The sequence below is a fragment of the Sebastes fasciatus genome, chromosome 13, assembly GCF_043250625.1.
Source record: "Sebastes fasciatus isolate fSebFas1 chromosome 13, fSebFas1.pri, whole genome shotgun sequence".
Taxonomy (NCBI): domain Eukaryota; kingdom Metazoa; phylum Chordata; class Actinopteri; order Perciformes; family Sebastidae; genus Sebastes; species Sebastes fasciatus.
The window spans coordinates 5,285,066-5,425,000 of NC_133807.1; the positions used below are offsets into that span (position 1 = coordinate 5,285,066).

The 139,935-nt window shown below is 41.5% G+C and overlaps 8 protein-coding genes and 1 long non-coding RNA gene across 17 annotated transcripts in view; 4 read left to right on the forward strand and 5 right to left on the reverse strand.

The window, feature by feature from the left end:
- The window catches only part of rgs9a (regulator of G protein signaling 9a), a 21,233-nt gene extending 16,166 nt beyond the window's left edge, over positions 1-5,067 (reverse strand). For both annotated transcript variants that reach the window (XR_012596510.1, XM_074655053.1), the window contains exons 1-2: positions 4,721-5,067; positions 1,606-1,702 (exon numbers count right to left, since the gene is read on the reverse strand). Coding sequence is in view for 1 of the 2 variants with exons in the window: in XM_074655053.1 (XP_074511154.1) it covers positions 1,606-1,702; positions 4,721-4,789 (166 nt within the window). In the remaining variant the exon portion in view is untranslated. The remainder of the gene's footprint in view (positions 1-1,605; positions 1,703-4,720) is intronic.
- A 1,841-nt stretch (positions 5,068-6,908) lies between these two features.
- On the forward strand, positions 6,909-33,220 carry gna13b (guanine nucleotide binding protein (G protein), alpha 13b). Its single transcript, XM_074655071.1, has 5 exons — positions 6,909-7,244; positions 17,713-17,942; positions 21,252-21,302; positions 23,454-23,654; positions 25,468-33,220. Exons 1-5 carry the CDS (start codon positions 6,962-6,964, stop codon positions 25,837-25,839), a joined length of 1,137 nt encoding a protein of 378 aa, XP_074511172.1. The 5' UTR covers positions 6,909-6,961; the 3' UTR covers positions 25,840-33,220.
- On the reverse strand, positions 14,711-19,613 carry LOC141780022 (uncharacterized). Its single transcript, XR_012596514.1, has 2 exons — positions 17,248-19,613; positions 14,711-16,760 (listed from the first exon to the last, which is right to left on the reverse strand). It is a non-coding gene; the product is annotated as an uncharacterized LOC141780022 (long non-coding RNA).
- A 7,673-nt stretch (positions 33,221-40,893) lies between the features above and the next one.
- Positions 40,894-54,342, reverse strand: slc16a6b (solute carrier family 16 member 6b). 4 transcript variants are annotated; one of them, XM_074655062.1, is made up of 6 exons: positions 53,466-54,342; positions 50,636-50,885; positions 48,500-48,643; positions 47,509-47,637; positions 44,557-45,435; positions 40,894-44,477 (listed from the first exon to the last, which is right to left on the reverse strand). In XM_074655062.1, the coding sequence occupies exons 2-6, from the start codon at positions 50,865-50,867 to the stop codon at positions 44,197-44,199; spliced, it is 1,665 nt and encodes a 554-aa protein (XP_074511163.1). In that variant the 5' UTR covers positions 50,868-50,885; positions 53,466-54,342; the 3' UTR covers positions 40,894-44,196. The 4 variants fall into 4 exon arrangements, with proteins under 4 accessions (XP_074511163.1, XP_074511162.1, XP_074511165.1 ...); XM_074655061.1 differs by having other exon boundaries at positions 53,460-54,342; XM_074655064.1 differs by lacking the exons at positions 50,636-50,885; positions 53,466-54,342 and having other exon boundaries at positions 47,509-47,765; positions 48,500-48,640.
- Positions 54,343-59,465: 5,123 nt separating this feature from the next.
- wipi1 (WD repeat domain, phosphoinositide interacting 1) lies at positions 59,466-80,824 on the reverse strand. 3 transcript variants are annotated; one of them, XM_074655066.1, is made up of 13 exons: positions 80,440-80,824; positions 76,724-76,806; positions 72,629-72,795; positions 72,382-72,478; positions 71,568-71,665; positions 67,714-67,806; positions 66,851-66,921; positions 65,945-66,052; positions 65,578-65,742; positions 65,146-65,253; positions 63,878-64,011; positions 61,717-61,817; positions 59,466-60,281 (listed from the first exon to the last, which is right to left on the reverse strand). In XM_074655066.1, exons 1-13 carry the CDS (start codon positions 80,535-80,537, stop codon positions 60,231-60,233), a joined length of 1,374 nt encoding a protein of 457 aa, XP_074511167.1. In that variant the 5' UTR covers positions 80,538-80,824; the 3' UTR covers positions 59,466-60,230. The 3 variants fall into 3 exon arrangements, with proteins under 3 accessions (XP_074511167.1, XP_074511166.1, XP_074511168.1); XM_074655065.1 differs by having other exon boundaries at positions 72,629-72,798; XM_074655067.1 differs by having other exon boundaries at positions 61,665-61,817; positions 72,629-72,798.
- Positions 80,825-84,263: 3,439 nt separating this feature from the next.
- On the reverse strand, positions 84,264-93,507 carry LOC141780019 (actin-related protein 2/3 complex subunit 1A-A). The gene is made up of 10 exons (XM_074655072.1): positions 93,358-93,507; positions 92,498-92,617; positions 90,776-90,880; positions 90,025-90,247; positions 89,410-89,517; positions 87,149-87,355; positions 86,747-86,822; positions 85,247-85,437; positions 84,779-84,869; positions 84,264-84,469 (listed from the first exon to the last, which is right to left on the reverse strand). Exons 2-10 carry the CDS (start codon positions 92,559-92,561, stop codon positions 84,464-84,466), a joined length of 1,071 nt encoding a protein of 356 aa, XP_074511173.1. The 5' UTR covers positions 92,562-92,617; positions 93,358-93,507; the 3' UTR covers positions 84,264-84,463.
- Positions 93,508-93,961: 454 nt separating this feature from the next.
- Positions 93,962-106,504, forward strand: prkar1aa (protein kinase, cAMP-dependent, regulatory, type I, alpha (tissue specific extinguisher 1) a). 2 transcript variants are annotated; one of them, XM_074655069.1, is made up of 11 exons: positions 93,962-94,046; positions 96,845-97,032; positions 98,101-98,268; positions 100,516-100,607; positions 100,690-100,751; positions 100,842-100,888; positions 101,877-102,035; positions 102,152-102,212; positions 102,330-102,451; positions 103,326-103,407; positions 103,623-106,504. In XM_074655069.1, exons 2-11 carry the CDS (start codon positions 96,859-96,861, stop codon positions 103,793-103,795), a joined length of 1,140 nt encoding a protein of 379 aa, XP_074511170.1. In that variant the 5' UTR covers positions 93,962-94,046; positions 96,845-96,858; the 3' UTR covers positions 103,796-106,504. The 2 variants fall into 2 exon arrangements, with proteins under 2 accessions (XP_074511170.1, XP_074511171.1); XM_074655070.1 differs by having other exon boundaries at positions 94,008-94,148.
- Positions 106,505-108,562: 2,058 nt separating this feature from the next.
- mettl22 (methyltransferase 22, Kin17 lysine) lies at positions 108,563-121,199 on the forward strand. Its single transcript, XM_074655068.1, has 12 exons — positions 108,563-108,706; positions 111,169-111,326; positions 112,168-112,372; positions 112,591-112,733; positions 114,317-114,357; positions 115,215-115,359; positions 115,783-115,854; positions 116,916-116,969; positions 117,703-117,783; positions 119,096-119,198; positions 119,711-119,879; positions 120,751-121,199. The coding sequence occupies exons 2-12, from the start codon at positions 111,221-111,223 to the stop codon at positions 120,823-120,825; spliced, it is 1,194 nt and encodes a 397-aa protein (XP_074511169.1). The 5' UTR covers positions 108,563-108,706; positions 111,169-111,220; the 3' UTR covers positions 120,826-121,199.
- Positions 121,200-130,855: 9,656 nt separating this feature from the next.
- Positions 130,856-139,935, forward strand: part of abat (4-aminobutyrate aminotransferase) — a 33,905-nt gene continuing 24,825 nt past the window's right edge. Inside the window, exons 1-2 of one of the 2 annotated variants that reach the window (XM_074655059.1) lie at positions 130,856-131,011; positions 133,677-133,745. The gene's annotated coding sequence lies outside the window, so the exon portion shown is untranslated. The remainder of the gene's footprint in view (positions 131,012-133,676; positions 133,746-139,935) is intronic. The other variant, XM_074655060.1, reaches the window with a different exon arrangement.

Genomic DNA, 139,935 nt, shown 5'->3' on the forward strand with positions numbered 1-139,935 from the left:
GCCCATGTACTGTATCCATGCTGACCTTTCCCTCGCTGCTCTTAGATTGGATTAAAAAGCCACTTTGGCTCCTAAAGCACTGTCCAGATCTCATCCAATTGTGGGCTGACGTATTTAGCCTGCGTTAGCAGCTTATACAGTAAGGCAGCTTGTCAGCGTCTTCACACAGTCTGTGCTTTAAATGATGTGACGACGAAGTGTCGAGTTTTATCCTCGACCCAATAAATGCACTCATCGTTATATTTTGTCTTCATTCTAGGAACTGACAGTAACATTAGACGGGACCTAAAATGAAGGGTCAGTGAAGGTCAGAAATAACAGTTCAAGGCTTTATAAGTAATCAATCCAATCCAACGGGACCAGCACAAGTTACACAAGATCGGGAGATTTATTCTCTTTTTTTTCTATTTACACTTGTTCTTTTTCATTCTTTGAATCAGGTGGAGTCACCTGAGTCATAGTAAACTTTGCAGCAAAAAAAAAGCTTGATGAACAAATTACCATAGTCAATATGTATGTGGAAATAATAAAAAAAATGTATATGTTAAAAAAGAAAAGAACATAGATATATTGGTAAAAACAGGAACTATCTTTTGCGCCTAACCTTCTTAACATGAAGCTTTTTTGTGTGCCAGTCTGCTGTTTGAGCTTACAAGCTGGGACACTAAAACAATAAGCTGAAGGAGGCTAAAAAGCTCTGTACAGTAGGGTAGTAATTCTCTGCGTGTTCATCATTACATCATCAGTCATTTGATACACTATTAATATAACATTATTTTATAAGAGCAGCTTTTAAGATACACACCCTGGTTCCTCACCTTATAAAGCTGTAAGCATGCAGATTGCACTATAATATTCTTTAATTACAAATACGTAATAAATTAAAGCTGAAGTAAGCGAGATTGGAGCAAATATGATTATTGAAACGGTCGCTATATCCTGACAGTAGTACATGAAACAGGTACCCCTGAAAAAAATAATGTGCCTGTGTCCTCCGGTGCTCCTAACAGCATCTGCCAGATTTCACAGACCGGAGGAAAACAAGCAGTAAGAGTTGATCTGAGGTCTGCTGTCCAGCTGCCGTCTATGAGAGCCGGCTGTCAATACCTCGCGAACTCCGACCAAATGGTCAAACTAGGCAGCGCTGATCAAATATGAATCAATATTATGTTACGTTAATGCCTATTTCTCTCCTCAAATGTTTTCAGAATCATCTTGTAGTGCACGGTTTAGCTGTAAAATGAGAAAGTTTGTGACACCGTTTGTGAAATCTGGTGAAGGAACGCCAAGTTCCGGTCACACCGGAGCACAGCCAATAGGAACGCTCTCTCAATAAAATGACCTGTGATTGGTCAAAGTCTCCCGTCACGGGCTAGATTTTCTAAAGCCTGAAAACAGAGCCATGAGGAGGTGCAGAAGTCTAGTTATCTCTCAGAACACTTGAATTACAATATGCTGAAAGGTTATTGTGGAATTTTTGCCCAATGATGCCAAAAATATACTGCCTACTGCCACCTTAGCTTAAAACATTTCATTACTTTTAGAGTCTTAGGAACTTTCTCAGGCTTTGTGAATGCATGTGTTTGTGTGTCTCATCAGTCTCACCGGTGATGACATGCGGGATTGTAGTGACGTTGAGTTTCTGGTCCGAGCCCGTGACCCCACTTTTTGGGTCCTGCATTTCCACCACAATGGCCTCCACCTGAAAGCAGAAGGACAGCAGAGATGTCCACCATGTACCAGTCAGGAAAAGAGAATCATCAGCCACTAGATCAACACGTAAATTCATGTTTTCTATCAGCGTCTTCGGTGAACAAATAAATCAGTTCACAACATCAACAGGAAGGAAATGTGGGGATTTAAGAGTGAACCTTTTTAAAAATAGTAATTTAGGTTATATGTTATACTAAGGGCCATTTGGATAGGTCAAATGAGTTAGTGCAATCTAAGTTAATCTTGCGCGTTATATATATGAGAAAGATTGTAAAGTATCACAGTGTTTGATTAGCTTTACTTTAATACCTTGTGTGTGTGATCAAAATGCCATGATGTCATAGGCATCGAGTAATGCATCTGTTGTGTGTGGGACCCCAGAATATTCAATATTAAATAAAAAAAAGGCTTTATGAAATAAATAATCCTATGAATAAATTGTGTATATGTAAATTACCATGGAATTAATTTGTGAAATCATAAAAACATTAAAACTCAACACATTATTATGAAATATTTAGGGCTGTCAATCGATTAAAATAGTTAATCGCAAATTAATCGCACATTTTTTATTTGTTCAAAATGTACCTTAAAGGTGAGAGGGCAAATATGCTGCTTTATGCAAATGTATGTATATATTTATTACTGGAAATCAATTAACAACACAAAACAATAACACATATTGTCCAGAATCCCTCACAGATACTGCATTTAGCATAAAAAATATGCTCAAACCATAACATGGCAAACTGCAGCCCAACAGGCAACAACAGCTGTCAGTGTGTCAGTGAGCTGACTTGACTATGACTTGCCCCAAACTGCATGTGATTGTCATAAAGTGGGCATGTCTGTAAAGGGGAGACTTGTGGGTACCCATAGAATCCATTTTCATTCATATATCTTGAGGTCAGAGGTCAAGGGACCCCTTTGAAAATGGCCATGCCCGTCTTTCCTCGCCAAAATATAGTTTAAGTTTGGAGCGTTATTTAACCTGCTCTCCCACAAGCTAGTATGACATGGTTGGTACCAATGGATTCATTAGGTTTTGTAGTTTCATATGATGCCAGTATCCTCACTCTAGCTTTAAACGTGTGCCCGGTACAACCTCAGGAAGATTGATTGTGTTAATGCATTAAAGAAATTAGTGGTGTTAAAACGAATAACGCTTTATTATCGAAATCTTGGAGTAGTTATGAACAGAATTACAAAATAAGCCTCCTACCACCTTAAAAACATACTAAGCCTTAAAGCACTTATGTCTTACAACAGGCCGGTTTACACTGCGTTGAATCTACAGCGTATAAGTACGGCGTAGATGCGTACCCTACGCCGTAGCCTATGCAGAGAAACTTGTTCATGCCTTTATTTTTTTATTTATTTACTAGACTTGACTATTGTAACAGTGTCCTTACAGGTCTCTGTAAAAAAAAAGACAACTGCGGCTTCTCCATAACACTGCTGCCTGAGTCCTCACTAAAACTAAGAAAGTGGTTCTCAGAGCTTTGCAATAGCTTCCTGTGCATCAAAGAATTGACTGGGTTGCACCTCATCAGGAGAGCAGATTTGCCATAAAGCACTACATTGAGAAATGACTGCTTTCATATTGTAAAGCATTATCGTCCCCTCTGTTAAAGTAGGCAACATGTAACTCTAACATCTGATTAGAGTTACCGGTACAACTCTAAGGTATTTGTACTTATGAGTATTTCCCTTCTGAGGTACTTCATACTTCTATCTCACTATAACTCAGAGGTAGATGTTGTAATCTTCACTCCACTAAGGTACATTTATAGCTATTTAACAGTAATGATTACAAGCTACTACTAAAATATTTTTAAATTGTGCTATTGCTACTTTTACTGAAGTCAGTTTATTTCAGTAAACCATGTAGTCATCCCACCACTGTGAGGCAGTAAATCAATGTTATACCCCATCAGTGACATGTGATATAGCTGTAGCTCACTTTCACTTCCCCAAACACTGTACATCTTACAAATACTTCCTCACAGAGTAAAGCTTCTCACTCAGGTCATAAATAGTCACACTGACACCCATAATGTGTAAACAGTTAATCAGAATAAATGATTATTATGTAATCTAAATTATTGCAAGTTGGTTGGTGGTTTGATTAATGGTGTTTGCATTATTTTTATATGAATGAATTAAGTCAGCCTAGTGTTACACTCCACAAAAATATAAGATTCAAAAAAGAAAAAGTCATACATAAAGGTATATAGAGTATACACATACAGAAGCATTGTCTGCTGCACACAAAGTTGCATATACATTCAAAAATATAGGGAGGAAACAAGATAATAGCAACACCTTACAATGTAATGCAATGACAAGTGTTTCAGTATGGAGGCCCGGAAGTTCAGCACAGTGAGAGGATGTATTTCATTCATTTAGTTGTTTTTTTATTCCATGTGTTATTTGCAGTGTTTTCCATTTGTCTTTCACATTGTAATCAGTTATAGATTTGGTCCTGTCCTTCTGTCCTTTGCATCAACAACGTCAGTGAGTTTGGAGTTAACATTAACAGCTAAGGAGCGTAACAGGTGAGGTCAGGTTATGCAGCTAAACTGTCGACCTCAGTGACGTCTGGCAGCGGAGCAGCAGAGCTAATTGGCTTTAAAGTGGAATTAGAGATGATCTTTACCAAGCCCCTGCTCTTCTGGTGGCAAACAAATCATGTGTCAATCTCATACAAATGTAAATGTACTTAATGTAACTGGAAGGAAGGAAATTAAAATCTATTTTTGACAATATTGAGTAATTTACTGCTAAAAAAAACTCCAATTGCTGTTTTTTTTTAGCAAATGTCAGTGTAATCCAGAAATGAGACTTAACAATCAAAATATCTCTAATGTTAAAAAACTTGTCAAAATTTCCCATTAAATTAAAGAGAAAACATTAGGAATAAAATACCATCAGCAAGCACTAAATAAAACCAATAATACTAATGATGATGATGATGATGACGATGATGATGATGATATCCACCCACCTTTTTGAGGCAGTGCATGCGGGGCTGGAAATGTGTTGCCCGGTTTGGACGGGCTGATCTAATCGTCATGGCTGCAGACAGATGATGACAAAATCAGATGTTTAAAAAAAAAAAATCCTGATGTGGAATATTCCAGTTATAATATCTATAGTTGCTGACAGAGAAGTGTGTGCATGTAGTGGACTTGAACACACTCCGCCTGTGTGGGGATTGTAAAACAGACAGGATGAGAAGGATGGATTTATCCACCAATCAGCTGCCCCAGCAGTTACAGAGAAAAGCCTGTCTGGGTGGTTCTTAAATGAACTTCTGTGAAAAGAGACACATGATAGATCTTGTTTCAGAGCTGGAACATTTAGTTTCAGCTGGAGTTTGTCTCAATCACCAAAGATTTTATTGATGGTTTGATTAAAGCTGAAGTAGGCGAGATTGGAGCAAATATTATTAAAAAAAGTTATTTTTATAAAACGGTCGCTATATCGGGACAGTAATACATAAGACAGGTATCCTGAAAAAAAAAGTATGTGCCTCTGTGTCCTCTAGTGTCCTCTAGTGCTCCTAACGGCATCTGCAATAATTCACAGACCGGAGGAAAACAAGTAGTAAGAGCTGATCTGAGGTCTGCTGTCCAGCTGCCGTCTATGAGAGCCGGCTGTCAATCACTGGCGAACTCCAACCAAACGGTCAAACTAGGCCGCGCTGATCAAAAATGAATCAATATTATGTTTCATTAATGCCTATTTCTCTCCTCAAATGTTTTCAGAATCATCTTGTAGTGTACTGTTTAGCTGTAAAATGAGAAGGTTTGCGACGCTGCCGCCATTGTGAAATCTGGTGAAGGAACACCAAGTTCCGGTCACATGACCGGAGCACAGCCAATAGGAACGCTCTCTCTCTCTCTGAAATGACCTGTGATTGGTCAAAGTCTCCCGTCACGGGCTAGATTTTTTAAAGCCTGAAAACAGAGCCATGAGGAGGTGCAGAAGTCTAGTTTTCTCTCAGAACACTTGAATTACAATATGCTGAAAGGTTATTATGGAATTTTTGCCCAGTGATGCCAAAAATATACTGCCTACTGCCACTTTAAATTATGAAAACATTTGTACTGTTGTAGGCCACATTTGCTAAATTTAAGAGGGAAAGTTACTGTGTCACGAAACTAATTATAAGATTCTATGTTGCAGAATCTGGTTTACTAAATAATAATTACAACTGCAAGTTCTGTCTTTCTAACTCACAATGATGACATAGTAAGTCATAATAGGTTAATTGTGGCTTTCTAAATCATGATCAGAATTCTAATTTGCCATAAACAAGGATGGATTAACTGCCCAGGGACCCGAGAACTGCAGGAGGCCCTAAAGTTACTGTATCTTAAGTGGTTTGTGTGGGTTTTTTAATTGATTTTCATCCAATACCGAAACCACAAAGCAAACGTAGGACCAGCTTATTCTAGCATTGAGCCTTACAGGTTGATCTGGTCATTAATTCAAGAGATAGCCTATTAGGCTATATCAGAATTGTGTTATTGTTTTTTAATATATTATCACTGCTAACCTTTCATTCATCTATTTATTTGCCTCCACGCAGTAGAGTCTAGTAGCACAAGGTGTTTTGAAATATCTGTCCAAGTTCAACTATGTCAGGAAATAAACCTGCTGAGAGAGAGATGGAGCTCCAGCAGCAATCTGTGCGACTCGCCCAAACATTGAAGCATGGGCGCGCTCACGTCATGTATCGTGAGCGTGCCACTGTACCTCTCACTTTTGCTGCATTCATTCATATTGGGAAAAAATAGAATTTTTTTTGACGCACATAAACTACGCCTTGTAACCAAACACAAAGGGAGGCTTATTTGATTAAATATTCTGTAGACTTTTTGGTATGCTAAAAACCCATTTGTTTATGTTTTCTGCATAAACGTCATATCAAAATTCCAACCTGTATTTTATTAATCCCTTTGGTTAAATGTGGAGTAAAGCCACTTTTGCTATTTTACACCAGAATTCACTTTTATTGGAAAATTAACGTCTTTTGTTTAGTCCCCACATTTTTACACTTAAATTTAGTTTAGCTTCAATTCGGTATTTGCGGATTGGTCTACCGACGACCTGATTTCGATGGTTAAACTCCACTGGTGAAAGTTGAGACTCGTATATTCCCACGACCCGTGAACGCAGCAGCGGACTAGGGTGAGCTCGAGCCCTCCTCGCTGTCTGTATCGATGAAGTTGTTCCAAAGATGGCGGACTTCCTGCCGTCCCGCTCCGTGTTGTCAGTCTGTTTCCCCAACTGTCTGCTCACCAGCGGCGAGGCGGAGCAGCTGCGGATATCTAAAGAGATAGACAAATGTATTCACCGAGATAAGACCTATGTAAAGAGGTTAGTAAAGATCTTATTGCTCGGGGCGGGCGAGAGCGGCAAGTCCACTTTCCTCAAGCAGATGCGCATCATCCACGGCCAGGACTTCGATCACAAGGCCAAGGAGGACTTCAGAGCCACCATATACAGCAATGTTATCAAAGGTGAGTCTGTACTGAGGCTATACTGTGTGTCATGTGCTGACGTGGGGCTTGTGTTAACCTCTGTATTGGTCTCCTACTGTAGAGAAGTAAAGGGTAGCAACAGAGGGAAGTTGGTAGCCATGCTAACTGCTAGTGATGGGGATTCCGGCTCTTTTTAGTGAGCCAGATCATTTGAGCTCAGCTCACCAAAAGAAGAGCCGGCTCTTTCGGCTCCCAAACGGCTCTTCGTTTTACCACTTCTGCCTTTTATATTTCAGCCAAATTTAGCGCTGTTTTGACCTATGATTAGTAATTGTGCACATATATCACTTAAATCATTAAATATAATTATACTAAACCTTAGAATTTCCAGAATACCATAATTTTACAGGCTGCTTCATTTCTGACTGTCACTCATCTTGTCTGCTATTCGTGCACCGCACCGCAACGCATCGCACTGCAACGCAACGCAACGCAACGCACCGCACTCCTCTCGCTTTCTCTCCTCCTATTCCTCCTGCTTTGTACCTGTAGACCGTCAGCGCGCCCCTCCCTACTTGATGGATTGATCCTTGTCTTAAATCACTTGATTGGTCGCACGGACGTCATTAAAACAACATTCAGTCGCAGTCAGTGCATGGAGTGCCCATGGTGCGGAGAAGATCATTCTATCATTCTGCCTTGAATTAAGTAAAGAAAAGAAAAAACGTCTCTCGGACTGGAGCCGGCTCTTATCGGTCACTTAAAAGAGCCGGCTCTTTGAACCGGCTCGTTCATAACCGACACATCACTACTAGCTGCAGCTGAGCCGACTGGAGGGGCTCTTCTCTGTGCTCGGCAGAGCTAAGTGTGGTTAGCTGGTTTAAGCGACCAAGAAACGCCCATGTTATGTGTGTTGGTCCACACGGTGGGACTGAGGGAGACGGTGTGTTGGGGTCATTGTTTGTGTTTATTCAGAGCTTCCCACATATTAATTTTCTCAATGTTAAATCACACACACAATGGTTTGACATTGTCCTAGTGTTCCCCCCCATGGCTGCTTTCATCATCACCGAAACACACCACTGCGTCCTCTATGGCGAGATCATAGCAGTGATATCATCTGCAAAATGTGGCTGTTTACTGTAAACTTGCCTATCATCAGATAGGAGCATGGGCAGCCCTCTCTAATTGGACTACAACAGGACTGAAGCTTTTCTGAAAGCTGACACATTGATACATGAAACAGTCAGCCTGGTATCCTCCATATAAATCATCTTACAAGAGATCTCTCTCAATATGTAACTGTGTTTGCAGGTTGTTGGCTGTACAGTGCTGCTGCTGAAATGTTAAATGTTACAGTTTTTGAATGGAGTCTGGTTTCTCTAAACAGTTAAAATCCACCTGAGTTTATGAAAAGTGGGACATTTTGTGATTGTTATGTTTCAGTACAGATGGACAGGTTGGTCAGTAGCTTCAGCTTGTCTTCTAAAAGTTACAGAATCACTTCACTAAACTGTGTAGCCTTGCTACAACTTTCCAGTCTGCATCAACACTTGGCGGTCTGCTGTGTCGTCTGCTAACAGACTTCATTATAATGAGGTTTTGCATTGCTTTGAGGTGTACCCATACAACGCACGTGTTGCATTATGGGACAGTTGACTTTTGGTGTTAAACCAGGTCATTGTGGAGGGGAAACCACAAACAGGCACTTGAGCCGCTGCCTTCAAGTGAGTCAGAGGCCCTCTTCAGACCTGGTATTAAGATGCTTTAAGTACGTCTGTTCACACCTGGCATTAGAATGCGTCTTGAGTGGCCACTTGTGATCCGATTTCACTTACATGCAAATAAACATGCCGTCAACACGTGGCTAATAGAGAAGACGTTGTGACGTGATATTACAGGAATGTCAGTAGTACTATCGTGAATTTGGGTACAACAGCAGAGTACAGAGCTTCAGAGAGCGGGGAGGAGAGAGAGTGAGCAGGCGGTCGGGCAGGGCGGGTGTCAGCTCCGCGCAAAGCAGCGGAACAAAAACACAGACACATCTCCGACAATTCCCAGTCCGATAGTCTGTAGATTATGTAGCCTATAGATAAGGTGTATTTGAATAAAATACAGATGTACCGACAGAATACAGTAGAGCATAGAGGCCGTTTCCATGCTGCGAGGCAGACGAGCGCTCGCCTGTCTATTCACATGAGGAGCGCAGTGAGACCCCCTCAGATCCCAGCGGGACATCAGATGAGTAGGCGGTCCTTAATGTGGCCCAGGACACATTTGTGTACACACTGCTAAAAGAATGTGGTCATATGTGGCCCAGACCACCTCTGAAGGTGGTCTGAAAGATCCGATCTCAATGCGTCTTGAGTGCGTTCACACCTGTACTTAGAACTGTCCACTTGTGATCCGATCACTGATGACGCATGTTAATACCAGGTCTGAACAGGGCCAGAGTAACCAAAGAATATATAAAGTAAACCTACGTGGTGAATCAGACCACTTAAAGTAGGTTGTCCCAGATCACCTGTGGTGTTTTTGCATATGAATTTGCTCTGCTGGGCAAATCTGGTGATTTCTAATCTGATTGTGTAGCCTGTGCAACATTGTTTTGGCTCGTTAGTTTTTCCGTTAGGCGCTGCCACTCAGTGCGCTCCAGCCATAAATTTACAAGCACGACAGACTTTAACCATCTGAGACCCACAATAGACCAGTTTTTATCTTTTTTAGGTGGGTACAGGGGGTCTTTAGAGGGAGATAGCAGGTCAACAATAGATGTCACATAGAAGTGGTGTACATCATCTGAAAGCTGGGAACATGAAGATTAATTTGATGCAGTGCAACACTGTGTGTCAAGTTGTTCTAGTCATAAATCAGAAATATACAATAATTAATTAATCAATTAATTAATCGTGAAAGTGTATAAGGGTTTAGACCATTATGATAGAAGTATATGATGGTCATTCCCATGCTCTATTATGTCTCATCAGTTGTTGCAGCAATTTTGGGATTTATACCATTTGTTACACAGATTTGGTGCTAAATTTAACCATTTTTACCATGCGAGAATTGATCAAAATACCACATTAAGTCACCAAGACCTTGAGGAGCACCACAGAAAAAGCCATGCTGTGATTTGATATCAAAAACTTTTGACATTTTGAGATGTCTGCGATTGGATGGCGAGCACTTCGGTTCTTATTGTCAATCTAGCTAGGAAAGCCATCCATCCTCTGAATGCTTTAGGTCTCTAGTTTGTGGTTGTAAAGTTTCATGAGGCTGTGATTATCCTAGAGGTCACGACAGGTCATTTTATACTGTGAGGTCAAATTTCGAAAAATGGTCTCACTACAATGAAATGGCTACTATGGGGACTAACATTATCCCACATGAATACAGTTGGGCTCATTGGATCCACAGCAGCTGATTTTACAGCAAGCTGACAAGTGGTATTCATCTCATATCTGACTTATTTTCAATTTATTCCTCCCCACAAAAGTTGTCTTTCGAATATATAACGCAACACTATCAGCTCTTTGTCCGATGACTTTTAGTCATGAAATTACTCGAGGAATCGTTTCAGCCCTGCTGTATAGACACATTTGCTAGCTTTGTGTCGCCAGCCATTTACACCAAATATACACAGGATCTGGCTGCATGCTGCATCGCATTTGTGCTCCAGCTCAGTCTAAGCTCTGTTGCAGTTTCAGTGTCCACTGGAAACGTTACAGAAGCAGAGCATCTTTTCTTCAGCAGAGCATCTTTTCTTCAGCAGCCACATTGAGAGTATAGTTTAGAGTTGTTTCACTAACATGTATGCAGCTGATTTAGATGCGCTAACAGATGATTTGTGGCTATAATACTTGATCACTCATTTTAAATCTCAATGTAGCCGATCTCACAGCACAGCTGCTGTCATCAACGTATATTTTAGTTTATTTTGCCTGACAATGTCTATCTACAGCTCAACAGCTTGGTAGTGACTGCTGGTCAACATCAGCCACAATCAAATATTGTACTCGTTCTATTGCCTGACAACAGAAATCTATGTACATGAGAACAACTATATGGTGAATTCAGCTGCGTTAAAACACAGTATTGGGGATCACAGGGAGCAGACTGAACATAGTTTTAACCGCTTTTATTCTGTCTCTCTCACTAACTTTAAACACCAAAAACATTTGCTATGTATGTGTGAAGATAGTTGCTGCTACGCATTAGTACCTGACCATTGCTATCAAAGTCGTCACCCATCTATCACTTCGGTTATTGAAAACTTGCATACACATGTGCTCTGGGTGGCACATGGGTTGGCATCATTCAGCCTTATGGTTTTTTTTTCCTGACGGGAACTTGTTGGTGGCAGATTACTTATCATACGGTTGCTCATCTCGTTGATGTTGTAGTAGATGAATGTCTATATTTACATGGCATATTCATATTTAACATGATTCATTTCTAGACGTGCATTGAGTCAGCTGCAAGTCTGCTGGTGGGAACATATTGAATCATCACCAAGAGTTTGATGCTCACGTGGAAACGGCGTCATCAATCACATGATCACAAAATCACGATCACAAAACTTGAAAATAAGTCAAATATGGTAGTCACTGATCACACAGGGCGATGGCACAGCGAGCCTTGAGCAGTCATGTCCCTTCCAGTCGCACTCTGGAGCCCCGGATTGTATGATGACTGGCAAAACTCTGGTAACTTGTGACCAGGCAAAAATATGAACATTACCAGGCCATTTAAATTATCTTGATTCGTTAAGATCAACAGATCATTGGTTTTATGCCCTGACAACTGTCATTTACATTTTCAAATTTAGAGGCATGGTATCAAGTGTGACATTCCACACTAAGGCCATATGGCCATTTAAATATTTATTTAACATGCAATGTATAGTAATTTATTTCACCAGTCAATTGGGAACAAACTGTCAAACAACAAAAAAAAGATCCACTGGATGAGTGGTTCTCAACCAGGGTTGGAAGTTAGAACCAGCCACCAGCCAAATGCTGGTAAAATATGCAAGTGGCTGCTAGATTTGTTTCACTTACCAGCCAAAAAAACATGATAATCTATGGAGTGGCATGTCCTTGACACTTAAAAAGGTTGAAAACCACTGCACTAGATGGCAGGAGGGAACTTTACAACAACAGCTAGAGTTTCTCAGAGTTTACGAGCAACACCTGAATGCACCATGATGTCGGTTGTTGGTGCCCACATGCTTTACTGCCAAACGGTACACTGAGCGCTGTTTTCTGTGGTTGCTGCAGCCTCTAAATCTTCAGCAGCCTACAAACTGTAGTTTTTCTCGCAACGACACGTTTCTTGTTTGCATAACTCAAGGGGAAGGCAAAATGACGCCACACCGGTGACTTCAGGGAAGCAGGGGGGTATTCCAGTTCTGTTGTTTTTCTCTGTCATCTTCAGCAGTGGCTATGGTGTCTCAAAGTGCAGATGCAGGCTACCGCTAAGATACACTGTGTTATCTTTAGTGTTGCAAGGTATACCAATATTAGAAAGGTATCGCAATACCCTGCCGGTAAAAATGGTACCCCATTTTATTAGTACCGGTACTTTAAGAGCGTACTGTTAAACACTTTAACAGTGTTTTAAAAAGAGCCTTGTGCGTGTGCGTGTGCGTGTGTGTGTGGCGCTCTGCTTTAGAGGACGTTATTGAGATTGGGACCAGAATGATGGAGTCAACAAATGAAGTTGAAAAGAAGATTAGAGCCGGTCATGAACCGTTCACCAGCTGCACAGTCCCGCTCTGAGCTGGTTTCTGTATCAGCAGAACTCCGTTTAAAAAAACAGGGAAAATAACAACGCAGCTCTAATTACCGATCCAATATACCGATAACATTAGATTCACCATCTTTTCTGAATCGGTCCAAGCATCTCCGGTAATTCGGCAAACAGATAATCCACCAAAGAGCTATGTATTAATGTATGATTTTACCACGTGTCTCTGGAACGTGAACTGGACGGAGGGGAAAAGCAGTCCGACGGCGAGTGTCTCTTCACAGACACCCCGGTAGCGAGAGAGACACAAACACCACTTGTACACAACACAGCACTCTCTACAGTTACTGCGGTGTCTTTCTGATTTTAACAGCTTTTCGCTCATCAACTTCTCTCAGAATTTATTATCTTTTTGTGTTTTTGTTTTTTTTTGGAAGCTTCTCACTGTCTCTTTACCACTCTCCGCCTGAGCTGTTTTACAAAAAAGGCTTATTAAACGCTGTTTAATAAAACGCTGTTTAATAAGTGATATCGGTTTAAAGTTAACCGTCAAAGAAATCACATAAACTCATGTATAGGGGACATCAGATTACTGCATACTATGTCATTTTTTTAATGAATACATTTTTACATTTTTACAACTCTAGTTGTCTTTGAGCTGCAGGCTACTGGTAAGATACGCTGTCTTTGAAGTGTTGTTGCTTTCTTTTCCTTCGGACGCATGTAAGTAAGAGAAGGCGATGGGCTGTCCCCTAAATTTTCATGATTCAGGTCATCAGTCGAGAGGCATTCATGTAGAACCTCATCTTGCCAGTAAAATCGTTGCACTTTTATTAGTTGTGTCATTGCCAAATGAAAAGAAAGGCATCCTGATCCCGTGATTGGGTCAATCAGAGCTTATCAGAGGTAATTGGCTCTGCACAGTGTGAAGTGAAAAACAGTACGCCAATGACTGTACCAGAGAGAGGAGCTTCTAATTGTACTTCCATGATGTCACAGGGGTTGTGGGGGGGCAGTTACACGTAAACTCCGTTTGAATGAGTGCAAACAGGGAAGTGGAAGGCTGGAAAGGCTTGCTCAGCTTCAGTCAGGGGGAAGTGACTGAGGCTTGACGTGGTTAAACTGAAAAGGAAACTGTCAGTGTCGGTGTCATTTCAGGATAATAGTTAGCCAAATCAGTTGGGGTTCGGGGGACTTTTGTCAACAGGCTGTGACGCATTATTGTTATACTGGTCACACTTGGGTTTTGTGTTGCAGAGTTAAAAAAGGTACAGGCTGTCATTAAATGAAACCCCTTTTTCTGTGGTGAGGTCATCCACCATGATAAGTGGAGAAACGGAACTTTGTGTCAGTGACTACTAGGGATGTTAATAATTAACCGTTAACCGACATCAAGCATTTTAACCGATTAACGCTGTCGGTTAAAACGGTTAAAAGAAATGTAACTAGTCAATTAAAAAGCTCAGGAAAAAGTCGTCACTTTAAGGAGAAAAGCTGGTCCACCTTAAGAGCCCACCTTAAGAGAGTCTGAGCCGGTGTTACAGATACAGGAAGTTGTCTCCGGTCTTGAGCGGAGTTGTAGCATTTATTCGTCGACATAACTGTACACACACAGCACTGCTACGTTCACAGCTATAACGTTACTGCTGACTTCATACTCACCGTCAGTCACACACGCTCTTAAAAATACATAATTATTAGATGCGTAGGCCCAGCAGGGAGTCATTTTAGGGCCGGTGGGCCGCCAGGCTTGCAATACACTGGCGGAAATCCTGATGAACCCTGATTTGATGGTGTGTTCTGATCAGGTGAGAAGGGGGGGCTCCATGCGCTGCAGCATGGAGGGAGGCCGTGTGCCATCTGCATGTAGGCTACTAGAGTGCTGCAGTGACACAAAGCCAGCTGAAAATCTGCAAAAGTTTCCCTTCTAACACTTCAACAATTCAGTGAAATTTCTAAGGTAGCAGGCAGACAACTTTGAGTTTATGACTGACAATTATAAAAATTGCATTGATTTCAAATGTTGATGTCAGTGCATTTTCAGCGTTGACGTCATTCATTACGCCGACTAATCACGGCAGGCCTAAATCACAGTTTGTCATCTCAATGGTGCGATAAAATTTGGAGTTGGAGCCATCCTTTGATTCTGGCACCCAACAACACAGCAAGATGACATTTTTGATGTGTAACTTTAGCCTGCTACTCTGAGGTAATTCGTGTTTGCCTTCAGTCTTTCCTTTGTTTTGCCTCCAGCTATCACCGTGACGTAATCATGACTTTGGATGTAAAAGGGTCTATAGGATGATCCAAAAACATAGACGGTGGCCTAATGTATCACGACTCCAGCTGCATAAAAATGCATAATAATCAATCGCAGGGAGAGTTTAAGCAGGTGGATAATCGGCCAGAGGTCACCAGTCAATCACCGATCAAACTTCTTCAAGCAATTTAGAGTTTGAGGTTCACCTGACCTGCAGTTTTCAGTGTCTGTGTGTGTGAAGTAAGTGTTTAAGGTCTTTAATGAGGCAGAGATGGAGCAGAGTTTTTGGGTCAAGAAGACCGGAGTATTCACTTAAACAGTTCAGCACTCACTGATGTCAAATCAGCACTGTATGAAGAGGATGTGAATTGAGGTGCATAATAGAGCCAACTTCCTATTGTGCCTCCCCTATTGTAACCCACAGTTGTTTCATGTTGTTGGTGTGCAAGTGAAAATGACTGGGTGATGCGCATGTGAAATTTCTGCTGAAGCGAGGAAGTTTGACGTCATTGTTAAAAGGACACGGAGACACGATGTCTGCACAGTCATATCAACTTCAGCGATTTTACACACAAAAACCACATGAAAACTAAAAACGTACATGGTGATATATACACAGTATTAGAAGATGTGATTGAACTACTGACGCTCTGTTCTACAATTCTTTTATGCTATTTGATGTTATCTTTGATTTCTACAACTGATAATGATAATGTCAACAGCTGCACAGACCAGAGTCCCAGACTGAGTTCTGTGTCTGTCAGACAGTCTGAAGGGTATCAGCTGATCGATAACGTCATGCACACCAGACTATAGCCTACGGCAGGTTGATTTTTTTCTCAAAAGATTATGACTTTGTTCTCATTAAATTGGGACATTACTCTGGTAATATTACAACATTTCCCTCAAAATATTACAACTTTATTCTCGACTTCTCAGAGAACACGTGCACATCTGGGATTTGTTTTGAATGTGCAGAAGGTTTTGAACATGAGCAGAAATCTTGCTGAAACATATGAACTATTAAAGTTCAGCGGTTAATAAATGATTAATGTATGCTACTGACTGTGAATATGGTGACACGTGCACAATTAAAGAGGCTACTTCCCCGAACAAAAGAGGACAGGAGCAAATCGTGTGTTGACAGAGATAACATTAAATGAGAAAAGTTGATCTACAGGAGAATACATTTTGGAAAGTAATACAGAATGCTTGAGCGCCTTGCAGAATTATATTCCATTATATTTTGAATTGTCACCTGCTCTCTTTTGTTTTCCTTTACATAAACAAGGACATTTCCACCATAAATTGGTGCATAATAAATCAGGAAAGGAAGTGGTTGAGGCTCAAAATCCCCCACACATACTGCGTCATCCCCACCTTTTTAAAAAGCAATTCTTCAGTTAAGAATAGGCAGGCATTAATTATATGATATATTCCATATTTCTAATGTCAGGTACTCAGTATTTATAATTCTAAAGCGCTCTACATAGATTTCAGAAATGGATGACAAAAAAATTGAGTGGCCAGTAGAGATGTTGAGTGACCTGCCACAGTGGCAGGTGAGGAAAAAACTTAAGGCGTTTTCACATTAGGTACGATTGATCCGTACTGTGCCCGAGTACGATTGCCCCCCCTCTTTGGTCAGCTTTCACATTAGTAAAGTTGTTCCGTACCCGAGTACACATCATCATCCATGTGTATTTGTTTAAGTTGAGATCAGCTGTAGGAAGCGGAGCATCGGAAAATACTTCATTCAAACTGGAACAAAATAAAACTCACCAATATTGTCGTTGTTAGTCTTTCCAACAATCACCAACTCTGGTTTGGCCGAAATAAACTCTTATTTCACCGAGTTTAATGTGAAAATAGGCCGATTCTACACGTTGTCTCCCCCCCCACCCCGTCTCTCTGTCTCTGCTCGCTGAGCACCTGAGCGGCTCTCGTTCTTCGCAGACAGACCATTAAATCAGCTAAATAAAATAACAAACATCACTCAACCCCATCGCCTGGCCTTCCTGCTGTATCATCCACGGCTGTGCAGCTCAGAGGATGAGATTGATGCATGCTGTGCGCAGATACAGAAATAGATATGAAACAGTTTTGTATGTATACAGAATTCGAAGGAGACCGGCAGCGTTGAAAAAAAGCCTCCCCTTTCAGAACTAGTCGCTAACTGCTAACGTTACTCGCGTTAAATAGCGGTCCACTTCCGTGTTTCGGTACGGTTGGCTTTCACACCTGATGCGAACCGTACCCGAGTACACATGAACCGTACTCCAGACCACCTTTTCAAGTGGACTCGGGTACGGATCGACGAACCGTGCCTGAGTACGGTACGGAGCGTTCACACTAATCAATTGAACTGGACTTTGGGGACAAGTGGACTCTGATCCCAGCCCGGGTCCCTAATGTGAAAGCGCCCTTAATTTCAGACCCTAGGTAGGCTGTGATGGAATCTGTAAAGAAATCATCTGACATGTTTCCCTCCTGCTTCAGGTATTCGAGTGTTGGTGGATGCTCGAGAGAAGCTACACATCCCATGGGGCAACATGTCCAACCAGCGCCACGGAGACACCATGATGGCGTTTGACACCCGGTCGGTGATGACCCATGGTCACGGCATGGTGGAGCCCAAAGTTTTCCAGCACTACCTGCCGTCCATCCGGGCTCTGTGGGCCGACCAGGGCATCCAGCACGCCTACGACCGCCGCCGAGAGTTTCAACTGGTGAGTCAGAGTGTTCACATGGCAAGCAACTTGGTTGGTGTATCACTCCGGACCAAATGTCTTTATTGCATTTCTGGTGCAGTGCTTTGATGCTATATACACGTTCAAAGGGTTGAGGGCGGTGGTGGGTCACATCAAATTTGGTTCTGGAGTTGTGTTTTGATTTAGCCGTATCTCTGACCCATGTCTAAAGTTGCCCTTCAACCCCAGCCTCAGTATTTGCCCTGTGTTGCAAAGTTTTACTCTCACCTCTATTTGCTAGGGCTGGGAGAATCACAGTATAAATTGTCAAAAAGATATAAAAATGTCTTATTGTTTTAATTTTTCTGTATCGTTTCTATCGTGATGTTGAAAAACCAGCGTCTGAACTGTGTTACGGCAATATTTACATCACTTGTCTACCGATACTAGAAAGGTATCACGATACCCTACCATTAAAAACTGTATGACACCTCATTTTATTAGTGCTGGTACTTAAGAATGACAGTGTTTTAATACGAGCCGTGAGTTGCGTCGATGTGCGACAGCGGTGCCGTGTGTGTGTGCAGCGCTTTGCTTTGGATTGGATCCTGCGAGAGCAGGCAGTTATAACTTTGCTGCTGGTGGGAGCAAGCGGTCAAAAAATAAACTGTGGTGATAACCAGAAGGATGGAGTCAACAAGTGAAGTTGAAAAGATGATTAGATCAGGTCATGATCCGCTCACCGGCTGACAGTCTCACTCTGAGCTGGTGTCTCTATCAGCAGAACTACGTGTAAAAAAACAAGGAAATAACAGCGCGGCTCTAATTACCGATCAAGTGTACCAATACTATTAGATATACCATTTTCTCTGAATCTGTCCAAGCATCTCCTGTAATTCAGCAAAAACACATAATCCACCAAAGAGCATGTGTTTAGGTAGGGCTGCACGATTATGGCCAAAATAATAATCACAATTATTTTGATCAATATTGAGATCACGGTTATTTATCAAACTATTTTTATCGCAATTTCAATTCAATTTTAAATAAACAGAGTGCTGCTTTCACTTCCATGCTGTGCTTTCCTACAACTGTCAAAAACTAAATGTTATCATTTTACTTTTTCATTGTCATCTATAGTGGTTATTTGCATAAAAACACACAATTCAAATGATTAGAAAATAAATGATTGTATTTTAGTATTTGCTTTTATTAAAAAACATCTTGGCGTTAGTAGTTCTAATTATATATTATAAGCTGCTAGTGTTAGGAAGTTAAACAGGTCATAATTCCCTCTCTATTATCTATTTTATATTGCAGTGAAAACATCTCCTTCAAACAACTGTAGTTATTCAAGTTTCTTGCCAAAAACTACATTTTACAAAATTACATTTGGACGCATCATGATAGCGTTATTAATTATTAATTACAATATAATAAGTGTCTGATTAAGTTAGTTGTTCCAAATGTTTTAAGGTCGTTCCTCAACGGCTTATTTTGGACTTGCAGTTGTGACAAATTGCAGATTCAATGTCACCTTATCTCACACTGAAGCACTTAAATAATACATGTGTATAGTAACATATGCTGTTTAATGAGTGACGTCAAAATCAGAATTACTTTATTGATCCCCGGGGGAATTACGGTTGTTCCATTTTAGAATAAAAATATACATAAACATAGAGAATTTATAAAAAATAGAAATAAGAATACATGTGTGCATTATCAAAAATAAATGTAACTATAAAATTAACTATCAAATAAATCACATAAAGGAGACATCAGATTACTGCATGCCATTTCATGTTTTTAATGCATACATTTTTACATTTTAACGTACAAGCCTACTAGAAAACATGCCATATTGTGATATATATTGTTTACCAAGATATGAAATTACCTATACCGGGATAGAAGATTTTGGTCATATCGCCCACCCTCCACTATTTGCATGTCCAGTGATTACTTGTGAGTAAATTGAGGAGGCTTGAGTGTACAGACAAGCATTGACAGCAACAGATAAAGGCTCATCCTCACTGTTGATGGAGCAGAGCTGCAGCTGCTGAGCGCACACAGACAAGCTCATGAAGGGCTGCTTCTTTCTCTGCTCTCTGTCCCTCCGCCTCCCCCCCACGCCCTTCCTTCCTCCATCTCTCCCTCACTGCTCTCCACAAGTTTAGACTGGAGTCTTAACAGCGTCTTGCTCACAGGAGAATGATCTTTAACTGTCCCGCGGGGAAATTAGCTTGCCAAGCATCTGTTTAGAGCTCGGCTCCTCTAAACATTCATCAAGAGCAGTTAGCTCACTGTGTGTTGGTCTTTTCTAATGTTATCCTGTTAATACAGGTATTATTATTCTGTGATGCCTCTTCTTGCCACTTCACCTACTGATTTCCTCTAATGTTTTCCTTTCACACAACCAAAATGTTGTTTTTTTTTTTTGGAAGAACTCCTCCAAAGTGGAGCCAGCAGCAGCGTTACTTTCGCTTTCAGCCATGTGTGTTACTGCTGAACAGCGTTGGGTACCCGGTGACTAACCGGTTAATAAACGGGAAATAACAGAGGTGCTTTTCTTTTACTCCGGCGCTTCATTGACTCAATGAGCTTTGTCACCACATTTCAAAGCGCTATATCCATCCAATTCTTTTTATGTTTTGTGTTGTAAATGTCTTTCCTTTAATTTTATTTCCTGTTGACTTTACCGAAGTTTATTGCCGCATTTTAATCAAGCCATAAGGGTGCGCCGATCGAGCGGCCTACGAATGTTATCAGCTGATATCAGTTCCAAATAATTTGAACGTAGGTCTCTATAGAGGCCGATCAGAAGAGCCGATCGGATGATGCATCAGATGACTCCGAATTGAAACGTTTTTAATACTCATTTGCCTGCTCTGAGGGTGACACAGCTGGACACACGCATATATACGCTCCGGGCACAGCGCCATGGAGCTCGCCGCTGTGCGTCCTGTCTGAACAGCTCAATTAGTTAACACGGTAACACGGGTAATTTTCACTATTTGGCAAACGATTTTTAAAGATTAATCAAGAAAATAATTAGAAACTTGGTAGTTGTGGCCCCTGTCTACAGAGGTCTAATGAGGCAGCTATTGTTTATTGTAACATTCCTCACACACTCCCACCTGATTGTGACAGACTGGTATACAGCTCCATGTACAGTATATACCATATCACAGCTCTACACATAGCAGTCATGGTGAGTTTGTTTTCCCACTCAGTGGTGATGATGAGGGGTGCTTTCACATGAAATAGTGACGTTGAAGTAACTCACTTCCATGTAAAATGTGACATTAAGTCAGAATTCTCTCTCTCTCTCTCTCTCTCTCTCAGGGCGAGTCAGTCAAGTATTTCCTGGACAATTTGGAAAAGCTCGGACAGTCGGTAAGTCCCACCCACACCACAGAGGCTTCACTAATCACAGATCCCCCAGCAGGCCGGGTAGCTGATGGAGCAGACGGGCGTGAGAGCCCTCGGCTAGTTCGTTGAAAAGAGAAGTGAAAGCGCTGTCTTCCTGTCCTCGTTCATGTCTCCGCACTGGCTTGTTCCAGTGTATACTCACTATTCCTCCATGTAAGCTGCCTGCTAGCACGGCTCACTGCCACTGACAGGCTGCCTTAAATACTGTAGGTAATGCTAGGAAAGAGTTGTCAGTAGAACACAGTTATTTTTTGCTAAAATAATTGATCCAAAGGTCTGCTGAATAAGAGACAGGAAATGATACATAACCAACTACTATTAGTTTCACTGAGCCATTTAGAAACTGATGAAGATGTGCTCATGTCACAGTCCAACAGTTTTACACTAGTCATCTACATGGGGATATATACAGTTAGAACTGTAGGCAGTACTTTGACTTGGCGGGGGGCTGTGCCTAAAAATTGGTAAAAAACTAAAAGTTGATTTGACATTATGAGGAGCTCATTAAATCACTCACAACTACAAAATGTCAAAGATGCTAAAAGTCTACTTATTTCCATTGCAGTCCTTGATGGAAAGTCAATGTGACATCATACATACCAATAAATAGATCAATAAAATCTCCATGTAAAAGAGCAAAAACAAAATGAGCTGTTTTACATGTAGAGCTTTTATTGTTGATAATTTAGAAGTTATAACTAGAATGATGGGCTTGAAAAAAAGAGAGGAGAGAAACAAGTGCTACAGTAAATGACAACAACACTTGTAATGCACTGCAGGAGGATTTATATTTAGTTTTTGTAATGATGTTGATGTACTGAGGTGGGTCACACAGATACAGGTATTGAAAAGATACAGCTTTTTATATTGCATACTGTTGTAGTCTAACTTTTAAAAAACTTTCTAAATAAAAAGGCAGTTCAGTTCTCTTTTTAAAGAAGAATTTGAAAGCGTAAATAACAGTTGTCAGGCCATAAAACCAATGATCTGTTGCCCTCTACGAATCAAGACTCCATAGTCCAACAATGGTGTGTTTAAATTGAAAATCAAATCTAATAATGACCTTAAAATCAAATAGTGTATTTGGAGGATCGTGACACCCCTAATACTGTTATTATACCCCAAAAAGTCAAATAGTTTTTTTTCATTATAATGTACTAACCCAATAGTCAGTCCTGTAAGTTCCTTGATTGAGTTACCTGACCAAACTACAATTTCCACTGTCAACAATGAACCTTTAAACTCAATAATGTTTTATTTCCATCTTTTTGAAACAAAGAGACCTGTGTTTCACTGCCTCATCTTTAAATGATGATCAGTTTGAGCGTCTTTTTAGGAGAATTATCTGTAAATAAAAACGGCTGAATGATTCTTGTTTTACCCCCAAAAAATGTTGAGCAGTCTTCCTCACAAAGCTGCAACACAGCCACAACAACCTCTACCAGCTTTCGGTCAAAAAAAAAGAAGTAAAAGCTTAAATGCTGTGAGGAAATGAACTACAGGTCTGAAAGCCCCGTGTGCTAACATGCACAGTAGGTCTTCTCTTGGATTGAAACCAAACACTATTCTGATGAACTCGCCATGAGAGATCTGTAATTTGTTTGTAGGTTTTTTCCCCAGACCTTTAAACCATATCCGTTATTTGTTGGTGTGTTTGTGTGTGGGCACGCACGCACGCACACCAGCATGCTCAGCGATGAGTCATCACCTCAGGAATGTTAGGAATTAGGATCTGGTGTAGCCAGCACACACACACACACACACACATACAGTCAAAACAGGATTGGGAATAATGTTACATCATTTGATCCCAAATAGTTAAAGATGCACTTGTTTCATTAGCCTGGGTTTGATTGGCTAAACTGTGTGATCACCAAGCAGAATTACCAAGTCCTGCCTCCCCACCATTTGTTTATGCGCTCTGGTATTTCAGGAATGCAGTGTTGAACAGGGATGTCCCCAAAGCAGCAGCATGAGAAGTGTGTGCACTGTTTTTATGTGGAACACAAAGAGCTCCATTTCTTTCCCTAACTCTTATTTTTGCTGATTGAGCTTCTGTGTGTGTGTGGGTCAAAAATGATCTGTCAAAAATAATAATACTCAATGTGCTTGCAGGACTACCTCCCCAGCCAACAGGACATCCTCCTGGCCAGAAAGCCCACTAAGGGCATCCACGAGTACAACTTTGAGATTAAGAACGTGCCCTTCAAGATGGTGGACGTGGGCGGTCAACGTTCCGAAAGGCGGCGCTGGTTCGAATGCTTCGACTCGGTCACTTCAATCCTCTTTCTCGTCTCCTCCTCTGAATACGACCAGGTGAGTCAGCTAGAAGCCACACGAACACTGGGTGTAAGACTCCTGAATGTCGCAGAATTGGCGTAGCGACGTATTCCACTCATAGGGCTCCATAAAATCTGTTTTATTTTATTTTTTTCAAGGTTACGTTTATTTTTTCCCCAAATTCCGTGTTTTCCGTTTTAATTCTTCTCAATTCTGTGTTTTAGGATTGAAGCACATTTTGTCATCAGGAAAAGTGTTTTATCATGCGCTGGATGAATAAAGTATCAACAATTTATAAGAAAATATTCAAAATTTAACAAATATCAATGAATTCGATTTTTTTTTTTATCAATGAAATTGCTTTAATAAAAAAAAGAATTCCACCCTTTTGGAAAATAAAGTGCTGTAAAGTTAGCCGTTTGTGTCGAATTCCTCAGGTTTTTGCATGACAAACAGTTGACCCCTTCCCCAGGTCTCCCCTAAACCCGTGTCTTGCGCTCTCATTGGCTGTAGCTCCTCGACAGGTCACACAATAAGCCTGCCAGGTGATGCATCGGCGAGCCTCTCGGCTCACGTCTTACCGCAACACCAAGCCAACGCCAATTAGCCCCTGATCTAGGGATTCGGTCCGTGGTTTCCACATCGCAGAAATCATAGGACCCTACACTCAAACAGACCAAAATGTAATTCAAGGGCATGCCATCCCAGATGTAGAGATATTCAACATCAGTTCAACTCTTTTGGACGAGATATGTCACATTACAGTGAGAAGAGGTGCAGGTACCAGATCTTCTTTTCCCTGCTATAAATGATCATTTTCTTAACCATGACCTCAGTGTTCCTCAACATACCAGCATGGGGGTTTCCCAGGTCATTTAACTAGAGTTAATAGGTCATATGGGCCGCGGGGCAAAGCAGAGAAAAGTGTGGTTTTAGTTTTACCGAGTAGCTTAGAAATGAATATAATTCTGCATTAATGCATTACATAAAACATCCTTGGTTTCTGCTGAAGATAGAAGTTAGCATTTCCTTTAAAGAAGATGGTAACTGTGGTCACCGTGAACGAATTTGCAGAATTTGAAAGTCCAGCAGCTGCAGGATATTGTTATAAACCAAACCGCTGGTGAAAATAATGGCAGATTTAAGGTGGAGTGGGAAAGAGACTTTTTTGCTTCCCGTGTGTGTTACTGGGAGGGGACGGCGACAGGCTTTCAGGATGTCCAGCATCCTTCAGAGATGATTACCAAACATGAAAGCAGCAGGACAACGCAGTAAAACTGGGCTTGCTCGGCAGAGCAAACATAGCTACCCAAATTGACAATTGAGCAGAACAACAGCATGTTGAGGAGAACAACAATGTGCTCAGTGGGATAATCACCTGTGTTACACTTTGTGGAAAATGTGAAATTGTGCATTATGTCACATTTTTTTGCATCTGTCCAAAGTAGTTGTTTCCCACCATTTATTTCCACCTAAAATCATCCCTGAATTTAACAATACTATGTTATGGCCATGAGTTATACATGTTTCAACTTAATTTCTGAGAAATCACTTTTTTTCTGACAGAAAACTCATAACTCATCATGACTAAATCTTGAAAAAATGTGTGTTATATAAATGTGAAGAAAGACAGTTTTTGACTAAATTGTCCCAGGAACTGAGGAGCCATCTGAACAAAGGGCCTAAGTTTCCTCGTCACTGCAGGAACTTAAAGGATTGGTTCACTATTTCCAAGTCAGTCTTAAAACCATAGTCAGTTGGCCATTAAATAACCCTGCTGAAACCAGACACACACACTGTCACAACGACCTTTAACCCAGCACACGTATCTGCATTCTAACACCTCCAGGTGCTGATGGAGGACCGGCAGACCAACCGGCTGAGCGAGTCCCTCAACATCTTCGAGACCATCGTCAACAACCGGGTGTTCAGCAACGTCTCCATCATCCTGTTCCTGAACAAGACGGACCTGCTGGAGGAGAAGGTGAAGCAGGTGTCCATCAAAGACTACTTCCCCGAGTTCTCGGGCGACCCCACGAGCCTGGCGGACGTCCAGCGCTTCCTGGTAGAATGCTTTCGCAAAAAGCGCCGCGAACAGCAGCAGAAGCCGCTGTACCACCACTTCACCACGGCCATCAACACTGAGAACATCCGGCTGGTGTTCCGCGACGTCAAGGACACCATCCTGCACGACAACCTCAAACAGCTGATGCTGCAGTGAGGGGGACTGACCAGGAGGAGAAGGAGGAGGAGGAGGAGGAGGAAGAGGAGGGATGGGTGGAGGCAGATGGAAAGTGGGTGTCAAGGTGCCTTTTTCCTTCCCCGTAATGGGAGCGGGCTGTGTCCCTCTACCCATTCATCCTCCCTCCTTGACTTTTGACCGTCTCCTCACTTTTGAACTTTGACTGTGTATTAAAGCCACCACTACTACCGCCATTCCCCCCCCCCCACGCTTGCTCTCTGCCTTACTGAGCTTGTTCACTATGACTCATAACAGCCACCTTTGGCTCAGAGCCCCAACCACCTTCTGACCCTTTAAACCACTGTAAATGACCTCTAACCCCCCCCACCCCCGTCCACACTCTGCAGTCCATCTCCCCGACATCTTTCATGGTATTTCCTCACTATGTGTTGCTCTAATTCACATCCACACACTCGTTTCTATGCTGCTCTGAAACTGTTGCTATGGAAGGAGAGAGGGGGAGGAGCTCGTTTTAAATTGGAGTTACTGAGCAGCCGTCACCAGCGACTGTTGCCAGGTGTTGCCTTTTCTTTTGTCTCTAGTGTTACATCTGCTCTCCACTGGCGCTTGTGTGGGGATTTCCTCCAAGGGCAGTGAAACTAACACACACAGATAGGAATTTCTGTTCCAAAGTCCACTTAATTCTAGTTTTCTAATCATTTTGTTTCTTTTCCTAATATATGAATTTACTGTATGTGTACCGATGCATTTTTCATTAACTTATATTTTATAGGGGGTTTACACTTTGTGGATTTGCTGATGGACTCTGTTACAGTTAACTGGATATATACAGACCACTTGTAAACATTGATAACACCATGCTGTAAGGGTAGCCAGTGCAGGGGTTAATCTTGACACGTTGTATTTTGTTGTTTGTTTTGTTTATTTCTCAGGGCACATTGTGAACCCCACTTCTCCGTGATTTGAAGCCAACCAGAACTCTCACGCCTTATGTCAAATGACAGATTTCATGGTGTCCTTTTCTCTGTCTGTGTCACCAGAGAGGACACCTTATGCCTTTAAAAGCAGAACTTTGGCCATCTTCAACCAGGACCACATTTTCAGGGTCTGGACAACCCAACCAAATCACGAACCCCATTTTCGCCTTTTATTAACACGTGATCTGTATCTAGATGCGTTATCTGGATTATGACATCTGCATTTTACGTTTGGTATTAATAAGCCTCGTTGCTGCTATCTCAATTGCCCACATCATGATTGGATCTCAATATGCAAACTAGACCTATTCAAGGATCAAAGCACCTGGTGCAACTCTGAACCAAATGCAGAGCATCTTGGCGGCCCGGAGCCCCCCTCCCCCTCGCGGCCAGCACTGTTGGTGCTTGGTTGCTCTATGGAGTCTACAGCTTTTAGTTTGTGGGAACAAAAGTCAACACCAGAATGCCTGTAATGGGACAGAAAGAAGGACACGAAGAGTACCCATTACATTTTGGCGGCCGACTGCAGCTGCTCGTCAGCACGCCCGCTGTGTCAGTTGTGCAAACAAACAGTAAAAGCGGTGTCCGCGCTGCGGGGAAATAGCAGACATGTCCAGTGTCCGTTTGCATCACGGCTGCATTGCAAAGCTGCATACATACTGATCCATACATTTTTTAAAACATCAGATGTGCCAGGCCGAATTTGAAGGTAATCAAAAAACTGCACAAGAAAAACTTTGTGTCTTTTGGTTTGAAAAATGTGCTTCAGTGTTAACCGTCATGCAGCTGTGTAACCATCATGCAGCTGCTCAGCTTTCACATTAGTAATGTTGTTCCGTACCCGAGTACACTTGCGTCATCATCCACGTGTATTTGTTTATGTTGAGATCAGCTGTTCTAGTGGCGGAGCATCATAAAACACTTCATTCAAACTGGACAGAAACAAAACAAAGTTCACCAAAACCATCGTCATTAGTCTTCCCAACAATCACCAACTCTGGTTTGGTCGGAAAAAACACTCGTTTCACAGAGTTTGATGTGAAAAGTCCCTGATGTAAAAGCACCCTAATGAAAAAAAAAATTGAAGTAGCCCTAGTAAAAGACTATGTATGTCGTGGTCCAGGTTGAAAATGGCCCAATTTCTCCTGAAGCCCTGTGGGATCTCACATCCAAACCTGTAGATGACTTCTTCCTCCCAGTAGGATTATACTACAAGTGGTGAGGTGGCTCAGTCTTTTCTCCTGTTGTCTCGGATAATTTTTTTATTTTCTAAAAGGTACCTGTTACAGCTGTCTGTCTCTCTCTCTCCATGCCACGCGTCCTAAGTTAAAACTAAAGGGATAAAGCCAGCCTGTATGTCACTAATGAACCTGCTGGCTGGTCTCACTGGTGTGTGCTGGTTATGTACAGTTCACATTTTCCTCTTAACTCCTTTCCTCGTGTCTAAAGGAGCAGTATACAGCCGATGTAGCCTCCCACACAGACCTGTATGTGTGACCATGAGTGTTATTTTATTTTATTTGACCTTTTTTTGGGATGGTGTTTATTTAAAACAGCAGCAGGTGTCTGGTGGCCTGGCTTACGGTGTTTTTAAAGTGAAAGTCCCATCACTCAGCTTCCTCCAGATGTGTTGAGACCATGACCACTAAAGTCCTCCATGTGCCCCCCCCCTCCCCCCACCCCCAGCAGATAACTGGCTCCACTGGTTCATGCTAACACTTTGAGTAATCATCGAGAGGATAAAAAATGTATAACTCAAGTTTCTAAAGTAATGGAAGTCGGCCTTTTTATTGAGCTGTTCCCCGACTTTAAACCAGATTTACAGAAAAGGTTTTATTGTTTTCAGTCTTAACAAAGAGGGCGTCGTGTTTCGGTTGGACTCACAGACATCCTACATACATCAGCATTATTCTGTACCCTGTCTTTGTCTTTATAGATGTGTTGTAATTGCCACTGGCAGCTAATCACTGAGAAGACTGAATAACACCCTGTTTTAGCTTGTTCAAGCCTCAGTTACCACACAACCACTGACACTCCGACCCCCACTCAGATCCTGGCTCCAGCGTCCCTCCGTCTTACCCCCTAGTCTACACTGGAAGCATTTCAGCCTCGCTTTTTGGTCTTCTGTCTCAGTTGTTTTGAGTACAGCTGTCTAACAGTTTGAGTTTCAGCCTCTAAGAGAACATCAGTGAAAACTAGAAACTATCTGGTGAAACATCAGAAACTTGTGAAAATGTTTTTTTTTGCTCAAGTCCCCCTTCAGTATTGACCCAACAACTGCCGGTCCCATGCTCTCGATCACTTTTCAAATTACAACTCTGAACGAGAGTTAGAAACAGTTCTGTAAAGAGACGGTATGTAATACCTGGAGCTCCAATTAAGTGACGTATGATTTACTTACTCAGAAACGGTTGATTTAGTGTCCGTTACTCTCGAAGTATTTTAAAGAACATTCCTAGTGTGGTTGCAAGTTTGAGCTCCTTGACTACAAATCATTTCTACTTTATGTGTTCGTCTTCCTTCATGTTTCTGACATCCGTTGGTTTCCATCCATTTCTGTATGCTATGAAAATGAATTGGCTTGAGTGGTGTAATCCATCACACTTGTCATTGTTACATTACATGCAAAACTGACTTGAAAAGTCTGCATGGCCTCATAACTATAGTGTTACTTCGACAAAAAATCTATAATGCAGACTCACCTTGGTCACCTTAATGGATTACACAATTCATGCTATTTCCAAGTATCCGTTGAAAGGATTTTCATATTGTGTGAAAATGAATGGAAGCCAATGGATGAAAAAAACCTTTTCCAAAACACAAACAGCATGTTTTGCAAAATGGTTATATTTGTAGTATATGGGCTAAAACATGCTAATCACGCATGCAGCTACTGAGTCAGCTGTTCTAGTGCTGCAACTAAAGACCCAAAACCAGATCACTGGTTCACTGTGCAACTGCTTCCTTCAGCTGGGCGTACACTGTACGATTTTAGCCAGTTTCTGAACCGAATTTTGAGCCGTACGACTCATTTTAGAGTCGGACTAAATTTCAGCTTCGTCGGGCGTCATTTGCTGTGCGGTGTACAGGGAGGACCGAGGACCAATTAACTCTCGCACAGCCGAAGCAGAGCCACGAGCCGATTCTCCAACGTCAGCGCCTTTTATTCTCCTCTTTTCACAGTAATCGGTGCGTAGCTATCAAGATAACAACGTAGGTAACAATAGATATAGCTAGTAAAACGAAGCTAGTTTACCTCCAGTTCTCTCTGCTAAATGGACAAGCCATACTGTCCATGTCTTCCTATCCACCTGAGAGTCCATAACGTTACGCTGCTGCCTCTTTTTTTTTTTTCAGCAGAGAGGATGGCACAGATGATCAAGGCAGCGTGTTTCTGCCTTGTTAGCATTGTGACCATGAATGTATTAAGAGAACTGGATACAGCGTTGGAGGCGGGGCCCCGTTCATTCCTATGAAAGTTGCTCAGTGGCTGCATGAAGCCAAAATGGCTTGACTTCTGCCTGGAAAAGTACCTGGATCTTGGGCACATGAAACATGCGCGGTAGCGTCCGCTCGGTCTCATGACTCGGTAACGGGGTCCCAACGTCACGCCGTCGTCACGGCTTGCACTCCAGCCTCGGTCTGGTTCTCATTCACATAAATGGAGGAGGGGAAATAACTCTGGATTCAGCTATTAGTGCGTTTTACAACTTTTAGTACCTAATGATTTAAATAAGGGTTATTAGAGTGTTTATACTGGGAAGTTGATTCACCTAAAAAAAAAATTTTTTCGCTGAGTTACAGACGTCTCTTTCCCATTGTAAGTCTATGGGAAAAAGTATTTTTGGGCCCAATGGCATCATGTGACGGACACGGAAGTTGCAGTATCGACGTTTGGCCACTACGAAAGTTGGGATCGACGACCGGCGGCGCTCTTCCTGGGGGCTTTGTACAGACCTCTGCCAGCAAACAAACTCTACCGGCCTCGGAGCTTACAAACAAATCTTTATTGACAACTGTCAACAGCCAGAATGGCTCGCAGGGACCGACCAGCTGTTTTTTTTTCTATTTTATACGTACAGTGTGAACACAAGCTTTGGCTTTACATCGCAAACGATCTACTCGTACAGTAGGAGTAGGAAGTACACAACAACAACATTTCTAAAGTCGTACGGTGTATGCCCAGCTTTAGACTATCTGATATTTGTTCAACATTTAGATTTAGTTTTGAATAAATGATTGCCTTAATGGGTGTGACGAAGGGGGTAGCGGACATCATGAGACCAATGAGATCATTTGTGTCCCCCGGGCTGTATCAGTGTAGTCCTTCCCGTCCCCCAGACTCACAAGGAGCCTACTGTCTCTCAACAAGTGTGTTAGCATGAAGCAGCAATGTCACATGGCTAAATTTGGTGTGTGTGTGGGTTCCCAACTCTAAAAGGAAGTTGAGCAACACAACCGTCAAGAGCTCAGTGAATTCCTCAAACTGCCGTGCCAGTCAGCATCTGTCAGTCTGTCTGCGTCCGGATGAAGCTGTGTGAGTGAGCGAGACACAGACGTGTCCCTGTCTACTGCTGCTGCTGCTGCTCAGACCACAGACAGCCTAAAGCTGTGCGGCCAGCAGAGGCCTGGTCTGGATCCAGACCGCTGTGTCATGTAATGACTTCAGGCCAGCAGAAAGCCTGTTGTTGCACTAACAAACAAGACACCATGAAGTCATAGCAGAACAGGGCCGTACCCTGACATGGCCTGGCAACTCTCAACAAACGTGGTTTTGAATTATTTTAGCACAGACAGCATTATTGTCGCACAGGAAGCGGGGAGCATGAGCAGATGTCCCCGCGCCGTCCGTCTCGGCTCTTTAATGGAGCCCTCTGTGATGTCACGTTTCACCGTCGTTCAAGAACAGGGCTCCACAGTGTCGCAGGCTTTCACGGTCAAGTTGTAGCCTGCAGCGAAGAGACAGAAAATGATAAAGAAGACATCAGTTCTGAGATTTATCCAAAATCTGAAGAGAACGTCTTTGAATTTGGAGATTAAAGTCAGAATTAAAACATTTTATCAGTACTCCGGGGGGAAAACAAAACATTGGATTAAAACAGAAGTACATTTTAAACTTCTGGAACAGTATGTGTAACCAAATCTAAGCTCATTCTTCAGTGAATGGAGCTAACTCAGGTCTGACGCTAAAGTCCATCCTTTGACAGAGACCACCTGCTGTCATGGGGCCAAAGGGACACCTGAGCCAGCTCCGATCGCTGATGAAGAACCGGGAGATTTGCGTCCTACATGGCAATAAACCGGATTCTGATTCTGAAAGCTAGTTAAGTGTTCAATTGAGTGTAGATTTTCCGAACCTCAGACCCCTAGAGACTTCTTTTTTTATTTTCATGTAGCCCTAATTCTCTGTGATTGACTGTCCACTGCCACTTTTTCATCCCTTAAAGGGATCCGTCAGTATGCTTTAAACAAACAAGCTTGTACAACGTGTCGTTTGGCCACAAGCAGAAGTGTTGTGAAGTTCCCCACCGAGCGGCCGGGTGAAAATCCCGTCTCCGTGGCCCTCCTATAGGCTGCACCATGCTTCCTTCTCTCGCGTGTCTTTGCCGTCTCAACGCCATGAATTATAGAAATGGGGGGGGGTGAGAATGAAATAAGAGGCCATGATTACTGTTACACCTCCACACACCTGACTAATTACTATGTAAAGGGGGTTCCAGATGCTGTTGGATGATCTGACCGGCACCTGTATGTGTTCTCTGTCCCACTGGACTGTTGTCCAGGCTTGATGGGTGACACTTAGTGTTTTGTATCAGAGTCAGTGCAGTCACATGCTCACCATCTGCCTTCCAACACCCACATGGATTTGTCACCAAGTGCCATCACGCCCCGGGACCTGATGGTGGCGGTCATGTTTTTTCTGATCTGGGAACCAGTTTTAATCCGAGAGGCCTTGTTTGATTATTGCTCCCAAAGCAGCCATGATGAACTAGACTTTGCCTTCTAACGTTTTCTGTGTTACTGGTTTTTGTACACCTTCTGTATGTTCTGTGACTCTGACGTTACCGTCACAAATGTCTTTTTTCTGGTCGAAAATTGAAGAGAAAAGACTTTTCTTTTGTTGTAAATACCTGTGAGAGGACACCGGTGTCACCTTACATAGTCCAAGCTATGCAACAGCACTGCTCCACAGCCGTGACTCAGTGTTATTGTTAAAAACAATAATCATAACCTGACTGACTGACTGACTGACTGATTTCCCCCCTTAATGCCAGTGTCTTATAGAATATGTAATGTGTAATCACGTCAGGAAGAAAAAAAAATTCTGCAACTGATCTGCCAAATATGCTGATGTTTAGTGCCTCCTTTCTCCGAGCTCTGCCTCTATACTGTCCAATCATGTTAACAAAGGTTTTATACTGTGTTCTAGGTTGTTTTTTAAATAATAATAATGCCACATAAACAGTTTGATGTGCTCAACATCAGATAATTCAGATAAAACATTTCTCCCAGCGTTGCAATTTTCAGATAGACAAGCTTTCAATGTACAGTCTAACTTATGCTGTCTTACCTTCTACTCCTAAATAAATCAAACATAAATAAACTGTTTTTTAAAAAAATGTCAGTCAGTGTCTGCTTTATTGAATTTCTGCTATTTCTTACAAACTTGTTGAACTACTGTTTTGGTATATGATGCTGTTACTCAGCTTTACAGCTGCATTGATCAGTCAATTGTCAGACTATTTCACAACTATTTTGAAAAGTAATACTTTGTCATTTTTCATTCTTTGGCAAATTTTTGTTTTGGATAAAACAAGATTTTCCATCACGTCACCGATGACTCCTGGGGGGAGTTTCCAATATTTTCTGATATTTTACAGATGTAAGAAATGATACAGTAGGTGCTGCTGCTGCACAGCTGTGGGTCGGGGCCTGGCACTATGAGGAGGAAGATGAAAAAAAGGGAAGAGGAAGATAAATGAGAAGTACAGGACAGTCCACCATTATTAAGCCTTTAACGTATTAGCACTATCTTAGTGTGCCTACTGCTCGAGGGGGAAACTACCTCTTCACACTATCGCTGACGCAATCATGCCAGGGCTGCATCATGTAAAGGCACACTTCAAACTAGTGTCAAAAGTTCAGTCGTCAAGACAAAAGTCTGTGAATTAGCGTACTTCATCTAGGCAACACAGAGATGTCAGTAAGTTATTTTAATAAAGATTGATTGCTCCATAAGTGACAAACTGATGTTTAAAATGCTTGATTTCCATTGACTGCAATGGTTCACATGAGGATACAAAATATTGTAAAAAATACAGTTTTTGAGATAAAATTCTGAAATTTACCACGTTACTACCTACAATCTACCGAGACCTCAAAATTTTGCCATTTATTTATTGTTTTTATTTATCACGAGCGTTGGAGCTTTATTTAGCTGTGTACAGTACTGTTTACACTCAAACCTTTTAATGCACTGTGGGCTCAATTTTTCGATAATTCAAAAATCTGGCTGGATGGTTTGTGGAGGACAGTCTGAAGATGCAGCGCAGCAAAAAATGTGAGAGGAGATAGGTTTAATAAGTTTTACAGTTTTGAGACAAACAGTGATGGACTTCATAATTCCTGCCAGGTTGAAGCATCTGAACATTTTGGTGGAAGTTGCAAAGTTGTAGCGCGTACAACTGATTTGTTATGAATTTTCAAAGTTTTAAACTTTACACTTTTGCTGCAGCGCCACCATCAGGACTATTGGCCCATGAAGCCAGTTGAGGAAGTTTAGCATATGACTGGACCTATGTTATATTAGAAGAAGAGGAAGATGATGATGATGAAAAAAAAGGAAATAATAGCAGATTAGGTTAACTGGTAATGATGTAGTTGCAGCCCTGATTAGCTTAGTGTGTATAGAGCAGAGATAAAGATAAGGGCAGATATACTAGAATGCTGATCCAGCATCAGCCTGCTCGACTGCAAATGTAGAATGTGCTTAGTGTCCGTTCCTATGATGATGCAGTTTTGGGTGCAGGTGGAGCGTACAGTACTACACCGTCATGTCTACTGTATACTCAGTGATGCTGCTCTCAGGGCAGGAAGTGTGCACTGGAGGCGGGGCTCATCTTGTATCCAGAGAAAAGCTGCTCTTTGGGGCAGCACTGGTGGTTGACATTAGGTTTTCGTGGTATCCAGATGATGTGTTGTTGCACATGTAAACAAACCTGGATATGCTAACTGGAGCTCTCCCATGATGGGAACCAGCATACTGTGGCCTGTAAACACCTTATCTCAGTCTCTGATCATTCTCTGCCTCTCCCAGGTGACTCAGCTTATGTTGTAGTTTGTCAGTTAAACAAAAACAAATGATGGTAAATGATGCAATGATGACTAACATGCTGAAATAAAGGGAAAGTCCTAAATTGTAATGTGCCAAAGCGATTGAGAAAAGCTGTGATTCATGTTGTCATAATTTATTATTGAGCACAAAGAATTACAGTAATAAGAGCTCCACTGGGAGGAGAGATCATCTTGTGTGCGGGTGTATTTACAGTTTTTCTCAATCACTTTACCTCATTTTTCGAAACAGTCTTCACATTCTCTAAACTTTAAGTGCAACTGTCACAACTGTTTGACGGGACATCACAGCTCTACTGCATGTCTGCAAAAGCTAGTAAACTCACCCACAACACTTCATTCATGCTTCTAAACCCAGTTATTGTGTCAGTAAATTGGCCAAAGACACCAAAATGAAAACTTGTTTTGTCATGGTGTGAGTCGTACTGGTCAAAACGTTCACATGTTTTCTCACCACGGCAGTCAGCCCTGGAAATGGTTCTTACATACAAATCTCTGCTTTGTTCTACTTTTTGTTGACCACTTTTAGCCAATATATCTCCTTTGATCATTGTTTTAGATGCTTAACATTATTCAGACAATATACACATGTTGGTCACAGAGAGAAGGCCCTGTGTGTCAGAGACACAACTGCTGTTCAGCCAGTAGAGAGCGCTGTTTCACTACTTTTAATAGCATTGAATGAATGGCTGTGGGAGCTTCTATTTAGTCAGCAGGTGCAGTTCAGTGCACTTAAAGGGTTATTCCAGTCATTTAGTACTGCACATCTTTAAAAGTATGGGAACTTGAGATCCTGTTGGGTCTCTAAACTATGGTGTACGGTCATAGACCTGCTCTATATATAAAGCGTCTTGAGATAACTTCTGTTGTGATTTGACGCTATACAAAAATAAATTGATTTGATTTGATTTGATTTGAGCAAGACATATTTAAAAAAAAAAAAATGCTGAGATATTCTGATTATGAATCCCTTGACATAAACTTCAAAACCACTGAATCCTACATTTCCCATAATGCAATGTAATAGTCTCTTTCATCACACCTTCTCTACCTGTTAAAGGTCCCATATCATGCTCATTTTCAGGTTCTTACTTGTATTTTGTGTTTCTTCTAGAACATGTTTACATGCTGTAATGTTCAAAAAAACTGTTTCAAACGCACAATTTCTGAATACGGGCTGTGTGTATTTCTCTGTATATTGAGCATTTTAATAGTTTAACAGTATTTATATATCACTTAAACCTGCTTTAAAATATAAAAGACATGAAAATCTCCCTTATTACAATATGGGACCTTTAAATGTCCTCATCTTTCAAACGGTTTCTGTGAAATATTTGAAGTCTCGAGGCTAACTCTGGATAACCACGATGACATCATCCTGATTAGTGGAGTGTCCCTTTAAAGAACCAGACCTCATTTAGTTTGAGCTCCAGCTTATCCAACCACTGGACCCTGAATATCAGGGATTTAATCACAACATTTTTTATTTGTCATTTAGAATGAAACATGTATGAAATGTTGAGTGTGAAACTTCATCCTGACCTTGGTAATAGATAGAGCAGTGGTTCTCAAACTATGGTACATGTACCACTGGTGGTACGCGTGCTCCCTCTAGTGGTAGGCGGAGGAATCTCAGAAATATTTTTCAAAAATGAAATAGAATTAATTAAAAAACATATAATACTATCAAAATACTACTACAAATGAAAATACCCTTAGCCATGAGATCATTGAAATGGGATTTAAAAGAGGTTTTGGCTTTGCTGTAATATTTTTATTTTGAAACCAAAAAACCCCGCCACGTAGCAGCTACACAGTTGGGTAGTAGTGCGTGCAAAACATCCACGATTTGTTACAAGCTAAACTGTGAGGACAAGATAGCAAGCGGTAGGAGGTAACTAAAATGATGAAGGGTTCAAAAACACTGTAATCGTGGCTCCAAATGGGAACTATTATTATGGTTTTAAGGAAAAGTTTCAGTGCCAGTTCTAGTGCTATCCCTTCTTTGTACAGCGTGGCTGACAAAACTCAACAATAAATAATATTATTATTAGGAACAAATTTGTCTCCTGCGTGAACTGTGCATTGCTGACTAGGGTAGGCTTACGCAGCTGTATTTCAACATCGGTTATAATGGTGGTACTTGGAGAGCCAAATATTTTCTGAGGTGGTCCATCCATCCATCTTCAACCGCTTATCCGGGATCGGGTCGCGAGGGCAACAGCTCCAGCAGGGGACCCCAAACTTCCCTTTCCCGGGCCACATTAACCAGCTCTGACTGGGGGATCCCGAGGCGTTCCCAGGCCAGAGTAGAGATATAATCTCTCCACCTAGTCCTGGGTCTTCCCCGTGGTCTCCTCCCAGCTGGTCGTGCCTGGAACACCTCCCAAGGGAGGCGCCCAGGAGGCATCCGTGCTAGATGCCCGAACCACCTCAACTGGCTCCTTTCGACGCAAAGGAGCAAGGACTCTACTCCGAGTTCCTCACGGATGACTGAGCTTCTTACCCTATCTCTAAGGGAGACGCCAGCCACCCTCCTGAGGAAACCCATTTCGGCCGCTTGCACCCGCGACCTCGTTTTTTCGGTCATGACCCAACACTCATGACCATAGGTGAGAGTAGGAACGAAGATTGAACGGTAGATCGAGAGCTTTGCCTTCCGGCTCAGCTCTCTTTTCGTCACAACGGTGCGGTAAAGCGAATGCAATACCGCCCCTGCTGCTCCGATTCTCCGACCAATCTCACGTTCCATCGTCCCCTCACTCGCGAACAAGACCCCGAGATACTTAAACTCCTTCACTTGGGGTAAGGACTCATTCCCTACCCGGAGTAGGCAATCCACCGGTTTCCTGCTGAGAACCATGGCCTCAGATTTAGAGGTGCTGATTCTCATCCCGACTGCGTCACACTCGGCTGCGAACCGATCCAGTGAGTGCTGGAGGTCGCAGACCGATGATGCCAACAGGACCACATCATCTGCAAAAAGCAGTGATGAGATCCTCAGCACACCGATCTGCAAACCCTCCTCCACCCGACTACGCCTCGATATCCTGTCCATGAATATCACGAACAGGATTGGTGACAAAGCGCAGCCCTGGCGGAGGCCAACCCCCACCGGAAACGAGTCCGACTTATTGCCGAGGATCCGAACACAGCTCTCGCTTTGGGCGTACAGGGATTGGATGGCCCTGAGAAGTGCCCCCCTCACCCATACTCCCGCAGCACCCCCCACAGTATCTCCCGGGGGACCCGGTCATATGCCTTCTCCAAGTCCACAAAGCACATGTAGACTGGATGGGCATACTCCCAGGCCCCCTCCAGGATCCTTGCGAGAGTGAAGAGCTGGTCCGTTGTTCCACGGCCAGGACGGAATCCGCATTGTTCCTCTTCGATCCGAGGTTCGACTATCGGCCGAACCCTCCTTTCCAGCACCTTGGAGTAGACTTTACCAGGGAGGCTGAGCAGTGTGATACCCCTGTAATTGGCACACACTCTCTGGTCCCCCTTTTTGAAAAGGGGAACCACCACCCCGGTCTGCCACTCCTTAGGCACTGTCACCGACTTCCACGCGGTGTTGAAGAGACGTGTCATCCAAGACAGCCCCTCCCCACCCAGAGCCTTCAGCATTTCAGGGCGGATCTCATCAACCCCCGGGGCTTTGCCACTGTGGAGTTGTTTGACTACCTCAGTGACTTCCACCAGGGTAATTGATGATGGTCCCCCATCAGCTTCCAGCTCTGCCTCTACCATAGAGGGCGTATTGGTCGGATTCAGAAGTTCCTCAAAGTGCTCCTTCCACCGCCCGATTACCTCCTCAGTTGAGGTCAACAGTGTCCCATCCTTACTGTACACAGCTTGGATGGTTCCCCGTTTCCCCCTCCTAAGGTGCCGGATGGTTTTCCAGAAGCACTTTGGTGCCGACCGAAAGTCCTTCTCCATGGCTGCTCCGAACTCCTCCCACACCCGCTGCTTTGCCTCCGTCACGGCAGTGGCTGCTGCTCTTCGGGCCCGTCGGTACCCTGCAACTGCCTCCGGAGACCTCCGAGATAACATATCCCGGAAGGCCTCCTTCTTCAGTCGGACGGCTTCCCTGACCACCGGTGTCCACCACGGTGTTCGAGGGTTGCCGCCCCTTGAGGCACCTAAGACCTTAAAACCACAGCTCACCGCCGCAGCTTCAGCAATGGAAGCTTTGAACATCGTCCACTCGGGTTCAATGCCCCCAACCTCCACAGGGATGCCAGAAAAGCTCCGCCGGAGGTGTGAGTTGAAGATCTCTCGGACAGGGGCCTCCTCCAGACGTTCCCAGTTCACCCTCACTACGCGTTTGTGCTTACCAGGTCTGTCCAGACTCTTCCCCCACCCTCTGACCCAACTCACCACCAGATGGTGATCAGTTGACAGCTCCGCCCCTCTCTTCACCCGAGTGTCCAAAACATGCAGCCTCAGATCAGATGATACGATTACAAAATCGATCATCGACCTTCGGCCTAGGGTGCTCTGGTACCACGTACACTTATGAGCATCCTTATGTTCGAACATGGTGTTCGTTATGGACAATCCATGACTAGCACAGAAGTCCAACAACAAACGACCACTCGGGTTTAGATCAGGGAGGCCGTTCCTCCCAATCACGCCACTCCAGGTGTCTCCATCGTTGCCCACGTGCGCGTTGAAGTCTCCCAGGAGAACTATGGAGTCCCCTACTGGAGCCCCATACAGGACTCCATTCAGGGTCTCCAAGAAGGCCGAATACTCCGAACTGCTGTTTGGTGCATACGCACAAACAACAGTCAGAGTTTTCCCCCCCATAACCCGAAGGCGTAGGGAGGCGACCCTCTCGTCCACCGGGGTAAACTCCAACGTAGCGGCACTCAGCCGGGGATTTGTGAGTATCCCCACACCCGCCCGGCGCCTCACACCATGGGCAACTCCAGAGAAGAATAGGGTCCAACCCCTATCCAAGAGTACGGTTCCAGAACCGAGGCTGTGCGTAGAGGTAAGCCCTACCAGATCCAACTGATAGCGCTCCACCTCCCGCACAAGCTCCGGCTCCTTCCCCCACAGAGAGGTGACGTTCCACGTCCCCAGAGCCAGCCTCTGCCGCCCGGGTCCGGTCCGTCGAGGTCCCTGGCCTTCACTGCCACCCGTGTGGCAGCGCACCCGACCCAAGCGGTTTTTCCCGCAGGTGGTGAGCCCACAGGATGGAGAGGAGGGGGGTGCCACGTTCCTTTCTCGGGGTATCCCCGGCCGGGCTCCGTGGCAAGCCCGGCCACCAGACGCTCGTTGACGGGCCCTCCGTCTGGGCCTGGCTCCAGACGTGGGCCCCGGGCTTCCTCCGGGCCGGGTAACTCCTCCTCTGCCTCGTGTCGTCATTGGGTTTTTCTGAGGTGGTACGTGATGTAAAAAGTTTGAGAACCACTGTTATAGTGGATTTCAGATAACGTTATCCAAAACAATACCTCACCTGAATTTAAAGAAATATGTCAGCTGCATGAGAATTAATTTTATCTGTCTAATATCATATCACATATTAGTCTCAAGTGGCAGATGAAGAAACTGTTTGAGGCTCCAAACATCACGTCAGCACCACACACCAGTTTAGCTCCAATGCATTATATTTCTTTTTCTTTTATACAATGGGTGACACACTGCTAAAAGGATTTGTTCCCAATTTATTTACAAGCATTGCTGACAAAACTCAAACTTAAACACTAAACCAGATACACAAAAAAAAAACCAATCTGAGTTTGGATTTTATTCAAAGAAAAAAACATAATGAAAGCAGTACAGTACTTAGCAGGCAGGGAGGCACTCTATTCAATATAAAACTGGGAAAAAGTTATAATAAAAAAAATGAGCATCATATCATCATTAGTTGAAATGAAGGTTAAACAGTGAGTAAGGACAGGTTTGTGAAGTAAACTTCAAGTCGTTGTGTTGGCCGTTGAGACGATCTGAGGCTGTTGGCAGCAGGAAAAAAAAGATGTGGTTTTAGTGGTACCACAGTTTAGTGGAGTAATTTAGAAATTATTATAACTCCGGATTCATCCATCCATCTGTTATCTGTAAACGCTTATCCTATTCGAGGTTGCGGGCGGGGGGGCGGGCTGGAGCCGATCCCATCTGACATTGGGCGATGGCGGAGTAAACCCTGGACAGGTCTCCAGACTATCACAGAGACAAACAACCATTCACGCTCACATTCACACCTACGGGACATTTAAAGTCAGTGATTAACCTAACCTGCATGTCTTTGGACTGTGGGAGGAAACCTGAGCGCCCGGAGAAAACCCACGCTAACACGACCCTCTTGCTGTGAGGCGACAGTGCTAACCACTGCACCACAGTGCCGCCCCAACTCTGGGCCCAATTCTACACTTAAAGGTCAGCGGCTGATAGAATAGTTTTAAAATGATGTTTTAATATCGCTTGGATCACACGGCTGCTATGTAGCCCCACAATCACAATGTCAGGTGACATGAGTGTGGGAAAAACAACAATACGCCCGAAGCCTTTTGGCAACGAAAGTGGATGTTAGGCCACAAATCTGATGCCAAGCGGAGCTGATCTGCCTGTTCCTCGCTGCATTTTGGTTGGCTATTTGCTATTTGAATGGTACCTGGTTAAGAACAGGCTAATCTCTATAAACAAGATTCTGCATTCACACGTAGAATCTGTAATCAACGGCACAAGATCTGGGCATCGGGAGCGTTCTGATTTCCGTTTTTGTAGTCCGAGTAGTATTGACCAATCACGTTCTAGCAGGCTTTGGTTGAAGGTAGGTAAACAGTCCGTGTGGAGGGCAGAAGAGGCAGGACCCGTCGGCTATCGTCTGACGGTGATTGAGCTTTTTATAGCTTTAACATTAGCTTGTGAACTTGCAACTTGTGAAATCTGGTCGTACACTCAAACTCCAGTCTCGCATCTCAAGTTGCTAATTGGACTGCAAACAATTGCGTCAGATCGACAGCTGACGGGTTCCGAGATTGAGAACAGGTTTTCAGGATGTCAAGCATCCTTTCTGAGAGGATTACGGAACATGAAAGCAGCAGGATAACGAGGTAAAACTGGGCTTGCTCGGCAGATCAAACAAAGCTACCCAAAATTGATATTTGATTTGATCTTGTTTAGATCTTAAAGGTCCCATATCATGCTCATTTTCAGGTTCATACTTGCATTTTGTATTTCTACTAGAACATGTTTACATTCTTTAATGTTCCAAAAAATCTCTATTTTTCTCATACTGTCTGCCTGAATATACCTGTATTTACCCTCTGTCTGAAACACTCAGTTTTAGTGCATTTCAACGGAATGGCAACGGAATTGCGTTTCCTGCCAACAGCTTGGGTCCATGTTTACTTCCTGTCAGCAGATACCATTAACATACACTGCAACCAGTAATAGACTGGGACACATTTAGAATGTTTACGTTTAAAACTGTATAATGGTCTAAATATTGTATATTTGTGACATCACAAACGGACAGAAATCCCAACGGCTTGTTTCAAACGCACAATTTCTGAATACAGGCTGTGTGTATTTCTCTGTATATTGAGCGTTTTGATAGTTTAACAGTATTTATACAGCACTTAAACCTGCTTTATCATGTAAAAGACATAAAAATCTCACTTTTAACAATATGGGACCTTTAAGTTCTGGATGTTTAATTACTTTTATCGTGCTTTTATTGTAAAGCACTTTGTAACTTTGTTTTCGAACGGTGCTAAATAAAGTTATTATTATATTCACACCACATACTGTATAAAGGATATTCAGCAGTTTACCCGCATGTTGAGGGAAACAAGTATGTGCTCAGTGGGATTATCACCGGTGTTAAACTGTGTGGAAAATGTCAAAAAGTGCACATTATGTCACAGTTTTGCATCTTTCCAAAGTAGTTGCTGCCCCACCATTTCTCCTATACACACTGTATATGACCATCTCTAGTTGTACACTTTAACACTGTATTTAGTTAGCCATGGCATCGGAAAATAAATTGACGTGAACCTCAGGTTCTTCTCTTGTACCGTGACTACTTTTCAGTTTTGTCTGCCGTTACTTGTAACAAGGTCATCGTACAGTATATCACCAGGATCATGAGAACTTAGATAATAGATATTACAGTCAATGCTTTTACCCAAAGCAATGCAAAATTAAGGATGTAAAGGTTCCCTAGACTCGTGCAAAATGAATCCAACACAACCTCCAATATCATAGAATCATAGAATACAGGCTACAGAGACTAAGCTGAAGCTCAAGGATCAGTGAACACTGCTGCAATAATTAGGTTAGTTACCATAGTGGTAGAAATTCAAATATCGATTACATGAATGTGCATACGGCTGATGGATAGGACACAAAACTGTATGCACAAATTGCTTTTCTTGTCCACCTTTAGCAGTACTGAAATCATTCTTCCATGCATCAAATGTGTACAGGTAGCTTATCCACGGTTCATTTTGCAAGGAGAATTACATTTTAAAGCCGCGGCGTGTTCCGCTGTGTGTGAAGATGTGACTGTGTTCATGTGGTTGTCGAGCTTGCATCCATCATGTGTTGAACGACACGTCGTGCAGGTGTTGAAGCAGGGCTGTGACGAGGACGCGCGCCTCGACATCAGCAGGAATCGACGAGCACAACTTCATGCAGGCTTCTGACAAATATCAGCTCCTGCTCATGACGCGCTTCAGTATCCATGACGACAACACGTCTTTCCTGAGATAAAGGTACTCAAACTGATGATACACGGAGGATTGTGAAAGTGAGGTTTTCCCTAAACAGCTGGAACAGGAATGTGTGTAAAGTAGGGAAATAGCTCAGGTGTGACACCATGTGCTCAGCATGGATGTGTCTTTGGTATTAGTGGACAAACTTCTTCCTTTCTGGAAATGAGTGAACTTCAATCTTTTCAGAATGTGAGAGAGATTGACACCTGAGATTTGGAACCAGCAGCATCTGGGATTAGTGTTAGTGACACTGCATCTGGACTGTATTGTTGGTCCTGGTGGTGAGTCATTGGTTATGAGGTGATGTCATGCTGTAGTCAGGTTCTTATTACAGAGGCGTTGTCCTGATCCACAGCCTGTCTGACCGGACTGTCCTCCAGGGCCAAGCCCACATCCGAAACGTCCGCCTGGCCGCTATCCTGAGACATGTTCTCCTCTTCCTCTGTGCTCCTGCCTTCCTCTTTGTTTCCGCTCCGTCTTTTGCACATGCCAGACTTGGCCGGGCCGACCAGAGCCAGGCAAACGGCGCTGAGGCCCATGCCCGCCGCACAGGAGTAGAATGCAGCTCCGTAGTTCTGCGTGACATCCACCAACGCACCTGGAAGACAAGACAGCTGTTAGGAAAAAGTCCTACACTGATGAGTGCAATCAGAGAGAAGGTGAACAGTCTCTTGTACCTCCTAGTGGCGGCCCTGCCAGCCCAGCGAAGCTCTGGATGAAGACGTACACTCCCACAGACGACGCCATCTTCTGGATGCCCACCACGTCCTCCTCAGCCAGCAGCGGGATGTGAGTGGACCCGACGGTGCCCATGAAGTAGCCGTAGAGGGCGCAGCAGACCACTAGGCCCCAGAACTCCCACACGATAGTGAAGGCCACCAGCACCAGGCACAGCAGGACCACGCAGACCAGCAGCACCAGGGTCTTCCTGCAGCGGACCTTGTTCAACACCATCCCGATGGACAGGCGGCCGAAGGTCTCGGCCACGGCCATCACGGAGAGCATGTAGGAGGCCATGCCGGGCTCCACGCCGCGGCTCTTGCTCAGCTCGATGATGTAGAGCTGCGGGGCGAAGAAGCCCAGCGTGGCGAACAAGCCAAAGAGGGAGTACCAGATGAAGGCGCTGTCTTTAAGCACAGAGAAGTCCAGAAGTTTGGGGCTGGGAGGATTGACTGGGGTGGGAGGGGTGGACAGCGACGGCTCCTTGGGCTCTTTGTCCTGCACCTCCTCCCACTCCATCAGAGCCTTGCTGTCAGCTCCTGCGGTCCTCAGGTCTTCGTTCGATGTGGAGAGGGAGGTGACACCAGAGTCCTCTGAACCCCGGGACCCTCCTGACCTGATGGAAGTCCCAGTTTGTTCGTTCTCCAACTCGTAAACAGTCTGCAGCTGCTTCAAAGAGAGAGGCTGTTTGTCTGATTCAGTGTCCTCCTTTCCAGGCTCCGGCTCAATGATGATTGGACGAAGGAGAAGCCCACAGCCAATCACAGACACCTGAAAGGTGCCGAGGACAACCAGACAGTAGCGCCAGCCAATGTGTTCCTTCAGTGTGGTGAAAGCTGTGGAGAGAGAAGAGCATAGGTCATTATTACTATTACATTTAGAGAGAGAGATGTAGTATATGTGTATGTATGTTATAGTGTATTTCAGATAAGACCAGAAAATGAGAGCTGGCAACTTTTTAAAGGAGTAATAAATACATCCATTTGAACTAGTTATGATATCAAACCATATTTTGCATGCTATTTATGGTCTACATTTTTCAGTAATAGCCATTTAGTGTATTTACATGATATAATTACCTCTCTCTTCCCATGCTGGATTCAACTTGCCTTCACATGTATCCAGTGTTACTGTTTGTAATTTGATCCCATTGATAGCATTGATAGCATCAGCCTGACTGTTACCTGTTCACTGTCCTACAGACCATGGATGTATAAAGAGAACTGGATACAGCGTTGGAGGCGGGGCCCCGTTCACTCCTATGAAAGTTGCTCATCGGCGCATGAAGCCTAAATGGCTCGACTTCCGTCTGGAAAAGTACCCGGATCTTGGGCTACATGGAACATGCGCAGTAGCTTCCGCTCGGTCACGGGGTCCAACCGTCACGACGTCGTCACGGCTTGCGCTCCAGCCTCGGTCTGGGTCTCAGTCACATGAACGGAGGAAGGGAAATAACTCTGGATTCGGCTATTAGTGCGTTATACAACTTTAAAAACTAAAAAGGACTATTAGAGTGTTTGTACTGGGAAGTTGATTCACCTAAAAAAAAAAATGATCTGCTGAGTTACAGACGTCTCTTTCCCAATGTAAGTCTATGGGGAAAAGTATTTTTGGGCCCAATGGCATCACGTGACTGACACGGAAGTTGCAGTACCGACGTTTGGCCACTACGAAAGTTGGGATCAACGAGCGGCGCACTTCCTGGGGGCTTGTCTACAGCCCTATCAGAGCTGGATTTAACTGAAGTTACTGCTAATGCTAATGCTAAACCAACATTTCCTACCGCTGATGCTTCACATTTTCAACTGGCAAAACACGGGATGGCTTTTATTGTGAAGCACTCACAGGAAACCAATGTATTTGTAACATAGGTTAGTGCGATCACCACGGTAGGTTAACCACGACCGTTCACCGAAAATGTGTCTACAAAATAGTGTATAAGTTGTAAATACTGCAGGTAGTAAAGCTCCTCAGCAAGGTAAACAACTTACACACTCAATATTTAGTGCCCGAGCACCGGCAACGTTGGGCCAGCGAAAGCCCTATTGACACTGTAGGGATTATTCTTTTTTTACTTTTTATTTTTCATGCAAATGAATTGCTCTTTTCGAGGCCTTTGCCACGCTCAAAACGGTAAAAATATTTGGTAGACAGATGTAACATGTGGAGATGCACAAAAAATCCTCTTGGAGGTATGCCCAAAACTCAACAGGAAGTCAGCCATTTTGAATTTAATGTGCGATTTTTGTTTCATAGGTCATGTACTTTCGTGTAACTCCTCCTACAGATTTAATCAGAACAACTTGAAATTTGGTCAGGACCATCTTAAGACCTTAAGGATGAAAAGTTATTCAATGGTGAGTTTTCACTGACCGTGGCGTGGCGGCCATTTTGGGCCATTCGCCATGAAACAGGAAGTTTCTCCACTGTACATAGTCTGATCCGCCCCGAATTTCTCAGGCATGATAAGGGTCCAGTCATGATGTCATTTACATGCAAAAATAGACTCATAGTCCCGCCCCAAGACGTTAGCCCCACGCCCTTCCATAACTCATGAACCGTTTGTCGTAGAGTCTTTTGGGAGGTGTCATATCATTCAGCAGAGGGTTCCTGTTTCATTGGTATGGTTTTCCCCGCCCCTTACACATTAGCCACACTCCCTTTCATAACTCATTAACCATTTGTCATAGAGTCTTGTGGCAGGCGTCATTGCACTCAGAGTTCCTGTTTCATCGTGCCTGGCCGCGTAGATCGGCGTCCCGCCAGTACCCCTCGACGCACAAGGAGGTGCGAGGGCCCGTTCATCGCTGCTTGCAGCTTTAATATTATTATTATTATTCTCAAAAATAGCTTCACTTCATATAGGTTGCATTTCAGCTAACTGCCCCCTCTGAGACTCGAACACTCACCCGGAGCAAATGCAAATAAGGCGAAGGATTCTCCGGAGGAAGCGACGGAGGTGACGAGGGCCCGCCGTCTGGAGAAGTACTGGGCTAGGATGGTGACAGTGGGGAGGAAGGCGAAGGAGTAGCCGAGGCCTGTAAACAATGAACAGAGAAGAGGAAAAAGGGGAACGTGACAGCCACTGGCCCACATGGGAAGTGTCAGGTCACTCCTTTGTCAAAGGTGGCAGGCTGCGAGAGATGATTGAGCTTTGCTACAGCTGCTGCTGAAAGACAAAAAGCATGTAAAGACAAAGTAAGAGAAGAAGGGGAGAGAGAGAGGGGGGGGGGATGTCAGGTTAGCTGTGGTCCATTTCAGATGCACAAACGTGGTAATCTAAAGCATCATCATCCAGTCAATTTATTCCTTCCTCCTCAGCCATTTCCTGCTCCCTAAATCCTGATCTGAAAGAGAATTTAGAGTTTTTTGGGGGGAATATTTGGCTGCTCCAGTTTTCCCTGCTCTGCTCTGTCACTCCTTCCTAGAAACTAAAGCTGTATGGTGTTTAGAAGAGGCTGATCACCTCTCAGTCATTGGACAGCTCTGGAAGAAACAGATTGGTTCAGATTTTGTTGTTGTTGTTGTTGATGACGCTGCTTTAGTTCATTCATTACAGTCTGTTACTGTGAACAAGACAAACACATCTGCAAGATCAATACAGTCATTAATAATAATAATACAATTTATTTGTATGGGACCTTTCCAAACATAGTTACAAAGTGCTTTACATAAGTTAAAATAGTGCAAACATCAAGATGAAAACCATACAGAATAAAAACATAAAAACATAGGCCAAAATAAAATAAGACTTTTGTACAACAAGTCAACAACAATGAAATTTAAAACAAGGGATTGCTATAAAAAGGCCTTCCTGTAAAGGTAGGTTTTGAGGCGTGATTTAAAAGAAGAAACATTACAATGAAAGACACACAAAGACAGATGGAGTTTGATAAGTACCTGAGACAACACCGATGGTGATGTACATCTCATTGATGGAGTTGGTGAAGGCCGAGGTGACGGTTCCCAGGATGATGAGGAAGCCTCCCATCATCACTACTGGACGGCAGCCGAAGCGGTTGCTCAGCATCGTGGACAGGGGGGCTGGGGTGGGGGGGGATGGAAGACATGACAAGCATTTCATTTAATCAGTTCAACTCAGTTAACCTATATATATTAGTTGTTGCACAATGACTTAGTATGGCCTGTTGAACAGATCATTAGTGTTATTGCTGCGCAGACATGACTGTACATGCATATGGGTGGTGCACAGTTAGTATAATCATACTTAGGTTGAGGATTATTAGTCCAGCAGTAAATGGATATCACTATGTATATGAGCAACAAAACAAACGCAGTTACTCTGAGAACTCAGGTTACACAGGTAACTGGGCGACATGTTTACGTGCACTGTAGTAACCTGGATACCGTAAATCCACATACGCATGCAGCAGATCAGTAATCAGTAGTAATTTCTCTCCACCTTTGCAGACCTTGATTTGGAAGCACGGCTGTCCTGTTAGAACTGAATTATTGATCGAGGATGTGTCTTCATGATTTTATGCAATACAAGTAGGGGTGTTCACAAAATTCATGGTTCGGTTCATATCACGGTTTTGAGGTCACGGTTTTCGGTTCGGTTCGGTTCATTTATGTTACTGCATGGAGGTCATGTTCTGATTTCAACATGCTTTTTGTTTATTTGGCAAAAATAAATGTTTGCCTTAACAAAAGTATGGCTTACATAAAGAACATAAACACTTCTTTATTGTCAAATCTTAATTGAAAGAATAGGTCTTCTACAGTCATTAGTGCAAACAAAAAATGCAGCTTTGTTATTTTCATACAAATATGATGTGATTATAGACTAAGGCCTTTAACATAAATTGAAGCATAAGCTCAACCAGAACTATACTAAAAAAAAAAAAAAGAACAGTTTAACATATGTCTCAATTCCCTGATTATCAGCTCTTAATTGAAAGATTAGTTTTTCCACTCAAAAAGTGCAGTATTTGGAAAGGCATATGGTTGGATTTCTGTGCCACTGTGTTATTTTAAAAATAATAACTAACTATAAAACACATTACAGGGATTGTGCTGCTGGAATTACTGTGTTGCTTTAGCGTACAGCGCGGCTCAAGTAACATGAGCCTAACTACATGAAAAAAAACAGACAATCGGCCTCCTGACTTATTTCAAATGAACCAAACAATTCATACACGTCCCGAACCGTGACAAGCGGACCAAATTTTTTACCTGAACCGTTCCATCCCTAAATACCAGTAATCAATACAAGGACGTAGAGTCGAAACAAAGATTTATTTCTTATTGATCGGCAGATAATTCATCTGCAACTTTGGTAAAAGTTATTTAAATCATTTTTCAAGCAGAAATACTTCTCAAATGATGAATGTTTGCTGTTTCTTAGTTTAATGTTATAGTAAACCAGTCTTGCCTAGGCAGACCTATCTCCACAGCGCTGTGTCAGCGCTAAAGAAAGGTCTGGCTCCACACATTGTCATTCTGCCATAAAGGGGAACAAAAAACGCTCTGGCGTATCGCTAAGCACAGGATGCAGACACAGTGGCCTTGCGGAAGAGGAAGAGGATGCTGTGGGAGATAGAACTTTAACCCACAGTCTGCATCCAGTGACTCAAGCGTCTCCAACCTATGATTCTTCTGAGAGCTAATTTGACAACATGAAAGTGGCTGAGAGCTACTCATAGCAGATCGGTAATAGCAGACTTTCTCTCTTACTTTCATGATCCTTTAATAACGTTTCAGTCACTGCAATCATTGAGTCTATTACAATTCTGCCATAGGTGAAGGGCTTTTTGTTTTTAGTTAGAATGTGCGCCACTAAACGAAGCCTCTGTTGCTGTGTTGGCCTTCTTCGTCAGCTTGGTAAACAGAGACTGTCGTCTTCGGCTCTTTACCTTCTCTGTTCGTAGAATGATGTTACATCTTTTACCGACTGACACGCTCGCACCGCAAATGAGACACACACAATTGTCATTCACGTTCGTGAAAAATACTCTGAAAAAGTATATATATTTTTTCCTTTTATTGGCCTAGCTACACACATGAGTGACTGACCAGAGAAGGTAAAGATGAAGACAGGGATGGAGATGACCCATGACACTCGGCTGTTGCTCTCTCCAAACTCTTCCATCAGATCCTGGAGGAAGACACCCAGGCTCTTGATGCTCCCGTAAGTGCAGACCTCCACCAAGAAGAAGGCCACGGCCACGGCCCAGCCCCAGCCGCCGTCGGGCACCTCCGGGTAAACATTTGGACCCAAGCAACGCTCGGAATGGGGCACCCTCATGGCTATACAGCAGGCTGCCTGGAGGAAGAAACAGAGATGACATCAGTGAGCTCATTTTGAAGTCCTAACTTCCACCACAAACTGACAGACACAGACTTTTCTCTTGGTGGAAACAACTGGCTGCTGCTCCTGGAGTCATGACTGAAACTCTGACTGTCACGATTATGACATTTTAGTTGACGATTAATTGTCTTGTTTTCAGTTCATTTTCAGTGACTTATACCACCATGTTTCCATCCAAACATTTTTATTAGGGCTGTCAAATATAACGCGATAATCACGCCATTTTCAAAGGGGTCCCTTGACTTTTGACCTCCAGATATGTGAATGTAAATGGGTTCTATGGGTACCCACGAGTCTCCCCTTTACAGACATGCCCACTTTATGATAATCACATGCAGTTTGGGGCAAGTCATAGTCAAGTCAGCACACTGACACACTGACAGCTGTTGTTGCCTGTTGGGCTGCAGTTTGCCATGTTATGATTTGAGCATATTTTTTTTATGCTAAATGCAGTACCTGTGAGGGTTTCTGGACAATATCTGTCATTGTTTTGTGTTGGTAATTGATTTCCAATAATAAATATATACATACATTTGCATAAAGCAGCATATTTGTCCACTCCCATGTTGATAAGAGGATTAAATACTTGACAAATCTCTCTTTAAGGTACATTTTGAACACATACAAAATGTGTGATTAATTTGCAATTAATCGCGATTAACTATGGACAATCATGCGATGAATTGCAATTAAATATTTTAATCGACTTGACAGCCCTAGTTTTTACGTGAGAAAATCTGGATGGAAGCAACTACAACTACAGCATAACTTTCACCAGAACTGTCGAACATACTGCTGCAGCCACGCTAACACAGGCAGAATATGCAAACTCCACACTGAACATTTGTAACATTGACTTTAAATTCCCTTGATTGTGGAATCCAATAATTATGCTAAATCATCACGGTTACTATTTTCAGATTTTTTATAGACTAAGCAATTTATTTAATTGGCTGAGAAAACAATTGATAGATTCACCTATAATGATAATAAAAAAAATTGATTTATTATATTTATCATATATACTATATTGCTTCTGGAGATTGATGTATTGGATTGCATCCTATTTGTTGATATGTAATGTAATTGATATCTAGGATTTTCATTGGTTTGTTCCGGGACCCACACCTGTGTGAAATCAGGTGAGGGTGCTTGGTCACATGCTGATAATGTACAGGCACCTTTATCTTGATAAAATGTGGACATCGAAATGTGATCAATATGTTGCAAGTTGGTCTAAAACAGGGGTGCACACACTTTTTCAGCATGCGAGCTACTTATAAAATGACCAAGTCAAAATGATCTACCTACTATAAAAATGCAAAACATATATTTATTTATAAATATATTGAGTATTCTTTATATGTACAATATATGTTGGTGTACCTTGCATAACTGCATGAACCCATATTGTACAATATAACTCTGTACATTTTTTGTCATTACCTTACTCTGATGACTTGCACTGAATGGAATCAGCCAGGGATGCATAGTCCGGACAGAAAAAAAAAAAAAATGTTTTTTTTTAAAAAATGTTTTTTTTTTTTAATGCCATGCGATCTACCCACACTACCTTTGCGATCGACCGGTAGATCGCGATCGACGTATTGGGCACCCCTGGTCTAAAATCTCAGCGTCAGGCTTAGAAAAATATTTTTTTAAGGCTGAGAAACGTTTGCAAAAATAGAAGAATCTGGCGATACGAAGATACGTATCATGATACAGGGGTTACGATTCAATATATTGTGATATATTGCGATACTGTAAGCAAGGTGATATATTTTCAATCTAATTTTCAGAAAACTGTCATTGCATAAAGAACACACCACCATATACATAAAATCTGAGTAAAAAAAGTTGACTTTTTCTGCAGTCAGAACAGTGGGATCTGCATTTATCACAGTCCCTGTATCATCCAACATCATAGCACTACTTTGAGAATGAAATAAAGTAATGACTTAGTTCATCTTTTCATGTAAGCTATTAATTTAAAATACAGTGTTTTTGAGAATTGATACAGTAACACAAAACATAATATTGCGATATTAAATTTTTTCAATCTGTGAATGCATCTGAATTATGCACTTGTCTGTGATTGAATAAATGTTTTGAGGTTGTTTTTTTAACCTGCCTTGAACTGACTTGATTGACATGTTTTTAGACGCAGTATAGGAGGAAGAGGAGGAGGAGGAAGAGGATGAAGAGGAGGGGGAGGGGGAGGAGGAGGAGGAGGAGGGATGATGTCAATGTGCTGCATATCCCAGCTGTTCCTCCAGCTCACTGATGGGTTAACACAGATATCAAGAGTATATTTACATACAGGCCTATAGCCATTTTGTGTGTGCCAATAACATAATAACATCAATAAAGACTGTTGTGTCTCGTTATTGTCAGAGAGCAGACCACTATACCTCCTGTAGTGTCGGTTAGTCAACAGTAACACAGCGGATCAGCTGACTGCTGCCCGTTAACGTTAGACAGCATCATCTCAAAGCTGCAGCTGCCAGCTGACATGTGAACGCTACTCACCGCTACCGACGCTCAGAGAGGCTGGAGTCTTCTGCTGGTCTCTCTCCTCCTCATTTCACTGCATCTTTAATGTATTAGACTATTTACCTTTCAATCATTTACGTATTTCTTTTTCTTTTAAAATACAAATAAAAAATAAATAAAGACATAAGTAGTAGAGCCGATATTTTGGTCTAGTTTGGCACTACCACAGAGAGCCGCATCTGTTGTCTCTCCTCGATGGTTTCCTGCTCTCTTCTCTCTTTATAGCAGCTCTTTACCGGCTCGAGCCGGTATTCAGACGCGGGCGCGCAAATCCCTCTCGGCCTCATGGACGCGCAGCGCGGGGCGGCCCTCGTGAGAGACGACACGAGACGAGGGAATCCGCTCTCTCTCTCTAAACACTCACACATAAACACACACACACACATGCTGAAACACAGTTTATTTCTTAGACGTTACATAGAACTCACAGATAATTCACCTGCCGTGTGAACGTGAATGATAGTTACCGTGAATGATGTGAACGCAAACCTAACATGGACAATATTTGTTCACATGGCAAGCTCACTTTTACGCATTTTATGGTCGGACGTGAATGCAGCTCCAGCACGGTCGCCGGCGGGCGCGCGGAGATGAAGAGTTTAAAGAGGCAGCATCCGGTCCCACCCTGCTGTGTTAGTGTGGAGGTCTATGCGTGAGTGTGTGTGGGTGGGTGGGTGTGCGTGTGCGTGTGTGTGTGTGCGTGTATGTATGTGTCAGTGTGTGTTGATTTCATTTTATAGGCTACTGGAACACAGATGAATAATGATGTGAAAATGTGGAGGGACTGAATTAAAGGTCCCATATTGTAAAAAGTGAGATTTTCATGTCTTATATATTATAAAGCAGGTTCAAGTTCTATATAAATACTGTGAAAGTATCGAAACGCTCAATATACGGAGAAATACACAGCCCATATTCAGAAACTGTGCTTTTGAAACCAGCCGTTAGGATTTCTGTCCATTTGTGATGTCACAAATATACAATATTTAGACCATTACAAGGTTTTAAACATAAACATTCTAAATGTGTCCCAGTTTGTTTCCTGTTGCAGTGTATGTGAATGACATCAGCTGACAGGACGTAAACGTGGACCCAAGCTAATGCCTAGCTCAGCAATTCTGTTGCCATTCCATTGAAATTTACTAAAGCGGAGCGTTTCAGACAGAGCATGAATACAGGTATATTCAAGCAGACAGAATGAGGAAAATAATGTGTTTTTTAAACATTAAAGTATGTAAACATGTTCTAGTAAAAAATTCCATAATAACCTTTCAGCATATTGTAATTCAAGTGTTTTGAGAGAGACTTCTGCTCCTCCTCATGGCTCTGTTTTCAGGCTTCAAAAAATCTAGCCTCTGATGGGAGAATTTGACAGCAGACCTCAGATCAGCTCTTACTGCTTGTTTTTCCCCGGTCTTTGAAATCTTGCAGATGCCATAGGAGCACCGAAGGACACAGAGGAGCATGATTTTTTTCATGAGCTACAGGAGAGGACAATGAAAAACGGGTGTCTTCAGGGAAAATGAGGAGGGTTGGAAAGTATGCCCCACATCTGCCACAGTACCACATCTGTTTGAAGGGTTGGGTTAAGAGTCACTAGACTCGTTGGGCTATACCTTTTGCCAGACTGACTCAGATGTTTTTGTACTACATGGCTGCCCTGTTAGTCACCACCATTAATTAAGCCAACAACATACTTTCATGGACACAGAAAAGCTCAGCTTAGCAGAAATGGCCTTTCCCTGAACAGCCCCTAGAGTACAGATGGGATAAAAGTTCTTAACATCTGAAACCTATCCTAAATCGTATGTAATAGTCTTGTTCTTACATAAATAGAATTTGACCAAACAGATGCAACAATGTCATTATATAAAAATGCCCGACCCTTTAAGAATAAAATACTGGATTTTTATTGAAATAAATTAAACGCAATATTTTTACTTTGCACATTTTTAAGAATATTGATGAATATCATGATGGATTTAGTCAATATTTACTTATATATACTTGTATAATTTATAAATGACTCACCTGTCTCTGCAACTGTGACTGATCCTTTAAGTGTTCAGAAGTGCTCTGAACTGGAATACTCTCAGTTTGAGACAGTGGTGTGTCTAAGAGGTGGCCAGACAAGTGCCAGCCCAGAAACCTGATTGGACCCCCCAGGTGCCACTTCAAAATCAAGTGTTTTTATTGGTTAAGAACCATATTAAAGGTTGGCCTTCATCTCCATCAGTCCTGGAGACAGAGTTTCTAGCAAAATACTATAATTTCCAAATGGGTAGCTATCTACAACGGAGTATTAGGGCCAGATTGAGGAAAAAAAATAAATCTGAGATTCCGAGAATAAAATCATAAATTTACGAGAAAAAAAAGTTGTATTATGAGAAAAAAGTCATACGTTTAGGAGGAAAAAGTCATTATATTATGAGAATAAAGTCATAATAATATAAAGTAGTAATTTTACGTGTTATTTTAGAGGGGAAATAGTGTGAAAATGAGGAACGTGGAGCATCTTGTGAAGTTATACTTTAGTTTAGGTTTCACAAATAACCAAATATGTCATATTTTGGCACATCAGCATCACATTATCATCAGTATCAGGACCTTGAAAAGATTGTGCAAGAAGTTGCGTTTATTCCGAAGAAAGAACCACACGGACCTGATGGGGAAACTGACTCTTTTGCAGAGGAGGAAACAACTTTTTTTTTTCTTGTAATATTACGACTTTTTTCTCGTAAAGTTATGACTTTATTCTCATAATATTATGACTTTATTCTCTAAATCTCAGATTTTTTTCCCCTCAATGTGGCCCTAATACTCTGTTGTAGCTACCTAATGTATTTGGTGGTAAAATCTCAGAACTTTGCCATTAAAATTCAAAATGTAACAATGTTTAATTAATTACCACTCAACACGGACACGCCGATGTTAAAACAAAATAATCATTTGTCATATCTAGGCAGCCGTTTTATGTGTGATGGTCATTGTAGAGAGAATTGTTGTGCATTGTGCATCTTTTTGCTATTCTTGATGAGGGAAGGATGCCAACTTTCATTGGTTGTTGCTGAAAGACTAAAATGTTTAAAAGAATTATTCCTGGTCTGCAGAAGTGGATTCACCTTTTGTCCTTTGCTATTTTTTTGTCCCTGTTCCTACACTTTTGTTTCAGAAGCTGAACTATGAAGACAGTGCATTTTCTATGAAAAACCTGCTGTTTTCCTCTAAGTGAAGGATGTTCTTTCTTGTACTGGCTCATTGCCACACCCCATCTTTGCCATCCTATTTAAGATGCCGCAGATATGCCACTGGTTTGCTGTGCACTCAGTGATGCAACACTGCTATGATGCAACACAAGTCCAACATAACCATGGTGTCTGATTAAAGAACAGATGTAATTTCAATGAAAGTTAGTTAATCAGTCAGACAGCAACATTCTAAAGATGATTGAATGTTTGTCCAGACAGTTTCTCCTACATGTTACTATCAACTTCAAAATGAGATTTTGAGTATTTTCTCTAAACTTAGATCCTCTTGGCTCAGCCTTTGCTTTTGAGATTCCAATAAAATGAAAAAATAAAGAACAATATTGTCCTATGAATGTGATTTCACATTCACAAATGTTAGATATTTGTCTCAGTGATCAAATTGAATTGAAATCTGGTTTCTTAAACTTCCCCATCACCCCAGAGACCTGGGCTCTGTTCTTCTACCCTTTACTTTTGACTTAGATTGTTTTCTTGTCTTCTCCTCTTTACCCTGAAATCATTTGTCTTTGTCTTCCCTCAGCGGTACGTTGTGTCTCTGGGTGTGAGGTTACAGCTGGTTATAACGGTTTCCCCAACTCACGAGTTGCGTAATGTTAGGCAACCACAAGGCTGCACTGATAGAGGAAATACACAGTGAGGAGACTACAGAGCAACAACCTGCAATATTTGCTGAACACGTGTTTTTTTTTCGGGGTTAATTACACGAGTTCATCAGGATATTTGATGACGCAATAGTTCGCAGTTGAAGGCAGAAATTAAAAACATAAAAGTAAGCCATAAAAGTGTTGGGCTGGTGGACTTTAGAGTGGTTGAAATACTGGTGAAAGGATAAGAAGCCTTTAATCTTCACACTACGAACAGACTGGTTAGAGTCTCATTCAATTGGTTACGGGAAGAATGTTGAAAATACAAACTCGTGGTATCCTGGTGGCTTAAGGGTTTTAAAGTTAAAGCGAGTTCAACATACCCAGGGTATCTTCTCGTTTTCTGGCTTAACTAACCTTAGCAAACAAGATCACGCTAAACGGTCCTACGACGGTGGTTATCAACTCGGTATATCAGCTCAGGGTTTCTCAATCTGGCTGTGAGCGCGTTCACATGAACGGGGCGGTGTTTGCCGTATATGACCAATCACAGACATGGACAAGTCTACAGACTTGCAGACAGACAGGCAGAGCGGCACATTTTACAAAGGAAGAAACTATATTAGACAAATACGAAGAAGTTCAACACATAATCCAGACTATCCAGACTGCTGTTATCGACCCAGTGGGTCGCTATATTCTCTCTCTCTCTCATGATAAAAAGAAATGTTTAGGCTACTTCATAATATAAATCAACACCTGGAACACTACACTCTGCCACTGCTCCTCGCTGAGAGTCACTCGGCGTTGAGCGTCAGCCCCGTTGGAATAGGGGCAATAGTCTGGAAACAGAAATGTTTTACAGACTCTCTTTTCTTTATTCCATACTGCATAGGAACCCTGATAAGAGAGCTGTTCTTTTTTTTCTTGGTCTCTGTATGCCCAGTCCTTGATGGAGGTGACAGGGAACATATATCATGCACAAAGGGTGGGAGGTGGGGGTCCGTTTGTGTGGAGGGTCAGTGGAGGGTCAGTAGTGGCCCAACAAGCACATTTTGCTCGGCAGCCCCCTTAAAAGTTAAAGGTCCCATATTGTAAAAAGTGAGATTTACATGTCTGTTATATTATTATTAAGCAGGTTAATAAAAATAAAAGTGATATATAAATACTGTGAAAGTATCAAAACACTCAATTCATGGAGAAATACACACAGCCCGTATTCAGAAACTGTGCGTTTAAAACAAGCTGTCAGGATTTTTGTGATGTCACAAATCTACAATATTTAGACCATTTCACAGTTTTAAACGTAAACATACTTAATGTGTCCCAGTTTATTTCCTTTTGCAGTGGATGTGAATGACATCAGCTGACAGGAAGTAAACATGGACCCAAGCTGTTTCCGTTGAAATGCGCTAAAACGGAGCATTCAGTATATTCAGACAGACAGTATGAGAAAAATAATGTGTTTTTTGAAAATTAAAGTATGTAAACATGTTCTAGTAGAAACCCAAAATACAAGCATGAACTTGAAAATGAGCATGATATATCTCCCCTTTAAAGTCTGCTTTGGTGTTTGAGTGATGAATGGTGGAATACAGGCATTAAACTGTGACAGCATTCTGGTGTGAATGGGTCAAAATATAGGCAGAACACAAGGTTTGCAATAGAAACGGTACCTATGCAAATATTCTGATTACCGTAACTGGGTGGCTTTACCTACTCTTACATACTGGTAAATCAATTCTGCTTTGCTTGAGTAGCTTTTTTAAAATATTGTAAACTTATGTAAACCCGTTCTGAATGTTTGTGTTCAAATGTTATAAAAGCAACAGCAGAAGGCCAGTGGGCTGTGCTGTCATATAATCATAGCCTATAGAATGACCAGAATACTGAATAGATCACTGTGTACTGCAGCTAAACACACTTACGCAACACCGCCTGTGAACAGTGGCTGTAAAATGTTGTGAAATGTTTGACCTGTGACCGACCTCTCTCCTATAACCATTAACAACCGTAGCCACGTGTACCTCAGCCATCACAATCTGATCTATACACTCTTTTAACAAGCATGCATGAAATAAAATAAAATAAAATAAAATAAAATAAAATAAAACAAGCCAAATTCTTTGCTTTGCATAGGTTCATTCTTACTCCACTCTGTGTTTATTTCTTTGTTTCTTTCACTTGTTTTGGTCTTGTGCAATTAGCAAAATACTTTTGCTCTTTTACAAATGATAATAGGCACAAACAAACGTACAGTACATAAACACCTTCTGTATCCAGGAGGCGTACACAGAGAAACATCTAATACATGTCAGTACAATACAGAATAAAAATGACAATTATTTATCATGAACGTGAACTAAAATATTATTAATGAGAAAAATAAAAATGTTGCTACAATAACGCAACTTCCTAAAATATTTGTCAAGTAAAAAAAGCTATGAAAATTGTGGTTATATTTCTTGCTCCAGCATGCACCTCATACTTTCATAAAACACTCCTTAAAGACAAAGTCCCTGATTTTTTTTTTAATTTTTTTTTTTTAAGTAGCGAACAGCATCTTACAAGTTCAGGAATTTCCTCTCAGCTCACCGTTGTTTTGAAAGTCAACGGTGAGCTGAAAGGAGGTTTAGAGGTGCTATTGGTGCTGTGACCAAATCAGAAGTGCATCTTTAACACAATCATTATGTAGTATGAGGACCAGGTACCATATGACATCTACTTCTTGGTCAGTGTTTTATTTCCCATGTCAACTTGAATGTTAATCAATATTATTTTCTCTCTAATGGAAAAAATAACTTGGCACCCTGAAAGACTTTTTTTTTTTTTTTGCTGATCATCCCACTTGCCAGCACCTGTCTGTCTGTTTGTCCATCTGTCCTTCTACCCATTCACGAGCGCCTGGCCTGGCCACCTCCAGTCCCGTCTCGGCACCAATTAATCTACCAAAACACATGAACACACCCGTTAGTTTGGTCTACAGGATTTGTCAAATGCAGCTCAAGGGAAATTCTGGTACAACACATACAAATCAATCCAAACTTTTCAGGGCTTTTTTTTTTTTTGTAATATGTGTTTACATCTGCTGACATAGAATCATCCCATGTATGTGAAACAATGAGTAATACATGTTCTGTTATTACTGCAGAGAAATGGGAGGCTGGTTTGGTTCACTGGCAAGTTTCTTTGGAAGCAAATCCAAACACAGTTAGCTACAATTAACAGTAAATTAGCTAATTTCTGTGTTTACCTCAGTTGGACTCAGAGACAAGTTGTTAAAAATATTAATGTACACTTTAAATCAATTTGGAAAGCTTTAGGAGGCATGCGCTACTCTTCCCGATACACTTTCTTTTTTTTTTTGCTAGATTCAAGGAGATGGCGTTGAAGGCTGGAAAATACCAGAATTTTCCTTTAATGCAGGGTACGCATGTAATATAATCTGGTCCTATAGCTTGGAGCCATAGGACCTGAATGGGGTACTTAAAACATCCATGCTGACAATAAACGGTCCAAGGCCACATCACTGTACTCGCTGCACAGCATTCTCCAAATATGATTCACTGTTTCATCATTTATGGCATCATTTTTGTACTTAATCCCCATTTGCTTACATGCTGTATATAAAGTTTTTGCTGTATATTGATGTATTCATCCATGAAGTTGGCCTGAAAGACATTTTTGTAACCTCTTTTTCTCTGCTGTATATGTGGGGAGAAACATTTCTATAGACAAGAATCTTCTTTGCACATAAGAGATGATAATTAAAGGTTCAGTGTGTAGGATTTATTGCCGGTCACAGTGGCACGGCTTTATGGGAGAAATGTTATGTAACGCAACATTAAACTATATTGATGTAAACGGTATTGTCTCATCCTACACCTCGTTTGAAAATATATCAATATACCATAAAAAGACGATATGCCGCTCAGCCCTCAGACCAACATGTTGATCTGCCATCAGATTAACATAAAGAGGTGAGCATGTCTGAAAGGGGCTTTAGGGACTGATTATGAGGAAACCGGACAAGAGGAAGTCAGTGATCACTTTGAGGATGACGTAGTTTTTGCATTTTTCGACTATTTCTACCTATGGTATTTGGAATGGTGCCAACTGGACTGAGTTAACAATTTATTGCTAATGTGGATTATGTTAAGACAACTTTGTCCTCGAGTTGAGTTAAGTCCAAAGTTCCTGACTCCTGATATTGTTGGTATTAGATATTGGATAAAGTCATCTTTTCTGAACTGTGCCAGAGAGTCAGTTAGCTTGTGATCTCTGTCTCTCTATGTGCATGAATGCTTTGGCATGTCTATAAAGTACACCTGTTGTAGGAGAGCTAGCTATAGCGGACAGTTAGCACTTCTGGATGCTCACAGGAGGAAACTCGTTCTCGTCATCCAGACACACAGGACCGGCAGCGAATTCGTGCTCTGGAATGACTTCGCCTTTAATGGCCCCGCCGTCTTCAGAGTAGCCTGGGTAGAAACAGGTGAGGGAGGCAGACAAATCATTAGAGCGGACCGGCCTTTATACTTGACACAGGCAGACCATGTTCTCCATATAAACTGAGTGAACATTTAATGTGTTCCCATCAGATCTGCTAAGTTTCACCAGCATTAAAGGTCCCATATTGCAAAAGGTGAGATTTTCATGTCTTTTATATTCTAAAGCAGGTTTAAGCGCTATAAAAATACTGTGAAAGTATCAAAATGCTCATTATACGGAGGAATACACACAACTCGTTTTCAGAAATTGTGCGTTTGAAACCAGCCGTCAGGATTTCTGTCCATTTGTGATGTCACAAATACACAATATTTAGACCATTACACAGTTTTAAATGTAAACATTCTAAATGTGTCCCAGTTTATTTCCTGTTGCAGTGTATGTGAATAACATCAGCTGACAGGAAGTAAACATGGACCTAAACTGTTGCTTAGCAATGCAATTCTGTTGCAATTCCGTTGAAATGCACTAAAACGGAGCGTTTCAGACAGAGGGTAAATACAGGTATATTCAGGCAGACAGTACGAGGAAAATAAAGTTTTTTTGAACATTAAAGTATGCAAACATGTTCTAGTAGAAACACAAAATACAAGTATGAACCTGAAAATGAGTATAATATGGGACCTTTAAGGCTTAAATGTGCCAAGTATGCATCAAGCACTTATAGTTTGAAGCATACTGAGGCCACATTTGAACAAGCTGAAGTATATATAGAAGTATATGTGGGGGTGGCTGTGGCTCAGGAGGTAGAGCGGGTCGTCCATCAATCGGAAGATCAGCGGTTTGATCCCTGGTTCCTCCAGTCCACATGTTGACGTGTCCTTGGAAAAGAGTCATAACCCCAAAATGCTCCCGAAGGCCGTGTCTGGTCTTACGAACATCAATACATAATTTACAGGTACATTTTTAGATATAAACACTATTACCGTTACTGACTACTGTTACCAACATAGACTAAGTGGATGTAGTCACTGTGACTTCACCCATGGTTTTGTGGACTATGGTTTTGAAGCCACAAGTTCAGCATTGTGGCCATCGCCATCTTGGGTTTCGGCCGTCGCCATCTTGATTTTTTGCAACCAGAAGTGAAACGAGAGGGTGGAGCTAAGTACCACCGAATGCTGAATAAGACATTTTTAGGCCGACCAAAATGCTACAATTAACTTTTATGAAGTGAAAACACACTGTGAAAGGGTTAAAGTTCTAAGATGAAAACACGGACAACTCCCAGACCGGACAACGCCGTGGTAGCGACCTGTCAATCCCAAGGTAGCCCCGACCCTAATGCATCCCCTGCTTTATGGTCTATCTGACTCTAAATGGGACCATAATTCACTAAATGAACATCATGCTGTATTGAAGAAGACTTGAAACTAGCGATTGAGACCATAAACTCATGTTTACAATGTTCACTGAGGTAATAAATCAAGTGAGAAGTAGGCTCATTTTCTCATAGACTTCTATACAATCAGACTTCTTTTAGCAACCAGAGGAGTCGCCCCCTGCTGCAAGTTGCAAGACAGAATGTAAGTTTAAGCCACTTGAGCTTTGGGTTTGCTTTTCAGACCTGGATGTCTCCCGCTGGTTACCAAACAAGAGCACCAGTCAACATTGGGTGTGTTTTACATTGAGATTTGCTGGGAAATCAACTGCATTGCTTCAAGGAACAAACAGGAAGAGGGTGCTTTTCTGGTGTACACAGTGCTAAGGCTTTCAGAGACTCAATTGACATAAAATAGTGGACAGTAAGACAAGGCCCAAACAAACCTGCATACAACAAGCATCAGGTTTTTAGGTTTAGGAACCTATAGTATAGAACTAGTAAAGAGTGCTAACTCTCACTGCTTCTGTCTTCAAAATATATACGTTGTCCAGCACAAACATCGCAGTCCTCCTGACTATTACAGTCATAGAACGTTGAATAAAAAGTCGGTACTAAAAGGCCCCTTGGTCTTCACTTGTGAAGTCAGACAATGAAGTTAAACCCTTCCTGTTACACACAGATGGAGTAAATGTGTGTGGCTATACTAACCAGTGAGGGTTGCAGTGACGGGACCAGAGGGTGGTAAGGCAGCGGTCGCGGCGTAGGATGGAAAAGCCTGTGCTGGCCCTTTGAGCTCTGACTCTTCCGACTCTGTTCCTTCACCCTGGTCAACACCGAAAACCCTGAGAGAGGAAGAGAGAGAGAAGGAAGTAAGAACACAGGAGTAAAAGCAGTAAAGCAACTTTAAATCTGATATTTTGTCAAGACTTTTTCAGACTTATTTAGCACTGTGAACAATGAAGCAACGCTTTGTGTTTTACAACCTTCCCATATCCTCTTTATCACATCACAGTATGCAGCTGCCAACCACAAGTGTACAATGCAGAGGCAAAACACCAGAAGTTTTGTTGGTTTCAGTGGCTCCCACAGGATCAGTACCGTACGTTGTAGCTTTTGGATTCAGGGACTTCAAAACCCACAAGCAACTGGTATTAACCTGCAATCTGTATCTGGATACATAATCAGAATTATGACTCTGAACACAGGCCTTTGCATATGCACCTGGCATCAGTAAATGATGTTGTTATCGGATCTTAATATGAAAATTAGGTAAGTGGAGCTAGCAGACATGGTTTGTGTCCCTGGCTGCTGTGTGCTGTATTCCTGGGCCATTTGTAGCATTTTGCTGGGTTTGCTAGGGATAACAGGAAGTGGTAGAGTTAGGTGACCAGACTTCTTTGATTCAAAATGTGGCCAAGCTGCTACAGATGTCATTTACACCCGGTTAAGATTCCATTGACAGAGATGTGAGTCAGACCGGCTCCTGATGGGGCCTGACCAATCCAATTGCAATGCATTCTGCATACATTTCCATGTGCATTAACATTCCTTATCCAGATAATAACAATGTACACAACCAGTCCTTCTCTCATTTGCAGCTACGTATGAATTGACACGGACCCACAGCCTCACACATAAAAAAAACAGCATTTGCAGATCATTGAGCAGCTGTTTGGTTAGCCAGAAAGATTCCTAGAAATAGGGTTTCCAAAAGGGTTCTTCATGAAAGGGGTTAGGTTCTACCCAGAACCATTTGATTCTGAAGAAACCTTTTTTGGAAAAAAAGGGGTTTTAAAGGGTTCTTTGTAAGGGTTGTGAAGGCCGACTGTTGCGTCACCTTTGTCTTGGCCGACAAGTTGCACTTGAACACACCACAAAGACTACAGACAAACATTGATTTATGAATTCTTGTTAAACCTAATGCTTAACGTCTATCTCCTGTTGTTTCACTCCTGTGAAATAATTTTTAGCCTCACCTGTGTTTGTGGGCTAACACGCACTCGCCTCCATCCAGTGGATCCACGTTGTAAATGAACAGCTGGCCGTCAGCTGTGGCCACCAGTAGCCGCGGAAGCTTCTGCATCCTGTAAACATCAGATTGAGCATCCGTTTAGGCATTCACTTAACGTTCAACCCAAACAGTGGGAGGAACGAGGAACTGATTCATTTGCACTTTGTCACCACTAAAAATAGTTTGCAGTCAACCTAATTTCTGTGCCGGTCATAGCTGGATCAGGAATGAGGACAAAAAGAAACGGTCATCACAGTGTCAACCCACATCTTAATCATCAGATAGTCTTTTTAGGTTCAAAATCTTCCCTCTTAAGGTCGAAAAACACAACTAGTTCTGTCAAGAACACACACAGAAAGAGCGAGTGTAATGTAAAGGCGCATTCCCTGAAGCTCACATAGCTAGGGTGCAGACGTTCTTCTGGCCGGATGTCACAAGGTGAACGGTGGCAAAGGCCCGGTCCTGGCTCATCATGCCGGATACCTGAGCAGGGAGGTAGCTGCTGGCTGCTGAGAACATCTTCCCCACGTAGGCCGTCCAGGTGGCAGCCTCGTCCCCTCCACTACATACGGGGTAACAATCGCCCTTTAGAACAACTTCATCCTACAACTTGATTTATACTTTTGGTGAGTACAATGTTATTAAAACTGACAGAACTACAAGTTTTAAATAGCTTTAAATATAACACCCAATAGGGCACGGGTCTACGGTGCCACATGGTTAAATTAACTTCTTGTGTTTACAGTGTGTGTGTGTCTGTGTACCTTGGTCCCAGTTGCTCTAGTTTAAAGATATGCACCGTCTCCGTGTTGCTGGACGCGCAGAGGAACTGGCCATCAGGGCTGAAGGATAAAGAGCTTATATTGACGTACCTGCAGACACACAAAACAAGCACAAAACTTGGAATATTAACTTAACCCTCTGACCTCAGCAGTCTACTCAGCTCTTGAGGACGAGGATCTCAGCCAACACAGGTCATGTGCCATTTCATTAAAGGGGACATACTGTATTATAAAAAAAGTGAGATTTTCATGTTTTTTTATTATAAAGCAGGCTTAAGTCCTATACAAATACTGTGAAAGTATCGAAACGCTCAATCCACAGGGAAATACACACAGCCTGTATTCAGAAACTCTGCATTTGAAAGAAGCTGGCAGGATTTCTGTCCATTTGTGATGTCACAAATATACAATATTTAGACCCTTTACGCAGTTTTAAACAGAAACATTCTAAATGTGTCCCAGTTTATTCCTGGTTGAAGTGTATGTGGATGTCATCAACTGACAGGAAGTACACATGGACCCAAGCTGTTGCCTAGCAATGCGATCCTGTTGCAATTCCGTCGAATTGCGCTAAAATGGAGCGTTTAAGACAGAGGGTAAATACAGGCATATTCAGGCCGACAGTTTGAGGAAAAAAAAGGTTTTTTTTAACATTACAGTATGTAAACATGTTCTAGTAGAAACAAAAAATACAAGTATGAACCTGAAAATGAGCACGATATGGGACCTTTAAATCAGTCATCAGCATGTAATATAGTCTCCAGGCATAAGTGCACTGCAAGAATGACTGCATATGTATCTAGCTTATTTAGTGACTTTCTATCTTTAGCTGTTGCTCATACACTGGACAGAGTGCAGATCTTAAAGGATGTGTGTTTGAACTCTGACCTCTTCATGCCCCGGCGGAACTCAAACAGACGCAGGCCCTCAGGGATGGAGAACACTCGGATGACGGTGCCCTGCAAAGACAGACAATCATCAATGAGGCGTCATCTTTACTACAGTACATGTTTTCTAGCAGATGCTTCCTTGACGAGCAAAAAAAAAAAATAGAGATTTCTGTTAGGAACTTGGTTCAGAAACCTGGCAGCTGTTCTTCCCCTTGTGTAATCTTCATTTATAATCTGATATGTAACTAGAGATGATGCTGGGTCATGTGAGGCAAAGTGGGGCAAAGCCGTAGAATTTAATATGATTCTGGATTAATGCATGACTTAAAACACTTTAAGGTCAGTGGCTGGATAGATTTAAAACATGTCAACATTTTATTAACATCTTAATAAAATGTTATTGTACCGGCGGTCCTAACCTAACCCTAACCCAGAATTTGAAAGTCTGCCTCTCGAAGAAACTTGAGATTAAACACCTCGGTGCCCAGTACAAAAATAATGGCAGATTTCAGAGAGCTAGTGGAAAGTGTTCAAAATGGGGGAACATAAATGTGCAAACACATTTCATGGTAATCTGCCTTGTACAAGTGAATATTTAGGCCTGGTGGGGGCCCTGAAAAAAAAATCATGTTAGAATTCACCCTATGGGAACCTTGAGTATCCAAATTCAGCCTTAGCTTTTGAACTCCCATGGATGAAAGAAAAAGGAAAAGGAAAGGTCAGGAAGTCATCACAATAACAAGGATTCATCCTCTGGGGACCCTGAACATCCATAACAAGGACCAAAGTGTTGAATAGACAGAATGTCACCCTAGGACTAACTCTTTTTTCATCTTTAGAGCTTTAGGTCTTTTTATTTACCCTCTCTGAGGCGCTGGCGAGTTTGGTGGCCGAGGCGTTGAAGGTGAGAGCTGCCAGAGGACTGTCATGAGCCGGGATCATGGTCAGTGTGTTCTGAAAGGACCAAGAGGACGATACAGGAGACAGAAAGAGAGACAGAAAGAGTGTTATTCCACACTGATGTAATGTTCATGTCACTAAGACTAGCTGTTGATGAAGAATTAATGCGACTTGACTAGTATAACTTTGCAATGTTTTTTATAGTTATTACTGATACTAATTTAATTTCCACTGCGGCAGACTGTTTAAAATGTACAAACCCTCTCGTCGGAGACGTGCAATAGATGTCGTGTGTACAGAGTAACGACATAATGAAAATACAACATAGACAATCCATATGACAAAATTTAATACATATAACGTGAACATATTATGTGAGAAGGTGGATCCAGGAGGATGTCAAGCAGCTTCCCGGCATCGCCAAACAGATAGAGCCAGAGCAACACGACCTACTCTCCACACCAATCAGATAAAGCCAGAGCAACACAACCTCCTCTCCAAGCCAACCAGATAAAGCCAGAGCAACACAACCTCCTCTCCACGCCAGATAGATAGAGCCAGGGCAACACGACCTCCTCCCAACGCCAACCAGATAGAGCCAGAGCAACACAACCTCCTCTCCACACCAGATAGATAGAGCCAGAGCAACACAACCTCCTGTCCACGTCAACCAGATAGAGCCAGAGAAACACGACCTCCTCTCCACGCCTAACAGGTAGAGCCAGAGCAACACAACCTCCTCTCCGTGCCTACCAGGTAGAGCCAGAGCAACACAACCACCTCTCCGTGCCTACCAGGTAGAGCCAGAGCAACACAACCACCTCTCCACACCGAATAGATAGATATGTAATTTTCTGCTTTATATGTTGTCTCTGTAAGTCTTATCTTAGCAGTAGCATGACACAATGTTAAAAACTGACAAAGGACAAAGAGAAGTGAGATTAGTTTTGTTACCGTTGGCTCAAACTTGCTCTGCTGAATGAAGCAACACAAAGTGGAGGGAGGAGTTTTTTCTGTCTGGCTGAGTTCACATGAACAGCCAGCGTGTTGCACAGATCAGCTGACCTATTTCCAGGTAAGAAGAAACTTGACGCAAAGTTAAAAACATGACATGGTTTCACCTGGCAGTGGGGGAGCAATACGAGCTGGTTGCTGTGAGCAAGCAACACACATACACACGTAGGCAAAATTGTTGGTACCCTTCCGTTAAAGAAAGAAAAACCCACAATGGTCGCTGAAATAACTTGAAACTGACAAAAGTAATAATAAATAAAAATTCACTGAAAATTAACTAATGAAAATCAGGCATTGCTTTTGAATTATGGTTCAACAGAATCATTTTAAAAAACAAACTAATGAAACTGGCCTGGACAAAAATGATGGTACCCTTAACTTAATATTTTGTTGCACAACCTTTCGAGGCAATCACTTCAATCGAGTGATTTCTGTAACTCTCAATGAGACTTCTGCACCTGTCCACAGGTATGTTGGCCCACTCCTTGTGAGCAAACTGCTCTAGCTGTCTCAGGTTTGAAGGGTGCCTTCTCCAGACTGCATGTTTCAGCTCCTTCCACAGATGTTCAACAGGATTTAGATCAGGGCTCATAGAAGGCCACTTCAGAACGGTCCAATATTTTGTTCTTAGCCATTCTTGGGTGTTTTTAGCTGTGTTTTGGGTCATTATCCTGTTTGAGGACCCATGACCTGCAACTGAGACCAAGCTTTCTGACACTGGGCAGCACATTTCGCTCCAGAATGCCTTGATAGTCTTGAGATTTCATTGCACCCTGCACAGATTCAAGACACCCTGTGCCAGATGCAGCAAAGCAGCCCCATAACATAACCGAGCCTCCTCCATGTTTCACATTAGGTACAGTGTTCTTTTCTTTGGATGCTTCATCTCTTCGTCTGTGAACATAGAGCTGATGTGACTTGCCAAAAAGCTCCAGTTTTGTCTCATCTGTCCAAAGGACATTCTCCCAGAAGCTTTGTGGCTTGTCAATATGCATTTTGGAAAATTCCAGTCTCGCTTTTTTATGATTTGCGTCCTCCTCGGTTGTCTTCCATTAAGTCCACTTTGGCTCAAACAGTGACGGATGGTGCGATCTGACACTAATGTACCTTGACCTTGGAGTCCACCTCTAATCTCTTTGGAAGTTGTTCTGGGCTCTTTGGTTACCATTCGTGTTATCCGTCTCTTCGATTTGTCATCAATTTTCCTCTTGCGGCCACGTCTAGGGAGGTTGGCTACAGTCCCGTGGACCTTAAACTTCTGAATAATATGTGCAGCTGTAGTCACAGGAACATCAAGCTGCTTGGAGATGGTCTTATAGCCTTTACCTTTAACATGAAGGTCTATAATGTTCTTTCTGATCTCCTGAGACAACTCTCTCCTTAGCTTTCTGTGGTCCATGTTCAGTGTGGTACACACCATGATGCCAAACAGCACAGTGACTACTTTTCACCCTTTAAATAGGCAGACTGACTGATTACAAGTTTGAAGACACCTGTGATGCTAATTACAGGACACACCTTAGTTTAATATGTCCCTATGGTCACATTATTTTACATCTTTTCTAGGGTTACCATCATTTTTGTCCAGGCCAGTTTCATTAGTTTGTTTTTTAAAATGATTCTGTTGAACCACAATTCAAAAACAATATCTGATTTTCATTAGTTCATTTTCAGTGAATTTTTATTTATTATTACTTTTGTCAGTTTCAAGTTATTTCAGTGACCATTGTGGGTTTTTCTTTCTTTAACGGAAGGGTACCAACAATTTTGCCTACGTGTGTACTGGAACAAACTTTGAGAAACGTAGAGATAAGTACAACTGATTATTTAAACATATAGTGCTCTCCCTCCAAAGTGAACTGGGCTTTCTCAGCCTGGATTGTTATGAAAGAGGAACTTTTTCTGGTATCATATCACTAGCTCAGAGATACCACACCTAGTATGTGTTCCCAATAGTGCTCCCAAATTCAAAATGTTCCCCCTCCCAGGCTCACTGATACTGTATACTGTATATTTTAGGACACCCTGTAACCTCAGCATCAATCCTCGGACATCAAACAAAACGGCCCCATTCCCAAGACTAAAAGGAAAAACATCTGGAGGTCTAGGGTGTCGTACAGACAACCAGGGAAGGTGCCATCAGAGAGAACAGTTTCTCAGAACACAGAGAGGAGGAGATGACCTAAAGAAAAAACAGTATCACTCATTTTACGTGTAAAATGAAAGAATCAAAACAAAACAAAACAAAACAGGGAAATGGAACAAGTCAGGAGCACCCAGTGTCCCAAATATCAGCATATATTTCACGCTTTTTAAAAAACTTTTTTAAAAACTTTTTTTAACAGCCTTCAAATTATGACTTATACTTATCTCATCCCAATAACGTAATACTGTGTCTCATTCTAAGACATTACTGGCCAATGTCTTCTCTTTTTCACATTGTAACAACGTATGGAAGTTCCTTGTTTTAACAACATACCAACTTATCGTTTTATAACGAAAAAAGTTTGTTTTAATGAGATGAGTTAACTTTTGTTAGATAAAGGAGATATGTGTGATAGTTGTTATAACAAGGAAAGTTTTTTTTATCGACATAAAAATGATATATAGTTTTTCTTGTTTTAACGAGATATGGTAGTATACAGAGGACGCTTCTTGATATAACAGAGTCATACGTCTACTGTATATGAAATACAATTAACAATGCAACTGTAATAAATCAGATAACTGCATTATAAATCGCGGACGAAGACAGATAGTGCCATATTATTTGAGGTACTCTGTGATGAAATGTTTCTTACCAAATTGTTGGCATCGTACACTATGATCTCCCCGATGGTGGCACTGCCGGGGTACGCCAGGTAGGAGTTGGAATGGTTGATAGAAAGAGCACAGAGACCTGCGACAGGAGAGAACCAATCATTGTCAACTTCTATTGAAGAGTGGTTCAGGGCAAAATGTGGGTACGGTCAGTCAGGGAACACAACAAACAATGTAAAGTGGCCGCACACATCTAAAACCACTGTAGGCAGGTGCTGGACCAATTGAAGACAGCAATGAAAATATAGATAAAAAGGTCTGCACACTGTAGCGCCCTTAAAGCTGCATTAGGTAGAAATGGAGCAAATGTTATTAAAAAAAGTTACTTTTATAAAACAGTAGTGCATGAGACATGTAATCTGAAAAACAATCATGTGCCTCTGTGTCCTCCGGTGCTCCTAACGGCATCTGCAAGATTTCACAGACCGGAGGAAAACAACCAATCAGAGCCGAGCTGGAGCCTTGCCGTCTCTGAGCAGCTGTCAATCCCTTGCCAACTATGATCATATGGTCAAACTAGGCAGCGCTGATCAAATATGAATCAATATTCTGTTACTGTAATGTCTATTTCTCTCCTCAAATGTTTTCAGAATCATCTTGTAGTGCACTGTTTAGCTGTAAAATGAGAAAGTTTGTGACCCGTCAGCCATGTTGAGATCTGTTGAGGAAATAACAAGCACCGCCCACCAGCCGGAGCAAACCCAGCTATCACAGCACCACAGAAAGTGTGTGTGTTTGTGTGTGTGAACCACATACTATACTTGCAGTTCCCGTCTCTTGGTATCAACCTCTTACCTGAGGGGTTTGACGGAGTGTTGAGCAGAGTCTTGAGCAGCTTCATGTCTTTGATGTTGTGGATGTAAATGGACTCTTCAAGGCACACCACGAGCCTCTGCAAGACACAGCAGACCTCAGGTCATTACACTGCAATGTACTGCGGTGGGGTCGGCTTCTATCTCCACATCAGTGAAATGGGATGAATCATATGGATACGCTGTCATATTTGAGGGTTGTAGTGGGTGTGAAACTTGGTATAGCTCACCTGTCTGTTGAGCTTGACAGCCAGGATGTTGTTGGGATAGCTGTAGTTGCAGATCTCCGTCCCCTTCTTGAAGTGGTAGATGTTCATGCGCTGCGGCATGGCGGTGCTTACTACGACGACCAGACTGCTAGAGAACAGACGCTCCACGATGTACACATCTGGGGTCTCTGCTGGGGGAGAACGGGGAGCAGACAGAGAGGCGGTGATGGGGACGCTGCCTTCATGTTGACTTAGACACACGAGGCAGATGATTAAAGAGAAATACAGACATCTGTCCATCTGAGATCTGTCGAGGAAATACCGAGCACTGCCCACCAATTGGAGCACAGCCAATAGGAACGCTCTCTCTCTGAAATGACCTGTGATTGGCCAAAGTCTCCCGTCACAGGATTTTTTAAAGCCTGAAAACAGAGCCACGAGGAGGAGAAGAAGTCTAGTTTTCTCTCAGAACACTTGAATTACAATATGCTGAAAGGTTATTATGGAATTTTGCCCAATGATGCCAAAATATTTCTGCCTACTGATGCTTTAATTTTAGGTCAGAAGAAACAATTTTCCACACTGTGACACTATACTTTATATTTCAAATATAAAAAATATAAAATTTCAATGTTTTTATAGCGGCACAGACCACAGTTCCTGTGTGACCAGTAAAGCTGCAGAGGTATGCTCAGGCTTCAGTATCTTTGAACATGTCTAAAGGCAAAGTGTACCTGTTCCGAATGGCAACACTCAAAGGCGAGGTGAAAAGCCTGACAAGAAACGTTAACAACAGACACTTGAAACAAGAAGCTCTGACCCAGGAGCCCCCCGGTGGGCCCGTTCACTAATCCATCCATGATGCTTCATTACAGCTTTAAATATTATCATGAAAAATGGCTTCCCCTTGAATTATAGTCTTGGAAAGGTAGAGACGACAGCTCTGAGACAGCTTGTAGACGACTGAAATGTCAACCAGTCCAGGTTAGCCGTTGTCTGCTGTTCGTAGCAAATAAATTCAGTACAATATAAGTCAAATCAGCATTATATCTAGAGCCTGACCAATATCAACCGATCAACCGATTTTAGCTTATCACAGTTATATCTTTATAGGTGTATATGCCGACCAATAAGCAGAAATGCAAAAACATATGATTTGTTTTTTTAACTCTCAAATATAGACATATAATCCAATATTTAATTGCTCTTCTAAGGTTTATTCAACTTCTTCTACTATTTCTTCCGTAAGTTTTTTGGCCTTTAACTAGTCCTGCATACTTTCAGCTACAGAAACCGTTCAACTATCAAAATATTCAGCTCTTTATGGACATTAGTGCTATGACTTGGCTTGTTTCAACTATTCATACTTTTTAAAATATTAAGCTTTTTCCACATTTTTTTTTACAATGTAACTCAATGGAGAAAATCTTCAAATCCTCTTAAACCTACTCCACTTTGAAATGCTACTGCTTCCGCATACATTCAGCTACAGACTTCATTTAAACTTTAAACGGGTTACAAGTCTTTGAACTATTAAGCTATGATTCAGCTTTTTGATAACTTTTACAGTTTTTCATTTATTGCAGTTTACGTTTTATTTCAGCAATGCTTTGCAATAAATTTCAGCTGTCAGCATTCCCACGCATTTTCAGCAGGAAATGCATTTTCTAAATTTGTCCTGTGATCCTCTTAAATAAGGAACCATGCCCTGACACAAAGCTCCTCGAGGCAAATTTGTGATTTCTGATATTGGGTGATATAAATAAAAAGCTCTCAGTGATAATCTTCCCAACACGTCTGGTTGATATAAACCAGACTATTTCATACAGCACACCACACTGGACCCGACACACTGGACACCAAACACACCCGTTCTGGGGGAAACTCTTGGGAGGCTGCTGCCAAAAGCCATGTGTAATTACAGCAAACTCTGCCTTGTCTGAGCGTCAGCCACTAAAACCCCAAAAGGACCCAGCGAGCGCTGTGATGTGGAGAGGCAGACTTCTTGGAGATAATCACTGCTTCAGTTTACACGCGCACAGAGAATTCCCTCCTCAGCCAGTTATTTCTGTAGTCTGGTTTTGGGTCAACACACACGCATCATAATTATACTGAGATCATATGCGGATTTAGCAGAAACCTGGTTAAGATGTTGGGCTTCCTCCCACATTAGACTGGTGACTGTGGCTGTGCTTCCATCCAAAATGTCGCGGGGATGTTAAGCACATTTGCAAAAGTTGGAAAAAAAAAAGTGCTGATCAGTATTTCAGCTCTGAAGATGTGTGACAAACTGACAAGATTATTAAAGGTCCCATATTGTAAAAAAGTGAGATTTTCATTTCTTTTATATTATAAAGCAGGTTTAAGTGCTTTATAAATACTGTTAAACTATCAAAATGCTCAATATACAAAGAAATACACACAGCCCGTATTCAGAAATTGTGCGTTTGAAACAAGCCGTTAGGATTTCTGTCCATTTGTGATGTCACAAATATACAATATTTAGACCATTACACAGTTTTAAACGTAAACATTCTAAATGTTTTTTTCCTGTTGCAGTGTATGTGAATAACATCAGCTGAAAGGAAGTAAACATGGACCCAAGCTGTTGCCTAGCAACGCAATTCCGTTGCTATTCCGTTGAAATGCACTAAAACAAGTGTTTCAGACAGCAGGTGAATACAGGTATATTCAGACAGACAGTATGAGGAAAATATTTTTTTTTTCCAACTTTACAGCATGTAAACATGTTCTAGTAGAAACACAAAATACAAGTATGAACCTGAAAATGAGCACGATATGGGACCTTTAAGAGAACTCCAGTCAGTCTTCTGTAACACTGGTGCATCATTGCATGTCATGAATAATGACAGATGAGTGAAACAGTTAGGACAGATGTGTAATATGATGAAGGTTTACTGTTTGGCTGCTGCATTTCACTCATTTTTAATGAGGATCAGCCAAAACACACAACACCTAACTTCTTTTCACTTTCACATGCTGAAACACATATGCGTTAGTTACCATGGTTATCAAATTATCTTGCATAATTCTGCAGCCGGCGTCAATAGAAAACAGACAACTTTTTAAAAAACCTCTGTACCTTTAGATCACACTATAATATACATGTTGAAGCGGTACTTAGCATTACTATGGAGATGATGTATTTCCTTTGTATTACAAGGTAGCGGTAGCGGAGGGAATAAACACCTGAAAGGTTAACTGAAGGCCTTAAAACCTTAAACTCCCAGTGAAATGTAAATTAGAGCGTCTTTAGCTTCCGTACTGTGACGTGTTTCTCAATGAAACAGAATATTTCAGCGGTGTACAGTTACGAAAGGGATTTAAATCAAATCCTTCGCATTTGATTGGACCGCTAAAAAGTGGACGGGCTAAGAATTTATCGCGATACGGATGGATGTCATGATGATGTTAGTTTATGTAAGCAACACACGTCATATTTTGTTTTACGGGCAGAAAAGATGATTGGATTCTGATATAAAAATAAAGAGAAATTGATTTTTTTGTAATGTGTTGGCATATATTGCTAAATAGGTGCACAATATGACCGGGGAGGTGATCTTATTATCTTCATTTCATCTCAATTTTGATAAAAGCTCAACCAGATTATGAACAATATACAGATTATGCACTGTGTGGGTGACCAACGTTTGGCATTCTTTCCCAAACTCAGTGTTCCTTTTAGGGAAACCTGAGGAAAGGTGACGTGGCCTGACGTGTTGTCAACAGCAGACGGGTCAGTCTGGCTACAATAGCTCAGTTTACACAAAGGCAGAACGTGTTTGTCCTGTTTTTATCACAGAAGCCATCATGAATGAAACTCAATGATGCACCAGGGATATAGTATACATGGACCATTCTTGTTGTGTTCATGCTGTCATCATTTAATGGCAAAGCTGACCGATTAGAAGAAAATGTCAACGTAACAGTACTGGCTTTCGAATGGGCTGTGTTATATAATTGCAAATTTGCAGGAGAAATCCACAGCATGTGTTTAATAACTTTACACTGACTATGATGTAATTCTCAAATAAATGTGGATGGATGTTTGGCCCACACTGATGCAAAGAGCAGAGTCAGAGAAAGCATACTAACCACTCTCATGGATACAGTCCAGTTTGTCCACCATGGTCAGAGAGAACAGCTTGTAGCCGGTCTTTGTTCCCAAAGCCAGTGACCTGCAACACACACACACACACACACACATCAACCATCAGTACAACTAGAACACATATAAAGCCCTAATTTCTCTCACTATTTCAATTTCAGACATTCTTAGCATGTATGAAAGGAATTAATCTATGTCTAATTTTGTTGCACTCCAACTGGACATACACTGGACTTCCCCATCATCACAATGTCTTCCCTCCTGGTCCTTACTATAGAGAGCCCCCTGGTGGTGAAATGTGTCATGCATAAGAAAAGAGCACTTCTGGGAACAAGGGGATCAGCTGAAGTTGTAATCAAACAACCCTCAAATGAAAGTGGTTTGACAAAAAAAAGATTAACTTGGACCACTCACTAGTTTTTTTTCTGGAGCTTTCAACTCCATCTAACAGTCTTCCTCAGCAGATGGAGTTTGCTCAGTTGTCATAGAGACGCAGTATTTCAGTTGTGTTGAAGTTAAAGTGACCGAAGTGTGGGATTTCAGTCATGTGATAACATCTCCAGGAGTATCACTCAGCCATAACCCTGATGACGTCATCGGGGTAGGCATAGGCGGTATCAAATATTTTCATACCGTCATTCGTTCCTGACGACCTTTAAATGTCCTGTAGGTGTAAATGTGAGCGTGAATGGTTGTCTGTCTCTGTGTGTCAGCCCTGTGATAGTCTGGCGATTTGTCCAGGGTGTATCCCGCCTTCACCCAGTGTGTCAGCTGGGATTGACTCCAGAATAGGATAAGTGGGTACAGATAATGGATGGAAGGATGGATGGATACACCTTCCTGACATTCCACTGGGGTGGAGAGAGAGTGAGCCTGAGCCGGAGTTAAATTTCACTGCAACTTGTCGCAGCTAACATCATATTCATCTCTCTGTCTCTCTCTCTCTGATTACCGCCCAAGTCTACATCAAGGCTTTAAAGAAGTGGGTATTTAGGAGGCAGGGAGAGTTAAATGAAAGACACTATAGAGTTGCATTATTATATAATATATATATAATGTGGGATTGAGTGTTTTTGGACCTTAACCCCTACGAGGGACTGAGAGTCAGGATATCTCAGGCCCTGTTCAGACCTGGTATTAACATGCGTCCTCAGTGATCGGATCACAAGTGGACAGCTCTAAGTACAGGTGTGAATGCACTCAAGACGCATTGAGGACGCATTGAGATCGGACCTTTCAGACCACATTCAGAGGTGGTCTGGGCCACATGTGACCACATTCTTTTAGCAGTGTGTACGCGAATGTGTCCCGGGCCACATTAAGGACCTCCTACTCAACTGACGTCCCCGCTGGGATCCGCGGGATCACTGCGCTCCTCAGGTGGACAGACAGGTAGATGACTTGGTCAAGGTGATTATATGTTCATGTCCTGTCAAACAAGCTCACTTATTTTTCCCATCTCTTGCCTGCTCGTATTTAGCCTTATACAGTTCATGGTGACTCAACCCTTTTGTCCAAACAGAACCTATTTGAGACATAAGTTCATTTTTACACCGGTCATTTTCTTAATGGGCACCTGCACCTTCTTCACTTTCCACCGTGAGATCTGTACATTCCTGTCCTGTCCCATCTTGTTTCTGAGCAGGAGGAAACCCGCAGCACATTTTTTTTACTGCCTGTGTAGAACATTATGCATCTTTTTCTCTGATCTCCTCCATAATAAGTAAAGAACTGATTGATATTTGGGAAAAGAATGAGTAATTAGATGCTGGAAACAAAGCGTGAAAAAGACTGCATTCTTCTGCTGTCTGATACTGCCACACGGACTGGGGATGAATATCTCAGCTGAGTGCAAGTCAGCACATATACCCAGACAGATAGAATACATTTGAATACACACACAACCCTTCCTTTCACAAGATCCCACGCTCTTATCTTTGGATTACTCAGCACTTTAACAAAATTAACCACTTGACAGAGGCAGGCCGGGTGAACTTCCTGTTTAATGTGCAATGAGTGGAGCTTACTAAACATATAGCAACTTTCTGTAGTTGTAGCTTTATACTATTGTTTAAGAAGGAGGCTTGTGTTGTCGTTCGGATCCTCAAGGAAGACTGGCACTTGATCACAGTGTAAACTTCTATGCAATATGAGTTACACCCTTGTTGTTGCAGACACTGCCCTTGAGCAAAACATTGAAAACACCCTTCTGATCCAGTAGCCAACTGGGTTACCGTGGTTACACTGGGCAACCCCAACCTAATCCATAAGGGGAGCTCTGAGAGACAGATTCTGTGCAGCAGAGGCCTAAATAATCCTGACCCAGCTTGACCCTAATTTAGGTAAAGTAAGCATGCACCGATAATGATACCGGATCAGATATCGGGCTGATGCTGACTCAAATAGCCGGATCGGGTGTCGGTGACGATGCGGCCGATCTATTCAGTTTCTTTTCTATGTTTGCATACAATACACATTATATACTGGATTTTTTAAAGTTTTGACCATTTTATTGCTGCATTATTTTTTACCAAGTTGCAGGCGTACGATTTATTATTTTAATACAATTCAGTAAAAAAATTTATCTATGTTTGTATTTGTTGCATTTAGTTTTACAAAGTTAGGAAAGCAATGTTGAAGTCAAACCTGATCCCAGTTACTTCCACACAGTGAGGCATACAGCTTTTCAATTAAACACTGGTATCGGATTGGTACTCGGTATCGGCCAATACCCAAAGCCCAGGTATCTGGATCAACCGGAGGAAGGAAAATAACTCTGGATTCGGCTATTAGTGCATTTTACAACTTTTAGGACCTAATGATTTAAATCAGGGTTATATAAGTGTTTGCACTGGGAAGTTAATTAACAAAAAATGATCTGCCGAGTTACAGACGTCTCCTTCCAAATGTACGTCTATGGGAAAAAGTATTTTTGGGCCCAATGATATCACGTGACGGACACGGAAGTTGTAATTCCAGTTTGGCCGCTTTGCTTGAAAGCCTGCAGCGCTCTTCCTGGGGGCTTGAATTTAGGTGAATGAAAAATATTGAGCCTTGATAACTCCAAGGCCCCCAGTTTGTAACGCAGGCTTGGTCAGAATCTGTGCATCTGAGGGGCCGAGAGACAGAGACAGAGAGAGAAACAGAGACAGACAGACAGATAGACAGATAGACAGACAGACAGACAGACAGACAGATAGATGGATAGATGGATAGTTGAAATTTGTCTTTGGCTTCTCCAAATACAGCAATGTCACATACAATACGCATAACTCCACACACAATTAAAACATACAAATACACAGTATACAATATACAATAGTGCAGTGGGCAGGTAGCAACAGCTTATATAAATATATAAATACAAGTGTTCCCTGTTGATATCCTGACTGTAATGCTGCATCCTACATTTCCCATAATGCAACTCCATGGACCCCAATTCCTTGTAATCACCCACCCACCCAGCCAGCCACCCCCAGGTCTTCAGGCTGTCTGTTGTTTGTAGTCTCCTAACCCAAGATAACCCTAACACCATCTCTATGACATCATCCGGGTTATTTCCTCCCTGTCAGCTGTGGAGAAGGTAAACTGTAGCCTGAGGGAAGATGTAAGACAGGAAACCCTAGATCTAAACAGAGATAGATTTATAGATTCCAGGGAGTCGGTGACTCATCCTGCTTTGTTTATGTGTCTGCTTGCTTACGTGGAGTCCTGGTTGAAGGAAGCGCAGCCGAACTGCAGCCCCGGTCCGTCCGGTCCGTCCGGTCCGCCAGGCCCTCCGGCAGCCTCTCCGGTCTCCATCCCGATCCCCAGCGACCTCCTTCCCTCCCTCCGCCCTGGATTGGAGGCCTGGGATCGGCTGCACCTCTTCGCTCGATGTCGGCGGAAGACGGCTCCAATGTGGAAGAAATAATGACCGGGAGGTGTTTTATAGGTGAGCTCCTCGAGGCAGAGCTGGCGCGGTTCTCCGCTACAAACGAGCTGAATGTTCCGTTTCTCTGCTTGTTATTTACCGAGGTCGGTTCTCCAGACCCCGGAGGAAGAGAAGGGAGATTCAGGAGCAAAACAAGAACAGCTGACGGCGTTACGTCACAACTCCGCCTCTTACTGATTGGTCGGTAGTGAAACGGTGTTGTCGCTGGCTTCTATTCTGATTGGTCAGGTGTGCAACAGCGTGTTTTCATTGGCTGCTGCTGAGGAGTGTGCTTTGTTTGGGTCATGTGATGTAGTTATTATCCGGTCCCTCCACCCTCCCACTGACTCCACCCTCCCACTTAGTGACGGAGTTCCTCCCACAGCTGGATGAAGCACCCTTCTTTAAAGGTCCCATTTTATAAAAAAGTGAGATTTTCATGTTTTTTTATTACAAAGCAGGCTTAAGTCCTATACAAATACTGTGAAAGTATCGAAACGCTCAATCCACAGGGAAATACACACAGCCCGTATTCAGGAACTCTGCATTTGAAACAAGCTGTCAGGATTTCTGTCCATTTGTGATGTCACAAATATACAATATTTAGACCCTTTACGCAGTTGTAAACGTAAACAATCTAAATGTGTCCCAGTTTATTCCTGTTGCAGTGTATGTGAATGTCATCAGCTGACAGAAAGTACACATGGACCCAAACTGTTGCCTAGCAACGCAATTCTGTTGCAATTTCGTTGCGATTCTGTCAAAATGCGCTAAAACGAAGCGTTTCAGACAGAGGGCAAATACAGGCATATTCAGGCCGACAATATGAGGAAAATAAAGTTTTTTTTTAACATTACAGCATGTAAACATGTTCTAGTAGAAACACAAAATACAAGTGAGAACCTGAAAATGAGCATGATATGGGACCTTTAAATATTATATACACAGCATATACACAGAACCCCAAATATTTACAGCGCACACCATTTAAATCAAAATGTTGAATCTAAATCTAAATGTTGAGAAAATGTTGATTCACAAATACATTTTATAATAGTATTCAGACAGCTTCCATAGTGTCCATAAAATATGTTACAAATGTTCTTAAAGCTTCAGTAGGCAGTATATTTTTGGCATCATTGGGCAAAAATTCCATAATAACCTTTCAGCATATTGTAATTCAAGTGTTCTGAGAGAAAACTAGACTTCTGCACCTCCTCATGGCTCTGTTTTCAGGCTTTAAAAAAATCTAGCCCGTGACGGGAGACTTTGACCAATCACAGGTCAGTTCATTGAGAGAGCGTTCCTATTTGCTGTGCTCTGATAATGTGACCAGAACTTGGCGTTCCTTCACCAGATTTCAAAATAACATAATATTGATTCATATTTGATCAGCGCTGCCTAGTTTGACCGCTTGGTCGGAATTCGCGAGTGATTGAGAGCCGGCACTCATAGACGGCAGATGGACAGCAGACCTCAGATCAGCTCGGACTGCTTGTTTTCCTCCAGTCTGTGAAATCTTGTAGATGCCGTTAGGAGCACCGGAGGACACAGAGGCACGTGATTTTTTTCAGGTTACCTGTTTCATGTACTACTGTCAGGATATAGCGACCTTTTTATAAAAAATACTTTTTTTAATCATATTTGCTCCAATCTCGCCTACTGCTGCTTCAATGTTGTTAGGTGTTCAGAAAAGTAATACATTATGGTCAAAAATGTAAAAATCTATGTCAAAGTCCAAAGAAAAGCAGCAGGATTCAGTGTCTCTCCTTGAAGACTGTTAGTTGAGCTGCACTCTCACTCAGTAAGGGTTAACAGTAAGGAAATGTTCTCACATCGTGTTTATTTACTACATTGAAAATGGTGTTCCTGGCTGTTAAAACAAAAGATTCCAGCAAGATGTATCACAGATTTTCACACGTGGTCCCTGCTCTTTATGAAAAAGTGTTTTCTTCACAGATAATGACAAGGTGGGCGCATGATGCTCTCGTTCAGATGAGAAGGCCTGACCGATGCCTACTACTTAGTGTTATTCCCTCTTCTATTCCAGCACTGGTTCGACTAGCCAGTGACCTCTACTGGTTTGTGAGGGTATTGATCACCACTCCCTCAATAGGAGCACTGACTGTCATGAATTGCACATCCATAATCACTTTGCCCTTTTAAATTACAGCCCAATGTTGAATAAACATGTTAAATAGCAAAAGCCATCCTGAAATCTTCCCAATGCAGATTGTTTTGTGTAATCTATCTGAAGGCTAAATGTGAAAGTACTTTATCTTAGTCCCAGAGATAAATGAGAAATGAAATGGGAAGGGAACCCTCCTCATCATCATAGTCATCATAGTTGTGAGTTGTTTCAGGCTTTTGTTAAAAAGTAAATCGATTTGATCAATGATTTCTCTGGTTGTTGTTTTTCCAAATTAAAGTGGAGAAGAAACTAAAGCTGTGCGTTTTTAGGCCTCAATAAAAATCATTTGGACTGTGGTGTCATTAATGTGTAGGACACTTAAATCAAATATAATAAAACAAATATCATGGCACCTGCAAATGATTGACTATTTAACGTTATGGTAACCTAACATCACTGAAAGTCAAGGAAGTCACATAATCATCTTAGATGTCTGATGTTGTCTTTTATTGAAATCAACACCAAACCAGTCAAGTGGTAAAAAATAGTGATGAGGAAAAAACTCCCAAAAAAACCTTTTAACAGGGGAAAAAAATGGAAGAAACCTCAAGAGGAGCCACAGAGGAGGGCTTCCTCTTCCAGGATGGACATACAGAGTCCATATGACAAAAGAAATGTATCCGGTATAGTGTGAACATATATGGAGGGATGGATCCAGGAGGATGTCAAGCAGCTTCCAGGTGTCGCCAAACAGATAGAGCCAGAGCACCACGACCTCCTCTCCACCATGGTGTCGTAGCCAGAGTCGTCCAGGGTCTCTTCATCCTCGTCATCAGAGGATAGTGGATAGACCTCACCGTCTTCAAACTGAAAGACACTCACATCCTCATCATCAGAAGAAAGAGGGGGGATATACTCACCTTCTTCAACCTCAGGCGCCTCATCCTCAAATGTTTTCAGAATCATTTGAGGCGAGTGTACTGTTTAGCTGTGAGCTCAGATGGCTGGAGCACAACCAATAGGAACGCTCTCTCTCTCTGAAATGACCTGTGATTGGTCAAAGTCTCCCGTCACAGGTTAGATTTTTTAAAGCCTGAAAACAGCCACGAGGAGGTGCAGAAGTCTGGTTTTCTCTCAGAACACTTGAATTACAATATGCTGAAAGGTTATTATGACATTTTTTGTCCAATGATGCCAAAAATATACTGCTTACTGCAGCTTTAAAGAAATCCCCAAGATCGCCTTCTTTCACCTACGCAACATAGATAAAGCATTATACTGTATAACAGTTTTCACAGGCTGAGTAGCCCAGTCCTCCTGATGACAAATAACGAGGTCAGTTCAGTGAAGTGCCCCCTTTAAGAGGAAGTGAAATAATAGCAGTAACAAAAATAAAGTAATAACCTAAAGACCTAAATACATACATGCAATACACTGAATACACAACACGGAAATGTGAAGAACAAGTCATTACACCTCGTTGTCTGGCCTGTAAATATCCTTTTTTATTCATTCAAAACGTTTTTCATTGACAAATATCACAGAGCACATGTGCTCACATCGTTTTCCAGTCGCTCAAAAGCACATCAGCAGCTCCATGGCGGCAGTTTTTGAGTATTTGAAATAAAGGTGTGATGGTCGCTTCGGCCTCCGACACCTCGCGGACTGACAGTCTGTGGCGTCTCAATGCTGCACAATAAGATTACAAACATGTTAGTGTTAATCTGCACAGTAGTTACCTATATTACCAGTGCTAAATTACCTTAAGCATATGTTTGTCGAAATAATCTTCTCACTTCCATCAAAGAAATCAAATAACTATATTTATGTGATTATTTGCAGACTATCCACCTTCAATTACTGTAAATAACCTCCTATCAAAATATCTTAAAGGGGTCAACGTTTAAGATGACTGCATTAAAATACAATAATCCTGACAGTCAAGTCACTAAATCACAGTTGCACTGTTGTATCGAAGACAGAGTTTGACACATTTACCTTAAATTCCCAGATCACCATGGCTCCATCCAGACCCACACTGCTGTAATTGGTCACTTTGGCTTTCTCCCCAGACATAACACACAGTTGCCTGCAGGACACAACACAACACATGCACACAAGGCTTACAAAAGCTGAACTGTAGAGATTAAGCAAACCGTGATTAAGTAAAGCGTATGGCATATTTAAAAAATAAAAAACAAATGAACAACTTTTCCGGGCTCATCCAAATATGTAATATAAAGTTTGAGGAAGACTTGACATTTGTAGGAGTGGTGTTAACTATTCAGTACTATTTGGCTTTTTAACCGGATGGTTCAGGAGTTATGAACCAAACCATAAAGTGACCACATGGTGGTGCTATTGGGTCCAGATCCACAAAACGTTTCCACTTGTTCTTTAGTCCTCAACCTCCTTGGTTTGAGGTGATGATGCTATACTTTAAAGGGAAACAGCAGCGGCCCTTACGTGATGCTGTTCTGGTGACGGGTGCCCAGCTCGTTGTCGTCGTCGTCAGTGGCCCTCTTGTCCAGGTTCTGGAAGTGTTGCATGGCTGACATGGTGCCCTTGGAGGTCTGCTTGGGGATGTCCAGCTTCTTCACAAACTCCAGAGCGCCTGGACACTTATAGGTGAACTGGAAGGGGCAACAGTCATGACCCTGACAGAAGAGAGATTAAGGATATAAGTACAAAGAATCACATTAATATTAATATGATAATATAAATAATATTTTAAAAAAAAGTTAATTATCACAAACTTCAGGTCAACAGTTAATTACAAAACAAAAACTAACATAACTAAACATATTTTTTCTAGGACTAAGTGGGAATACTTGGAGGACATATGAAGCATGTGGGCAGACAGTAGGTTGTAATATTGGTAAACTTTTTCCTTTCGATAGATTTTCTCCTAAAAATTTTTATATTTACCATAATGAGGGGGAAAATATTGGATAAAGTTAATATTAGTCAGTCATGACTGTTGTTGCTGATGAATGTGGGTACGTAGTCTAGGTGGCAATGGATATTGCATTAATTGCATTGGCAGAGAGGCAAATAAAGAAGCATTTTAAAAGGTAAAGAGAACACACCCGTAGCCTGTGCTTTGAGGCTAGTGTTGAGATATTTGTTCTTCCCAGTGGGGAAACTCCACCGCAAAAATGTACATTAATTTACATTGTGGTATTACTACTTTTACATAAAGATGCATTGATAGATTTTTTTGCCCACCCGAGGGCAGCGGGAAAAGTTGAAAACGCAACATTAATATATTATCGCCTTATAAAGTTGATAAGGCTTACGCTTTAGCAAACTGTTGCCTATTTATTCATCCAGCAAACACAGAGCGAAATTAATATATCTGTCTCTTTAGCTGCTTAATTGCTCCACTATGTCCACCAGCGAGACTCTGACTGTGTCTGCTCTGCTGTTTGGTGCTGACCAGCAGTGGCGGTTCTAGGAGTTTTTTACCTGGGGTGGCATAACCAAACCTGCTGGCCAAACACCCCCCATAGCAAGGTGAAAGCCAATGATGTGGCAGAACCTTTAGGGTGGCATCTGGGGTGACCAATCAGATTGTAGGGGTGACAGGTTACAGTGGGTTTATCAGAGCTTTTTTCACTGAAAACAGCTGTCTGCTGTCTGCTGCTGCTGGAAAACAAGGTTTGTTGGCCAAAACCAAAACAATGTGAAAAGAATGCGAAGGGAAATGCAGAGTTGGTGATATTTCTTTCCAGGCTTCCTCATTATGAGGGACTCATATGTTCATATTGTGCATAGTCATTTGATCCATTGTTAATATAAAAATATTGATTATTGCTGCTTTAAATGAGCTGCATTAAGTACAGTAGTTGATCATCTCTTCCTCTTAAGAACTCATGCTTGGAGTTACTGGAAACACACACACACACACACACACACACACACACACACACACACACAGAGAGAGAGAGAGCAGGTGATAATTACCGCAGCAACAAGCTCAGTGGGGCTGACATAGAGCACACTCAGAAGTGGCAGACGGTTGGTGGTCAGCTGGGTTACCCTGGAAGGACAGATGTCAGAAAGGTGGAGTGATAAAATGTCAAAAGACACCCATGACATTGAATTAATTACAGGATCATATATGGACCAAGAGTGTCGGTGCCAGTGAAAAACAAAGACAACAAAACAGAGGTCTGGCTGGAAAACTTCCAAGTTGTTCAGGACTTGGAGCCATGAAGTGCTGCTGGCCTGGTGAGTTTGCTAAAGAAGCTGATTTATGTTGTAAATGCTATCTAGTCTAGAGTTATCTAATCATCTCCATTTTAGCTGAATATTAATACAGATCATATATACTGATGGAATAAGCGGCTCGGTTGATGTACTCACTCCTTCCCCTGGGTGGCATCAGCCACACTGATGCTGCTGTTGTGGGCCACCCAGGCCAGCTGGTCTCCACTGGGGGAGAAGGAGACACTGTGCACCCAGCCTCCACACTCCTTATGGTCCAGCAGCACCTCCCCAAAAGGCATTTTGGCCCCCCAGGCGGTGGGTCCGGGCTTGTCCTCGATGTCCTTGATGTAGGCTGAGAAAATCCTGAGAAGCATAGCATGGAGTTCTGTTAGGGTTTGTCAGCTTTGACTGTATATATACTATAAATTCAATTCAATTTATTTTTAGATAGCATCAAATCATCAACAGAAGTTATTTCAAGACACTTTTCATATAGAGCGGGTCTAGACCGTACTCTTTAATTTACCCAACAAGATTATATTACATATCAATTATAACAACTCCAAATAAATGTTGCTCTGTGTCTGATTGATGTGTAAAAAGGCAACTGTTTGTTGTTCACCATTACAACTTTTTAATATAAAAGACAATATGTGTGTGTTTACTGTTTACGGGTTGGAGGGGGGGGAAAAATAAATGAATGCAATGTTAAGTGGACAGAACGCGAGGCTCCAGTAAGACGAGAGGAGGTGGACTCTGTGCTCAAACACAGTCAGAGTTGATGGACAATGTTCCTCGGATGATGAATTTTTAATGTGAAGATGTTGATCATATATTATCTGCTCGGAGAATTCACTAGTGTTTTTTGTTGCTGTTTATATTCCCCCAGATGCAAATTCAAAAGATGCACTGCAGGAACTGAATGAGGTTATTACAGTAGCAGTCAACAATCGGATGGTATGTTTTATTGTAGCTGGTGATTTTAATCAAATCCTGCCGACTTACTCCCAGCTGATTAAAAGGGTCAAATCATCAGAAAAAAAGAAAAAGTCAAAGTCTGGACAGATGAAGCTATAGATGCTCTACAGGACTGTTTTCAGTGCACAAACTTTGGACATGTTCAGAGATGCTGCCACCCAAGAGACGCACATCAATCTTGAGGAATATACATTATCAGTGACATCATATATCAGCCAAAAAAGCTGTCTTCCAGTCTGGTGTTAAGGAACCATACAGCATCGCAGAGCAAAACCGAAAGCAAATTGGCTTGGGATGTGCACGGCCCAGGACAGGAGGGCATCTGGTAGTATCCGCTGTATGTACATAGACAGTATATACTATAGTATATATTCTTCCTTTAGTGCTACTTTTATATATTTTGTTCTATTTTATTGTTTATATTATATTCTAATTTAAATATTTGGAATATCTGTTCATACATTTTCTGTGTGTTTGTAGCCTGGAGGGGGCTACGGTATTTTATAATGACAATAATAAAATATCCTTGAATTCCTAAATGAGCTTGCGTACTCAAGGCCAGCATTATTCTAGAATTTCTGTTGTCAACAAATCCCAAGAAAAAAACAAAATCAACAATGTGTGTCTCAATAACACATTGTTGGTTTCCCCAACTGAAGACATAAACCTTTTAAAAAACAGCTCACAAATATATTGTTTCATTTAGAAAGTAGAATTACCGCTGTATGCGTCCACCAACCAATCAAGTTGCAGTTTCGCTTCATAATTTTATCCTGTTAGAAATTTGTGTGAAATTGTCATAATAGGAATAAGATTTCTCGCGTTCACGAGAATGGGACGGACGTGACCTTTGATCACCAAAATCGAATCAGTTCATCTTTGAGTCTAAATGGATGGCTGTGCTAATTTTGAAGAAATACGATCGAGGCGTTGCTGAGATATCATGAGACTGGGATGGACGTGACCTTAACCGTGACCTTAATCAGTTCATCCTTGAGTCCAAGTGGACATTTGTGCCAAATTTGAAGAACTTTCCTCACTGCGTTCCTGAGACATTGCGTTCACGAGAATAGGACGGACAGAAAGACGGACGGACGACCCAAAAACAGAATGCCTCCGGCCATGGCTGTCGCCGGCCTTAAACAGCCGGACACTCTAGTTTTTATGAAACATTAGTTAAACAGGAGGATATAGAGCATTTGTTGGGGACTATTTTCAGTGGCGGATCAATCCACATTTGTTGCTCTAGTGAGTATTTGGGCCAGCAGGACGGTGTGTGTGTGAGATTGAATTTCAATGATTGAATTGAAATGAAATTTGAACTGTTTTACGTGCTTACTGACAATTATCCATTAAGTGTGGTTCTTTAGGAATCTGTAGAACTAAGACTCTTGTCTGCTTCCTTTCCTTTACATCACAGTTTTGGGTAGTTGTGTCACCTGCATTGGAGATCTGCAGACCCAGCTGCCAGTAGGATATTGTTGGGATGCCAGTCCAGACTCAGGACTGTGGAACGAATGGCCTTCTTGATGTGCTTACTCAGCCACCTGAAAGGGAGGGAGAACGGTTAAAACCTGCAATTGAATGTGCTTGGCAAGTATCATGGCAATGTGTGTATCAGGTAAGAGGTAAGAGACTTATTGTGAGAATAATATGTGGTTGTGTTTTCTGTATTTGGTTGTGTTTTCTGTATCAGCGCGTTGCTGTATTTGGTTGTGTTTTCTGTATTTGGTTGTGTTTTTTGTATTTGGTTGTGTTTTCTCTACTTGCAGCATGTGTCTGTATTTGGTTGTGTTTTCTGTATTTGCAGCATGTTTCTGTATTTGGTTGTGTTTTCTCCACTTACAGCACCTTTCTATAGGTTACTGCTGCATTTTACCGTAGTTGTTTGACTTTCTAATTTCTTGTCTGTTGACTTATTGACAGATATCACCATTCTTAGGCTCTGGCACTATTGAGGTAAATAATCTTGGCCTTCAAAACCGGTTAAAATATCAGTTTAAGTCTATATGTACAAAACAGGAATAGTTTTGATTTGCTCATGTATTGCTCACCAGTCGTTCTCCTTCTCAAAGTAGCAAACAGAGATGAGTCGAGCTCCGCTGCCCAAGGCAAACTTGTTCTCCAGCGGTGACCACTTCACACACGTGGCTGCGCGGTTGATGCGCACCAGGACTAGGGTGGGCTTCCACACGTCATCCTTCAGAGTCCACACGTAGGCGTTGCGGTCAGCGGCACATGTTACAATACGGTTGGACTCTGGGGCCCAGTCAATGCCTGTGGACATCATTATGAAGCTCTATTCAAGTGTCAAAGGATCGATGAACAAGGCAATGCATCCTACTAGGAAATATAGTCCACCTTTGCTTTCAAATCCTATATTTTACTTGAGATTTCAAAAATATTTCCATTAATTCAGACACCATGAAAACAGAAATGCATGTAATAAATTGTGGATATTAATACCACCAGGTGGAAAAATAGTTATATTTGAACTCAAATGTATCATTACTAAGTGCTTTGAGATGGGACAGTGTTTTATCGTGATTACCCAAACTCTGGGGGAAAGTAGATTTGTACCCAAATCTAAGTTCAGGAACACTTCCAAGTTGTTGCTTTGAACTTCTTCAACGTTTTCCCCATGAAACATGAATGCAGCATTATCTACATCTGACTAATTTTCTTGCCCCTCTAAAAATTATGTGATACCAATAAATGCTCTTCTCTACAAACAGTAGATGGCCAGAAAACAAACAAGTCACATCCCATCCACCCTTCAGTCATTAATGATATAAGTATCAGAACCTGTGATTCGTCCACTGTGCTCAGTCAGCTCATGGATCTTGACCCAGTCGGCGCCTTTCTTCTTATAGATGATCACCACATTGTTGTTAGGACTCACTGCAATCTCTGTAAAGAAATAGGTGTGCACATTACAAGGCATTGTAACCACTTTTTGATAGTAATACAATAACACAGAAGTAATAAATAGGACATGGTCTTCATTTCAGGAGTATGAATGTACAGTTCTCATGGCTATCAGTCTGTTACAGTTTGTGTGATAAAAAGGTGCAGGGTTCATCTTCTGAATACACAGAAACATGCCACAGCAATTTTCGCCATTAGTTATTATGTGTGCAAAGTTATTAGTGAGAAGAGGTCAAAGCATGAATGTGTATTTAGTCAGTTTCATAGTGATCTGTAACCTGACCCTGTCAGATGACATTTGATCCCGCGGTATGTTGTGTGCAATTAGAAATATTGGTCTAAGGGTGGCAATGAAGGAAAGGCCAGTGGGTCACCGCATTTAGGTTCATCATCTTGGGAATAAAAATCATCAACAGGACAGCACTCTAATTAAATGATCTATTAATGTACAAATTCATGGAGATACGTACTTTAATGAAACTACTGCTGTTTTTTGTCCTCCTGTTTTTGAGGATTCAGCAGAGTTCAGTGTTTTCATTCGTAATCATTCTAATGACCCGAATGGAAAGGATTCATCCTCTGAGGAACATGAACGTACTCTGCAAATTTGCAGACATAATGCACATTCGATTTTGATATTTACTTTGCACAAGTGGAAAGTTTGTCCTGATAATTCCATTAGAGGAAAGTTTAGGGGTCACCAAAATCCTCAGTATAGGGCCCATGAATATCCATAACAGATTTACACTGGCAGCGTGGCTCTAGAGATGCAATGTCTGTCAGTTGGTTGGGCCACTTCACACTGAAATATCTCAAAAGCAATTAGATGGATTGTCATGAAATTTGGTTCATTCATGACCCCCAGAGGATGAATTGTAATGATGTTGGTGATCCTCTGACTTTCCATCTTATAGATCCATCATCAGGTCAAAATGTAATGCTAATTGCTAAGCAAAAAAATGCCACGCTAGCACACTACACTAAGATGGCAAGCATGGGAAATATTATACCTTTATTACCTTGACATTGTCACTGGGAGTGTGTTAGCATAGCATTTAGCTCAAAGCAATCCTGTGCTTAAGAATGGACTCACAGAGCTGCTGGCCTGGCTGTAGACTCTTGTTGAGACCACCAACCGACTAACTGACTGACACTGAAAATGAAATATGTTTTTGTTTTCACACTGGAGTTCCACAAAAATGTGTTTTTTGACAAAGAGCAGCAGTGACCCTGGGGCCATTCCTGCTTGAAACGCAGAAAGGTCGGCTGTAAAGTGCATAGAAGAAGTCCACTGCACTGCAGTGTTTAACAATAACTGTAACACCAAGTGCATGAACAGCATCCTTCAACTGAAGTGCAGTCAGATGCATGCAGTAAAGCTCTTTGAGTCCATTTCCTGCATTGATAATCAGATTCCCTGTGGTTCTCCGGGCAACATTAATTCAATTAGAGAAGGGAGAAAATGTATCTATACATTCTGCATCGCCAGTGTGGTCCCAGTCCCACCATGTTTTGAACCCATAAATAATGGAGAAAGAATACAGAATAGTTCACATAAGTGTACATAATGTGTTACTATATGTTTGCTGTTTCACTTACGGGTCCTATCTTTGTTCCAGGTGTGGCAGGAGAGTGGCTCCAGGCCCAAACTGTAGAGCGACATGTCTGAACTGGCTGCTGGAATGTAGCTGCAGTTACGGCTGATCTGTAGGTGTGTTGCTGCAGGTCAGGGAGGAGAACAGGGAGACATTTTTGTAGAGAAACATGATTTTTTTTTACAGACAAAGCACAGCTAGTTTGTTGTATTTGGGTTGAGAAATGATGTGTGCACCAGTGAAGTTTGTGGTATTAGACAATTATACTCCCATTTGATCATCCTGAATCACTCTGACACAAGATTGGTGTTACATACTGTGATGGAATTTAGGTCCTAACAAAGTGGGTACATCTACTCTATGGGCAGTAAGAGTTTACTGTACTGCAACAACTCTCCCTTTACCTGACTGTTAGTGAGTAATAACTGCGAGATAACAGCAGGTTACACCTTTATCAGGTGTGGCGCACACTGTACAAACAGACTTTAACTGTTAACGTCTGTGTTTTTCTCTGCCCTCTAAGGAGAACCTGATCCTGAGCAGAAGAAGCAAACCTTGGATTTGTGAATACAGAGATGTCAGTTTGTTACAGTCGGTTCCTCAAAGTTTGAAAGGTTTTTTGAGCCTAAGATGATACTACCTCAGACCTGTACATAGAAGTACATTCCAAGTGTTACTTCTGCTGTTGTATTTGCCTTTGTCTGGCCTTATCAAAGAGACAGATCACAATGTCTGGAATGGAATAGTACTTTTCTTACAGGACCAGATGGAAACCATAAACCAGTTTTACAAGTGAAAAAACAGAAACAGAGCATGCTGATTAGATGTGATCAAAAACAAAGAGAGCTAAGGGTCATTACTTACCTTTGCTTTGTAAATGTGATCAGGTTGAAGTTGAATTTGTGGTGGTGGTGGTGGTGGTGGTGGTGGTTAGAGGTGCAGGGCTGTATTCGTGGACTCTGGGCAGTCGACACGAATGAAGCTGTGCAGTCTGACTGGGTGAAGGAAGTGGCTGTGTTATTACTGAAGGGAGTGAAAGAAAGGTGGGTGTGTCTAATAGCTGTTGGACAAGCATCTTGTCTGGAGCAGGTTTGTTGGCTATAGGCTATATATACAACCGTTTTGTGTAAGCTTGCAAACAACTTTATGTGTAAGCTTTATATATATATAATATATAACAACTTTATGTGTAAGCTTTATATATATATATATATATATATATATATATATATATATATATATATATATATATAATATATATAACAACTTTATGTGTAAGCTTTATATGTATATATAAAGCTTACACATAAAGTTGTAATAGCATAATAACATAATAGTTTCAGTATATTGACCATATTTGAGCCATGATTTTCTGAAATGTGTATCGGTATACAATTTGTTGTTTAATAATTAGATTTTAGTGGAAAAACACGTCTCTCAGTCATATACTGTTTTCTGTGTGGGACAGTTTTATTGTGAAAGTATCCAGGCGGAAGTGGTGTTCCTCTGCTGTCAAGAAGAAGAACAACAGTCAGGACGTCAGTTCATCTTCGGTGAGGATTCTCGTGTAGCTAGTTAACAGTGTGAATAGTTGGTTGTCACACTTAACATGAGTGCGTTAGTTCAAAGCTTGTCACTTGTTATGGTCTGTTAGGGTGAGTTTGTCTCTTTGTTTTGATACGGGACTGTGGCTGCTAACAGTTAGCATGCTAAGCTAAGTTAGGTGGTTGGTATTCAAGATGGCTAACTAGTCCTGAGAGATCCTCAGGTGTAATAACAGGACATGATGATTAGTGTCGCACAGACTGACGTTTCATATACAGACGAGTAGTGAGGAGTTACGTAACGTAACCTTGTTAACTAACGTTAGAAATATGATGGAAGTAACGTTAGCCAACTAGCTAGTTAGCTAACTATCTGACCTACTCAGCAGCCAACGTTACTGTAGTAACTAACGCATCATTTAACGTTACTGTAGTAACTAACGCATCATGTAACGTTACTGTAGTAACTAACGCATCATTTAACGTTACTGTAGTAACTAACGCATCATTTAACGTTACTGTAGTAACTAACGCACCATTTAACGTTACTGTAGTAACTAACGCACCATTTAACGTTACTGTAGTAACTAACGCACCATTTAACGTTACTGTAGTAACTAACGCATCATTCAACTAACGCGCCATGTAACGTTACTGTAGCAACTAACGCGCCATGTAACGTTACTGTAGCAACTAACGCGCCATGTAACGTTACTGTAGCAACTAACGCGCCATGTAACGTTACTGTAGCAACTAACGCGCCATGTAACGTTACTGTAGCAACTAACGCGCCATGTAACGTTACTGTAGCAACTAACGCGCCATGTAACGTTACTGTAGCAACTAACGCGCCATGTAACGTTACTGTAGCAACTAACGCGCCATGTAACGTTACTGTAGCAACTAACGCGCCATGTAACGTTACTGTAGCAACTAACGCGCCATGTAACGTTACTGTAGCAACTAACGCGCCATGTAACGTTACTGTAGCAACTAACGCGCCATGTAACGTTACTGTAGTAACTAACGCATCATTTAACGTTACTGTAGTAACTAACGCATCATTTAACGTTACTGTAGTAACTAACGCACCATTTAACGTTACTGTAGTAACTAACGCACCATTTAACGTTACTGTAGTAACTAACGCACCATTTAACGTTACTGTAGTAACTAACGCATCATTCAACTAACGCGCCATGTAACGTTACTGTAGCAACTAACGCGCCATGTAACGTTACTGTAGCAACTAACGCGCCATGTAACGTTACTGTAGCAACTAACGCGCCATGTAACGTTACTGTAGCAACTAACGCGCCATGTAACGTTACTGTAGCAACTAACGCGCCATGTAACGTTACTGTAGCAACTAACGCGCCATGTAACGTTACTGTTGTAACTAACGCACCATGTAACGTTAGAGCTACTTGCTGTTTGGCTGGTTGGGGAGCTAACTAAGTAATTTCTGTCGTCATTTCAGGGGATAATACTGTAACTAACTTGTTACTACGGCTGAAGTTACTTTGCAGATGAATATCTTGCATGAACAGTGTAAAAAATAAGAGTATTCAAAGCCTTGTAGCTTTGTAACTACAATGTTATCACAAGAATGTAAGTAAAAGGTCAACATTCACAATGTGAAGTTACTTAAGTAAAAGTAACGTCACAGAAGTATCGGTATTTAGGTCAGCAGGGCTAGTTGAATATGAAAACTAAAAGAAACTTTTCATAACCTTTATTTAACTAGGAAGTCACATTGAGATTAAAACCTCTTTTACAAGTGAGACCTATAGCCAAGACAGTCAAATAGCAGCATCCAACACATAGAAAGACAACATTGAATCACGACAGCAACAATAGGTACAACAAAATACATTACATTATTAAATACAGTGCATTAATAGTGCAGCATGTTGGTCATGTGTTTGCTATTTTAATTGAAACAACTGCAGCTTGCAGTGGCCACTTCCTTTATTCTATGTTTAAAATCACTTAAAGAAATAAGGAGCTCAAGTTTAAGCTTGGCCTGCAGATTGTTCATGGACCGTAGTGGAACAGGCTTGTTTTGCCAGCTTCTGTATTGATAGAAGGCACTTTAAACTGAAGCCATTTGTGTGACCTTAGATTATAACTGTATTGGAGATTTATAAACTTCTGGCTTAAGTAAGTTGGAAGTTTGCCATAGATGATCTTATAGACTACTCTAGGGTTGTAACAGTATGAGATTTTCACAGTATGATTCTCAGGAAATATCACAGTTTCACGGTATACAGTATTACACTATTATTATTATTAGAAGTAGTAGTAGTAGTAGTTGTAGTAGTATCAGTTACAATGACCCTTAAAGGAATGAGAACAGAAGTATAATAAACAGAAATATAAACCTGATAAAAGAAAACATCATGTATGTAACTATAATATGTTATATAACTAAGCATGTTAGTTTCCATGTTAGCAGCACTATAGCATGTAATTAAATACTAAGAGAAAAATAACATCAGCAGTGAGCTTTTAAAATAATAATTTTCTATCTATTCCTCTCTCCATGGTCGGGAGGTCAGAGTGTCTCTAAGTGTCTCTCAGAGTGTTTCTCAGAGTGTCTCTCGGGTTAACATCACTTTCACATGAATCAGCAGGTGGCAGGCAAGACACAGGAACTTGGGTCTTGAGGAGTTGTAGCATTTATTCACAGACAAATAGACTGTACACACATAGCAGTGCTACGTTCACAGCTATAACGTTACTGCTGACTTCATACTCACGGTCACAGCTTCCTGATTGTGTGTTTCCTTCTCATCTCCTTCCAGGTTACAAGACAAAGATGACATCAAGCGGTACAAGCAACGAGGAGGAGCGGGGCATCCGAGAGTGTGAGCAGTATGTCCAGAAACACAGCATCCAGCAGCTGCTCAAGGACTGCATCATCCAGCTGTGCACGGCCCAGCCTGACCGGCCGATGGCCTTTCTCAGGGACTACTTCGAAAGACTCGAAAAGGTGGGTGCTGACACGTGTGACAGCAAAGGCTCTCTTTGATATGGGTGCTATGAGCAAACCTTTTAATTGACGCAGACTCGCTTGATTTACTGTTAATATCAAATATGAAATATTTTTATGCAGGTCGATCTTGAAATTAAGTTTCTGAGAATTTAAGCTTTTTATACAAGCACAGGCACAGTTTGCGTTGGTTCAGGGGGGCTCACTGAACCCCCTAGAAATGCATATTATAGAACTAATAATTTATTGTAATGATGAATAATATCAAGCTTGTTGTGTCTTCATAATGACAGAATAAGAAACCAACAAGATGAGAAGATAGATTTGTGGTCTCTTTATTTACTTATAATAACATCGGACGCTCTGTCCACACACCGTTAAATATTCTGTTACGCCATGTAAATAAACCACGTACCTATCAGCTGTGAGCTCCAGATCAGGCTAGAGACGTAACCAAGATGGGTGAGTAGTGCTCGCTATCTTCTGACGTTTGTGTTTCTTAAACAGAAGACACAGGTTTTACACTGCGATATTTACTGAAAATGATAGCCTACAGCCAACAGTAGCCTAAGTAAAACTAACCTTTAAGGCGATCTCCGACCAGCTACCACCTTATTTAGGTGTTTGTAATGAAATGAGGAGGTATCGTATCAGATAACTCTTCATTTCATCTAAACCAATCAGCTGTTCCTCGTCTGTTGGGGCGCTTTCACCGCGAACAACAGGAATAAATAGAAACAAGGCGTCTGACAAAAGTTCAGCTCATAATGGCACGATGCGCAGCGCTTTGTAGCTCGCAGCCAGTGAGGACATTCCAATAAAAAACAATGCAATCAAACTGATTTTGTCATTGATACTTAATTGCGTTGCATTCTGTTTGTAGGGTGTAATATGTAAGCTACACACATCCCAATACATTAGACCTCTCTGCGTTGTACACATTATATCCCCTCTAGATTTCTTTTTGTGAACCCCCCAACCTTAAAGTTCAAACTACGCCTATGTATACAAGCAGTCTAATATTCTTGAGTATCAGAGGTGTGGTTTTGTGTACCTGTTGCCCCGCAGGAGGAGGCCCAGCAGATGGCTTCGCAGCAGAAGTCTTGCTCGCGGTCAGACTCCCGTGAGGAAGAAGTTTCTCCACCAATGAACCCCGTGGTGAGGGGTCGAAGCCGGAGAGGAGCCATCAGCGCTGAGGTGTACACTGAGGAAGACGCTGCCTCCTATGTCAGAAAGGTCAGTGGTGGTAACTTATTTTCATGTTTTCATTCACACACCTTTTGTTGGGTCGATTTTCCGTTTTTGCTCGTCCGAACCGGTGCACGAGCTTACACTGGTTTGATTTCATGCAATGGGATGATGAGATGAGATGGGTTTCTACTAGCCAAGCAGGGTGAGTGGCTGGTGTTTTTTTTACGCTTACACATGGATTTGGATGACCAAATTGGCCAGAGCCGATCCACACATCTCTACTACTGAGTATTTCAGCCGATTTTAGCTCGTTTTTTGGGTGTTCTGGTTCCAAATCTCTGCTCGGCCTGGTTTCCAGCCACAGCAGGCAGCTGTTTTCAGTGAAAAAGCTCTGATAAACCGACTGTATACTACATGCTCGACACCAAACATACACAGTTAGAGACTAGCTGGTGAACATAGTGGAGTGGAGAGTTGAGTTAATATTGGATTTGCGTTCATCAGGTGGACACAAACAGAACTCCAAATGAATGCTAAAGTTGGAATGGTGACGCAACAGCGACACACACTCCTTGACAAGAAACCTCCAGTCCTCCAGTCCTCCAGGACCAATTTGCTTTACAGTGCTTAACTAAAACGACACGACTATATATACTTGTAGCCTATTATTTTATAGGCTTCAGGTTGATGATGTGTTATACGGCCCCAGGTCTCATCCCGTACCGCCCCGTCTCCCTGTAGGATCGGCAAACTTTCTGTTGCTGCCGTTACACTGGTTAGATCCAACGCTGCTGCTGGCTACCAACCCGCTGTGACCCCCCAGCACTGGGGTTTGCGCTGGCTAAATTCGAGTACAGCCACTAACTGAAGGTCCGTCTCCGCAAATTATGACAGCTAAGTAGCTTGGAAAATAGCGATACAGGGATACACTGACTTTGGTGAATTTACTGTTTATCAGAGCACAAATGAGATAAGAATTAGCTATCTGGCGCACCCCGCCTCACTCCCCGCCGCTAGGAGAGTACTTCGCCAGGTGGAGAGCGATGACATCTCTGGAGACAGACCTTCAGAATCCGAATTGCTTTATTTGCCAAACGTACACAGGAATGTGACTTGGTGATACAGCGCAGTAAAAAACAATAAAGTAAAAAAGGTTAAGTTAAAAAGTTAAAGACAGATAAATACAATAATTGTATACACTTAAGATGATAAAATGCTACATTAGGCTACATATATATATAAGTCCTGGCAAATAAACACATATTGTATTGTCCATACGGTGTGTGTGTGTGTGTGTGTGTGTGTGTGTGTGTGTGTGTGTGTGTGTGTGTGTGTGTGTGTGTGTGTGTGTGTGTGTGTGTGTGTGTGTGTGTGTGTGTGTGTGTGTGTGTGTGTATTGGGGGATGAGGGGAGGTGGGGCATTAGGCAAGGAGGCGTGGTGGGCGGTCGGTGGATGAAGGAGGGAACTAGGATGGGCTGTTGAGAGAGAAGGCCTTAGGGAAAAAAACTATTCAGGTGTCTGGTGGTGCTGGAGCCAAACATGCGGCCGGATGGGAGCTTTCTGAAGAGACAGTGAGCCGGGTGTGATGGGTCAGCCACTATCCCACTGGCTTGTTTTCTGGCTCTGGCATCGTGCAGAACACTCACAGGCACCTGTTCCTGGCCTGTGAGCAGCCTGGCTGTTCACAGCACGATGCGTTCCCGGTCGTGTTTGGTGTGGGCAGAGGATGTGGGGTAGTGATGGAGGAGATGAGGACACTCTCAATGGTGGCTCTGTAGAGCCGGGTGCAAACCTTCAGGGAGGATGTTCATCTTACGGAGCAGTCGGAGGAAGAACATCCTCCCGTGAGCTCGCCTGATGACATTAGATGAGTGCGTCTCCCATCTTAGGTCGCTGAAACCCAGAAACTTAACAGACTCCACCACCTTTACAGCAGTTCACTCAGTTCAGTTCAGCGCTTCCGTTAGTGGAGGGCCCGCTGGATGTGCCAGCTTGTGCTGAATCTGTTAGATAACCCCATTCATTTGAATACAACAGATGGAAATAAAAAGAGTTGGGAAATAAATGTGGCATTAGGAAATAAAATTCCCTTGAAATAAGTAAAAGTAGTCCTCTGAAAAACTTCCTTTTTAAAATACAATGTCGTAAGCATATTTATTTATTTATTTAATATCAAATAAAATAGTATTCCATACAAACCAGCCATTTGACTTGTATAAACATAGCAATATTGATGTCTTAATATTCACTGAAATGTACCTAAAGAATCTAAACAAGCTTTTTCACCTAAGGTCATCCCAAAAGACTACAAGAGCATGGCTTCCCTGTCCAAAGCCATGGAGAAGAACGTGCTGTTTGCCCACTTGGACGACACCGAGAGGAGGTAATATGGCACCAATGAGTGGTAGTTTAACAATCCTATTTAACGCGTTTCCAGCTAATCGGCTCGTTTTCTGCTCCTCCAGTGACATTTTTGACGCGATGTTTTCCGTCAACTACATTGCCGGAGAAACAGTCATCCTACAAGGTGAGTTTCACACACACAATTTAATAATATGGAGATGTTTTTCTTGTGTTCATTCATTATTCATGAGACTCTTCATTACTCCTGTTCCAGGTGATGAGGGAGACAACTTCTACGTTGTTGACCAGGGAGAGATGGATGTAAGATCTCTTTCTTATGTTTTTGTGTATTTTTTTAAAGCAGTATGTAGAATTGGTTTAATAGACATACCTTAACTTGGTTTTGGTCTTAAAGCTAGGGTTAGTAATGCTCTTCAAAAACATTTTTTTGAAATTCTCTTTACATCCCGACAGCAATCAATAAATCAAATGGTGTGACAAAAAAATCTGGTATCTGTGGCTGTTGCAGGACTGTAATAAACCCGTTCAATCATTTCATTCAGCCCGAGTGTAATGATTGGACGGGCTAGCTGTCAACCTACCTGCCTGTCTACCTGCGCGTACTCTGCCCGTGCACTCATTGCTCGTCGTCGGAGTGTCAGCTAGTGTTGCTACATATAGCTACTTTTTCATTGGAGAAGAGATTGCAACACTGGGCTGGGTTTTTCAATGGATCATTTTTAAAATTTAATTTAGTACTCTTTCTAATTTCTCCACATTACCAACCTTAACTTTAAATGATTTGTCGTACAAGTCATATATTATGTGATTTTTTTCAGTGTCAGGTTAGGGACACATGAGTGGGGAAATAAAATTAAAGAAGATATTGCTCAGTTAACTGGCATTTGAATGTTTTTTATATTTATCTTGTGTCTTAGCCCTCAGACACTCAGACTAGATAGATAGACTTTATTGATCACAAGGGGAATTTAGGCATCCAGTAGTTAGTGTACGACACATAGAAAACACAGATAAACACAGAAATAGAGAGTCAAAACATAAGCATAAAAACACAGCAGTGAAGTGATGGTCTAAACACCAGAAGTACTACAGAGAGCTGTCACTATAATGGAGTATGAGCTAATGGAGGTATTGTAAATGTAAGGTGATTTAAAAAGTAATTAAAAAGTAAAAAAAAAACAGTGCAAGAATAATGATTACTATGTATATAGACTAGCATCATTTATTTATCATCATATTGTTGCTATAATGGATGGATGTAAAAGCTCTGCTCTCTGTCTCCTTTTAGGTATATGTGAACAATGAACTGGTGACCAGCATTGGTGAGGGAGGCAGTTTTGGGGAGCTGGCTCTGATCTATGGGACCCCTCGTGCAGCTTCAGTCCGGGCCAGGACCAATGTCAGGCTGTGGGGCATCGACAGAGACAGCTATAGGAGAATATTGATGGTAAGCTGCAACCCCCTAGGAGATGACAAAGCTGATGAAAATGTTATAGGAAATAATGTGATGTTTAATAACTTAAGGTTGTTATACAAACTGTCACATGTGGGTTTTTTTTTTAGGGAAGCACTTTGAGAAAGCGCAAGATGTACGAGGAGTTCCTCAGCAAGGTGTCCATTTTAGGTGAGAACCTTTTGCTCTTCATCATATTATCGTATATTATCATACTGACTGGACCATCTTGTTTTTAAAAACAAAAGCTGTCATTGACCTGACGACCTGAGTGTTGCTCCTGAACAGAGTCTCTGGATAAGTGGGAGCGTCTGACGGTGGCCGATGCCTTGGAGACTGTGCACTTTGAGGACAGCCAGAAAATTGTGGTGCAGGGACAGCCTGGCGATGAGTTCTTCATCATCCTGGAGGTAAACACACCACCGTCTGCAAACACTAGTCAACCCAACCCGGCTGGTATAAGACCGGAAAACAACATTCTTTGGTGTAGTAACCGTGTTAAACTAAAGATTGAGCGCTCGCGTTTGGCTACGCCGTTCCAACGCAAACTACACGGAAGCACCAAAACCGCAAAGTTCTATCTAGTGAAGCACATCTTGCAAAACAGTGTCAACTAATCCTTCCTCGGCCTCCCGACCGCGGCCAGAGGACACAGGGGAGACGATGCTGTACTCTGCTCCTCTGCCTGCCTGCTTGCCTTCACTCACACACCGCGCTCGTTTCTCACTCGCTCCACTTCTCACGTGCGTGCGCGCACCCTACACACTGCAGAAGACGGGAGGCTGAAGCAGGAAAACCCAGCATCAGCATTCGATTCGTGGAGAGACCTTCGTCGTTCGAACACAAGCGCGAGCAACAGGACGCTGACTTTCGTTGACTTAACAAGCAGTTTCTGATTCTTACATAGAGTCCCTTTAAGTGTGGAAAAAGACATTGCGGCCAACATTTTTAAAAGCAGAGTGGACTGCTTCTTCAAGTTAAGATACATTCTAGAAAGGGCATCACTGCAGACAGGAGCTGGTGTGTGAAGGGATGCCACCTTTTTTTTTTTTTTACCACTGCAGTTTTTAACGATTTTTAGAATTCTATTATTTTGTGTGAAAAAAGTGCACATTTGAACCTACAACAAGTGAAGGTTGCTTCTTCAGTCGTGCCTTCCACCATTAACATGATAACAGCTACATTGGATATTTTCTGGAGACGCATAATCGGTCCACCTGCATCATGAAAATGCTGTTGATTTCTGGGATAAGTATTTACAAGATGTTTTTGTTGTGCCATCAGGGGACAGCAGCGGTGCTACAGAGGCGTTCAGTGGACGAGGAGTTTGTGGAGGTCGGCAGACTTGGACCCTCCGACTACTTCGGTAAGTCAGACAAAACACAAGACCCTGACAGACATCATCTACAGTACATGCCCTTTTTCAGTGGGACCAAATAGTTGCTCACATTGTCCTGCTGGATGAGCTGCTAGAATTAGAAGCATGGTGTGGATTTAAAACAGACAAAAATATCCCAAAGCAGGACACCATCAGTGTGTGAACCTTGTATGACTGTTTTTTTCTTTCCCCATGTCCCCCAGGTGAGATCGCCCTGCTGATGAACCGGCCCCGCGCTGCCACCGTCATCGCATGCGGACCCCTCAAGTGTGTCAAACTGGACCGGCCGCGGTTCGAGCGAGTCCTGGGTCCCTGCTCTGACATCCTGAAGAGAAACATTGAGCAGTACAACAGCTTTGTTTCCCTCTCTGTCTGAGCTTTGCCAGCACTCAGACCCTCCCTTTCCTCTTCTGCAGGGTCCACCAACGCACATCTGCTTTATTTCCTCACTTCTACACTCTTTCACACACGTTACCACATCCTCATGACCCCCCCTGACAAGATGACTTCAATACATCTGCTCCTCCTCTTACCTGTTTTATTATTTTTTTGTGTGTATGTACTCAGGAGATGCAATTTGTTTTCCTTGAAGGGAAGAGTTTCGAAGGTGTTTGCGCACACTTTGAAAGTGTAGCTGAAATTTGATAATGGTGTATGCACGACCGACTGAGCGTTCACACTGATCACATTAAATAATCTAGACAAAATATAAAGCATTATATAGTCACAATGAAATGCGTAGATGCAATAGCGGATGTAAAAAAGATGAGTCAAATTAAGACAGGATATAAAAGTGTGCACGGAAATAGGGATGGTATAAAGTAATTTGTTCCACAGTTTGATGTGGGGGTAACAAAATATCGTCCCGTTATCAGTTTTCCAGTATTAAGTCAAACAGTGTGAACGCACTGTGAGTTGCTTTGTTTTGCTCTGGAGATCTTCAGTGTTCACAAAGATGCTGGACAGATGGTTTCATGCTGACTTGAGGAGCTTTATGTTTCTGACGGGGTTTTTTGCCAAAAGGTTTATCTAAAGGTTTTTGCTGCTGCTCTCTTTTTATTCGTTTATTTGTTAGATGTTTTTAGCCACGCTAGCGGCGGGTTCTAGGGATGGCAATGTTGGGTCAGCTGGTCCACCACTTTGGGTTTTTGGACTAAAATATCTCAGCTAATCCTTTCACATCATCTCGCGATGAACTGTAATAACTTCCACTGACTTTTTTCTAAGCATTCATCAGGTCAACATTTTAATTTGTGCAAGTACTTTGATCTATGACCAAATATCTGCAAAACGAACAACATTCCCATCATCCTCCGCTGTAGTGCTAATTAGGGAATGTTAGTATGTTAACATGCTAAACTGAGATGGTACACATCTGCTAAACATCAGCATGTTACCATTGTCAATCTATATGGGAGCATGCTGGTGTTACCATTTAGCCCAAAGCACCCCGCTGTGCCCAAGTACAGTCTCACAGCTCGCATAGCTGTAGTCTTGTTTTTGTTTTGTTTTTTTAATATTTGTTGTCTTGGTGTACGACATTTCGTCGAGGGCTTTTACCCAGAAAGAGAAATGAGAAAAGAAAAACAAATCCAAATATGCACAATTTATTTCCAGTTAAAACATTTGAACCATTTTGGTCATTGTTTTATGATTTTCCTTTTCTCCTTATCCATTGCTTGTTTTAAATTGCGCATCTCCATTTCATCTCTTCTGTCAAACAGTTCAGGTTCTTACGTTTCACTGAACAGTTTTAGATTTGCTTTTTCAACACGCTTTCTTTTTTGTATTTTTTTTAAATATTTAATTCATGAATAATATCATTTTCTCTTCATTTACCTTTTTGTTCTTTAAATGTAACTATATTTCTAGGTGAAATTCTCCACATTTAGTTGGCAGTGTTTGTTAAATAATGCAAATACCCAACACACTTCATAATGTCCAGGTATCCCTTTAAACTCTGCTGCCATGTGGCATGTGCATTCTATTTACAGCTCTGTTACAAAATCTATATATTACGAGTAAACGACTATATTTTTTGCAGATTTTTTGATATATAAAAACTATACAATCAAAGAGAAAATGTTTATATGCTGTTAAGTTCACTGTTACGTGTACGTCCGATCCCGTCATTTAAAGGGAGCGCAGGTCAATACTTCCAAAAGCCAAAACAAAAATGGTACCTCTTGGATGAAAGATCAGACTTTGTCTGCAGTAAATATGGAAGACACGTGGTATCACAACCGAGCTGGTTCCGAATATGATACTGAGGGTTTTTCCATATTTCAAATTATTTTTTTTTCTTTTACTTAATCATCATAAAGGGACTTTAAAAGTGTTTATTGTTGCAAAAGTGCAGAAACTGTCTGGTCAACGAATAGGTAAAGAAGAGGATAAGGGTTAGATTCAAACTTTGGGTACTTGACAAATTAAGACACACTTCAGTTAGTATCAAAAAGGTATTAAGGTTAAATACTCAGCCCTATCTAACAGTAAACAGATGTACAGATAGCCCGCTATAGTTAAAGCTGTGAGTCGAAGCATCACTAACAGTCCCTGCCTGATAATCATTGCTGATGCTTGTCACTCTGTTTTGCAGTTTTCTGTTACCTCTTCTCTTGTGTACTCTAAATATGTCATAACTGTAGTCCAGCCAGTGGAAACATTTATTTAGATTATTATTTTTATTGATTTTCTGATAAACAGTGTTAAATGTTTTATCAAAGATGTCTTAATTCAATAGTGTTGCACCCACATGTACAGTAAAGTGTCATTTTGACTTGGTACTTTTTAAATCAGCTATGTCTTATGACTTTACAGTATTTCTGACTCACGCTGGTCAAAAAGAATAAATCTCACTGTGCTCCACTCAGTCAGACCAGAGATCAGTGTTTGTGAGCCTGCAGTGAGACAGCAACGAGTCTCTCCAGAGGACCATTCTTTTCTTTTCTAGAGTTTGTGTGCCTTCCTTTCTGTCTTTAGATTGACTGGAGGGATTGTGCTTAAACGTCGGTGTGTTTTTGGATTCCTCTGTAGGACGTTCTGACAGCAGTTAAAGCAATAAAGAGATCAGTGTTTTCATGGAGTTTTTTTTGTTTTGTTTTTGTTGCCTAATCTGGAGGCCCTGACCTGTAGAGTGGCCCTGTACCCAAATATCTTTATTATTTTATTTATTTTTAGTTTGTTTGATCAAACTAAGTACATACTATATTTCCATTTCCTTCAATTCCTCTACAATTTGGACAAAAATGTACATTGTACTTCAAACATTCAGTTTTTCTCCATTGAGTTGATGCACTTGCAAGTTGATTTTAAAACACTTGGCTCCCCCAAAGTTGTGTTTTATCCCCCATTCTCTTCTCTGCATACACTAACAATATCTCCTGCAGCAGTGAAGGAATGACTCTTTTAAAGTACGCACACGATATGGCTTTAGTAGCCCATATGACTGACATCAAAGCGCTGTCTGACTACCATCAGGCAGTGAATAATCTGGTCAGGACTTTCCGGGAAAGCGCCCTCAAGCTCAACATCACCAAGACTAAGGAAGGAGCTGTGCTGCGGGAGCAGAGAAATACTGGCCTCACAACAATCACCATTTCTTTCAACTCCTCAGCATCGACGTCCAGCTAGTGGAACAGGTTCAATCATTGAAATACCTCGGGACAGAGATAGACACCTTCTTGTCCTTCTCCGAGCACACAGACTACAAGAAGGTCCAGCAGCGCCGCCACCTGCTGAGGAAGCTCAGGACTTTTAATGTCAGCAAGGAGATTTTAACCATGGTTTATAGGTCACTGATTGAATCTGCACTCACTTTCAATATCTCATCCTGGTACAATGCTCTCACCACCAAACACAAAACAAAACTCGCCAAAACTTGTCAAAACTTGTCGCCTCCACCTGCAGCTCTCTGCCAGAATCTGCAGGTGGAGTCGACTGCAGGTTGCTGGTGGGGACTGGTGGAGGTGGAGGTGGTGGCTCTGGCTACACCTAAATCCACAATAGCACTGTGTGTCCCAGATATCAACATGTGATATAAATTATATTATTAGATAAATAAAAATATTTAATTATTACTATCAGTAGGCTAAGGAGTCCATTTTGACTTTTTTCATGCGCATTTTTGTCTTTTTTTTTAATGAATAGATAGATAAATTAATCTGGTAAAGGTTTCCCTATAATTTATTACTAGTATATTAATATAATAATTGATTTCCGTGTCAGTATATTTTGTGTAGGCCTACTATGTGATCCCCAGGGTGGGGGCAGTGTTCATGACCGAGTTTGTTAACAATGCATGATGAGGGCTCTGAAAGCACATGGGAAAGGTTTGCCTTGAGGGCTTTCTGACAGAAATCTTCTTAAGTTTAGGCAACAAACCCACTAGGTTTAATAAAAGGTCATGGTTTGGGTTAAAATAAACCCTTTCTGCTAGAAAGAAAAAAATAAAATAAAAAATATAAATAAATATGTTATTAAATGTAGCAAAAATAATATTACAAATAAATGTAGCCATTAATTAATTGATAACATGTGACATAAACTGATATTTGTTTTAATTTGCTTCTTTAATTATTTATCTTTGTATTAATTACCTTATTTATTTACTAGTATCTGTTCAATTTTCCCTTTTATTTATATCTTTATTTTATAAATCCATTTTTACATGTATCTTTATTTTTGCATTCAATTTTTATTAATTTGTTTATTTTGGCATTTATTTAATTGTTTTTGCATACATTTTGTATTCATTTATTTTTGCATTTATTTAATTGTTTTTGCATTATTTTTTTTTATTAATTTAAGTTGGATTTATTTAAGTGTTTTTGCATTCATTTTTTTAATTTTTTTTATTTTTATATAAAATCTAAGTTATGTTAGCATAATAGTCATGCACCCTGACCCCATGATGACACTCATTGGGTGACAGCCCCCTCATTTGCATAATGAGGCAGAAATGCTTAAAGAAATGTGTAAATAAATGTATATATATATATATATATATGTTTCTATACTCTTTAGTGTATAGTATACTGTACTATAGTAGTAGACTAGTAGTATACTGTACTGTACACACCTACACCACACCAACACCGACATTTGCTAGTGTGTGTTGTTGTTGTTGTGACAGACTCACCGGAACGGAAGTCGTATCTTTACTTTTGTAGTCCGGACGACTTACGAGGGTGCACTGGTTTGGATGCCAGTGACTGCCAGACCAATGTGGATCCCGATCAGACCAATGAGTGGTGTGGGTGTGCTCTCTGCTGTTGTGATCGGACAGGTAGAGTGGCTCCTTTATTACCTTTAACGTCTCGTAGCTGCAGAACTATTCCGTTTGAAACGAGTAGAGACTGAACTGATGACTTGAACAGATGTAATGTTTGCTGGTCTAGTCTGAACTTTCTGCTGTGGTGGTGTGACGTTCACGTTTTATATTCAGTGTTCAAGCGAGGTTAATCCACACTTATGAATATGATGATCATGCGTTTTCTGCATATCTGTTGTGCAGTGTAGGATCAGTCTTGATTGAGGATAAACATTTATTTATCTTTTACCCCAAGATAAGAGGCCTGTTTCTTTTGGAACTTTGTGCAGCGGACAGGTGGTGCAGGGTGACCCTGTGGGGGGTCATAAACATACTACTAGTTGATCACAATCAGTTTTATGGGCCAAGCATGTGTAAACAGTTTCATTGCTCTCAATGTAACGTCACTTTCACAGAAATAGACATAACAGCAAGGAACAGGGAGCAGTATGTGGAAAAAAGGTACAGGCAATAAATATATATATATAAAGCACCAATGACCAACAACAAAAGTAAAATAAAAAGTCTATCTACAAGTTCAGTGTTTCTGTAAGATGTAAATCATAGTAATAGTGCAAAGAAATATAGGCTACTGAATGGATATGAACTGTATGATTATGTACAGTAATGTGCAAATAGAATACATCTACAGTATATACAGTGGGTGTGATTTATATTGACATTGCATGATACTTTTGATGAAAATTGTACATTGTAAACTGTAAAAAAATCTAGGTTATTATGGGAGCAAGTGGATGTGGAATTGATGTGGATCAATCAATTTTGTGTACACATCATTTACATCTGGTCCCTGATCTCTGTCGTGCATTTATGTGCACATGCCATGATGGTTATTTGTTAAAAGGGAGCTTCTACATGATGTCATCCCAATGAAGCTCACCAACGTTTAAAGAGGACCTATTCTGCTTATTTTCAGGTGCATACTTGTATTTTAGGTTTCTACTTTTTGAACATTAAAGCATGTTAATGCTTTAATGTTTCCCTCCTGAAAAGCCCAGTCTTGGTCAGTTGGACCACTGTTGTGATTGGTCAACCGAACCAAACTCTTTACGCTTCGCCCACACTGGGAACATCAGGAGTGCGTGGCGTCGCGTGGCGCGTCGGGTGATCACACCAGCTGCGTTTCAAGTTTAAATCAACACTTCCTGCTTTCATTGCGAAATAAAAGCCCTCAAGCGTTTTTTTTCTGTGGACAGAATTCCTTCATTTGTTAACACAAGGCTTTTATTCTGAAATATGTGCAGGTCGTGTTGTAGAACATGCAGTGACTTGGAGATCTCGATGAATGAATAAAGTATGGGGTTTTTATTGTGGATCATTACTATTATTTACACATTACCACACGTTTCTTAACCTTTCTCTGTCTAAAATAAATATAAATGACATTTATAATGAAATTAAATGGCCATTATGAAAGCTTAACTCTATGTAGAAAGACAGGGCTGACAGCAGCAGCTGCAGCAGAAATGTAGCTGGTGTGAACACCCAACGCGTGGATCACACAGCCGCCACACGACGCAGCGGCGACGCAGCCGCCTCGCCATTTGATTGGTCAAATACTGGTTTTACAAGTACATGCAGTGAAATTAACTGTCATAACATAAGACAGTAACATAAAGAAGCAATGTATAGTAGCCTAATAAGAAAGAGTTCAACTTCTGCATAAACCCTGTGGTGGTAAAATGACAATAATGATGAAATTATGGACCATCTGAAAAATGTTAAAGTGAGCCAGGGAGTTCATATCGTCAGCTACGATCATTCATTTAAATGCCCTATTTGTTGTTTTGCTCTACAGTATACTGTACAGTGACAGCCACCACCTGTCTGTTTCTCTTTAGAAGGAGAGGGAGGAGTTGACAACCACTCTATTTAAAACCACACACTGCCAGAGTCAGTGTAATGTGAGCCTCTCTGGCTCTGTCTGTGTGGGACCAGCACGAAAATGCTGCCACATCTGTTAATGCATTTTCGTAAAAAAAAACAACATTGTATATACTGAAACAAAAACAATCCTTCTCGATCATCTCTTCTGACCCACTAGTAGGGCTGCACGAATATTAATCGCAATCACAATTTTGGATTCCCACAATTAAATAAACACGATCGACTGCGATATTGACATTTATAAAATGTGTGCTCCGCTCATAGAAAACTCTGCATAGTATATATCCGATTCGCGGCCGCCACATGACGGTTTTACGTCGCCACACAGTGGCACAGTCAGTAACGTCTCACACACACATAAGGAAGAATAAAGGAAAAAATCTGATTTTGCTGCATCGATACTTTAAAAACAACAACTGTCCATTGTGTATCCAACATTGTTTGAATCATAGAATCATTGACTTATTTATAAATGAGGCTGCAGGAAGTGAATTGATTGTGCCCAAACTTTGTGCCCCCACTTCCTCCAGGTGTTGGGAAGCAGATTACTGCTCTACTCTTCTATACCATGAATGATCAGCCATGGACCAGATCACTTTTCATCATGATACCGTGCTGTCAGATGTCCACATGCTCCTGCCCAACGCACGCCACCTCATGACACGCCTCAACTGTTCCGGACAGCCAGGTGCGTAAGATTACCTTTTACACCTTGTGTCGTCTAATAATGCACATGTTTTAGACAGGTAGGACGACGAAATCACGTGAATGAAGTGGTTGACAGCACACCGTGAGCACTGCTGTTTGTTAGAGACACGTTTCAGTCATGAACCCTTTGCCAGACGTCAAATTCACGAGATGAAAAACCCATCTTAATACTATCTTAATCTAATGAATCTTAATACTAAAGCCAATTGCATCATGTCATTTTCAGCAGTCATATCTTCCCAGTTAAACTTTCATCCAACTTAAACTTTTATGCCATAGTTTGGATTAATGAACGATTCAACGATCAAAAGAAAATTAATTGGCAGATATTTTGATAGCTGCCAAATTTGCTTTTTAAGTAGCGACGCACCAATAGCCTGAAAACAGAGCCACGAGGAGGTGCAGGAGTCTAGTTATCTCTCAGAACACTTGAATTACAATATGCTGAAAGGTTATTATGGAAGTTTTGCCCGATGATGCCAAAACATTCTTCCTACTGCAGGTTAAAGAGACTAAATACATCCCCTTTGCCCCTTGCGCCTTCCTTTTTGCCCAGATTATGTGCCGCTTAACTATCAAAAATGGAGTTGGACACGCCCTAAATGCACTTTAGACCATGCGCTATAGATCGTTTAAAAAGCTTTAATTATTTTGTTCAATTGATTGATTAAAGCTCCTTAGACGAAGAATGATAAAATCAGTGTGTGGTGTGCTGGAATAAATGAAATGTTCAATGACACTTTTCCACTTAGTGTGTTGACATCTTTTGTCTATATTTCCACTCACTTTCTATTTTTCTTTTGTTGTGTTCATCCATCTAGTCTTCCTCTCTAAATTCAAGATAATGCCAGATGGCGAAAGGCATGACAACAGTGACCCAGGGAAAGGTTTAACGGAGGCGGAGGGAGACGGGGAAAAAGACACAGAAGTCACACGAGGAGGAGATGATGGAGAGGAAGAGGAATGCGGGGAAGGGAACGTGGAACCGTTTTTGGATGAGGACGGAGACCTCGACATCGAGCGTCGGTATGGAAAAAGTTAACGGTTAAAAACACGGTGGGCTGTCCTGTGAGGGTGGGCTCTTTAAAATGTGTTTCAACTATTTAGTAGAAAAATTTGTTTTAGTAAAGGTGTGTGTTTTGTCATTCAGCAGTGCACTGCAAGTAAAAATGTTAATTACAGCTTTGGTTGATATATTGCTGTTTTCCATAGTTGCATTTCATGCTCTCGTTCTGACTCCCCAGACCGAGGAAAACCCCCCAGGAGGGAAGTGGCCGAGACTTGGTCTGTCCCATCATTCTCCAACAGTCCAACGCTGTACTGGAACAAGAAGACGAGGATACCGATGATGGAGTCGATACGTCCTTCGACAACATTATTAAGATTGGTAAGAACCTACATTATTATATTTTTTTCATAATTTCAGATGATGATCAGCATAAATGTCACGCCAAAGTAAATCTGTGTTTGACTCTGACACAGCACGACAAACTTTTCAATATAAGATTAAATATCCTAAACCTAATGAAGTGGTTTTGTTGCCCCCCAGCTGGTACTGAGCTTTCATACAGATGTGTATTATTCACTCCTCGGTGACTCTGACACGCTGTCCTCTGGTGGACAGCCGGGTCTATTACACACTTTGGTGTGATATTGTGTTGAACTGCTTGTGGAAACAGGAATGACAGAACCGACAGCGGCTCTAGCATTATTCAGGTTTATTCGTACATTTAACAGCAGTTAACAGCTGCCTGTGGGGAAGTCTGGTGGCTTCATGTTATCCAGAGCTTATAGCTTCTGTATTTTCACAGCGGTCATGATGGTCACTGACTATTTCTCTGTGAACAGTATTTTTGAATATTCTTTTATACGCATCTCCTACTTTCCTAGCACGATTAAGCGTTAGTGCCATTTATTAGTTTTTTTATACAGTAACTAATAAATGGGTGGTGGGGGGGAGGTGCACAGTTCTGAGTGACTGTAGCTTCCCCGCGTCGTTTTCTCTTTGATTTACCCATTTCATTTAGCCTTTTCAACGCTCCCGATTGCCAGTCTGGCCTGTCTCACTTTGAATTCAGACACTCGTATACGATGACGAAGGGTAAATATACACCGATCAGCCTTAACATTATGACCACCTGCTAGTTGCGAGGTGGGGCCTCCGTGGATCGGACTCGTTTGTCCAGCACATCCCACAGATGCTCGATTGGATTGAGATCTGGAGAATTTGAAGGCCGAGTCAACACCTCCAACTCGTTGCCATCCACATGACGTAAAAGAAAACGTGATTCAACAGACCGGGCCACCTTCTTCCATTGCTCCGTGGTCCAGTTCTGATGTTCACATGCCCATTGTAGGCGCTTTTGGCGGTGGACACGGGTCAGCGTGGTGTACCTTGACCGGTCTGCGGCTACGCAGCCCCATACTCAACAAACTGCGATGCACTGTGCGTTCTGACACCTTTCTATCGGAACCAGCATTAACTTTTTCAGTAATTTGAGCTCCAGTAGCTCTTCTATTGGATCAGACAACACGGGCCAGCCTTCACTCCCCACGTGCATCAATGAACCTCGGGTCTGACCCTGTCGCCGGTTCACCGATTTTCCTTCCTTGGACCACTTTTGGTAGGTCCTGACCACTGCAGACCGGGAACATCCCACAAGAGCTGCAGTTCTGGAGATGCTCTGACCCAGTCGTCTAGCCAGCACTATTTGGCCCTTGTCAAAGTCGCTCACATTCTTACGCTGGCCCATTTTTTCTGCTTCCAACACAAAGTTCAAAGTTCAAAATGTTCACTTGCTGTCTAATATATCCCCCCACACCCCCTCACTGCCAGGTGCCATTGTAATGAGATAGTCAATGTTATTCACTTCACCTGTCAGTGGTCATAATGTTATGACCGATCGGTGTGTATATAGTGCTCTATATAATAAAAAAGGAGTTTAATGTATGAATCCAATCTATTTACAGAGCACGCTATGGCCACACCCCTGGAGGACGTTGGCAAACAGGTCAGTAGAATTTAATCAACTCTACGTTTTGTCTGTTACTCCCATAAAATAGGGTGTGCCTATGTACAGTAAGACTGGCAACAACATGGGAAGAAAATGATATATTTCGTAGTTTAAATACTCACTATTCTTTCCTGTTATATAAATCCATAGACTGTATATAACGATGGATGACATGACTAAAAAAAAAAAATCAAATACATTTTTCCCAAGGATGGTTTCTTATCACGCTGATGGATGTTCAAGTGTTTGGTTTGGTTTTAAACTGGCATCCTCATTTTCAAAAGGTGTCCCTTTGACATCTGGCCTCCAGATATGTGAATGTAAATGGGTTCTATGGGTACCCACGAGTCTCCCCTTTACAGACATGCCCACTTTATGATAATCACATGCAGTTTGGGGCAAGTCATAGTCAAGTCAGCACACTGACACACTGACAGCTGTTGTTGTCTGTTGGGCTGCAGTTTGCCATGTTATGATTTGAGCATATTGTTTTATGCTAAATGCAGTACCTGTGAGGGTTTCTGGACAATGTCTGTCATTGTTTTGTTTTTTTAATTGATTTCCAATAATAAATATATACATACATTTATATAAAGCATCATATTTGTCCACTCCCATGTTGATGAGTATTAAATACTTGACAAATCTCCCTTTAAGGTACATTTTGAACAGATAAAAAAAGTGTGATTAATTAACGATTAATTAAATATTTTAATCGACTGACAGCCCTAGTTAATGTTTATCATGTTGCTGATGGAAAAACTTGAATCTTAATGCTGAACTGTGTTTGTGTAAGCGGTGCTTGATATTAAGAAGTCATTAAAGCAACATGTCTTTGTTTTTGCTCTCATCAGGTGTGGCGCGGGGCGTTCTACATGGCCGACTTCATCCTCTCTAAGCCGCTCGTGTTCAGAGGAGCTACAGTCCTGGAGCTGGGGGCGGGAACAGGCTTAACCAGCATCGTCATGGCAACCATAGCCAAAACAGTGTACTGCACAGGTATAATGCACATCAAGCACATATCCTAATTCAAACTCTAAACACTGATCACTACTGTACGTTTTAAGTTTCTTTCAATATCTCAACATGTTATGACACATTTAACAGTTTTGTTCCGATAGATCTAAAAAAAAAAAAAATGATTTTGATTATTAGCCATACTTTCGTATCCATCCAAGGTAGACTTAGTAGGAGCTACGAGATTGTTAAACTATGAAAAGCTTGTAAATTTATATGCTGAGATTATTTTGTCATACATACTCATCTCAAGGTCAAAAACGACCTTCCATGCTTCAGTTCATTCACAGAAAACTGACGTTTTTTGTCGTCAACAGCTATATTTGTGTAATTTGTTATTCATATTTTAAGACATCTTGCTGTTCAGTGTTTCATTGCTGAAATACCTAATTTTTTTTGTTACAGATGTGGGAGAAGACCTTCTAAACATGTGCGAGAGAAATGTAACATTAAACAGACACATGTTGGAGCCTGCAGGTGAGGTAACATTGTCAGATAAATTTTTTCCCTCATTTCCTTCCCAATTATTTTCAATTCCTGCTAATACCACGAGCACTGTTGATGTACACCATATTATGAAAATACATCTCATATTTCTGTTAAGAGAATAAAAAACCAAACAATGAGTTATTCAACGCACATCTTGTTCGCTTGTATATTATCTATATGTGATATAGAATATGTTTTAGGAGATCCACTAGAAGAGCAGAGGGAGCGAGCGTCCCTCAAACTCACAAACAGAATTATTTAAGGGTTTAACAGCTGAAATCTTTCTTTTAAATCATGAACCTTAAACCTCCAACTGCTCAAGAGGAGAGTTTTGGAGAGCTCTCCAAAACTCATTGTCCTGAAAAAGAGGGCACGGCTTTTTTGAAATGACGGTTTGAAAACATTATGCAAAAGTTGTTGCTACTATGATGTGAGTCATTTATTCCGTTGGATATTTAACTGTTTCATTGACTACCGGTAGATGTTAATTACAAATTATTCAGACTTTAGAGAAACCTTTATGGTAACCCTCTCTACCATGTCTATAATGCATTATAAACATACTTGTAATGCATTATAATCTGCTTTTAGCACTGCATAATTCTCTCATAAATATTCATAATGCTCTTTAACAATAATCATAACACATTATAAAGCATTTTATTGTGACTTATAAGTTCAGGTATAATAATACGTCATAATTGCTGGTCACTCAGTGACTTTTTTTTCTCCAAGGAATATAGTGTATTATAATTCCCATAGTTGTTATACATTATATTTTGTATAATGCATTATATTTACATTACAATGTGCTTTGAGGGATATATATATATAGATATCTATAGATATCTATATATATATTTATATATATATATATGCAGTGCTATAAACAGAGTACGTTTATAATGCATTATAGACCCAGGCGTCAGAGAATGTGCTACCAAATGTATTTATTTTATTTGTTATTTATTTATTTCACGAGGGTGAAAGTATGCATTTCATTGCTTACTAGTGAACTGAGAGTGTATGTTCTGTATTTTATTCATCAGGTGGTGACGTGAGAGTGAGACAGCTGGATTGGCTCCAGCACGACCTTTGTACCGGTAACACACAAGCTAACACATTTTAAAGCATATAAACATGCTGACATTCCACTAAAGTACATTTCTCCAAACTAGTCGCATTAATTAACTTATTGTTCTTACATTAAGACATGCGTGAGATATTGTTAATTAATAGTTCATGTTCAGGAAGTATTACACGGATGAATTCATGCTCTTTTACTGGATGTACAACCATTAAGTGCTACCAATGTTTTCCACTGACAATTTTATTGATTTTTTTCTGTACCTATCACTAAAGTTTTTTGTATGTTGACATGATTACTTCAACAACTTTTTCTACAAATGACCCTGATATGATTTATTGACAATAGGAGACATATGGAATAACACCAACCCTATCTCTCCTAAAAGCCTAAAGACAAATGAATAGAGCCTGACTATACGTATCATAATGCTGATAATATAAAGACCTAATACTTTAGTTTACTAATACTAATAATACCATTTACTTTCTATGGACTTTCATATTCATGTATTTCATTCTTAAAGTTATAATCCATGAGATTTCAGTCCTGATCAGTCATTCGATATTGAGTCCAATCTGATATTTACTGTATATGTACATAGCAGCAGAAGATATGCAATGTTGAGTTAATGTGGCACATTGAAACAACAAGTATAGCCAACTGACTTTAACACCTCACCTTAACTAAAACCAGCCACCACCTGACCATCTGGAAAATGTCTCTGTCCATTTGTCTAATCTTTGTAGATGCTGACGTGGAGTTTAAGTGGACAGAGGAGGAAGTGGCGGATATGTACGACAACACTAAGATCATCATTGCTGCTGACGGTAGGCTACTGAGCTGTTGTCATTTTTTAAATAATAACAAAAAAAAATCTATTTAGCAATTTCAGCGGTCTAGAAAGGAGCTGATCGACCCCCAAAATGTAACATTTGTTCAAAAAAGTTTGTTTTCGATGTTTTCAGGGTTAATTTACCAGCATACAGTCATAAGTTGGAAGCAAAAATAAAAACACTACATTCACAATTAGAGCTGTCGCAATAATAATAATATTACAATAATATTGTATTGATGTAAGGTTTTGAGTCCTTACAACCAGGATGAAAAACCAGGTGGGATGGAGATGTATGACATGGTTGAAAGATGAGCCGATGAGTCAAACAGTATTTCACAGAGCTCGGCTCTTTTTTACTGGTGATATTCAGCGAGTGACAAAAAGAACATCACAATCTCACCTATGGCAAAGAGGCAGCTGGACAACGAAACAGGTTTCTTTCAGGTCTCGCAGACTTCGGTGACTGACAAGACATTCAACATGCTTGCTCCCACTCCCATGCTCCTTTTTTCCAGCTGGCCTAATTACCAAATGGACCCTTCCAACACCGGAACACACCAAATAAATGAATTTACTGTATTTACAAATAAATCATCACCATACTAATATATACAAAATACACATGACTATACAGTCTAACACAAGTTAACTAGGAAGCATTATAAACCATTAAACAATTCCAACTTAACAAAGAAACCCCACTACCCACACCCCTCTCTCTTCCCTGCCACTTGGTTTGGTCTAACGATGTGATCAATGGCAGCTGGAGACCTCAGAGAGAGAGAGTGATTACTAGTTTACCAAAATAAAAGCACCACATAACACAAGCATAATCACTTCCTGTATTAGATTGTATTCTTCCAACTTTATCAATATTAAAATGCCTGGGAAATGAAACGTCCATAGAAATAGAACAGGAGTAGAACGGACATTGAAGTGTTTGCCGTGGTCATTTGATTATACGTCAAAAGAAAATGATGATTGTGGTCAGTTGTTATGTCAGTGGGGCCTAACGTCCACACTAAGCCGGCGTTTTCCTTTCGTCTGGCTCTTGTTGGTGCTCATCATGTAGCAATCCTCAACTCCTCTTTAGCGGCTTAACCAGATCATCCCCAAACTTGGTCAGCGAAATGACCTCTTGAACGTATACCGTAAACCCAACAGGAAGTCAGATATTTTTAATTTACTGTGCAATTTTTGAGGGCATTTTTGTACTTTAACTTACTCTTAACGTAGAGTGGGGGGTGCGAGGGCTCTATCATTGCTGCACGCAGCTTTAATCAGATTTGTTTTTGTGTCACCAGTTTGCTATGATGAAGATCTGACGGACGGCCTTTTCCGAACAGTGTACCGACTCTGCAGCAACTTTCCTCACACCTGCATGATCTTCATCTCCATAGAGAAAAGGTAAGAACACATCCCATCTACATATCTTTAAGTATGTTCCTGGTAGCCGTGGTTTTGCAGAAACATCAGTACCGATGCTCTGTTTGGTGAGTGAGTTTTCAACAGCTGCTTGCGGAATGTCAAATTCATTTCATTCATTTGATGAAAATACCTATCGTCATCATTCAGCAGCAAGAATTTAAAGGCACATAGGCGGCACAGCAGCCGTAACAAAGAGGCAGAGTTATACAAAGAAGTGGTTCGTATGACGTGTTCAGTGATGAAATCAATTATCACGGGGATGATGGTGCACATTCTCTGACGGTCTCTATTTGAAGGCTTTCATAGTGTTCCACTCGTTTCTTGAAAGTGACAGAAATATTTGTGTAACAAATGAAAATAGACGATAAAATAGAAGCATAAGCCTAACTCTATTCCTTATTTATTTTATTCATTTCTTTATTGATAACTCACAACACACAAGCAAGTTACAAGCTCAAGGAGTAACCGTGTTTCCTGTTATGTCTTACCAGGATGAACTTCACCCTGAGAGAAATGGATGTTTCCTGCGACGCCTACAACCATTTCAGACGGTGTCTGTCCCAACTCCAGGACCTGGTGGACGGACGATGTAGCTTCAGAGTGGAACAGCTCCCTTCTAACTTCGCACAGTTTCTACTGTATGAACGCGTAGAGCAGCTGGTAAGGGGAAACACTCGTATTCTATATGGGGACGATATTAATCTTAAAGGCTTTAATCTAAAAACCTGAATCCAGCTTAATTAATAGGAACAAAACGCAGGTGACGTAGACACAGATGTAAGATTGAAGCTGCTGCTGCTCTGCTAATTCTTTCACTATGCAGCCTGCATATAGAGTGAAAGTAAAACATGCAATATGGCAGTATTAAATGATTCTAATTATTCTGATTTCTTTTTCACACAAAAAACAAGACATTTTATGAAAATATAACAAAATCGAATGGATCAAAAATAATACATACAGCACAGCTAGAATTTGGTTGCATGTCTCTGCTGCTCTTTTCCCCTCAATCAGCTGCTTTCAGTAGAGCCATCAGCAAGCTGCCGACAGAATTCTAGTTAGGTCTTTGAACACAGAATCTAATTGTACTCCCATCTGGAACGATCCTGACTTTCTTATTAACAAGAAACTACTTCATTTCTGCACAAAGACCGAAAAAGCCGCAAACCACATTTGCTATATTTTGAGGCTGTTGCCTCGGCAACAGAACACTCAAACTTCCCGGCACTAGGAGGGATGTTACTTTGTTCTACTACTGTGCATGCGCTTTCTGCTGTTTTTACAATTATTTTGCAGCATTATGGGTCCAACACTATTCTGACTGTACTTGCCCATGTTAGATATAGGCTATTAGCAATTGTCAAGTCCTTGACTAGGACACTGGCCTGAAAATTGATTTTAGGTAACGGCTGCCTACATAGTTTGGATGGATCAGATCCAGAGGATGAATTTCCCCAAGACGGGTTCAGTAAGGTTTTTTTTTTTTATCAATATAAATTATTATAAATTAAAGTTTTCCTTTTTTTTTCAGGAGCTTTGGAAGGTGACTGCCACTCCACTTCCATTTGACCGAGCCCGATCTGATTCTGGGCCGTTTTCATCTTGAACTGGACTCGCATCCGAGCACTGTGAACACTGTACCCTCCCCACAATCTACCATACAAAGCTGCCAGTTAGCAGTTGAAGGTTTGAAATGTAGAGCACAAAAAACCCAAGACAACATCAAACACTGTTCATACATACAGTAAGTACAATTATATAATTGAGCAAATTCAAGATAGAAACAGGCAAATTAACATATAGAGTTCATCGGGGGAGTTTTTAAAAAATGGGTCATTGAAGTGGTGCATGAATGTATAATAATTTATTTTTGAACTTGACTAATGCATTCTTACATGACCAACTGTAGCTGCATGTCTTCCTAGATGTTTGTACAGTATGTCTGATTAGAAACAAGGTCAAATAAAGTTTTGCAGTACATCATTGTTCTTATATTTTTGTATTTTGGCTGCATGCTATATTTAGAGCATTTACAGAATGCTGCATACATAGGACAAGGAACTCCATCACAACTAGAAGAGTGCAGTCGGTAGAGTGCAGAGCTCTGCCATGTGTATCTCCCTCTCCCCTTCCCAAGCAAAGAAGAGTTGAATCTCACTCAGGCCCTGTTCAGACCTGACATTAACATGCGTCTTGGGTGACCTGATCACAAGTGGACAGTACAGGTGTGAAAGCACTCGAGACGCATTGAGATCCGATCACTCAGACCACATTCTTTTAGCAGTGTGTACGCGAATGTGTCCTGGGCCACATTAAGGACCGCCTACTCAACTGACGTCGTTGTGTATAGGCTACAGTAACATATCAAAATATATCTTATCTATATATATATATGCCTATAGACTATCTATATCAGACAAGGCACAGGAAGTGCATTGCTGCCTGCTGCTGCTGTATTTCTCGTGTCACAGAAACCACTGGGAGTGAATCTTGTGTTTTGGAAGTTATTATTATCATACTGTTGGTGATTTATCGTTGTATTTGTTCCGGTGCTCTGCACAGATCTGACAGCTCTCATCCGCGTAAATTACCTTATTACCTCCGCCAAGGCCAAAGGCCTAGGAAGGAGGTTATGTTTTCACCGGCGTTGGTTTGTTGGTTTGTCCGTTTCGACGATAACTCCAAAAGTCTGTTATGGATTTGAATGAAAGTTTTTGGAGGGGTGGGGTGTGGCACAATGAACAATCCATTAGATTTTAGTGGCGATCTGGATCATGATCCGGCTTCGAGAATTTTTTTTAATAACTCCGCTCAGCCTGTGCATTAACACCACAGGCCACCACAGGGGGGTAGTGACATACTTGTCCGAGTGCACTTCTAGTATTTTTATGTTAATAAAATGTACCCGAATTCACAAATATATAGGATATTACTGACTCTGTAATATTCCATTGCAACGTCTGCTGCTGTTTATTTGCAGATACAGCAGGCGAGCGGTCACTCGAAATGCATGTGGAGACGCATTCTAATGCCAGGTGTGAACTGACGGGTTAGAGCTGTCCACTTGTGATCGGATCACTGAGGACGCATGTTAATACCAGGTCTGAACGGGGCCCTAGAGAAAGAGCTCTGCTGTCTGTCCAGTAGGTGGTGGAGAAGGTGGTCAGGATAATCCATGATGGATAACAGTTTGTTCAGCGTCCTCCTTTCCACCACAACGTCAAAAGTGTCTGGTTCGCAGCCTTCTTAATCAGTTTATTAAGTCTGTTGGTGTCACCGCCTCCAATGCTGCTCCCCCCAGCAGACTAAGGCGAAGTACAGTGCACTGGCCACAACAAACTGATGGAAGATTTCCAACATCTTGCTGCACTTCGTTGATCTGAGCTTCCTCAGGAAATAGAGTCTGCTCATCCCCTTCTTATATACGGCCTCAGAATTGGTCTTCCAGTTCAGTCTGTTGTTGATTTGGACGCCCAGGTACTTCCACCACATCAACGTCCTCTCCCAGAATACGCAAGGGTTGTGAAGCTGCCCTCTTCCTTCTGAAGTGGATCACCATCTCCCTGGTCTTGGCCACGTTCAGAAGCAGATGGTTTCTCCTAGTCCGCTCCACAAAATCATCTATCAGTGCAGTGTACTCTTCCTCCCTTCCATCACTCATACACCCCAACCACTGCAGAGTCATCAGAGAACTTCTGCAGGTGGCATGGCCCAGAGTTGTACTGAAAGTCATCTGTGGTGTACAAGGTGAAAAGAAAGGCACCTCGTGTTTTCACTGGAAGATATTACTTCACATTTTGGCATGAAAACTATGTAAACGTGGCTCAATAGAGGAGAAAGTTTCCATCATGCATTACCTTAAATCAACTCTCTTTATCACATATTAGCTCCATCTGTTGCCTTCTCACTGCTACTATGAACACTGTGGCTAAAAATAGCCTCTATTGACCATCTGCACACAGTAGATCAAGAGGTGAGTTGAAATAACAAATAATATAAAAACAAACAAAAAAAACTTTTTAAAATACAACTTATAATTTCATCTAAAATTAATGTTGTGATTGCCTCGTAAATTCTAGCACTTTGATATCTATTTCTACATGCAAACATACGTAGAACATATGTAAACAATGTTAACTTTAAAAAAAATACAAGTGCACTGTCTCCTCACAGCAAGAGGGTCGCAGGTCCAAACCGGCTTGGGACCCTTCTGTATGGAGTTAGCATGTTCTCCCCGTGTTAGCGTGGGTTTTCTCCGGGTTTTCTCAGGTTTCCTCCCACAGTCTAAAGACATGCAGGTTCATTGTTGACTCTAAATGTCCTGTAGGTGTGAATGTGTGTGAATGGTTGTCTGTTTCTATGTGTCAGTCCTGTGATAGTCTGGAGACCTGTCCAGGGTGTACCCCGCCTTCGCCCAATGTCAGCTGGGGCCGGCTCCGGTGGGGGGCTGGAGCCGGTCCCCCCCTCCGCGACCCTGAATAGGATAAGCGGTTACTTATTTCTAAATGCATTTCAGATTTATTATATGTCATGTCTATTGCAAAAGTATAAAACTCTGTTTTTAAATTCAAAATAGATTCATAAAATATATTGCAAGTATTTTCATTTGGATTTGTTTTGAAGCAGTAAGACAGTAATCAATACACGACTGGCTTCAAAATGACTTGTTGCACCATGTAGGCCGATATGATTTCTGCAGTTAAATTAAATATATGTAAGAAGATCTTCACTTGAGAGCTGGAGGAATCTGAACTCCTTGAAGGCCACAATGGGATTATCCAGCATAGTATTAAAGTCTCCTCTGAAAAATTATAGAAGAATTTGGAAATTACAAGGAAAATAATCTTAAACCATGGGCACACTACCAACGTCAGGAGCGCGTGGCGTCTGCGTCGCGTGGTGGCTGCGTGATGCAGGAGTCTGGTGTTCACACTAGACGCCTGTTGGCTGTGTGTTGGCTGCGTGTCGGCTGCCTGTCAGCTGTGTTTCTGCTGCTGCTGTCAGCCCTTTCTTTCTGCTTAGAGTTTGCCTTTTAATGGCCATTTAACTTCATGATAAATATAATTTATATTTATTTTAGACAGAGAAAGATTCAGAAACGTGTGGTAATTAGTAAATAATAGTAATAATCCACAATTAAAACTCCAAACTCCAAGTCACTGCTTGTTCCACATCACTGTCTGGCACATATTTCAGAATAAAAGCCTTGTGTTAACAAACGAAGGAATTCTGTGCAAAGAAAAAACGCTTTAGGGCTTTTATTTTCAAAATGAAAGCAGGAAGTGTTGATTTAAACCCCAAACTTTATCAATTCTTGGAGCTCTCAAAGTGACTGCGTGTTCCACAGCACTGACTGCTCATATTTCAGAATAAAAGCCTTGTGTTAACAAATGAAGGGATTCTGTCTATAGAAAAAACGCCTGAGGGCTTTTATTTTGAAATGAAAGCAGGAAGTGTTGATTTAAAAATAAGTCTTTTTTCATCTCCGTAACATATTCTACAGATAGACCTCGAAACTGTAGTAAAGTCTTGCTGGTATGAAGTTAATATACAGTCAATAGATCACTTTCATTGTCTGTGACATATTCTACAGATGTCTAGACATGGAAGCTGTAGTAATCTTGCTGGTATGATGTTAATTTACTGTCACTAGATCATCTTCCCTGTCTGTTGCTGCTGGGACACGCAGCTGAGACGCGAGCGGCTCGCCTGAAAAATAGGCGAGCCTTCTATTCTATAAAATAGACGCGCGTCTCATGCAGGCAGTGTGTCCACCACTTTAGTCTTTCTAATCTGCAATATAGGATAAGAATTATTTCCTGTTTGTGAGTTACAGCCATAAACATTAACTATGATGTGGTTGAAGTTTGCAATTTCAAGTACAGGGAAAATATACTGTAAGCGATGGCCGTCCTTGTCACAGTCAGACATTAAATCTTTCCATTAAAATGTGTTTTTCAAAATGCAAACAGACAACCATAGATCCAGCTGATTAGACTGTTGTCAGGCTATTAAATATGCGTTATCAGTCGCTATAAGCCCATACCTGTGGGTCAACAGGGGCCTACTACACCCACTAGGATTTATCATCTATTCACATGTTAGATCACCGAAAGAACACGACAGCGACCTCTAGCGACCGTAGTAATTATGACAAGAGCAGAAGTGGAAGCCAGGTGCTGTAGTATTGACAGTGTGAAACTCCATAAATGGTGGAGGTCAGGGAAGATGGATGGGACAGAAAACAGGGTTTTCACCCAAGAGACTGGAATTTGCATCCCGTGTGAAACTAACAAGGTGAAATAAACATCAGAGATGCTTTGCTACAAGCAGAAACTGCAGGAGCAACTTAGGACATGGTGTTGCACGTCCTCCTCTAAATAACATTCATTGGTGGCAAGGTGGTCAGAGCATTCACATTGATGGGAACCCTTCTGCATCTTCAGCAGGTATCTCAGGGTCATAAGCGTTTCGCCCCTTAGCCTGTACGCTTCACCAGAGTGGGGCAGTGGAGACTACATTAGCCTTCACCTGCAGAAGGGTTCCAACTGCAGGCTCTTGTCAACCAGAGCCACCTTGAGCTACTCTCGGCTACCGTGGCTATTTCTCCAGTGGCTTTCTTCAGTTGTTTGGGTTCTAAACCAATCTTCTGTAAGAAGTAGCGCACTGATGTTGCTGGGAAACCGCGGCAGCCAACTTCGATGGGGAATAAGGCTGCATACCAACCTTTGACTAGGGCCTCATCAATCAAATCCTGGTACTTGGCCTTTTTCAGTTGGTGAGAAATGGGTAGCCTGTCCTCCCAGGGCACTGTGAGTTCGGCTACCAAGATGGTTTTTGTGCTCCTTGATAAAAGAATCATGTCCGGTCGGAGTGAGGTTACCGCCACCTCTTCTGGAAAGACGAGCCTCTTCTTGAGATCCACTTGTATCTCCCAGTCAGAAGCTCGATGCAAAATGGATGGCGGGTTCTTGGCAGTTGTTCTTGTCTTAGTAACCTTATCTCCTTCTCTTTGGAAACCGATGACTCCGGGTGGTGGTGGTGCCTGGTGTGTGTTGGCTTTAACCCTCTGTAGGTCTGCCCATTTTGCAATTTCTGTAAGGACCTTATCATGCCTCCACCTGTAACGGCCTTCACCCAGAGCTTTAGGACATCCAGTCAAGATGTGATTCAGGGTACAGAGGGTTGCTCCACACTGTTTGCAGGATGGGTCCTCTTCTTTGCCCCAGATCTTTAGGTTGTTTGGGGTTGGCAGGAGATCGGCCACAGCCCGCAGGAGGAAGGACAACTTGCCCTGGTCGGTACCCCAGAGTTCCTTCCAGGACAGCGAACGCTCGAGTGCCTGGTCCCACTGCGTCCACCGTCCTTGGGAGGCGAGCCCTACCGCTTTTACGCGGCGGTCTTCTTCTGCTGCCTCTCGGACTCTTTGCACCACAAGACCTCTCCTGCCTTTGGCATTGGCCTTACTCCACGTCTTGGCGTTGTAGTTTCCAAGTCCTAACCTTCCTTGACAAACCACCCCAACGATTTCCTGATGTTTCCAGTATTCTTCAGCTTCCTTTACCGCTTCCTGAGGTTTCCACTTCCTGCCACACTTGACGGTCTTGTTGGCGTGTCTGACTTTCTCATCCTCAGACAGTAGCAGTGTGCTGACTGCTCTTGCCTTGGTGGCTTTGAATTCTTCCACCACTGATGAGACTGGTAAGCGGAGCTTGGAGGTCTTGCTGTACAGGTTGACCGAGCTGAAAGTCGGGGGAACACCCAACCATTTACGCACAAATTTACTGCACAGTCTCTCCATTGCCTCCACTTGAGTCATGGGGAAGTCGTATAACAAGAATGGCCACTGTAGTCTGGGTATGATGCCATACTGGAAGCACCATACCTTAAACCTTCCAAGCAGCTGGTTGTTGTCAATTGCCTTGAGCCAGATGTTTAGTTGGGCTATGGTGTCTTTAAGGTTGCCGCTGTCCTTCAGGGTGCTGTCATAGTTCTTTCCAAGGCATCGTATTCCTTGTTCTTGAATTGTTGGAATCACAGACCCTTGAATACTGAAGATGTTTTTTGTCAGCTTCCCTTTCAGGATACTAAGGCTCCTAGATTTTTCTGGTTTGAAATGCATACGTGCCCATGTAGCCATCTTCTCCAGCGAACTTAGGATCCACCGTGTTCCCTGAATCGATGGAGTCATCACTGTAATATCGTCCATAAAGGCTCTGCAGGCCGGATGTCTTGTACCGTCGTCCGCCTTAGGTCCTCTACACTGCATTCCTCCTGCTTTGAGTAGTAGGTTCATGGCAGCCACAAACAGGACCACCGATATTGTGCATCCTGCCATGATGCCTTTCTCGAGCCTCTGCCATTTGGTGGTGAAATTTCCCACGGTGAACCTCATCTTCAGCGATTCCATGTGTGACATCACAAGCTTGGTAACTTCCGATGGTACATGGTAGTGCTCCAATGCAATTCGGATCAGCTGGTGAGGTACACTTGGGTAGGCTTTGGCGAGGTCTAGCCATACAACTGAAAGTGTGTTGTTGTTCCTTTTTGCTTCCTTGATGACCTGGCTGATCACAGATGTATGCTCCAAACATCCGGAGTACCCCGGGACTCCTCCTTTTTGGACACTTGTGTCAACATACTCATTAGTGAGTAGATAAGATGTTAGTCTTTTAGCGATGATTGACCAGAATATTTTCCCTTCGACATCTAGTAGGGAGATCTCTCGAAACTGGTCTAGTCCTGATGAGTTCAGCTCTTTAGGGACAAAGCAGCCCTCAGCGAGTGACCATAGCCATGGTTCTTGCTTCTTCTTCCAGAGTGTCCGTAACAGCTTTGATAGCCTCTTCAGTAGCTGCGGGCAGTTTTTGTAGATCTTGTAAGTCGTGCCTGACGGACCTGGAGCCGCTCCCGCCCGAGCTTTTTCCACTACTGCCCTTACTTCGTCAAGAGTGAAATCTGCCATGTTGAAAGGGGTGTGTGGCCCAAGTGTTGGCAGCTGGGAAGGACATTCCCCCAGTGGAATGTCTCTGTTGGGATCACCATGTGCTGCTGCCACACTATCCTCCACTTCTTCCTGAGAACATAACAGTCTTCCACTTTTAGGCTTTCCAAGGAGGTCAGCTGTGAACCGGAAGGGGTTGTTAAAAAAGGCTTTCCTCTGTCGGCGCTTCTCATTCTGCTTTTTTCGGATTGTCTCTGTCCTGCGAAGCTGAAGTAAATTTTTTTCCGCAGCTCTGAGCTTAGTTCTTTCAGGGCCTCTTTTTCCCTTTCGTCTGCTTTCCGCCACCTTTTCTTGAGCGTCCTTAGTTCTTTCCGCAATTCTGTGATCTGGCGCTGCCTCCTACTGGGACCTGCTGGAGGCTTGGGAGTTTTGCCTTCCTTCACCCCAAAGGTATCTTGGCATGCCTGATACACAACTTGCACCATGGTCTTTATCTTCTTAGTTGCATCTCCTTTCAGGATGTTATCCAGGGACATGCATAGATCGTTGTCCAGTTGTGCCCATCTGCGATCTGCTGCTGGTGGTAAATTCAGACGTGGCTTCTTCCCGAAGCCCTTGAGGCTTTCGGATTCACCCCTTCTTCTTGTGCTCTGAGCAGGTTGAGCAGAGAGGCCCGGGGCACTGTGGTTTGCCTCCTGGCCCTGGTCCTCCACCGACTGACAAGCTGTGCTAATAAACTCAGAGATAGCTCTCTGGGTAGTATTACTTGCTTTGCGTTGCTCTAGTTGCTCTTTACACTTGGACTTGCCTTGGTGAATTTTCACGCCACGCTCGTTCTTGAATAGTCCACCGCAGACGGTGCATCTTCTTTTGTCTTCACCATCCTGTCTTGCCGTATCCAATCTCGTAGTCCTTATATCGTTGTCCGGGTCTGTGGATGTGTAGTTGTCTTTGTGTTTGTTATTTTAACCTAAAACAGTGTTTTTCCCTAAACCTAAAGAAGTTGTAGTTTTGTTGCCTAAACTTAAAGAAGTCTTTTTGTTTGTGTTCAAAAGGTGACGTTTCATTCAGTTTTACATCTTAGAACGTGCTTCTTTTAAGATTCATTTTCACTTTTACAATGTAGTTTTTCTTTTAATACTTTATTTCAAAAGTTCAATACATTTTCATTACAATTCTGCAAAAATATTTTACAGTATAAAAATAATATAAAAATAAATTATACAACAAATAAACTGTAAGGAATGGAAAAGATTAATAAAAACAAAACAAAATACAAAACAAAAAACATTCGGGGTGTGTTAAACAATTGGAATAAATTTAAAATGTCTGAACAATTTAAGGTAACAGAAATATAGTGTTTTTATTTAAATATAACCACCTATATTTACATATGGGAGTAGTAATATGCTCAAGATGATTTCTAATAAAAGCGTTAGTACACTTTCTATCAGATACAGAAACCCTATTAATAGTAAAGGGGACATTCACTAAAGGATAGTTCATCGAGACATATACTGTAGGTATTGATCTGATAACCATATCAAACTCCCGACGAGAACTTTGAACATTATATTTGTCCGTGAAAACCTTCTAGCTATATAATTCACCATAAAGAGTTGGTTTACAGTATTTATGTTATTTACAAACCAATCAGGCAAGTACAGTGTTTTGTTTCTGTGTGAGATGTAAGTGTTGTTCCACAGGATACAAATTGTGAGGAGAGTAATTGTGTTTAAAAAGAAGAGCCCAACATAATAAGAGTTGTTGATGAAAGTGAGCTAGTTTGACAGGGAGTTTCTTTTACAACGTAGTAGTAGGCGTAGTAGGCCCATAATGACCCACATCTATGGTGCTTAAAGGTCCCATATTATGATCATTTTCAGGTTCATGCTTGTATTTTGTGTTTCTACTGGAACATGTTTACATGCTGTAAGGTTGAAAAAAAAACTTTATTTACCTCATATTGTTGGCCTGAATATGCCTGTATTCACCCTCTGTCTGAAACGCTCGGTTTTAGCGCATTTTGACGGAATTGCAACAGAATTGCGTTGCTAGGCAACAGCTTGGGTCCACGTGTACTTCCTGTCAGCTGATGACATTCACATACACTGCAACCAGGAATAAACTGGGACACATTTAGAATGCTTACGTTTAAATCTGTGTAAAGGGTCTAAATATTGTATATTTGTGACATCACAAAATAGAGAGAAATCCTGACAGCTTGTTTCAAATGCAGAGTTTCTGAATACAAGCTGTGTGTATTTCCCTCTGGATTGAGCGTTTCGATACTTTCACAGTATTTATACAGGACTTGAACCTGCTTTATAATAAAAAAAAAACATGAAAATCTCACTTTTTAATAATATGGGACCTTTAAAGTGACTGATAACGCCTATTTAATGGCCTGATAACAGTCCAATCCGGTGCTAAATCACATCCCCACTGTGATCTCCAGAAATTAGCATTTTGTTAAATTGCGTGAGATTTTTGTATTAAAGCAGAGTCACTATTATGTTTTTGCAATATAGAAATGAAGCTTTACGTTTGATTTCTTAGTCCTCTTTTGTTTAGTGAAATAATTGCATAATAGCATTGTGTTTATATACAAATAAAGCTTTGATGAAAAAAAAAGAAAAAGAAGCCAGGCCCAGACTAACCCCTCCTCCTGTAGAGAGAGAGAGAGAGAGAGAGAGAGAGAGAGAGAGAGAAAGAGAAAGAGACTGTGGTCCTTGCTGCTGGAGACCGGAGAGGCACACACTCACTCGGTGCTGCCGTCGGTCAGTCGCTGTGTGTCGGGGAGCTTCGAGCAGATCCTCCTGCTGCTGCTGCTGTCTCTGGATCCTCGGTGAGTGCTCTCAGATCACTCTCTAACAGACACACGGTGCATTAACGAGCCACCGAGTCTGCAGCAGACAGAGGCTCCGATCGACCCGCTGTGATGTCGCATTGACACTCAGTCGATCAGTGTTTGTTTGTGCTGCTGAACCGAAAGAAGAAGAATCGGGATGCGCAGCTGATCTCTCTCTCTCTCTCTCTCTCTCTCTCTCTCTCTCTCTCTGTCTCTCTGTCTGTCTCTCTCTCCCTGTCCAGTGTCCATGTCAGGAGAGCATGTTGACGATGCATCGGTGTTGACCTAAAATAACAGTCATTTGCTATTACTAATATATAATCCATAACTATGTTAATAAGCCACAGTCTCTAGTGTGTGTGTTGTACGAGCCAGCCAGAACTAGTCGGAACCAGATTTTTCACAAGACCACATTTTGCACAAACAACATTCTTTTAAACAAACTTGAAATGCCTGAAAAGCTTGAAATCGTTGGACTGCACACAATGTGAATGTGTTATTGTGAGTTTAGAGGACAGGAGTCTGTCATCATCATTGTTGTAGCAGAAGGTGTGTAGTCCTCCTCATCGCCTCTGGATCCAGATCAGTAACTCCTTCCAGTAGATTTCACCTTCCTCTTATAAAAGAAGTTTAAAGGTGGAAGATTCAGCATGGATTGAGTTATAATAACCACAGTAAATAAATGGATTAAAAACTTACTTGATCAGTAAATGACAAAGTAACTATTAGGGGTGTAATGATCGATACGACACGTATCACTTTCCATGGTTCTGATTCAAGGACGATATTTGGCTCATCTAGTGCGATACGATACGTTACGATACGATACGTTACGATACGATACGATACGATACGATACGATACGATACGATACGATTCAATGATTTGAACTCGATACAGTAACTTTTTTTTTTTTTTTTAATTCAGTCAGTGTTACTGTGAAATAAATATCTGATACTGGACAGTGCAGGTCAGGATTCCTCAAAGTTTTTCTTGTAAGGGAATCAGGGATAAATTAATTATGGATATAAACAAGTAAACACGACAATTAATGGCAAATACATACAGCTTTTATTAGAAAATAATAAAAAGTGCAACATCAGGACCCGCTGATTCAGTTCTCAAGATACAAGACAGTGCAATATTTAACAAAAATATAATAAACCAACTTCTATTCAAGTTAAATGAACAGTGATTTAACCTGCTGCTTCTGTCCTCATTTTCAATATAAATGGTAGTGTGGGAGCCATGAACGATTCAGAATGAAGTAATGTTTGTAGTAATGTTAATTAGGGTTATGATGGTTTATATTTTTTGGTATTGGTAATATTGTAATTTATTATTATTTATTACACGGCTGTGTTGAATACTCTTCTGATTGGTCAATCACAGTGTTCTGTGGTCTGTAATTTCTGTATAACAGACCGTTGCTATGTATAAAGAGGCCGTTGCTATGTATAAAGAGACCGTTGCTATGGGCGCAGCTCAGATGTCGAACTCTGGCGGACCATTTTTGTGTCAAATTATTGATTCTTTTATTATTTTATTCTTCAGTTAGTAGCCGTGTAATAAGCGGGATAATGTACAGCTAGCGGGTCATTGTTGTTGTCCGTTGCGCGTCGGAGTGCAGCATTGCCCTGTCGGGGATTCTTTCACAACAACGACCGGCTCGCTGTACATTCACAGTGCATCACAGTTCCATAGTGCAAAAATATTAGTAAAAAAATCACAAGTTAGTAGAACAAAGTACAAAGTATACAAAATATACCAGATATAAAAATACCAGGAGATGAAGAAAACTGTTAAAAATGAATATAGTGCAGGGTAACAGCTGAGATACAGGACTATTATATAGATATACAGTAGAGACCAGGGGATTAAGAAATGTGAAATATGTAATATAATGTGGGATAACTGAGGTAGAGAGATTTTTTTTAAAATAGACTAAAGTGCAGAATAAAGCTGTACATTGTTTGTAGAACAACGAGTAAAACAAGTCTATAAAGGAGCAGAGTAGAGCTGTTTGTGGTGTGCACATTTATCCCTGGCGTGATCGTGATAGATTTGGGTCACCTGGATGTGGGCGGCACTCATAGTTAATATAATCAGCTGTTCACCGGAGTGATGGAGGGAAGAGAGGGGTGAGGGGGTCGCCGTATTTTTTGTCGATTTTTGTTTATTCTGCAAACAGCGAGCGATTTATAATAAGGACATCACCCTTTTTTTTTTAAAAAAAGCCAAAATGTTTCTACACGTTGAACCTCAAACATGAAAACCTCTCGCTCGTCTGGCTCTTGCTCGCCATCGGCCACGCTTCGTTTTGTTGTCGTCTCTCTGAGATCGGCGCTGCTTGCGCATGTCGATGACGTCATACCCAGGGAGAGCGAACCGGAGTAACGTTTAACTTCTCTTTAATATTAAAAAGTGCTAAAATATACATCCATATGACGTTTGTCCTGCTTAAATACAAGGTGCAAATTCTTAGTATCGATACAATCGATTATTTACCTTGCAAATCGATTTTATATCAATGTACGTCTCCCGTGAAGGACAACTTGCCGAGTACCTATCGATGTAGTTGGATCGTAGGAATATAAATCGATACATCGATGTAGTAGATGAACCGTTACACCCCTAGTAACTATTGTTCATTTTGTTCCAGTGCGCCGTACAGCTAAGTTAAGGACTTCTGGAGGTCTCTGGACCCACGTTGGAAAACAACAATCAGCAAGTATGTAATTTAATAATTTCATTTCATTTAGGCCTACAAGTCAAGATGCTTTTGCAGGTCCAGTATTCTCCAGACCTCCACTGCCTTTACTGGCCAAACATGTTTAGACATACACAGAATTTGACCCTGGTGTCCAGTGGCTCTCTGTGTATTTACACACAGTTCCAAGAACAGTGTAGATGGAAATATACAGTAGCTACAGACTTACAGCTCCAACAAGGACAACAACGCTAAAGGGAGATTAGCAAACATAAACATATAGGTATTATGAACAGGTAAGTAGGTAGAAAAATGAAGATGTATGTAGATCTAAAACAACAAATGGACGACCTCACTCAAGAATGTTTTTTTTTTTCTGTCATAATTTGTTTATAACAAACTGAAATGTAAGAAAATGCTACATCCGAAATAACAATAAACACACACAAAAATCTGATTTGTTCACACCCGGGTGCAAAACCTTTGTGAATCAGGATTGTTCTAAAATTGGATGCACTTTTTGTCAGTAGCTTCAGGAAATGCCCAAATAATCCTATTAAACGTCAGCAATCCCTGGTGCCATGAGTAAACAGCATGTACTTGTCAGAGCAAACAAAGACACACTTTGGCACAATGAACAATCCATTAGATTTTGGTGGCGATCTGGATCATGATCAGGAACACTTTTAATAACTCCAGTCAGCCTGTGCATTAACACCACAGGCTTTAGGACATGCGCAGTGTAACTGATGACGCGTTCATGACGTGTCACCCTGCCTCTTTCCTTCTGCCTGCTGAGAGAGGGACAGAGAGAGAGCGGGGGGTGGAGGGAGGGGGAGGACACCTGTAGATTCACATTAAACTCTGTGAAATTACAGTTGAGTTCGACCAAAGCACACTTGGTGATTGTTGGGAAGAGTAACGACGGCGGTTTAGGTGAGTTTATTTTGTTTCTGTCCAGTTTTAATAAAATGTTTTTCGATGCTCCGCTACGTACAGCTGATCTCAACATAAACAAAAACACACGTGGAGGATGGCGCAAGCTAAACGGAGAGGGGAGGGGGGGGGGCATCGTACTCGGGCAGCTTGGTGAAAGTCTGCGCTCTCCGATTGCCATTCTAGTATTCATCTTAAGTTGATTCCTCTCAGATCAGTCTATAGAAACTATTTTCCCCCTCATTCATGCCAACTACATGGATGAATAAAGGAATAGCAAAACACTTTACACAGGCCTAGAACATGTAAGTTGATAGGAATTAAACAAGAGTCCTAACTTAACTTAGCTGTCATTCAATGCTTGTGCTTGTGCTTATGTCGGGTATCATAAAACAGGCAGCAAAATCTGCTCGGTAACGGCGGGGCCACACTGCCTGCGTGACCAGTGTGTGACAGAGCTGTGCGGCGTCCGTCCACACAGACAGCGTTGTTTTAGACAGAAAACATTTTAAGAAGCATGTGCTCATTTGTAAATAATAATATTAATTCACAATTAAAAGCCGGTACTCTATTCTCCACAACACTGTCCTGCAAATATTTCAGAATAAAAGCCTTGTGTTAACAAATGAAGGGATTCTGTCCACAGAAAAACGCTAGACAGCTTTTATTTTGACTTTATTACTCACAGTAACACACTATAATCCACACAGTATCAAAAACTGAATCAGAATGGGTATTATAATTATTATAAATGGGGCTAATCTGAGGCTAATCTCCTTTTCTGTTGCTCCCTGAAACAACTAGCAGGGCCAGAGCTACCAACATTTTTCTGTTGCATCAACTCACATGTTAGATGATGGGAGCACTAACCCCGTTCCAGCCAGTACCAAGCACCGCCCACCGGTCAGGTCACAGACTTTCTAATTTTACAGCTAAACAGTACACTAAAAGATGTTTCTGAGAACATTTGAGGAGAGAAATAAGCATTACAGTAACAGAATATTGATTCATATTTGATCAGCGCTGCCTAGTTTGAAAGTTTGATCGGAGTTCGCGGGTTTCTAGGCAGTGATTGACAGCTGCTCTAGAGACTGCTCGGCTCTGATTGGTTGTTTTCCTTCGGCGCTGTGAAATCTTGCAGATACCTTTAGGACAACAGGAGGACACAGAGGAACAGGGTTTTTTTGCGATTATCTTGTCCAGCAGCTCCTCCAACTTTAGGACTCGCAGCTAGCAGGGCCGGTTCTAACTTTTTGGGGGCCCTATGCAAAATCTTGTTTTTCGACCAAATGCTGTGTTTTTTTCACAGCAATATAAAATAGTTAATAGAAAGGGAATTATGACCTGATTATAAATATTTTATTTTCATAATCTTTTGAATTGTGTTTTTTAATGCAAATAACCACTACAGATGGCAATAACAAAGTACAGTACAGTGTAGGCTACAGTACCCTCCCACCCCCCACAAACAGGGCTCCCCCAGAAGCTACGGTGTAATTCGAACACTACCATGTATATAATGTTTTTCATGTAAAATATATCGAACATTGAATGACATCAGATCTAAACTGTTATTCCTTCATTAAGCGCAGAGATTTCAAAAGTGGCAGATAAAATGTCTGGGTGGCAGACAAAAAAACAAACGTACCTGCCACAGTGGCAGGCAGTGAAAAAAGTTAATTTCAGACCCTGGTCACAAGCATTGTTATGTCAATCAAACGCCTGTAGACCAAGTAGCCGGGTGGTGGTGGAGTCTACCAGCTCCAGAGTTCAATAACACCACACTGCAGCTGTGGTTACACAACAGTCTTTCTGTCAATGCAATTTCAGGTCACTACAGGACAGGACAGCTGTTGTCTGCTGTCTGTTTCTCTTTTCTGATTCACTTCTCCATTATAAATGGAATCCAGTTTATTCCCATATTACCCTTCATTTTCTCATATTTTTCCCATTTATACTGAAACCCCAAATTGCTCCTGAAGGCTGTGCCATCAGTGTGTAAATGAGTATTTAGATTAGATCCTGATGGGCAGGCTCCTTGTATGGCAGCCTCTGCCATCAGTGCATGAAAGTGTGTGTGAATGGGTGAATGCAGACATATACTGTAAAGCGCTTTGAGTGGTTGGAAGACTAGAAAGGAGCTATATAAATGCAAGTCCATTTACCATTTACCATATTCTATTACTGTAAGTGGTAAGGAAGTGATGACATTTTGGACCGACATGGATGTAAACTGCAACTTGAATGGTTGGCGGAGGCAAGAGCCAGTGGGGATGAAGATTGTTTAAATATTTAATCTCCATAAACAGATTCTACTTTCACATGTAATCTGTAGGAAAGGGGACAAGACTTTGGCATTGGAAGTGTTCTGGTTTCCGTTTTGTAGTCCGAGTAGTATTGACCAATCATGTTCTAGCAGGCTTTGGTTGAAGGCAGGTTAACAGTCCGTGTGGAGGGCAGAAGAGAACGCATTGGCCAAAATGCAATCCGGGAACCCACCGGCTATCGTCTGACGATGATTTCGCTTTTTTATTGTTAAATTTAGCTTGTAAACTGGCAACTCGTGAAACAATCCAGTCGTACGTATGTATTTTTTCATTTGCTAAAGTTTTTCCAATATATCCAGTTGTTTCTGACACATCCTTGTAATAGTCTGTGATATAGTTGATACTGTTTAATTGATGAAATGAGTGAGAGCCTCTTCATATTTGGAAAGTTTCTCATTGAAGTCTTCCTCAAGATTTGCTGCAGTTGGAATTAGCTCGAGCCGTCCTGCCTTTATTTGATTAATTGGAATGCCTTGTATGTTTTTTTAAATGGATTGAACAGTTTGAGATCATTAGAGGCATAGGTGTAAGTGTTAAAGTAGCAGAGGACTTTTAGTCAGGACACATCCTGCGGTACCTCACACTTCCTCTTACTCGAGGCCTCGGTGTGAAAGGAATGAATAGATTTCCTACTTTCATTGAGGAGGGGGGGCGGAGGCACCGAGCCAGCCGGCTGACAGATCAGGGAGAGAAGCTGGTCAATCGCTGGCAGCTCGCCTGGTCCATTCTTTGTGCGCTGCGGTGGTCTGCCTGTTGGTAGGAGAGGTGTTTGTATGTGTGTGAGACGCCTGAGGTTTGTGTTTCCAGAATTATTTAGAGGCTTTAACAAGGTCTCATTCTCTAATAGATTTTATCAACGTTTTGATCGGTTATGACCAAAATGTGTAGTATTCTTTTTTTTCAGTCAACTTTCAATAACCTCGTTGTGATGTACACGATTCCTAGAAATTATTCCAAAACACAGAGGTGTGGGATTTTCGGGTTGTCCGTCCATACCATTCTCGTGAACGCAATATCTCAGGAATACCTGGAATTTCTTGAAATTTGACACAAAAGTTCCACTTGGATTCCAGGATGAACTGGTTAGATTTTGGTGGTCAAAGGTCACTCACTGTTTGAGGTGAAGGCTCATGAACTGCCTTGAATGCAGTGGATGACGCACAGGAACGGCAGCTCCAGTGTTAAGTGATTTCATTCCAAATAAGTGTTATAAATACTGTAGCAGCAACATTTAATGTAGGAGAGAAAATTAGCAATGTCATCAACTGCATGAATTTGCAAATATTCAGATTGTGCATCTTTGTAATGTACTTGACAAATGTCAATGCCTTTTTTTTTTTTATATTTCGAAAATACACAAGTACAATTTTCTTAAGTATCTTCTTACAAATTACATTAAGATTTGAGAAATAAATGACAAAACACTCAGAAGTAATTGCAATACATATTTAGAGTGCATGTAAGATAAATACTAAAGCTGGGACGATTCACCTATCTCCCGATTCGATACTATCACGATAATTGGGTTGCCGATTTTATGTATTGTGATTTGATATTGCAATTTTTGTTAACCTTTTTAATACTAGACCTTAGGAAAAAGTTGAATCATACTCTTCTAGGGACTTTTACATTGGAAAATATTTAAATTAATACAGTAAGAATGTTTGATTTTCAGCATGTACGTAGTCAGAGATGTCCTGAAGTCAAATATATCAGGATCATTGTCAGGAATTATTTATTAAATTTTTTCCAGCAACCCAAAAATCAAAGAATAAAGACATTTCCCTCACAAATTAGTGGCATTTTCTTTTTAATTTATAAGGGACATGTAATGTTTTATACTTCTGGTGAATATAATCCAATAAATTTTATTCCCATATATGTATATACTTATTCCCATATATAATCCAATCCAATCCAAATTTATTTATAAAGCACATTTAAAAAAAAAAAAAAAAGTTGACAAAAGTGCTGTACAATTATACATAAAAAAACCAAACAAACATAAAAACAACACAATAAAACACTAAGACCAACTTAAAACTAACAAGACATTAAAATAATAAAAGCGTTAAGACCAATAGGTAAGGAAAAAGGGATTAAAATAGTCAACTCTCATGCCAGTGAAGAGAAGCCAGAATAGGGGCGATGTGCTCACGTTTAAATACAGTATAACCCAAAGTGTTTCCATACTTTACCGGATGTGTAGTGTTTACCACGTTGGATTTAACGTGAGAGTGCAGGTCGTATCCACGCAGACCCTTTTTTTCTACTTTTTTGATTTGGTTGAAGGATACAGGATAGATATGATGTCATGTTACTGAGACTACAACAATAAAAGCGGTAACTTCCTTTTACCTCCGAATGGACTCAAATGAAGCTTGATTCTGGCATTAAAAAATCAAAGAAAAAAATCAAAGAAAAAAAAATTGCGATACATACTGTAGGTGAATTGATTTTTCCCCCCACCCCTAATAAATACTATAATATAACAAATAGGGAGGGATCGACTGATTATAGGCCTGACCGATTATCAGCCGCAATATTCAGCTATATACAATTATTGGAATCGTTATTTAAAAAAAAAAAATCACAAAATAAATTAATAAAAAAAGGAGCTACCTTGGCTTCTCTCAGCCAGACAGCAGCATGCTACCCAACGAGAGAGCCTCAGACTATAAACAACAGCCACATCCTGTTTAATACCACTAACAACAGGCTGTCTGTCCATGACATGCAGGCTACAGCATTAGCTAGTTTACTTTGTGTAGCACGGCACTCTGACAGCCTGCCGTCGTCCAGCAAACACAGACAGACACACGATCCTCTAACTGGCCGTGGGGAAAAGGAGCATTTCTGATATTAAACCTTTTCTTTTCTTCCTTTTAATAATACAAAACTATTACTACCTGCAAAAACTGAAATTTGTGTCCACTTGGGGGCACAAC

What these genes read in the sequence shown, in the direction of transcription:
- mettl22 (XM_074655068.1), top strand. Translation starts at nt 111,221, where the DNA reads ATGGACCAGATCACTTTTCATCATGATACCGTGCTGTCAGATGTCCAC. An exon ending in TGGAGGACGTTGGCAAACAG is followed by an intron (nt 114,358 to 115,214) that starts GTCAGTAGAATT and finishes TGCTCTCATCAG; the next exon opens with GTGTGGCGCGGGGCGTTCTA. An exon ending in ATGAACGCGTAGAGCAGCTG is followed by an intron (nt 119,880 to 120,750) that starts GTAAGGGGAAAC and finishes TTTTTTTTTCAG; the next exon opens with GAGCTTTGGAAGGTGACTGC.
- LOC141780019 (XM_074655072.1), bottom strand. Translation starts at nt 92,561, where the DNA reads ATGTCGCTCTACAGTTTGGGCCTGGAGCCACTCTCCTGCCACACCTGG. An exon ending in GCACAGTGGACGAATCACAG is followed by an intron (nt 90,248 to 90,775) that starts GTTCTGATACTT and finishes TGATGTCCACAG; the next exon opens with GCATTGACTGGGCCCCAGAG. An exon ending in TTTGAGAAGGAGAACGACTG is followed by an intron (nt 89,518 to 90,024) that starts GTGAGCAATACA and finishes CCTCCCTTTCAG; the next exon opens with GTGGCTGAGTAAGCACATCA.
- slc16a6b (XM_074655062.1), bottom strand. Translation starts at nt 50,867, where the DNA reads ATGAGGGTGCCCCATTCCGAGCGTTGCTTGGGTCCAAATGTTTACCCG. An exon ending in CTTATTTGCATTTGCTCCGG is followed by an intron (nt 45,436 to 47,508) that starts GTGAGTGTTCGA and finishes CTCTCTCCACAG; the next exon opens with CTTTCACCACACTGAAGGAA. An exon ending in GGCAGGGCCGCCACTAGGAG is followed by an intron (nt 44,478 to 44,556) that starts GTACAAGAGACT and finishes CTTGTCTTCCAG; the next exon opens with GTGCGTTGGTGGATGTCACG.
- gna13b (XM_074655071.1), top strand. Translation starts at nt 6,962, where the DNA reads ATGGCGGACTTCCTGCCGTCCCGCTCCGTGTTGTCAGTCTGTTTCCCC. An exon ending in ATACAGCAATGTTATCAAAG is followed by an intron (nt 7,245 to 17,712) that starts GTGAGTCTGTAC and finishes CTCCTGCTTCAG; the next exon opens with GTATTCGAGTGTTGGTGGAT. An exon ending in TGGAAAAGCTCGGACAGTCG is followed by an intron (nt 21,303 to 23,453) that starts GTAAGTCCCACC and finishes ATGTGCTTGCAG; the next exon opens with GACTACCTCCCCAGCCAACA.
- wipi1 (XM_074655065.1), bottom strand. Translation starts at nt 80,537, where the DNA reads ATGGAGACCGGAGAGGCTGCCGGAGGGCCTGGCGGACCGGACGGACCG. An exon ending in TCCTTCAACCAGGACTCCAC is followed by an intron (nt 76,807 to 80,439) that starts GTAAGCAAGCAG and finishes TGTGTGTTGCAG; the next exon opens with GTCACTGGCTTTGGGAACAA. An exon ending in CGTCACTGCAACCCTCACTG is followed by an intron (nt 61,818 to 63,877) that starts GTTAGTATAGCC and finishes GTTTCTACCCAG; the next exon opens with GCTACTCTGAAGACGGCGGG.
- prkar1aa (XM_074655069.1), top strand. Translation starts at nt 96,859, where the DNA reads ATGACATCAAGCGGTACAAGCAACGAGGAGGAGCGGGGCATCCGAGAG. An exon ending in CTGCCTCCTATGTCAGAAAG is followed by an intron (nt 98,269 to 100,515) that starts GTCAGTGGTGGT and finishes TTTTCACCTAAG; the next exon opens with GTCATCCCAAAAGACTACAA. An exon ending in TGGACCCTCCGACTACTTCG is followed by an intron (nt 103,408 to 103,622) that starts GTAAGTCAGACA and finishes CATGTCCCCCAG; the next exon opens with GTGAGATCGCCCTGCTGATG.